This window comes from Magallana gigas, chromosome 2, assembly GCF_963853765.1.
Source record: "Magallana gigas chromosome 2, xbMagGiga1.1, whole genome shotgun sequence".
NCBI classification, from domain to species: domain Eukaryota; kingdom Metazoa; phylum Mollusca; class Bivalvia; order Ostreida; family Ostreidae; genus Magallana; species Magallana gigas.
Genome location: NC_088854.1, coordinates 11,884,847 through 12,029,025, shown reverse-complemented (window position 1 = coordinate 12,029,025; position 144,179 = coordinate 11,884,847). Strand labels below are relative to the sequence as shown.

General features: G+C 34.2%; 4 protein-coding genes and 1 long non-coding RNA gene across 12 annotated transcripts; 2 read left to right on the top strand and 3 right to left on the bottom strand.

Annotated features, from left to right (window-relative positions):
* The first annotated feature begins 4,888 nt into the window (after positions 1–4,888).
* Positions 4,889–24,116, top strand: LOC105321816 (metabotropic glycine receptor). The gene is made up of 10 exons (XM_011420268.4): positions 4,889–6,589; positions 11,055–11,163; positions 11,334–11,672; positions 13,372–13,440; positions 16,395–16,504; positions 16,807–17,042; positions 17,619–17,757; positions 20,674–20,779; positions 21,669–21,848; positions 22,407–24,116. Exons 1-10 carry the CDS (start codon positions 5,781–5,783, stop codon positions 22,722–22,724), a joined length of 2,415 nt encoding a protein of 804 aa, XP_011418570.3. The 5' UTR covers positions 4,889–5,780; the 3' UTR covers positions 22,725–24,116.
* Positions 24,117–28,949: 4,833 nt separating this feature from the next.
* Positions 28,950–39,432, bottom strand: LOC105321817 (U6 snRNA-associated Sm-like protein LSm5). The gene is made up of 5 exons (XM_011420269.4): positions 39,284–39,432; positions 37,750–37,845; positions 37,254–37,281; positions 36,996–37,068; positions 28,950–29,114 (listed from the first exon to the last, which is right to left on the bottom strand). Exons 1-5 carry the CDS (start codon positions 39,324–39,326, stop codon positions 29,082–29,084), a joined length of 273 nt encoding a protein of 90 aa, XP_011418571.1. The 5' UTR covers positions 39,327–39,432; the 3' UTR covers positions 28,950–29,081.
* Positions 39,433–39,437: 5 nt separating this feature from the next.
* On the top strand, positions 39,438–117,125 carry LOC105321818 (triple functional domain protein). 5 transcript variants are annotated; one of them, XM_066075052.1, is made up of 65 exons: positions 39,438–39,623; positions 40,638–40,712; positions 41,059–41,173; positions 41,426–41,516; positions 41,682–41,783; positions 42,151–42,264; positions 43,217–43,442; positions 45,020–45,195; positions 50,253–50,375; positions 51,108–51,299; positions 54,116–54,247; positions 55,082–55,210; positions 55,393–55,494; positions 55,660–55,782; positions 55,873–56,064; positions 56,753–56,922; positions 62,002–62,060; positions 64,855–64,970; positions 65,736–65,897; positions 66,573–66,755; positions 67,842–67,961; positions 68,638–68,829; positions 69,225–69,371; positions 69,591–69,708; positions 69,860–69,975; positions 70,198–70,320; positions 70,556–70,744; positions 70,911–71,020; positions 71,196–71,262; positions 71,390–71,499; positions 71,755–71,824; positions 71,966–72,055; positions 72,444–72,578; positions 73,068–73,133; positions 74,059–74,319; positions 74,928–75,202; positions 75,704–75,830; positions 85,082–85,322; positions 86,556–86,613; positions 86,984–87,092; positions 97,610–97,789; positions 98,403–98,480; positions 100,961–101,079; positions 102,340–102,406; positions 102,878–102,981; positions 103,507–103,576; positions 103,755–103,844; positions 104,088–104,180; positions 104,511–104,639; positions 105,001–105,198; positions 105,380–105,557; positions 105,693–105,729; positions 105,840–106,224; positions 110,267–110,478; positions 110,734–110,863; positions 110,986–111,201; positions 111,480–111,576; positions 111,958–112,260; positions 113,085–113,169; positions 113,261–113,461; positions 114,942–115,080; positions 115,753–115,928; positions 116,273–116,452; positions 116,634–116,769; positions 116,962–117,125. In XM_066075052.1, exons 1-65 carry the CDS (start codon positions 39,557–39,559, stop codon positions 116,992–116,994), a joined length of 9,009 nt encoding a protein of 3,002 aa, XP_065931124.1. In that variant the 5' UTR covers positions 39,438–39,556; the 3' UTR covers positions 116,995–117,125. The 5 variants fall into 5 exon arrangements, with proteins under 5 accessions (XP_065931124.1, XP_065931125.1, XP_065931128.1 ...); XM_066075053.1 differs by lacking the exon at positions 73,068–73,133 and having other exon boundaries at positions 39,439–39,623; XM_066075054.1 differs by lacking the exons at positions 39,438–39,623; positions 40,638–40,712; positions 41,059–41,173; ... (2 more) ...; positions 42,151–42,264; positions 43,217–43,442 and adding an exon at positions 44,035–44,051.
* Positions 117,126–124,012: 6,887 nt separating this feature from the next.
* Positions 124,013–126,161, bottom strand: LOC105321820 (uncharacterized). The gene has a single exon (XM_020064680.3). It carries the CDS (start codon positions 126,067–126,069, stop codon positions 124,195–124,197), a length of 1,875 nt encoding a protein of 624 aa, XP_019920239.3. The 5' UTR covers positions 126,070–126,161; the 3' UTR covers positions 124,013–124,194.
* Positions 126,162–138,327: 12,166 nt separating this feature from the next.
* On the bottom strand, positions 138,328–143,502 carry LOC136272724 (uncharacterized). Of its 4 annotated transcripts, none has more exons than XR_010710760.1 (4): positions 143,121–143,502; positions 142,621–142,759; positions 142,333–142,450; positions 138,328–141,555 (listed from the first exon to the last, which is right to left on the bottom strand). It is a non-coding gene; the product is annotated as an uncharacterized lncRNA (long non-coding RNA). The 4 variants fall into 4 exon arrangements; XR_010710758.1 differs by having other exon boundaries at positions 142,643–142,759; XR_010710759.1 differs by lacking the exon at positions 143,121–143,502 and having other exon boundaries at positions 142,621–143,112.
* Between the last annotated feature and the right edge of the window lie 677 nt (positions 143,503–144,179).

The following is a 144,179-nucleotide window of genomic DNA, read 5'->3' as shown; positions in this document are numbered from 1 at the left end:
CATACAAGATAAATCTAACTTTAAATTTGAATGCTCGACCTAAAAAAATATTAAAGATGTTGTGCTTCAATGAATTTTAAGTGTTTTCCTGTCAAAACTGGAAGTGCCGGAAACGGAAGTTCAAAACCTTCCATAAGCATGTCATTTAAGAATGCTATAAGTCTATTGCATGGTTGTTTCAATATGTCTTTCCATTTTCAAAAAATCGCTGACGAAACTTTATCGAGACTTATTATAACAAGTTACTTATATCATGAGTAGTGCAATGTCAAAAGAAAGATAACTCCAGAACTTTACAAGAAGCTACACTTCTAATTTCCAGAAGAATATTTTCGAAAAAGCATATTGAAGTAAGTATTAATTCCTCGGACACAAAAGTTAGTACGCCTAGAGTATTTATGCTCTACATTCTTAGCGCAAAGCGAGATAACTCTTACTAAATAAAATTTTGAAATTTAAACAATTTGTGATCTTTAGGCCTTCCAAACCCCTATAAGGAGTCAAAAAGTGGCCCCTCGGACCATAATTTTAAGATTGTACTCTTTATTTCTAACAATAAACTGAAAAGATTTTCAAAATCGGAAGAGAAATAAAAAAGTTACAGCTAAAGGGCTGTTTTGCACGTTAGCCCCTGCAGATCCCTAATTTTCTCGAATTGTCTATCCAAAAACTTTTCCGGTCTGCGCATTATGTGTATCATTATACATCTAAAATATTGTAATGTTAACTTGAAAACTTTTTGAGAAAACGAATGACGCATGATTTTAGTTTAACACTGAAAATCCCATAGACAATTTTTCATAGACTCATAAAACCGGAAGTACTCAATATTTTTAATTCAAAATTTAAATATATGTTATATAGTTCTACTTGAACAATATCTAGGCGTCTTATAAAATATCTAAGGGTTTGTTAAAAAAAATTCTTTTTCATCCCCCCTTTTTTCAAGTTTGAGCCCTAATATCTCAAAAACGGTAAGAGATAGAGAAATGCCCACGCTTATGATTTTGTACATCAAGACAAGATGCATCTAAATCTTAAACTTGAATGCTCTAACTCAAAAAATAAAAAAAAATATCGTCCTTTAATGAATTTTTAGTATTTTTCTTGTCAAAACCGGAAGTGCCGGAACCGGAAGTCCAAAACCTTACATACGCGTGTCATTTAAAAATGCTATAAGTCTATTGCATGGTTGTTTTAATATGTCTTTCCGTTTTCAAAAAATCGCTGACGAAACTTTGTCGAGAAGAATAATAATAATAAAACATCAGAATAACAATAGGTCTTTTCGACCGAAAGTCGAAAAGCCCTAATAAAAAAAGACAAAAACAATAGGTCTTTTCGACCGAAAGTCGAAAAGCCCTAATAATACAGAATGATATATTCTTAGCAATGGTCGAAATATGTTTCTTTTTAGCATAAGCAGTGATTTCTAAAATGAACTGATGATTATGCCAAAAAAACTGTAATAACTACAAAAAACTAGGACCTAGGTGTTCCTTAGCTTTCGAACCCCTTCTTTTGCGATAAAAAGTTATTCATTTTTTGGTTGATTTAAATTGACCCCAATCTCCCGCCCATCCATCCATAGTCTCATTGTTAGTCCCCTACCGGTTTCACCGGAGAGGACTTTAGCTTTCCTCTGCGTCCGTCAGTCCGTCTGTCCGTCCGTCCGTCTGTCTGTCTGTCTGTCCGTCCGTCCGTCTGTCTGTCCCACTTTAGTTTTCCACACTGTTTTTCTTAATGCGTTTGAGAAATAATATGAAATTTGCTGAACAGCTTCAAAATGTCAAACTTCAGATCAAGTTTACACTTTTGTAGCGTCTGGTTGACATATTTTCGAGAAAATTAATTTTTTATATACAAATTTTTAATGTTCGAGTTCGTTATCGGGCTCGGTGTTTATCAAATAAACGAGGAAAGTATGTAGTAAGTAATAATATCGTGCATTACTTGGACCATTCCTTTTATTGTTTCCAACAAACAAATAAGTTCTGTAAAATAGTGTCAAGCATTGTGTTTTAAATTTAATCGACGGGGTTTTTTTTGTATTATTACAATCGGGTTCGTTATCGGGTTGGTTTGTTGATTCGGGGTACAGAAGACGGTAAGAAATGATATTCTGCATAACAGTGCATTATTTTCATAAATTTCTACAAACCGGTAGGGGACGTGTAGTGCTTATGCAATACTCTAAGAATGCTTGTTGTTTCTAACAAACAAATAAGTTCTGTAAAATAGTGTCAAGCATTGTGTTGTAAATTTAATCGACTGGTGTTTATATTATATTCTGCAAAATGATATTCTGCATAACAGAGCATTGTTTTCACAAATTTCTACAAACGGGTAGGGGACGTGTATTGCTTATGCAATACTCTTGGAATGCTTGTTCACCGAGATTATATTGGCAATTTAACAACAAAATTTTGTTTTAAAAGTTGAATATATATAATGCATTCATCAAAAATATTATTTGTCAGGTTCAAACACAATTATAAGCACTACTTGAGTAGTGACTATTTAGAATAGAACACAGCCTGATAACTATGCCAGTGCCAAGGTGGCATTTTTGGACCCGTCTAAGCTGCATATATCGAAAAATTCAAATATGCCATATGATAGACCATTGCATAAAGAGTTAACAACCACCTTTGTTATCATTGTATCTCACCTGTCAGGTGAGATATTTACCTTTCAAAAATAAACTCCTATAGGAAAATAATTTTTCCGATAGAAAAAAACAACACTCTTATAGGTAATTTGAAATTTCCTACCGGAATACAAAAACTTCCTATTGGAATTTCAATTCCGATAGGATTTGATAAAATCCGATAGGAAAACTTAATATCCTATAGGAAAACTACATGTCTGATACATGTCAGGTAAATATCTCACCTGTCAGGTGAAACACACTAAAAACGGAAGTGGTTATATACTCTCTAGAAAATGATCCATCATTTTGTATATATCGATTTTTCCGAAGCGGGTGCAAAAATGCCACCTTGGCACTGGCATAATTATCCGGCACAGTATTAAAAACTTGTACCTATTTAATTTTTCTTCGTGATTTTAATTAAAGATATTGGAGACAAGGTAAATTAAGAAAGAATACTCTTAGTTAGTATCTTTCATACCAAGGCTTTTGAAATAATTCAGTATTTCTTTTAATTTTTCGATTTCATTCCATTTCCTTTCTTTATCTCATTAACCAACGAACATTTTTTACATTTCAGATTTTTATGAGATTTCGTCCAGCTGTTTGCCCTTTAAAGATAATTTTTTTTATTTTAGTTTCATATTTATGTGGATTCCAATGAAAATCATACAATTTTCATTCATAATTATTTTGTTTTTCATTTCGAAACACTATTACATTTCAGTTTCAATGTAAGTTTTTGGAAAATTGACAAATATGGATAATCTGGAACAATATTTTGAAGATTTTCTAGAAAAAAGCGCATTGTACTTTGAGGTCTAATATTGTTGAATACTGGGCCTAGTATTAAGAACAAATACATGCAACAAAAATTTACTACACTTGGTTGATGTCATAACCAATGCAATATACAACAATTTTAAATTATATTTACAGTTTTATGAAAATTGACTATCGTTACTGTCTCTTTTAAGGTAATAAATAATAATTTTACAAGACTTTATGGAGAGTTTCAAATTTATTCTGGCGGATTCTTTCAGGACAATCGGTGTTTATAAGTTGTCATGTTATATGTCAGTGGTTATTGCATAAAGCCGTAGGCGACATGGAAACTTCGGAGAAATCCCGGAAATGTACATATATCATATATACAAACATACCGCGTTATAATGTTTAACTCTACAAATGTTTATTTAAAAATGTTTTTTTAATGTTTTTAAATACGCATACCCTCGGTGTTATAAGTTCATTCCTTTAGTTTCCGTTGTTAGATACTCTAAAAACAAACAAGTCACGAGTCAATAAGATATTCTCTTTTGATTGGATATTATTTTAAAACTCAGCTCACTAATGATTGACAAAATATGAAAATTAAACGTTAGTTTCCAAGCGTGCTAAAATTATTCGTTCATTGAGTACCGGTATATTTTCAAATCGAAAAAAGCCAATCGATTTAACGGTGCAAGTTGAAATATTTTTTCATTCTCTGCTACGATTAGAATATGAAGGTCATACAAATCAGGCAAAGTATAAAAAGCGTAAAAATTGTATTCTCGAGTTATCCTTCATTTCATTACAGTACACTTTTGTACATGACAAGTTAAAATATATCAACCATTAGGATGTCCTTTTCTAATTTAATAAATTGTTGTAAAAGTATCCATAGTTAGAACGAGCCTGCACATACATGTACGTGTACTTGTAAGATTATTTCAAACGTTACCCGTCCACCTCCCTTTAATAAAGAATGATTTGCATTTATTATATTTTTTTGCGAAGAGTTGGATTTTTCTTTTATAAATGTTAGAAAACAGTTAAGACTTGCAGACAGAACGTGATTTTAAAAATAAATATATATACAGTTCATGTAGTTAAGATTTAAATATCATTTGATACTTGTATTATAGATGCATTTTCTTTAATGAATATGTATTATTTCCTCAGTCCGATCTTGGCTTATCACGTGATCTGCAATCAATATGTAGAGAGACATGACAGTTGCATGAGGCATACACAGCACGCGATGGTAGCGTATCGATCCACTTTCCAAGACAGAATTATCATAATGAAAATCTAGAAAGCGATTGAACAAATATTCTCCTAAGAAAAATAGAAAGAAAACAAGAAAATACTTTCCGTAATGACTCATTATATATCAAACAATATGAATATAAGATTTTTTTTATAATTTCCATATTATCGATCAGGACGGTCTGAAAACATCGATACATTTAGAGGAATGAAGCAGTTTACTTTTGAGAACACCCCATACTTGACTGTGAGCTCCGATTCCATTTGTATACTACTTTGATTCCGACATGCGATTATGCGTTCAAGCTGCTTATATCGGCTGTAGGCATAGGAATAAAATGACAATCAACTCATAGAAGAGACTCTAGTAATAAGCTCGAAGCAAAAGTGAATGTCGGAGACCAGTGTTGTGTATTATTATAATTTATTTCCCACTCTCTAGCGAAAGAGTTAACCCGTGGCGACCATCGGCGTTTTAGAGGTGAAGAAGAACCATCAGTTCTAAAAACAAAGATATGGAGGAAAACAACGGCAAACTGAATATGTAGAAAGTTTGATAAGGAGGTAGGGAGAGAGAATCAAAGGAAACATCTATTAAAATATACGGGTCGTGCTTATTGATCGAATGTTAACCGCAAGGAAGATGGCGAGAGAGGATGCAGCAAAATAAACAGACTTCAAGAGGAAAGTTTGTTGCTGTGAGAGAAAAAAATAACGCATTGTGAGACCAGGTGCGGAATGGAGTACCGAGAACAGCATTCAGGGAGGCATTTCTGCCCGGGTGACGGCCGGCGAGTATTATGAAATGTGTAATAATTGGAAATATTGATGTGTTGTGTCTGATGAAGAATGTACGAGGCTCAAATCGGAGAGAAGGAAGTGTGGTAGAAGCGCCGCTTTAACCCAGATCAATAACTCGGCATTTTCTGATTTTGATCGTCAATAAAGAGGGATATTTTGATGTGTGGTTATCTGGAACACGTTTCGACGTTCTGGACTGATACAAGATTTTTTTCTTCCGAGGCAGATTGTGGAGACGAATTAAACATATGAATTACACACGCCACTGGAAAAGTTGCTCATTTTCACCGCCATGGATTTGTGCGGGTTCGTCTGGAAGAATATATATTACGTTCCGCTTCTGGTGGAGCTAATGTTATTCAATGTCCTTCACCTCACTGGGGGAGAAACGATTCAGAGTAGGGACTCAAGGAAAAATACAGTTTATGTGCCATTTACAGGCAAGTCCAATTCATCGGAAGATGGGCAAGTGCCGTTTAGTCCAATTTCCATACAATCCTCTCTAGCTTTGCATTATATAGATTCTGTGATTAAAAATCCTAGTAAAAACTGTCTATATAACAGGTCGGCCGTAACGTTGGATTCATACAAGTTAAATATAGTGAACTCGTCTTTCTGCAAATTGTACAAGTCTCATGCAAAACAGGTTGTGTGGATAGCTAGAGCGTTGACTGGATTACTTAAAGACCACAACACAATAAAAGTAGCAAATCAGATCAACTTTCATAAAAAAATTTTGTATGAATTATTAAAATCAACTTTCTTTGACAATACTCAGATAGCAGGAAGCGGTATTGCTTTTGACAACGACACATTTCTCTACATGGCAAAGTCTGACTCTGATAATCCTACAGGGTTTCAGAACTTGTCTAACAAGTATAACTTTACAGACGCTGGATTCTACTCGATTCCTGCAAAAAGAAATTACACCGAGGTGTGGAACCAGAGAAACGAGAGCTTTGACAATATGAATATCCCTCCGCTAGATGTTCAGGATGGGTATTGGACCGATCCTTATTTTGATTGCATGAACCTAGAAAAATGGATTATCACGTATTCGGTGCCTTTCTTTCACCGACCAAGAGAAAAAGCAGTTTTCAGGTAATTCAGCGATGAGTGTATCTATTTAAGAGCCGTGTGTTGGTTTGGGATTTATATCAGGATCAGGCCTAAAGCACTTGGATATGTCAGTTGCAATTAAGGATCGTAAATGAAAGGTCTTGCATTGTCATACTTGTTGGTTCATCTATAATATTCGGTGACCATGTCACGGGAGCAACACCTTTTAATTTAACAAATTGCACTTTTAGATCATCTGGTAGCTTCTGATTGACTATGTCCACCCCAACTTCCTTCAAGTTTCTTCCTTTGCATTATTATGTTTTGGTCCTTGTTAAAGATGTTTTGCAAAGTAAAGTAGACTATGCTGACTCGACATTTTTGATAAGGAAAGGTTTATCCATATGACATACATATTCTCTCCATGACCACGTTACACGTTATTTTCACTATATGGAACTTGATCTAATTTTCAGTATGTAACATATGCCTAGCAAATGAAATTTCCGACGTTCCATCCTATGTTTACGAGAGACCTTTGTGAGATGCACACTGTTATATATATATACAACAGCTGTGTTTATCACTTTACACATCCTAACAAAAATCAATCTGCATACCACCGGTACAAGGACCAGCGTTGTTCGTTAATCCAATAAATTATATATCCATTTAATCAGTTCAACAAACATTTGATTTTGAATTTGATACATTCCGCGTATACTTGGTTTTTCTGATTCATCTCATGTTTACGATAGTTAAACATTTTCTTTATTTTTTTTTATTATTTCCAGAGGTATAAACGCTATTGAGCATTTTTACCTCGTTTAATGGGGTTTTCACTATGCTGAGCTATTGTGCGTTCGATCTGGATTGTTTGTTTTGATCTTTTCGGGTTGTTTTATGTTGTTGTTGTTGTTGTGCTTCAATGCTGTGATGTTTATTGGAAAATTGATTTTCTATTTTTGCCAAGTTGAGTTTATTCCATGCACACGAAAATTTCTTATTGTGGTTTTAAAAGTAAATCAAGTTCATTCTCGATTTAGTTTTGTTCGTCAAGAATAGATTATACAAAATGCAAGAAAAATCAACTTTCAGGAGTCACAAGTTTTTTTCTTCAAAATCTAATAAATAAATTAAGCCGTTGTTGATTTTAGGGGGGTATAAAAGGTCCATGTGTAAATAAATCACGGAATCTTAAGTATTAACCTATTTTAAAGACGGTATAAACCGTACGTCGGCTCTACTTCCTCTACTTTTGCATTACAGGTCTGCTTCCTTTGACCACGCTCTTTTTTTATATCGCCCTTATTAGGTATCGACTCGTGCTTCATAATTGTATGACGATTTTATACTTATCGAGTTGCAAACAAATGATATATGCGTCACACTGCATACTTCTACGTGCGAATCAATACTGTATATAGCCTCTATAGTGACGCGTGAACAGGGAGAGAAAAACGACACAGGGAAAATACGATAAAATCAAATAACTACATTTATAGGGAAAGAACCAGTTGCCGTTTCTTGCACCTCCCGCCACATACATTGAATAGAGCGGGGTGATGCTCAATATTTCTCTTTAGAACACACTCCACAGATAATAGCAGGTCGCCATTGCGTGATAGCCAGTAGATAGCGCAATGGTGACGTCGATGTAATGTACATTTTTTTTCGATATTCCGAAAAGCAATGATATGAAGAAAAATCTTAGTATATGATTTCAATATTTTAATTGAGTGATCTGTCTGTTTGCATGTTCCATCGCGCAGTATCGAATTTTATATGCTGTGAAAATTGTATTACACCACCGACTGGATTTAATATGGAGATAAAATGAAGGAGGCAATTGCTTACACCCTCACCCAAACCTAAAATACTAGGAGTCATTTTGCACCGAAGCAGTTGACTCGTTAAATTCATCCCCAGAGAAAGAAAAAAATCTTTGGCTTGGTCCCAACATGTGGAATTACCATTATTTTGGCAAGACTATTTCAGAAGGGGACAGGGGCAGTGCCAGTATTTGAGAAATTAAACTCTAGATACATGTATATGTTATTTACATTTGTGAAAATTAATGTTAACCATCATAATTAAATGCATTAAACCTAAAATAAATCGGATATACGTGACATTAAAACGAATTCAGCTGTGATTCATTTATCATTAGTACATGTACTAACTTTAAATAGACTTTCCGATACAGAATTGCGCGACATATCCTATGGGAATATATTTTCGCAGGTCGTGATATACTTAGGGCATACGTGTTAAGATAAGTGAGGAAAAAAGACAATGACCAACACCACTCCCGACATGTAAATTAAACAGAGAGAGAGAGAGAGAGAGAGAGAGAGAGAGAGAGAGAGAGAGAGAGAGAGAGTACAACACAGGGAGTTAGGAGAAGACCTCATCGATTTTTTCGACCGTGTTTCCGTCAGTTTAGGGGTCGAGTAATAAAATGAACGATTGGCGATATGGAGCCCCACAATGCCGACTGCTGTTTCTGATTAATATAACTTTGTACGTGCCAAGACTGTTGCTGACACGTCCGTGAACGACCGTGTTTTTACTCAGATCTGAAGAACTAACAATTTTCTGTTTTACCTCACGCTCTAAAATGAGGACTTTTTTTTCTTACCGTTTCTTATTCATCATGTTGATTTCTGTACGAGAATCGGCGATTCTGTGGGATTGATTGCTGAGACAATTTGTATATGCTCTAGCAAAACAAAACCAAGCCCTGCACCCACCAAGTCAAAATCACGTCATCTACAAGGATATGATGCTCTGTGATTGGTTACATTATGCCATCGGGGGGTCATCTGTTGTCAAAACAAAGCCCTACCCCACCCAGTCAAAATCCTGCTCCTGAACTCAGCGGCTATTATAAACGTGTTAGTATTTTTATATCATAAAATTTAAACCTTTGTATATCTACTGTAAAAGAATATTACATAAAACATGTTACTTGTAATTTGCCCCTCTCTTGCAACATTAAATATCGCATATTATGTTGATAATAGTATCTGGCATTTTAAAAGGAGATGACGTTTGGCGAACCTGTACGTTCTACATTGCCTTGGTTCCACTAATACTGACTGGCATGATATACATGTACAAGGATCAGATAATTTAGAAACGGATTTAGAGACATCCACTCGTCTTCATCTCTTAACGAATCTTACGAATGCCAAACATGTCCTCACATTATTTCATAAGGATTGGAAAATAGTTTTCATTGATAGAATAAATTTTGATACTTGGTAAAAACCTTTTGAATAAAAGGGGAAACTGCGTATTCAACTACACTGGTTTAGGACATATGTGAGTTTTACCTAGAATAGTTCTATGGTCTATTTATACATGTTCGTAGAAAGTTGGTGTTCAGTAATATTGATTGTGGGTTTCAAATGTGCATTCTGTCCTTTCTATTATAAAATAATTCTCGCGTACATGTTAGATATGACATAGAACCAGGTTTTTGACAATAGCAGTCATTAAGTAATGAGTTGCAGATTTTGTACAGTTTGTACTTCTTTCTGCAATAACTATTTGCGTGATGGGAGAGCCGTAGCAGTGTTTTTGCTCCAATATCTAAGCCAATAATGAAGCAAAGCCAGTGTACTGATGGCTTGATCCTCAAAGTCTTTGCCAGTGATTGTTTCTTCCTTCAGTGCTTTAATGTCACTGATAACATCAGAATATTTTAGATATATCAGACACATTTTTATTTTCCGCAACTGTTTCTTTTGCTCCTTGAACTTTTTGTTTTCTCTCTTTGGTTTGGTGATTTATTCTCTAAAACCATCAATATTCTTTGTAAACTGTTTAGTAAGTCCATCTGCCATCAGGTGTATAGTATCCACAACTTCAAGGCACAAGCTTCTCTTCGAGATATGTATTGTATTTATTCTCATACGTTTGGTTTCATAACTCACAATTCCACGCGCAATGATACAATGTACATATAGATCTAGTTGCTGCAGTTTTTCGCCAAGGGAGATAATAACGTTAATTCATTTTATCATATTTTAAATGTTGCACCTGTCTCTTTAGCTTATTTGCATTAATTTTTGTCTGTCAGACGAATAATCAAGCTATAGACATGTATGAAACGGTTATGGATTGTCTAGACGGCGATTTTCAAAAAGGGTCCCGCACTGTCAATGCTTTTATATGTTGCCATGTTTATGGCGCGTGTAATAGCTTCTGTCGCGAGTAATGATTTTCTGGTGTTTTCTTGTAACGAAATACTATAGCCTTACATTTAGAAGTAAAACAGCAATTGAAAGAGCGTATGTGTTAACAGCTGTTAGTTTAGTAGACGAACGAGCAGCAAAAACGGCAGAACAAGTTGCTTGTTTTCTTTTTAAATAAACTTCTTTGAAGTAAAATGGCCTTTTTCCAAAAGATTTCCGGAAATGCAAAAAAAAAAAATTTTATTGAGATGCAAATTGTGACATTTTTCATGTTTGACCCATATGTATAACTTTCTACTTTTTAGTGGAGTTATAATGATTGACATTGACATTAACCAATCTGATGTGAACCAATGTGCAAGTGACCAACAGCTTTTTTCTGAGTCAAACAAATGTTTGCCGGAAACGACACAAGTGAGTGATTGTATTGTGATACAAACATTTAAACGCCATCCACAAAAATATTTTTTTCTTAATTAAAACGCACAGTTCATCAATATCATGCTTATTTCATAATTTTCGATAACGATTACCCAAATGAAAAAAAAAATGATTATAATAATTGCTCTTTTTGTTGATTACAGTGTGTTCATATCCCTGGTGGGGGATTAAGAGCAGGGAGCTATAAATGCGTGTGTCAAAAGGGATTTTATTTTCCGGACAAAAATAGCACCACTAAGTCTTTTCCTGGATCCGAGTTAGAGCAAGCTTTCTTGAATATCTGGAACAACAAGACCAACTTTTCCAACGTTGAGTATCAGTGTCTTCCATGTCCACGAGGCTGTGAAAACTGTGTCGACGACACGCGATGCATGGCGGAATATAACGTGTTATTACGGGGAATACCGCTAGGGATTCAAAGTTTTTGTATAACAGTGACAATCGTGATTGGGATCGTTGTGTTACGACTCCGGAAATCAAAGGTAAATGCATCTTATATCAGTTATAAGATGTGGCTGTAACTATCTTTTAAAAATTTCACGAAGAATACTAGTATCCATTTTAATTTGTCGTCAAACTAGAGACTGGGGAGGGGGGGGGGGGGGGGTTTATTGACCAAATGGTCTTCATTTAGTTTAAAAATCTACATCAGCCTCAAGATATTGTCAAACATTATCAAAGCTGTAAAAACGATGCTCACATGAATACAGGCTGACCAGATAGCCAGACACCCAAAGTGCAACGGCGAGCTAGTTCTATAGCTTACTCTCTTAGTGTGTGTTCTCAGATCGCTGTTGTATTGGTTAGTATGGTTGGCCAACCATACCAAGGAATTCATACTTAATTTGACAAAAAACAATGCAGAGTGCTCTCTCAATCTCTATCTCCCTTTCTCTCTCTCATTTACAAACACTGTCCAGTTTTGCTCATATGGTCAATAAAGCTCTAATATTACTGCAGGTTCATAGTCATTTGAGGGAAATTTTAAGTTGTTTTATCAGTTCAGACAAATTTGAATTTATCAATAAAATAGCTTTTAATGAGTATTTTGCTCATTATGGATTTTAGATTTTACTCTTCTGATATTTCTAAGGTAAATTAGATCATTGTTCCAGAGTCTTTTGTATGAATTAGTGATACATGTATGATAATGTCACACACTCTTCCTATTTTCGAAGCAAGTTCTCTCCTTCAGTTTTCAAAAATGATAGAAATCGTTTACTTCAGAACCAAACAAACATATTCCTTTCCTCCTTTTCTTAAGTAGTACAAACCCTTAAATTATGCGTTTTGCTGGTAATCAAGCATAGGTCATTGCGTTCTACCTTTCGAAGAAAAAGAAAAATAAACTCAGGAGCCAAGAAAACTTGAAAGGTGCATTCGTGGAGTAATTTCAAAACATTTGTCCTGATGATGTCCTGATTTTCCCTATGAAATGTCTTGATAATTTAATTATGTTACTGAAGATGAAGTACATGATTTTAATAGGGTTCGATGGCCGGGTCCATTTTTAGGCTATTGATCTCATTTAGGAGATGAGCTCTTTATAAAGATATAGGAAAATACCCAAATTTGAAATGCAAAATTTATGGATTTTAACTTTATTAAATAATAGTTTATAGGTAAACAAATCATATCTGAAAGACTCTTGTAGATGTGGTGGTTAATTTGTATACAATCGAGCCTCCTTAACAAATCATATTGATGTGAATGAGTGAATACCAAGATCTTAATATCCTATTACTTGTAATGAATATCATTATAAAAATTTAAGTCATTCTGACATTCCACAAATTGAATATAATGTAATTAGTCTGTTCTGTGCTATAAGAGTGTGTATGTGTGAGTGCGTGGAGGTTGGTTGCTTTTGTCTAGTATAGCTTGTATTTTAAGCTTGTACTGTACTACGGTATAAAACTTACATGTACTGGTGTCTTCTTAGGAAATTTCGAAACTTTCATTTATCGTCCCCGGCTATACAATTTACAAATAGACCTCTATATGCTCTTTATCTTTTGGTGGAGCTTTATGCATTCGTATTGTATTTTAATCAGGGAGATGCGATACAATTCCACGTGTTCAATGCACTCACATTTACTCAAATTTGTTAAGAAATGCAAAATCTAAAAACCAAAATATGGAAACTATCCACTGACTGACAGCTCTACAAATTATTTGCAGGTGATGGTAGCAAGCATGTGGATCCTTCTGGAGATGGTGCTTATTGGCGCTGTCTTATTGTACGCTACGGTAAGCCGCTCACTGGCCAGGAGCGATCTCCGGGCCACTGTTTGTTTATACTGATTCCTTGTTTATAAAGGAAGATCTGTAACGTAAAACAATTACTTATGAAAGTGCGGGTATGCGTTAGAAAAGGAGGGACGGTAAATGAAGATGCAAGAGTTTTATTAATAACTAATATGATGTTATATTTTCTTAACAGAAAAATCAAGAGGGTTATACTAATTATTACGTAAATTATAAAGCAATTAATCGGGTTTTAGGCTATTATCTGATAAAGTTTACTTTAGTGCGCAATATGATCAAGGAAGAACGGTAACATGCTTTGTGCAAATGCATAGGAAGTCCCTAATGAAATTGAATCATGCCATAGCTTTTTTGAGATCCATCCAACCATCTGTCTAGTAAAACATCACTTCGTCAGGGCTCTATACACAAGAAGATTGAAGCTTTCTTTAATATTAACTCAAGTGTCCGTCATATAGCATGGGGAACCGTTTCTCAGTCTTGATCTGTTACAAAAACAATAAACAATAACAACAGCAACAGCAACAAACCCTACGTTTCTGGCAAGCCCTACTCCATCCCAAGCAAACATATTGAAATACATGTAAGTTAATTTTAATCATAATCGAATTTTTTCTATATCAAAACCATAAAAAAATATTAATTACCGTGCTTTAATATTGGAAATTGTAACTAATATGTGGGTTCTCTCACGCATTTTTTTATTCAATATTTTTTTACCGTATTTAATGTTATTTATAAACGAGGTCATGTAAAGCATTTTTAGTCACAATGAAGCAATTGATAGGGCATGATGCAATTTGATATCTCAATTTTTAAAACTGTTTTAAGTAGGTTAAATAACAAGTACCGATGTACTTATAGTGATTATCGATAGTCTAGACTAGTTGAAATCAAAGAACGACCGGTTTAGTATTTTAAAATTATCAGTTATCAGTTTAAATCTGAATAACACACTAAATCAGGGGATGAAGACAAATTTGTTTGAAATAAAAAAAATCAATTAGGAACAGGTCTAGATACTCTGCCCAACAACTGATGATATTGAAAGATGGCTAACATCTGAAAATTATATGGTTTTATATATTAAGTGTAGTTTTAGTAAATACGAGTCGTATTTGAGTCAAAATTAGGTTGTCGGAACGCATTGAATTTAGACAGATCTTTTCGTGTGCACTTTGGCTATACTTTTGACACATGCTTCAAACCTTTTTTTTTTTTATCAAATTATGCCCGAGAAACACAATCCACCCGAGACCTCTTCTTTATTTTTAGTAGGCTTTTTAAAAAGGTAAATCAGTAAATGAGGAGAATGTTTTAGCATTATACGGGTGGGCTGTGGATCTGATGCGAAAATTGAGTTAAACGTTTGATTATGTAAAGAGTAGGGGTTACTGTTCTATTTTTGTGAAAACGAAGGTATCCTTAATAGAAAAGCAATAAACTTGCATCGCGCATTATAATACTAGTATTCATGAAATATTGTTTGAAATGATTTTTTTGGTAGTTTGAAATTCCTCATATATGAAGGTTGTAGAACAAAAGTGGTACCAATGATTCTTGATAAGATATTGTAGAATTCTCGTGTATTGTAAAGGTAATATTATAGATAGAAGAATGTTGCCATCAGTATGATTTTCTAATAGTTGCACCTAACACCCAAGTATGTCCTGATGCTTATTTCTTTGGAAGAGGTTCACATTGTATCATTTTGTTCTGAATGATCTGAAATGTAGCATCTTATACGTATCAGGACTACAGATATCTTTTATTGAAACAAATGATCCAGTCAAGAACACTGCAAAGAAATAACTCTTAAGCACTTGAATTCTCATTCCCATCCGAACCTGGATGAGTCAGTATCACTCTCTAGAGATAAAGACATGATAGCAGGAAATGCCATTCAAACACTTTTAAAAGAATTCAAAGTAAACAGAGATTGTTCATTGTGATTCAGAGGTCAGTGGTGTTTGGTCGGTGGCCGCTGGTTCGAGTTTTCTTGTTTTTCGGGTAAATTACTGCGGTAGTTGTTTGAGAGATACATACAGACGGACAGACAGACAAACAAACAGTGTGGTAGCCTAGACACGGCTTATATTGCTTACGCCCTCGCTGAAGATCTGCGACATCATTTTGCCTCTGTATTATGAGGGTGTATGACTTTAACGATCGAGCTTTGACAATCCGTGTAAAGTGGTGGGAGCTATCGATCCTAACTCTTACAGATGGTCAGCAAACAAGTGCCGTTAATTACCCACGTTCCATACTTAATCTCTGTCAAATGCACAAACATCTCGTTATATTTTTATGCCTCCCCCACACAAAATTTAGCATCTCCCGTAAAAAGGATACATCCAAATTACTGTCATATGGATTATTCAACACCAACGCTTTTCCATAGTAAACCGATGCGGCACATACAAAAAAATCATAAATCATTTGACAAAACATTATGGTATATCTGCATTTAGTCTGGCATTCATTTAGTTGACTGGAAAAAATCGTGTTTTTTTTTTAATTTTGCTTATCGAAAATGCCGTCAATTGAAAAAAAAAATATCAAACTTATGTAAACATGGTAAAAGATATACTGGAGAAAACGTAACTTTCAAAATTTATTTTTTACTGAAGGATCTATCTCCATAAACAGATACGACAATATGACACATTAATATTACACATTAAAATTTTATAATTCAAAAGACTGTTATAACAATCTTAATGCTAGATTTGGGTAAAGTTCATTGTTTTGTGATCTGAAATTTTTTTTTAAATAATGAAGTTTGAAGTGTTTTTTTTTTTAAATATCTGATGTTGGTTTGGAGGGAATTCTGTTTCTGAGTTACGTGAATGAAATGCTGTAATCATATCAATATATGAGACTTGTTACACAAGATGTACATACCTAGTATTATGGTAGAACATTGGTTCTTTCAGATAATAATACAGTACTTTGAGCCTACGACGACCATCTGCATCATGATTCCGTGGTTCAGAGAGATGGGCTTCGCGGTGGTATACGGATCGCTCGTTCTCAAAGTATACAGGTCTGTTCCTGTCCAACATGCATGAATGCCACCTTTGATTGGAATTAATATTGAAGTCATGTTTTAAGCAAACACTCATTATATATGTATAATCGTTGTTAATAGTCGGGTCACACCGCACGCCTTGGACATGGTTTCCTTTAGAAAACTATTCAATCATAACAATTTACAATAATTGGTACAAGATATACATGTACATGTGTATTTCAGAATTCAGTATAATAAATTATCGATAGTTTTAGGGTCATCTATGATTGAAATGTTTGATTCACGTGTAATTGTTCTTTTCCTTTGCTTTGAAGGCTTTTATCAGAGTTCCAGTCAAGAAAAGCCCATCGTGTGCACGTTCGAGACAAAGACTTACTCAAATATCTGTGTTGTGTGATAATAGTTGTGTTAGGGTATATGTCCGCCTGGACAACAGTGACCTACGACCATATAGATAACGGAGAAGTTATATTAGAATACGGTTTTACCAAAGACAAATTAAAATATGTTGTGTGCAAATCTGGCTGGTGGGAGTATGTGGTAGAAATAGGTAAGTCATCAGTTCACTCGTAGTACACTTTGTAAACCCCCGTCTTTGTACTTCTTTGTTAAGGTACCTCATTACAACTAGACTAATACTTTTTTAAGACACCACGTCACAAGATGGCGATTGAAATGTTTTGTTAAATTCTTTGTATAAATCGATTGGGTTAAAGATTGTCATAGCTCAGTGGTTAAAGTATCGGGGGGCTTGTCAACCGCAGATCATGAGTTTGAACCCGCATGGAACTTCACATTTACTAAATTAAATTTAGAAATGTAATTTTTAAGCAAAATTGCACATTGTTTCGCCTATATGACTAATATACTTCTTATTCATCATGCTATCTATCATTATAAAGTAATTTAATGCTGATTTGAGAACATATTTTAAGTTGTAGTGAGCCACATTAAATCTTGTTTATAAACATACAAAAAATTGTCAAGAATTCAAATTCTTTTTTAAGAATTCAAACTGCGCAAACCATATTATTTAAACTAGATAAGATACGATGCAGTTACCTTATTTTTATATTTTTTTCTATTCTAAGCAGAGCATGTTATCTGTATGGTTTCTCTGTTGTAGCCGAGTTGCTGTTTTTACTGTTCGGCATCTATCTGTGTTACCGGGTGCGATCAGCGCCGTCAGACTTCGCAGAAGGTACCTACATCACAGCAGCTATCTGTTACGAAGCAGTCATCTCCATTGTCTTCTATGTTCTCAGGTTCGTTCGATGACTTGCTACATGATTAATCTTTGCCATTCAGTCAACTGGAGGTAAACTGAAACAACGCTTTGAGAGGTGACTGACTGACAAGAGTTATGCTACCTGTTTGTGGTCTTTCAGTCACCTTGTAGCTGACTGAATGAAACAGGCTCACCCTGTGAACGTCACCACCCGACTAGCTTTGTAATGTACTGAATCATTTGTGACCGTCTTGGGGTGCTGGAACTTTTAACCAAGTGGTTCCGGTTAAATCCGGTTAAATGAGAAGGTCTTTAGTAACTTAATCTGTAGTAAAGTATCATTTGAAATAAGATCAAAAGAGAACTACATGTATGTGATAAAGGGATTAAAAAAACGCTGTATCTACATATATTCCAAAGCAATTTGTGTGCTTAAACAGATTTCTCAATATAAAATATATATATTTATATATATATATATATATATATATATATATATATATATATATATATATATATATATATATATATATATATATATATATATATATATATATATATATATATATATAAAAGTTCTCAACATACTAATATATACAGTAATGTATATCGTAAATTTGTGTAAATTGACATTATAGAAATTAAGATCAATGAAAATTTAAAACAACTGCTATTTATTTAAAACATTTTTGCAGGGATGTAAACAACAATAATTGTGACAATTCTCTCGCCGCAAATATGCAGTACATAGATTTATGTTTTGATATCTTATTTCACGACGTTTTATTAGAAGTCAGTCGGTCGGAAGGAGAGCTGCCACTGGTTTTTGGGTTTCAGCTGCTGAAAGTCTGCAAAGCTACATCATTATAAATTGGTGGAGCATCCTCTGCTTAGACTTTAGTTTTGCAGCGTATACATAATTATCTTTTTTAAGTGCAAGAACAACCATATGTCAAATTATTATTTGCTAGTGAGTGCAACAGTTTACGACATTTTTTTAAAATCAAGTTGAATTGATGTCCATATTAACTAAATCTCTGTCAGAGGTTAAGTAATGCGGTAGGGTCTCGTGTGCGGTACGACAAGGGTACACGGGTTCGAGTTCAGTCTGCCATAAACCATTCAGTATATCGGGGAAAAAACGTTAATCGGTTTCGACGATGTCGCGTGATGGCTGTTCAATCGAGCTAGCCCGTACAACAGTTGTGTCAAAAGGATACAGCGGTTACCCAATAGTTTATTTTAAAATGAGGTTATGTTTCATGTCACTTATGAAATACATGTTGCTCAAATTTCTCATTGATTTCGTATTATTTGATAGTAGGTAACAACTTTCAAAGTATCATATTATGAATAATTAAAAGATTCTCCGTTCTGAATTTATGACGAGGGGCTGTTTCAAAAATTACAATTCACTGTCACATACATTGGTTAGAATGTTGTTCGGTACCAATAGTTTGACAAAATACATTATCATTGGTACAGAAACCCCTTTCTAATCATTCATTTTATTTTATATCTCAAACAGAAAGTATTTGTAAAACAATATTTGTGGGTAAGACCTGGGATTGGGATGGAATGATATTCTACTGGTAAAACCGTTTTGGGTAAAGTACCTTAGACTGTGGATATACCATACCTGTCCTTCAGGAAGGGAAAAGGTAACCTTTTCCTACCTGAAGGACAGGTATGGTATATCCACACCGAATTAAGACTAAGCAATTGGACAACGAAACAAAGACAGCCAATACAACACGTACCGTGGCAGGTTTTTTTTACTCATGCCAACATTCACTACGGTCCAAAGTCTTCATTGGTCATAAGCTTATCAAAACAAAGCATGATTTTACAAGCAGAGTACGTCAAACATGTAGGACGTTGACCTTTTAAAACGACCTTTGCGTTATATAAAAAACTTGTTAATTAATGATTTCTAAGACCTCTTGCACGTCTTATAACACAAACAAAACCATTTGACGTAAACTCTGGCTTGTTGTTGGGAACGCAGTGAATTTGGTCACGTGGATGCACGAAATTGGAAAATGGATTTAATACCCAAGACACTTACGTAATTTAAAAAAATTAATGTTTATTACAAGTATGAAAATATATTATTAAATATGATTTAGAAATTGTATCTTTTTTACATGTAAGTTAGATGGCTCTTTAATCAGAAATGTGATTTTGGAAGAATCGCAAGTATTTGGTCGCACGACTTCTTATACCTACTGGTATTGAAAGAAATCTAATTTGGAGCACGCATAGAATGTCGTACTCAACTAAACACAAAATACTATTGCAGTTCGGAAAACAAAAAAATTGACGTACGCATCAAGTAATGATCTCTACAGACTGATTAAGGGAGCTTGCCATATGACGGAACAATTTAAGATTTGGTGCTAGATTTTTTTGTCGTCAGCAGAGTTAGATACATAATCCAGTTAGCAACTATATTCTGTACTTTCAGTTGTATACTATATTTGAAGTTTAAAATTCCTGACCAATCTTTACGTGGCCTTTATTTTTGTTAATATGTAAATAAGTTACTTGATTAACGACTTGACTTTGATATTTGAATTTGTCTGCAGGGAATTGTGACTTTAAATCAAACATCTGGTGATGCCTTGATATTGGTATACTTGTGCATACATTTTGGTCAAGATTGTGAATTGGAACTTGTATCATATTTCTACTTCAACAGTATTTTGACATCGTTAAACATGACTTTTAAAAAAAGGAAGCTTTCACAATATGCTGCAATTTACCAATCAAACATTAATTTTGTCAATCTATAGCGAGATCTATCTTTTTGCATGATTGATATATTGATGTGAGGCATTTTATATTATCAGTCCTATCAAAAATTAATTGCCGATGATAACCCCCAAATGAGTTCTGCACGTGTTTCTGATTGCTGCTGGTTTCGTAACAGTCTTACTCTTTTATTTTGCAGACACGTGTACTGGACAGACCTGCATCCCGACTACCTTTTCCTTATGTCCTTTGTTCGGTGTCAGCTTACAGTGACGATCACGTTGTTGCTTGTATTTGGACCAAAGGCAAGTGAGGTTCAGCGAAGGGATTAAACTACTTCATCAAAAATCGTTGAAGAGCTTTTGATAGCTAATTGGACCAAATATGCTTTTTATTGAGACCAATGAACAGGCGAAGCACTATTTGATTGTGTGTCAATATTTCGACTTCTTTTTCATGCCCTAAGTCTCCTGCTGAGCACAAAAGCCAGAGGATGTACTTTTTCTTTATTTACGATTTTTTTATAATCAAAAGTGATTGTGTGCAATATTCTTAAGCAACTGCAGATTAATCACGTCATATAAATGCAAAGCTAGCTTCGCACTTAGTTAATGTTTCAGTAGCAAGGTTAAACTGCACAAAGTTGCTAGCATGAGCAGCGGAATGATATCATTGGGTGAGAATCGATTTCGCGGACTTTTGACTTGGCTTCATTTAATTTTTTTCTCATTATCATCTTTTTTGGTTTTCACTTTTTTTATTTGCTATTCACACATATCTCCGAAATGTTGCCATAAATATTGATATTTGATAGTAATTAATTGATCTTTATCTCCGGGTACAGTTTTAGTACATGAGAACTGTACTTGATAGATCTCCGGTTCATTGTGACCGGGTTATCAGTATCTTAACATTTTCCAATGGAATTGTTTTGGGGGGAAAAGCTTAGTGTAGAAAGTGGTAAATCATTTTATTGATAAAAGTGAGAATTTCGGACTACAAGAATGATTGTCGGCTTTCGCGGCTTTTACAATATACAATCTGTACTCTGCTTTTTTAATACAAAGTATTTGTCTTGTAAATTTTATCCAGTGCTGACTTGTACAGTCACAGAATGCTCTTGTTTCAGGAATGTAAGTGCACTTATTTACAGTGTGTTTAAATCTCACGGCGTTATGGTCTCTGATCTTACAGTTACTGTACGCTCATCGACCTCCCGATGACCACCACCCCAGGAACCGAGCTTACTCCTCCTCGGACGTACAGGAAAACATGTCCCCGGAGTCCATGAAGCTCAATGTGGGCATCAGCTCCAATGGCGACGTGGACGTGGCGGAAATCAGCCTGGCCGACATGGACCCTGAAGATATTCGAGTAAGCATGCGCATAGTAGAAGGTTTTCTTAGACACTTGATTTAACAAACATTTTGTTTTTAAATTTAGATCTATAGTACTTGGCATCTTTTTGTCAAAGAAGTAGTGAATATTGATTTTTAAGAATCAAAGTAAAAATGCTTCAAGGCAGTCTTCAAACAAAGTTATACTTAAAATATTAAAAAGTATTTTCTTTTGTAATACAGTGCATCGAATGATGTACTGATGACAACTTTATATAGCTTTGAAAAGACTCGTTTGTAAACTCAAGCGCGAATATTCTCGTTAATAACGTCAGATCCTGTATAGTAGTATATGTTTTCTTTAATTGGCGTTGCAAATAGCTAATGTTTAAAACTTAAAAGTTGTCATTCACTTAATCCGAGACTAATGTTAACAATTTAAATATTTATGATTTGGCAGTGTAGCTTACTTTTTTGTGGTTAGTGTGAATATTCGCGTTCTGTATATTCGGGTTTGTCCTTGATTATATATGTCATGGAATTTATGACACTCATCATCTACATACGTGTACAATCTCATTGATATCTTTGTCAGGCGGAGTTAAAACGGCTCTACACTCAGCTTCAGGTCTACAAAACCAGAATTATGAGGAAGGACAATCCCCATATTTCCAAACGCCGGGGCGGCAGGAAGCAAACTCACAGGAGGTTCTCCATACAACCGTTTCACCTTAAGAGTCGGCACGAGCGCAACTGTCCGGTCGAACACGAGCATGAGATCTCCAAGACACCGGAAGAGTCTACTAATAGCGCAGAAATGTCAATATTTGAACCTGGGATTAAAGAGGAAAATCTGGAGAAAGAAAAGGAAAATAAAAAGGAACACTGCACAGTGACATTTAAAATGAGATAATCAGACTAAACAAAATATTTATGATATTTCATTCTCTTACTAAGATTTTTGTCTAACTGAGGTTGGAATCAGGGTATTAGTTATTAGAGACAGATTGTATCCCAAAAAGGGTCGGCTATTACTGGGTGCTCTTGCCATCGCGTGGGTAGGTACCTGGAGACTTGGAGAAGGAGATCGCATGCGGCCAGTCATGGCTCTTATGTCTTTACTAGAATCATGATCGATGACGGGAAAAGTCAGGTCAGTTATATTATGACTATGAGTCTGTTCCCATCACGGTGTAAGGGGTTTGTTATTAACCTTTTCATATGTCATATGTTATTATTCTGATATTATAAACTGAAGTCTGCAGGTCGGGTCGATATTATAAATATGCCAAACTAGGTGCCATGTACTGCAGAGAAAGGGAAGTCAGAAAGTGCTCAGAAGAGAGTTCTATGTATATCTTAATGTACATTTCCCTTGATTCAGTATACTTAAATCTGATTTTCATTCTTGCACACATACAAAAAATATATATATATACCAAACCTCGTGTTGTTTTAAAACTCTTATCTTGTATTCAGTGTCTTGTTTTGTATATTTATTTATTTTTAGTTGGATTTAGTTTGTATATGATAGGACTTGCTCAAAATGTCTATCTAGTTCAGTCATGTGATCATCTGTAGATCAAAGTCATGAACAGGACAACAGCCCGTGCTTCGTTTATTTTCGTTTTGTGAAATCTGTCGCAAAAATACACTGTCTAGTTAGAACTTCCAGCAAATGTCACGGCAACGTTTTTTTCTGTAATATAATATTTTTCCATGCATTAATAAATTCTTAACATTCAAATGTCATTTCTATACTTTATAGATTCATAGCTTACAGATTTCTGTTATCATCATCAAGATCAAGAAACTTTTGCGTGACTTTGATTATTATTTTTCACAGAAATTTCTACAAATTAAAATACGACGTCATCAAGCCTATGGTTGCTCAATCTCTCACCAGAGGACGTATTACGCTTTGCTGTCGGTGAAGCTTGTGGAACGCGCCCTCTGGTGAGAGATTGATGGTTGTTGAGTAATTCAGATACTAGTGAAAGGGTGGATTGTACTTCGTTCATCTTGCTCACTTCTCTCCCATTACACTGCATATGTACACAATAATATAACATCCAAAATGTTTCCCAGTACACTCAAAACGGACATGTATACTATAAGTGAATTCAGTGTAAAGAGTTTTTTTTTTTCTGTCAAAAGAAATTGTAATAAAATTTAAAACTATATTTGCTGGTGTCTAGAAATGGCAGTGTTTTATTGACAAGCACACTAGATTACAATGTTGACAGATTTTGGCAAATCAATCTCTCTCTTTCTCTCTCTCTCTCTCTCTCTCTCTCTCTCTCTCTCTCTCTCTTAAAAAACAAAAAATTACACATTTCCTTTCTTTGATAATGGCATTGATCATTTTAACTTTTCGCTACTTCTGTGACGTATGAATGTGTAACCTTCATACACACATGTGGTTTATGGCTGTATAACTTTCATACACCCACGTGGTCTATGTTTCTGATTGTTGATGTGATACACTATATTACTTTCTAAATATATATTTTTCTGTTTATATATATTACTATTTATTGTCAATATAGTTTCATTTCCGTTGAATTGGGATTTTTTTTTAAGTAAAATAATATGATAAGCATTGTGGTTCTGTTCAACACATTGTGTAACCATTTGATTTGTTTTTTTTAATATCTAGTTATGTGTAGGATAAATAAATTATATATGATACAATCTTTTAAAAATGTGTTTGATTTTTTCCTCGAAAACATGAACACTCCAAAACAGGAGAGTTCATATTACTGATTTAAGTAACATGTGCAACTTCTATTGAAATGTCACTATAGTTTATTGGGCTGGGAAATACATGTAGATCTAAGGCGCTGGCAACAACGAGAAATAAAAATAAAGACTGAAGTATTCGCTACGTTGCACATCAAAATATTTAGATCAACGATTATGAATTTATTAAGGGGGTTGGATGATCGTGACATTATTAAACTAAAATAATTTCCTTGACAAGAAGCGCTCTGTTTAAAGACATGGACAAATATTCAGATCTTAAAGCAATTCTTCTTTATTTATTCAACGTTTAAGAATGCAACGAAACAATTACATCAATATTGCATTTATAATGAACGTTTACAAAAAAAAAATACATATTAAGCACATTTTTGAGAGAGAGAGAGAGAGGGGGGGGAGAGACATATGATTCAAATGATTAAAATATAAAATCTTAAAGTAGATTTGATGAATAGTTTGTTGACTATCAAGTCTCTTCATATAAGTTGAGTGGTTTTCAAGCTTTTATGGTGGCATCATTTTTCCTCTTATAGTAAAGTTGTTAGGTTTTTTTACATACATGAATTAAGTCAACGTGAAGCATTTCTAAGTCAACATGCAAAATGACATTGATATGCTAAAAAGCTGTTATCAGATAAAAGTTAATGAAATTCATTAACATTATCGACTATTGCTAATATGTGACATCCATCTTGCAATATGTTACTTTTCAGGTTAACATTCAACTTATTTACGTTGTCATGCAAATTATGTATATATAAATATAATTGATGTGCAACTTTAATTCGATATTCATAATGGCATGGAAATTATTTGTGTTATCATGCAGCTTGCGAGAAAATCTGATTTTTTTGTAAGAAAGAAGAATCTGGACTCGTATGCCTACATAAGAAAAACTACGTTACATGATAAAGATATATCTAAACACATAGAAATTATATTTAAACATAAGGATAGTGCATTTTTATATAAAGAAGATTCATGTACTAGTAACAAAAAAATGTCATGTAACGTAAAGACGTTGCTGTTGACGTCTGGTCGATATTCCTTATACAAGCAGAATGTAAGAATTCTTTCTTTATTCTTAAATGATCACATTTTTCCTGTATTGCAACATGTCGACATAATTTACTTGGATAATTATTCTCCGCCCTTTAAGCCTCATAGTACTAGTGTGTCAAAGTGTTCACATATAGTACAAGTGTGTCAAAGTGCTCATATAGTAATAGTGGTTCAAACTGTTCACAAATAGTACTAGTGTTTCAAAGTGTTCAAATAGTATTGGTGTGTCAAAGTGTTCACATACTACTTGTGTGTCAAAGTGTTCATACAGTTTAAGTGTGTCAAAATGTTCGCATAGTAATAGTTTGTCAAAGTGTACAAATAGTATTAGTGTGTCAAACTGTTCACATATAGTACTAGTGTGTCAAAGTGTTCACATAGTATTAGGGTGTCAAATTGTTAACACAGTACTAGTGTGTCAAAGTGTTCACGTAGTATCAGTGTGTCAAAGTGTTCACATAAATTTAGTGTGTCAAAGTGTTCACATAGTATTACAGTGTCAAAGTGTTCACATAGTACTAGTGTGTTAAAATATTCACAAAGTACTAGTGTGTCAAAGTGTTTACATAATACTAGTGTGTCAAAGTGTTCACATAGTATCAGTGTGTCAAAGTGTTCACATAGTACTAGTGTGTCAAAGTGTTCACATAAATTTAGTGTGTCAAAGTGTTCACATAAATTTAGTGTGTCAACGTGTTCACATAGAACAAGTGTTTGAAAGCGTTCACATAGTACTAGGATGTCAAAGTGTTCACATAGTACTAGTGTGTCAAAGTGTTCACAAAGTACTAGAGTGTCAAAGTGTCCACATAGTACTAGTGTGTTAAAGTGTTCAAAAGTACTAGTGTGTCAAAGTGTTCACATAATACGTGTGTCAAAATGTTCACATAATACTAATGTGTCAAAGTGTTCACATAGTACTAGTGTGTTAAAGTGTTCACATAATACTAGGATGTCAAAGTGTTCACATAGTACTAGTGTGTCAAAGTGTTCACATAGTACTCGTGTGTCAAAGTTTTCACATAGTATTAGTGTATCAAAGTGTTCACATGCCAGGTACTCTGTAATGCCCCCCCCCCCCAGCTTTCAATTACGGTGATTTTGTCAGATTCAGATTGAGAAAAAAATCTAGAAGCTAAATGAATCAGAAGATTGAGTTCATCATAAGAGATCGTAGGGCTCAGATCGAATCTCGCACAGTCTGGTCAGTCACTAGTTCTCACTCTGCGTCAATTGCACGTGATTACAAGAAACATGCACAAAATATGATACTGAAACCTTGCCTATATGGCCATGTGTTTGCATTGCTTAAACAAGATTTCGTATTCCTATTCATTATATTATCCGCCTTAGTCAGCAAGCAAAGGGTGAGCCTAAATCTCAGGAGTAGTCAAAAACACAGAGGGGGCAGCGGCAAACGGATGGCATCTACTGAGAAGAGAAAAGTGCTTTTTTATAAAATTGCAACAAAAGTCAATAAAAACATATTTTTAAGAAATGACTGACTAGGTGTTGTATCTAATAAATCCTTCAGATAACCTTCCCAGATACCACTGCAGTATTATTGCTACGAGATTTAAAGAATTGTTGCGACTGATATTTCTTTTTGGATAATTTTTTTTATCATTATTTCATCAAGTTAAAAAAAACATTACCCAATATCACATACACTTAATCCTTTGGCAGTAGAACGTACGTGCTTCTTTTTTTTATTATTATTTCATCAAGTTAAAAAAAACATTACCCAATATCACATACACTTAATCCTTTGGCAGTAAAACGTACGTGCTTCTTTTACTACATGTTTAATAAAGTAAAGCTAAGACTTTGCCAACAATAAACTAAAAGGACTAACTTAAAGCATCATTTTTGCATGGATAAATACTTATGGTTAACCCTATTTCATTCTTCTAACCACATTGAACTTGCACACGCAAAAAAATGTAATGATATGAAGTATTATTTGTAATTGCAAAAATAAGGCTAGATTTTAGAGATTACCTGTATTTTTTTCGAAGCTATTTTTTGTTTGCTTATTCTTTGTGAAATGTGTTCCTATTTCTAAAATATCAACCTTAATTATCAACAAACCCATATCCAATTAACACCCTCTCTGAGTAAAGTATGGTTTCACGGGTATCAAGAGTGCAAGAACACATGGTTTCTGATTTAATCTTTTTATTCTACATCAAATCAGTATAGTAGAAAGTGTAGAACTCTTTTGTTTTCTTCGTCGTAGTTTCTCCTATTCCAACATGAAATAATTCAGAAGAAAACATTTTATAGACCCGTACGGTCTTGAGTTCGTACATCTGAGAGGATTTTTCATATCTGCTCAAAATATAATTTTCCCAGGCACATAATTGTTTGAAGGTAAAGGAATTCTATGTATACCTCTTCTTGTTAAGATTTTTTGGGATGAGCCCCCCCCCCCCCCCCCCCCATACACTTTCTAAAACGATGCTACGTTCGGAAAAAGGTCAATGCAAAATTAAGGATCAGCCAACAGTAAGCAGACCCTACGGGCTGGTAAGATCAACACAGTAAATCAATCTTTATTTTCTCAGACCAATAAGGGCAGGAATATAATTTTTGTATATAACAAGATGAAAAGGGAAATAACTCAAATTTCATTAAACAGATGATCAACATTGTAGATGATCATACATGCATATAGGATAGAAATATATTTAGTTACATGTATTTCTCCTTTTAGTATGACAATTAAAAAATATCACTGGGACATCTGCTTAATGTGGAAGGACAGTGCCAAAAAAATAATTTTGGTTTTTGGACAAACATAAGATCATTTGATACCCCGATGTCCCCTGTGGTCATAACTAAAAAAATACACTACTTCTCATTTAAATCCATTCATTACTTTCCAAATGAAAGCTGAATACTATGATACTATAGTAAATAACAGCAGATTGTGTGGAATTAGCAACGACACGCTGCAGCTATGTAATATTTGGCATATTAAATGTACACATACATAATTATGGCATAAAGTTGGATCACATGATTTATTTTTTTTAATATAACAATTCTGAAAATTTAAACTTTCCGCTGTACGTGTCGTCCTAAACTGGTATTTAACACCTGAGCAATTCTGTATATAGCCTTGCTAATAAACCGGTTCTTAAGAACCAGGTGACACAAACAGGTATTCGAATGAAAACCTTATATTTCCGGATAAATAATTCATTATTATACCAAGTAGAAATTGATTTCTGTCTAATTCGTCCCTCAAACAAAAGAAATCATATATGTATTTTTTTTTCTAAATTAGCTGAATTAATAAAGTGAATAATTGAATTAAACAACATTTATTTCAATCTTGTATAACATGATGTTGACAAAAGTGAATTGGGTGTAAAAAAAAATGTTTAAATGTTCCATGAAAGATGGCGCTCCCCTGATAAAATGCTGAGATCTTTCTTTCCTAAGTTTCTGGACCCTCACCCCCAGGAACCAACTGCAAAAAATAGAAAAACTCACATGTAATCAGTTGATAGATTGAAAAATGCAAAATACTGTGCATGTACAATAAATAAATATTGTATAACATGAGGCCCAAGGGCCACATTGCTCACCTGAGCAACAATAGCCTTAACACTGTATACCAAGTATCAAAATCAAAATATCTTGACAACTACGTACACATAACTTGCTCAAAAAATTTAAAAATTCTGTCAATTTTTATCCACATATTTTATGGTAAATACCATGCCCCTTTTGTTGTTGTACCTGTAAGAAGATTTGTCTTTATTCCTATATACCCCTCCCCACTTTGTGGCCCCACTTTTCTCTAGAGAATCATGGTTTGATCAACATTAATCTGTACAACCAGAGCTTTCACAAAAGTTACTGCTTTTTGGACTGAAAACTTTCCCAGAAAATTTTGAAAGATTTTCTCTACATATTCCTATGTAAAAATTCACCCCCTCCCCCAATTGTGACCCCGTCCTACCCCTGGGGACCATGATTTAAATAAACTTGAATCTACACTATTAAAGAATGCCTCCACACAAGTTTGAGCTTTTCTGGCCAAATAGTTTTCAAGAAGAAGATTTTTAAAGATTTTCTCTGTATATTCCCAAGTAAAAATTCATCCCCCCATTGTGGCCACACCCTACCCCCGGGGACCATGATTTGAACACATTTAAATTTACACTACCTGAGGATGCCTCCACTAAAATGTGAGCTTTCCTGGCCTAATAGTTTTTAAGAAGAAGGTTTTTAAGATTTTCTCTATATATTCCTATGTAAAACTTGATCCCCCTATTTTGACCCCGCCCTACCCCCAGGGACCATGATTTGAACAAATTGGAATATACACTACCTGTGGATGCCTCCACACAAGTTTAAGCTTTTTTGGCCAAATAGTTTTTAAGAAGAAGATTTTCTCTATACATTCTTCTGTGAAAATTCATCCCCCCATTTTGACCCCATCCTACCCCAGGGAACCATGATTTGAACAAATTTGAATCTACACTACCTAAGAATGCTTACAAACAAGTTACAGCTTTTCTGGCCTAATAGTTTTTGAGAAGAAGATTTTAAAAAAATACCAACATATTTTCAATAATTCTAAATCATTTGCCCTTTAAAGAGGCCCTTTGTTTGAACAAATTTGAGTCCCATTCACCGGGTGACCCAGTGATACTTTGTGCTAAATTTGGTTGAAATCTGCCCAGTGGTTCTGGAGAAGATGAAAATGTGAAAAGTTTACAACAACGACAACGATGACAGACAGCTCAGGTGAGCTAAAAGGTAAACTGTGATTTCATTAATTTGCAAGGGTGTCAATTTTCCTAAGTTTAACAATTTTCTCAGATTTGAAGTAGCTAAATTTGTAGACATATTTTCAAACAATATATTTTATTATCAATTTTAATACATCAATAAATATTTAAATTTGTTGATCAACTAATAGGGATGTCACCAATCACTCGACTAGTGCTCGGTCACACCGATCATCAACTAAAACTTTCTTAGTCTTTTACTAGTTATAAAGAGAAAATTACACCCTGTTTCATATGTGTCCCTGGCGTATTTTTTTTTGAATGGTTATTAATTGGTCTCTTTTGATTTTGTATATCAAATTATTGTTTTGAATAGAAGTACTTAGGTATACCGGTACATACTTGATGATCGAAACGAACTATTTCTTCTAATTAGTTATCTGTTGGGTTAGATATTTGTGTAAACAACAATTTAATCATACCAATAATCATCTTAAGCATTTGTTTTGATATTCATTAATCCTTGTTGATTAGGTATGGGACAATGGCATCACATGGAATAGGTCACATTTGCCAAGGATGATAATATATAGAGTTCAAGTAATTGCAAGTCTCACATGAAAAACGCTAAGACATTTGCTAATGGACAATTAGATAAAATACTTTTTAATTTATTTCAAATCAAATACATTTAGTGCATATTTAATATCATATTAAGTTTTTAAATGTTTTTAGTTTAAGATGTATTTGACAGTAGCATTATTTGATTTGTACAAGACACACAGTTTCAAATAAATCAACAAGTACGGTACTTGACTATCGCTCAACTAAAGCACTCGATTAATCTACTAAGCTAACCGAGTAAAATTTAAATCCCATTATTCTTTTAACATCTTCTTACAAGCATATCTTTACCATTGAAACATTGCATCATACAATGACATTGTTCATACTTCTAAGATTTTGGGTGAATGTCGTTATACCTGATATTATTATAACAGAATGTCTTTCCATAGATTACTATCATGATTGGTATACTAGTGGCTAAACTTTGTCTAGGTTGATATTCAATTTGCAGAATTTAACAATTTGTACTTACTTACCAAGGGTAACAATATAAAACAATGGTTTCATTACATTATATGAGCATATACTTTTTTAGGTTTGTGTAAAATTCACATTTTTAAGAATATGTATATATGAAATGGGCCGAAAATGGCCCCCTAAAATGAACATCGTCGTTTTACTGTAATTCTTTGTTTTCTTTGTACAGATATATATGTGATGTTTTTACATAATGTTCATTTTGATTCAAGTGCCCACAATTTAGAAATATGACATCATAAAGACAACCTTTTCCCGCATTTTTGCATTTTTAGCACAAACAGCTTGTTTTCAAGCAGTTTTTCTTTCAGAAAACAGAGAGCATGCTTGAACAAACAAAATATTCTAATTAGGGATATATCTAGCCAAGACTATTAAGTGACAAATTTTTTTTTCCTTGTTCAAGCATGCACTCTATATTTCCCATTCGTAAAAAAAAAAAGAAAAATGTCAATTTTTGACTGATTTTGTTTGAATTATAGCGTCTCTTCTGACGTCATATACTGCGAGTGAGAACAAATAAATCAAATAAATAGGTGAAAAATATATTTTATATATCAGATCTTCTAAAAAATAACATAACATTTTATTGTACCCAAAATACTTTAAACTAGATGCTGTCATTAGACAGTAATACCCGCACCATGTGTTTGCCCCTAAATAACAGTTTTATACCAGTTTAATTAAAAATGAAGGCTACATGCAAACTCCGGTAATACATTTAAAAATTATAATTTTCATAACTGAAGGATGAGATCCCTGCCCATATGATAATACACATCGTGACATGAGCAGCACTTTATGTGCAATTTGGGGTAGAACTGTTTGCAGTGAATTTTCAGTTAATCAATAATCTTAACATTTTATGTCATAGGAAGTATAATGGTCTATATAATTATTACAAACAAAATTAAAAATTAAATTATGCCCCCTCCCCGTGGCGGTTGCCGGTTTTAGATTTGCTTCTGTGTGCCTACATGAACATCATCGTGTGCACAGATTTAGAGAAGGGGGTGGGAGTGAGGGGTCCAGACCCCCCCCCCCCCCCCCCTCCCCATGAAAATTCGTAAATTACCAAAAATACACCTTGGTCCCCAATGCTCTTACAGACATGTAAACGCTCTAACCCATTGCGCTTCAATGTTAGGTAACATTATTTGGGGGGGGGGGGGGGGGGGGGGGTAAATATTTAATCAATAGTCAACATACTTTATTGTTTATCTCAATAGGAAGTATACATGTACATCACAATATGCAGGTGTCCTGCACCACCTTAAAGCTGTTATTTACCTAATAAAATAGTGCAAGTGGATTTGAAGAATAGGTCATAAAAATACATGCATGTTACAAATGACTGATCTTTGTCTGAAGTTACGTACACAACACAGGTTTGCATGTCTCATTAGCGGGTACTAGTTTTACCCAGCTCTTCGATTAGATGGGTTCACGTGTATACATACATGGGTGTTGCTAAAACGCGGAACGGAAAACGGAACGGAAGGAAAACGGAAAATCTTATCTAATGCTATTTACCTCATAGATTTGTTAAGTATGCTAAAACGATATACTTTATGTACCTTTTTAATTTTTTTTGAAAGATTAGCAATATGAGATTATTTATTCAAGAATATTTATTTCCTCAAAATTATCAGTACATGCATTGACCACTATATTCTGTCCCAAAATATCCTCGATTCACTTTTTGCTGTATATTTATATATACCTCAGGGTTCAAGCGATTCTCTTTTAGAAGCATTAAACATTCTCATTATTCTTTCTTTAAAACGTCCTCTCTAGCTTATCAGCTGGTATAAATACACGGCTAAAAATAAAGAAGTCTACGGGGTTTTGCATTTTAACAGACCGGATGATGGTGTTGAAAAATTGTGCAAGGTCTTCTGAGTGACTTCTAAATGGAGAAAAGATGTCAACATTTTCCATTATAAATCGTCCAAATGTGCTGCATGAATATTTTGGGATCAACAGACTATAGTCCCAATATATAATCGGAAAATCAAACCAGGCAACGTCTAGAGCTCTCTATTCGGATCATATGTATATAGCTGCTGGAATAAACAACTGCATGCTTTGTAATGCAAACGTAAACAAAATTGCATTGCTAAAAATACTAGTTTCACAAATTACTAGTTTCACAAATTACCGGGTATTTTAATGTTTACTGTATTTTAATTTTTTAATGTCGTCAGTCCTACAGTTTTTTTCTTCCATCTCAATGATACTGTATCGTCTGTATGATAAAAGATCGTCTAGAACACCGAAAATTCAATTTTGATGTAAGTATATACATGCCCCCTTGGAGACACCCTGACATTTTAGAACTAGAAATAATAATGTATTTTATCTTATTCATATGTTAAGTAGTGTTTGATCCATGTGGGTAATTCCTAGCCTAATGATGTCACTGCTTTGTTTAGGAGACTTTACAATTGCCCCAAATAGGTGAATACACATGGCAGTGATGCATATAACATTTTGTTTATAAATCTTAAAAATTGAATTAAGCAATTTCCAAAATGTTAATGTGAATCACGAGAGAAAAAGCAATCAAGAAATGATTTAAAATTTGCTACTGTACACATGTAAGAATGTATTAAGAAGACTGAATCTTTATAAGCAGGTTAGATTGGGGGGGGGATGAATGTGGAGTATAAACATTTATAATTTGAATCATTTATTGTTATTAATTAATTTTAACTTGTCAATGAATACTACTTATTGATCCCAAGGTAGAAATATGACCTCTGATCGTATCTCAATAGATCATTTGTCAATTATGCAAGGTGTAATGTAATTTTTTTTAAGAATAACATTTTTTACCAGTTTATAAAAGTTTTTAGACACCCAAATTATATTTTGATTTTAATAGATTATTCGACAAGGAAGGGGGGGGGGGGGGAGAGAGAGAGAACAGTTTATATTTGAGTTTGTTTGGGAGTGGGGGTTCCAAGTCATATATTTGACAATTTTTTAATGTAATTTAAAATAAGACTAAGCCATACTACAGTCATGAACATGAATAGTATAGAACAAAACACAAACTAATACATGTACATGTATATATACATAGGAAGTATTACAAAACAGATGATTGATCTATATCTGGGTTCTTAAATTGAATCATATATCATGTACAAAATATATTATATTATTGTTTCTTTGTTCAAGGCATTTAAGATGGTATGTAGGTCATGATCCCAAGTGCTCTTCCTGAAATTATCAAATATCATAAAAACCATTGAGATCCCCACCTTAATCCAAAGATATTATTCCTCCTTAGGTCATGCAGGCGCATCAGATCATTATGGCATGTAAGTCATGACCCTAAGGGGTCATCCTGACCCCCTTCGAATCAGAAATTGTCAATTATCTTTAAATTATTGATGTTTGATGATCCTATCTCTATTTAATCTTTATTAATTATTAAGTCTCCTGAATGAAGTTTGGAGACTTATTGTTTTTGTACGGTTCTTAATACATGTATATATTCTTCATCTTCTTTTTCTTCTTTCCCGCTCTGAACTTGTTTCTCAGAGATGGCTGAACATAATTGTACAAAACTCTAGGATATGATAGGCCTGCAAATCTAGTTGTGCACCCTGGTTTGATTTTTCTCATTTTGGGTTAGACAACCACTTTTCGGGGGAGGGGGGGGGGTGTCAAAAGGGTGTGGGGTCTAACATTGAATCTTGTAGAAAGAATCATAGACTCTATTGTAAATGGTAACTTGAAAACGGACAAAGATAATAATATAGGGTTTTCATAATCATATATTGGCTGTTACTGGCAATATATAGGGTTTATTAGATCTGACCCCTGGGGTCATCCCCACCCCCCAGGAATTTGAAATTACCATATATCTCAGAAACTGTTATAATCATGACCCCTAAACCATATATATTCATGTTTCTGATGTCAAGGGGCATCAAATGTTATGTAGGTCATGGGCCCTGTGGGTGGTCCTGACGCCCTCAAACAGCAAGTCCCTTAATATCTTCAAAACAGTTGAGATCCCCACCCTTAAACCATATATATTCTTGTACCTTGTGTCAAGGGGCATCAAACGGTATGTAGGTCATGGGCCCCGGGGGTTGTCATGACCCCCCTTGAACAGGAAGTGCACGAATATCTCGAAAACGGTTGAGATCCCCACCCCTTAACCATATATATTCTTGATCCTTAAAGGGCATCAAAAGGTATGTACCGGTAGGTAATGGGCCTCAGGGTTAAATTTAATTTTTCAAAACCGTAATGCACATCTATGGAACAGTTCCTTTCATATCCCAAGATATGATGTGTCTATCCATTAAATCATAAAAGGAGTTCTAGCTAGCTAGGATCTATGTTTTTTTTTAAGTGATAAACGTCAATTTTCTGCTACATTTTGACTCCCTGGATGAAATTTAAATTTTGAAAACCTTACTGCACATCTATAGAACAGTCCCTATCATATCCCAAGATATGATTGTCTATCCATTAAATCATAAGAGGAGCTCTTGGATTAATGTTTGATTTTTTAGTGATAAACGTCAATTTTCTGCTACTATTTGACTCCCAGGATGAAATTTAAATTTTTAAAACCTTATTGCACATCTATAGGACAGCCCCAATTATATCCCAAGAGATGATGTAGCTACTCCAAAAGTTGTAAGAGGAGTTCTGGGAACCATATTTTTTTTGCCAAAAAACGTCATTTTTTGTTGCCCACTGATCCCCTTAATTAAAAAAAAAATTCTGGAACCTGATCATGCCTCAATATGACACCCCCAATCATATTCTAGAAGATCATTTGGCTACTGCTTAAAAAAAATGACGTTTTTTAAACCAGTTTTTTTGTAAAAAAAACGTCATTTTTTAGCCATTAAATGACCCCCAGGACAAAATTGAAAATTCCAAAACCTTATTGCGCATCTATAGGATACCCTAAAACATATTCCAAAAGATGATTTGTCTACTTTTGAAAATGTAGGAGGAGTTCGAGGAAGAAGGTTTTTTGTGTAAAAACGTCATTTTTTACCAATTATTTGACCCCCAGGACTAACAGAGAATTTTTGAAACTTTTTTACAAAACAACATGTTACCCCAAATCAAACTCCAAGAGTTCAGTTTGCTGGTTTATAAGATGTAAGAGCAGTTTGAGAAAGTAAAACGTGACAGACGGACGGACGGATGGACGGACAGACGGACGGACGGACGGACGGACGGACGGAACAGGGTAACAACAATATACCCGAACTTTCTTTAGAAAGTGCGGGTATAAAAATGGCGAATTATGGGGGCCAAATTTAACTCATATCATATATAGTTCTTTGTGGACAATGGTCCTATCATTAAAACTTTTCCATACATATTTGCATCAAAAATGTTGTGGATATCAACCATGTAATAAACTTTTTATTGTGCACTGCGATGGATTTTTGGGACATTTCCCCCCACTTTGAACACGTTCAAACTTATCATTTAGTTTGGGTAAAACAGTGAAGACTTACCATAGTGATATTGTTTCCATTCAACAAAATTTGATCCAGTTTTGTCACTCTTCTTCCTTCTGGTGTGCTTTCACTATCATTAATACAATGGATAAAACATTGCTATTAATATATAGCTACATAACAAAAGGTACGCAAATTAGCAATAAGGTAAATCATACAGAGCAAAATTTGGATAAAAATAAGCAACTGTTTAGATTTTAAGCAGTTGTGGTAAATGAAACTTTCAGTTTAGTAATACATGTAATGTTTACTTACAATTCTGTGACATCTTCCAACACCATATCTTGCAAAAAGTTAAAGGTCAAAAAATTCTTAGCATATATATATGTTTTAACTTCCTTTTTAAATGACTATACATGTTCTAGATTCTTTAATGAAAAGGAATTAATTGTACTTGTGTACAGCCAGGTTTATAATCATTCATGGACATTAATTTTTGAGGATTGAGAATTATTCAAAATTTGGGATATTTTATGGCCCAGGGCCAACCATCAGTCCCCTTTTCAATGAACATTAATATTGATACTATTAAAATATGGAGAAAAAAAATTGAAATCTCTGTGTTTTTATTGACAAATTGACCTGCACTAAAATCTAATCCATGTGTGTAACTGAAAAGCTTTTTATCAAAATTTAAAAGTTTGGTTTTGCTACCATTACTTGGTGTTCGAGTAGAGGATCCAAAACCTTGGATTTTAATTACATTTAACTGAAATTATGATTGTGAACTCAAACAAGTATGAAAGGATACTGACATAGTCATCAAAACCCAGCAACACTCCTACAATTTCTTTGTCATTTTTCATAATGATGTGAATGCGAGATCCAATACATTTATCCACCAACTCTGTAAAAAACAAAATTTACTCCATTACACAATTAAATGTGATATTTTTATGCTCTTAACTGATTTGGACACCCGAATTTATGTCTTTGTAAAGTGCTAAACAAAGCTGACAAGATTTAAATGAACTGTATGTCATTCACTTTCTTCCACCTTTAGTTGTAGCACCATAGGCAAGAGGGAAAGAGATTGAACAATCATTATATGATAAAGTATATTACAAGTATTTCAACCCTGCAGTTAATTTTTACTTATTTTAAGCAAAACATGAACACTTAATTTACACAAAAAGATGTGAATGAATGGTTTTACTACATAATGGTGCAACACATCCAAGTGCATATTCTTGTACATTAATTAGTATTAAGATTAAAGAGCAAATTAAGACAATAATTGTTTGACTTTCTGTGATGAATTAAATGTTCACCCAATACTATACTATGGGCTAAACTTTTATGAATGAAACAAGTGCCTGTGATAAAGGGTCATATGGGACACCTCTTTCATGTGATGCTCTTTTTTAAAAAATAAACATTAAAATTTTACTGTACATTAATACATTTTTTCTCCATTTTTAAAGTTTATTAACATCATGATCCAAAAAGTTAAGCATCAGCTATGGGGGCTTATACATTTTTATCTATGCATGAATTTTTAAAATGCATTTTATGGTCAAATACTGTACATTTTGATGATATTTTGAATAATTTGATTTGTAATAGAAGAGGAGGAATGACCACAACTAGGCTGGAACTCAGGATCCTTCAGTTTAAAAACCAACGCTCTACCGACTGAGCATAAGGGTTAACCCACTAGCTAGTGCTAGTAGGGGCGTGGCAGTACTGAGCCTTTATTATATAAATAATACACACTATCATACTCTTCTACCTTTTCTTTTGAGATTTCTATCCCTTAAAAATCTCACACGAGACTCTCTAAAAAACTTCACATTGGTTATTTTGTTGGGCGCCAATGTAATAGAAGAGGAGGAATTATCACAACTAGACTCGAACTCGGAACCCTTCAGTTTAAAAACCAACGCTCAATTGACTGAGATTAAGGGTTAACCCACTAGCTAGTGCAGTACTGAGATTTTATTATATACCTAATACACACTATTACAGATTTCTTAATTAAGTGTCACATATACCATGCATACAGTACCATCTTAATTTTAGCAATAAGCAATATGATGATAAATTAAAACCCAAAGTTAACTATGTATAGGCCTTAGTACATTTTATTGAGCTGTGGTATCTGGTAGGTATATTTAAAATATTGATATTTTCAGACTTATGATTGTCCATTACATAGTTGTATACATGCATCAATTTATTCACTCCAGTAAGTGAAAACACATAGCTCAGAAAAGTACATTGTAAACCACAGAAAAGCATATGACTTCCTTAATGTCTTGCAAGCAATAAAATGTCACACAAACCTAAAGGCAAGAGCTGGGATGGGTTTGAAAATGTTGTTGTCATATTTTGTCAATTTGTATTCACACGTGAGATTCAAATGATAAAGTATGAGGAGTTCCGAAAATAAAGTTCCGAATATATATTACTTCCGGTGACGACATTTCGCGAACAGTTCCGATATTGAACGAAGGTGTACGATGATTACGAATTCATGGCCGACAAAAGATGTCAGGAATAAACAATGATGCGAGGATCTACATCATGATTTCTCGTTCTTCTAAAGGAGTTAGGAGATGAATTCGAAGGAGCAGCAAAATGAGAGCTTAAATGACCGAGATGTTGAATTTTTTTATCGACCAGGTACCTCTCTGTTGGTCTTTGAGGCCATTTTTGTGGCATCGTGATGCTGAATTTGTATATTGGTGTATCAGCTCCAGCATCATTTTATGATGTCGGGTTTATCATTTCTTTGTGAGCCTAATCGTTTTTGTAGTTTGATTTTGATATGGTTTTATGAACATTCATTGAAAACAGTGGAATACTAGAATAGTGTTGTTGATCTTCCAACATCAAAACGTCAGTGGAAAATAGGTCTGCAACTTATCTCTTATGAATCATCCCCACTTCCTCCGTATTTCTTATCAGGGGGGATTTGCCAAAACTTCTATTTGTAGTTTTAATATCAGTGTTCATATTTGATTTTTTTTTTTTTAAAACAGGACAAGATCCTGCTTTATTTTGTTTCATGTTAGGAATTTTGATGCACACATTTTGATGCACAAATGATGTTGTAATTATGGCTATGCAGATGTTCAAGGTTTTATAGACTTTCTTAAGAGGCTGTGTTGATAACAAATTAGGTTGTTACATTAGCAAAAACCTCTTGGGATATTTCACAATGCTGATTATATGAATTTGCAGTTACAAATTTTACCCTTAAAGTGAAAATAGACACCAAATTTGCTATATATAGTTTAGAATATAATAAGATATGACTTCTTCATTAAGTATGTTCAGGAGTTGGTAGTGTTTTGACTTTTCTATTTCTATTTATACATTTTTACTCTGAAATTTTGTCAATGACATGCTTTCTTTTGTTGAGAGTAATGCAAACATGCATATCAATTTTAATTTAATGAAACTATGGGTTCATATACTAATCTGTACTTGACCATCTTTGATTAAAATAAAGACCCAATTTTCTTGTTTACAACTTCGTATTCACAAATGATCTCAAAATGTTTATTATATGTATGATAGATGATTAACTGCAGATGTTTTTGCAAATGCTTTGAAAAAACGTTTCAAGAGAGTGCCTGAGTGCAAACATAACTAAAGTGACACATAATGTTATGCAATTATTGTTTTGTACAGGCGGAAAAAGAACAGATGGGTTAAAGGCAGCAGACATCGTTCCTATTCTACGGGAACGGGTGGCTTATCTTTCAGGTATTAATATTCAAATTCTAAAGCTTTCACAGATTAGTTGCTTTGATTTTGAATTTCCTAATTCAAGATAAGCTTCTTGTTGTCTTGATCTATATTTTTCTAATGTTGATGTAACCTATGTGTATTAGATTCTATGTCTGTTTAAAATGACAGCCTTATTACGTATAGCCTGGATAGGCATGATTTTAAGACTCTCATTATAACTAAATACATAAGACCAGCATATATCTGTAAATTCTTTAGTTTGTAAAAAATCTTCAAGGGATCACATTCCTACAGAATAAAGGTCTTAGCATTATAGAATATTAAACCTCTATTAAATAATTTGTGTTATGAAATTTTCCAGGGGGGAGAGATAGGCGAGGAGGGGCTATTTTGACATTTCCCTCCCTCACCCACCCAGAAAAACTTGATGCAGATGATTTGAGACGCCTCATGACCTATTTGGCTAGTGTACCTAGGTAAAATACCTTAACATAGATCTTTGTATAAACTACAAAAACATTTTTCTCTCTTTTAAAACAAAACTGAGAAAAAATATGATTATATTTGATAAAAAATTTGAACAAAATTGTTGTATGTATTAAAATTCAATATAATGCATTTATTATATAGCATTCATCTGACAGTTAACTTATATTTCGAAAAAAAGTAATGATTGAATGACATATTACATATTCTGAGTTTGTGATTTTGATTTATTTTTTTTGTAGCAATGAGGTTCGAGAAAGGGGGTTTACCATGATCATTGACATGAGAGGATCAACATGGCAGATCGTCAAACCTATATTAAAAGTACTGCAGGTATCAGGACTCATTTTTTGACAGCTCATTTAAAACTCGATGAGAAAATATGAAAATTAAATGTTGCTTCACTATTTCCAGCAATGGTGAGAAACAAATGTCTTGTCACTTAATGAATTAAATGCCCTATATATAAAATTTGATTGTACGTTTGTTTCTCCACAGGACTGTTTTCCTGACAGTATAAACATTGCTTATATAATCAAACCAGAGAAGTTTTGGGAGAAGAAGAGAACTAGTCTTGGAAGTGCCAAATATAATTTTGAAGTGAGTTGTAGAATAAAGATAGAACAATTACATAATTCAAAGAAATTATTACAGCTTAAAAAAACCAAAAATGTACATAAAACAAAACTATGTATAAACTCACATTGTCCTGAAATTGAAGCTTTAGAGAATCTTGAATTGTTGATCGTTTATTTTACAGTTTTTACCAATTTATTTTCAAAACTTAATGATGTTCAGATACATATTAATTTTGACATGAAAAAATGGATCCAGCATTATGATGGGTCAAGTTTTGACATTACATGATGTGATGCATGATGTAGATATCAAAATGTAGATACATGTATTCTCAACAACAGATATGGAAATGTTTATTTACACTATAGATCAAATGATTTCTTTGTAGACATGTATGATCTCAGTTGATGGTTTATCAAAGTTCATCGACTGTTCACAACTGACTCGAGAGTTTGAAGGGAGCTTAGAGTACAACCATGAACAGTGGATACAGTTAAGATTGGTTAGTCTTTTAACCTGCATACTCAGAAATTGCTCATCGGTTTACAACACACACCATGTTTAATTTGTTGTAGTGAAAATGATTTCTGTAGTGTGTTGTTTATGAATGAAAATCTTACTAAATGTCTTTACTTGGTTGATAAATTATAACGTGAATAAGTGATTTTGTTTACAGTATCTCTCCTAAGATTTGAATTACAGGTATTTTAAACTAACATGAAGATAACATTACATATATGTGACATGTGCATTGACATGAGACTAATCTAAGTGGTCATGGGTGGAGAATTCTAACTGATGAATGATTTATTCTGATTATCAGTCCTGATCTATTTAAGTTTCAATGAACCATATCACATTCATGTAATCATCACCTTAATGGCTTATTAAAGGACAAAAGAGATCTTGAGCTTCAACTCCAGTGTATTTGAGAAAAACCTTCAATATTTATTTTATTTAGCCCCAGGTTAAGTTATTCAGTACAGTTACTCTTACCAACACCATCAGTACCCGAGGTATTGAAGTTTCATAGAATAGGAACAGTATATATAATAATTTCTGGTTTAAAGTTAGTGTATGTAACTTAATGATGCCTCATTTACTTACAATGGGTATTTATGCAGTTGTTTAATTTTCTGCTGTATTTTACCAAATTGATTTTTGTTATAGAAATATGCAACTGCAGAATTTGAAAATGCATGATATACCAAAATTGATGCCTTATAGGGTTTAAAAACACGAAGATTTTGAGCCACAACAATTCTGTTTAAGTAATATCGTTTCATGCAACATGTATGCTTTTTTTAAATCAATTTTGTTATAAGGGATGAATAGACATTTTAAACTATAATTATTACTAATTAAAAAATGAATTGATTTCCATGGGATAAGAGGAGAAGAGAGAAAGTATAGCGATCATCATGTTCTGAAGGTCCATATTTTTGCATATTTAGATGCTTGAAGAATTCATATGGAAGGCTCTAGACCTGCTAGACAAGTTGGATGACCTTGGTGAGATTCTGACCAATCCTGAGCTTCCTGAGGACCTGAGTGGTGCCCAGTACCGCCTGGAGGAACACAACCACCTGAAGAGGCGGGTCCAGATGGCCCCTGTGGAACAGCTGGCAATGGAGGGACACAGAATCTTACAGGAAATCACGGGGGAGGGACAGCAGCATGGTAGGTCATCATGGGGTGGATGGATACATAACGTCCTGCTTTGATATGCACGGAAAAAAGTGATTCTGTTCGAGTGTTTTACATTTGCACAAGAAATTCTGTAGGAAAATTTAGTTGCATTGAAAGACTTACTCTTCATCATCAAATCATCATCTCCCATGAGAAGATAAAACCATAGTAACATTAGTATCAACTTTTTTTAATACCAAAAGCACATTGCAGATCTCTAACACTACCGGGGTACATTTTAGTACATGTATTGGGACTTGGGCCAACAATGTGGAAAACTAATGAAGTTTTTTGGAATATAGGGAAGATCATTATGCATTAGAACTAATAGATTTCTGATGGATTTTTTAATGCACTATATTTCTGTTTTGCATTAGTTGAATTCAGAGGAACATAGCAACAGGTTTAGTTATACATTTATTTGTAGAAAAAGATACCATTTTTAAGTTGGGACATGTGCATTATAATGGACCATAAAGCCATGCAAGCAAAACAAACCTATAGTAATGAAAGTGATGTCTATATCTAAAGCATTCTTTGAACATTTTCAGCAATTGACATTGAAATTGTGTGAATTTTTTAGAGATGTAAGCTGCTATGGTATTTATTCATTTAATGAATTTATTCCTTGGTTCCCTGATACTTTACTTTGTTTCTTTATTTAAACATATATCCTATAGGTTATGCCTAAATGCTTCATCTTTTATAACCTTTCATTGGATGGTTAATATCAATTGGCATATTTCAGTCTTTGCAAGCCTGTTTAATAATGTACTATTGTATTTCCTGTCTTCTTCATCATAAACAAGGGTATGAGCTACTTTTCAAGAAATACTGGTACAACTTTTTTGAACCAAATAAAACTTTACTTATTATTTTAATCAAGATGCTTTATATGATGCTAGTGCTAAGTAACATCCATTCTATGGATAAAGCATGTTTGATATTGAGTATTTATTCCAAGCTTAGATAATGAAGAAGAATGACCAAATATTTATTCTCAAATAAAAATAATGTAAGCAATGAAGTACCACTTATATTTAACGTGATGTCTTAGATTCCTTGCCTCAGTACATGCCTGTTTTACAGTACATATTTATTTTGAAAGGAAAGAAATAATACTATAATGCTTTCCATGATACTTCGTAGAAAAGCAGTGCTAAATGCTTTATAGTCAATATTTTTCTGGCAGTCTCACAGAGATACATTGTCATCAAAATTGTACTTATTAGATGTAATTTATTACAATTCTTTCAAATTCTAAGTAATTTTACTTTGAATGTCTCTGATGTTTAATGAAAGTAAATATAATATCCATGAAGACTAGAGTGCTTATGTGTATTTTGAACATCTCTAACATGTTCAATGTTGGCCTGTAAACTGTGTATCATTCTATGACCCTCATTAAAGGTATCAGGTCTTTTAAACAGTGCACATACTGTATAACACAGTCATTATATTAAATAAATTTTTACCAATGATTTCATGTCAGTAATTCATTTCAATATCCACCCACCTGTATTAGGTATAAGTATCAGAAAACTAATAGGGTCCTGTGTCTGTTGAAGGTCGGAGGTTTGTGATCTCCGGAACAGCTGATTTCCAGAGCTCCGTGCCCCAGATCTCGCAGCTCCTGGACAGGATGCACGGCACCAAACAACACCTGAACCAGCTGTGGCAGGTCAAACGTCTACGCCTCGAGCAGTGCCTACAGCAGAGGATATTTGAGGAAGATGTAGAGAAGGTATTACCCGTAGCTTGTATTTGAAACATATTACATTTATAAAATATTGCTCCTGACTTTCTATGCATGTAAAATGTGTTTAATTGTATAATGCTACTACCAGAAATTTTTATGAGGTAAAATTTAACAAGCGGTCCAAGGGGCTGAAAGAAAGAATTTTCACAACATGGTTTATTTAATATTGTTTACACTGGGTACCAAGCTAACTATGACCCAAGAACTTTTACACACAGTATTATACTGATGACCAAAAATTCACCAAGTTTGAGTTTTTCATATTTGTTATTTCTGTAGAGTTACATCGCATTGACCTTGAAATTGCTTAAATTTTTTTGTTAAATTCTCTTTTCTTTGATATTATCTATTACATAAGAATCGAGACATATAGCAGTAAGCTGATTTTTGACAAATAATTCCTTGCCCAACTTGATTGCATTGCAGAGCTAAAATTTTGTCTTGTCGACATATTTGGTCATGTTTATTTCTATCCAATATTCTTGTCAAAATGCAAAGTAACAAATATAACAATCAGAATAATTTTCCTGTACATACATTTTTTACATGTACTTCGAAAAAAAATTAAAGAGTTTTATATCAACAGTGATCTTAAACAATATGAATAAGTCCTTAGCATGCCCATCCTTCACATGATATTACATATACATGTACAACAAATTGAATGCTAAACATCTGATAATTGAGCTAGTTGGCCTCAATGTTTTTCCTGGTTTAGATTTTCAAAACTGTATCTTGAAAACACATGCATAGTTCCTTTGTTGATTTGTTAAAAATAAGGATTTAAGTGCCATTTATTCCTGGTTTGTCTGCCAGATTATTTTCAGCCAATCAATGCAAGTTGTTTAAATAACGAGTAGGAAAAAAATGATGTATACTGCAATGTTGAAGACTTGAAAGTTTGGTTCTTTAAAAAGATTTTATAATTATATGCGGTATCTAGCTAAGATTTTTCAGTAGATGCCAGTACACATGTTTGGACACCATTTGTATGTGGTTTAAAAAGTGTTCTTGAATTGTTTATGCTTACGTACAATAGATTTGTTACTGACTGACTACAGAAATATTTAAACAATAAAATGCGTTAGCGGGTTATGTAATTTTTTTTCTGCAATGGTCGCTTCCTTCATTACCCTCATGAATCATTAAAGAAATCATTTTATTGTTTATATTTACATTCTGCTTTTAACAAATTGATAAATTCATTATAAGAAGTAAGTCAAATTCGCTAAATTATTGTTAATGTATGTTAGTACGTTAGCTAAAAGAAATAACCAAATCGTCTTCTATGGGAATTTGAGTCTGATATCATCATGATCATTACGTGCTTTTTCTTAGGTCGATGTAAGTTTCGACCAATCGATTACACCCTTGTTTACTTACAGTGTATTGTTGTTATTCAATTTTCAACGTTTTCTTTCTTTCCTCGATCTGCAAAAGTTTGAGCAAATCTCAATGCTGCCATTTTATTCTGCTCCATATGCACCAATGTGACATCAATTCAAAGGGCAACTACTCTTATTTAAAAGTTACTTTAAAGGGCAACTACTCCAAATGTTTTTTTTTAGCTCACCGAGACGAAGTCAAGGAGAGCTTATGCTATACCCTCGGCGTCGGCGGTGGCGTCGGCGTCGGCGTCGGCGTCGCGTCCGGACCTGGTTAAAGTTTTTGTTGCAGGTCCTGTATCTAAGCTATTACTTGTCCTATCTTCACCAAACTTGCATGGATGATGCATCTGGACCTACTTATGGACTTGAAAGACTTGGATGCTGAATCTGGGTCCTAAATTTCAGATGCTGGAGGAGGTTAAGGTTGTTGGACCAGGTTAAAGTTTTTGTTGCAGGTGCCCTTTGATAGCAGTATCTTAGTTACTGCTGGTCTGTACTTCACCAAACTTGCATGGATGGTGTGCCTTATGATACTGATGCACCAGACAGGCTTGAGTGCTGAATCTGAGCTATAGGTTTCGGATGCTGGAGGAGGTTAAGGTTTTTGGAGCAGGTTAAAGTTTTTGTTGCGGGTGCCCATTGATAGCAATATCTAAGTTACTACTGGTCCTAACTTCACCAAACTTGTATGGATGATGCGTGTTATGATACTGATGCACCTGACAAGCTTGAATGCTGAATCTGAGCAATAGGTTTCGGATGCTGGAAGAGGTTAAGGTTTTTAGAGCTGGTTAAAGTTTTTGTTGCAGGTGCCCTCTGATGATTAATCTTAGTTACTACTGGTCCTAACTTCACCAAACTTGTATGGATGGTGCGTCTTATGATACTGATGCACCTGACAAGCTTGAATGCTGAATCTGAGCAATAGGTTTCGGATGCTGGAAGAGGTTAAGGTTTTTAGAGCTGGTTAAGTTTTTGTTGCAGGTGCCCTCTGATGATTATATCTTAGTTACTACTGGTCCTAACTTCACCAAACTTGTATGGATGGTGCGTCTTATGATACTGATGCACCTGACAAGCTTGAATGCTGAATCTGAGCAATAGGTTTCGGATGCTGGAGGAGGTTAAGGTTTTAAGAGCTGGTTAGATAAAGTTTTTGAAACAGGTGCCCTCTGATGATGATATCTTAGTTATTTCTTGTCCTTACTTCACCAGACTTCCATGGATGGTGTGTCTTATGATACTGATGCACCTGACAGGCTTGAATGCATAGTCTGGTTTCGGATGCTGGATAAAGTTAAGTTTTTAGGAACAGGTCACATGTTTAATAGATGATAGTACTATTTCAAACTTGCATAGTTGATTTAACTGTAATATGAATGAATCGCAGAGGTAGCTTCAGATGCAGAGCTTGATCTCCATTATCAAGGATGCTAAAAAATAAATCTTAGTTATTACTGGTCCTAACTTCACCAAACTTGAATGGATGGTGTGTCTTATGATACAGATGCACCTGACAGGCATGGATGCTGAATCTGAGCCATAGGTTGCGGATGCTGGAGGAAGTTAAGGTTTTAATTGCTAGTGCCCTCTGATGATGATATCTTAGTTATTTCTGGTCCAAACTTCACCAAAATTGCATGGATGATGCGTCTTATGATACAAATGCACCTGACAGGCTTGAATGCTGAATCTGAGCCATAGTTTTCGGATGCTGGATGAGGTTTAGTTTTTTGGATCAGGTCACATGTTTTATAGATGATAGCTTGCATAGTTGATTTAACTTTATTATAAATTAAATGCAGAGGTTGCTTCAGAAGCAGAGCTTGATCTCCATTATCAAGGATGCTAAAGAAATCTCCTACCTCACTCAAACCAGCTCAATAGATAGATGTGTTTGTTGATAAATGATATAACATGATTCCTATGATAAAGTATTGTATGATTTGAAACAATATTGTTTGATATGATACAATATGATATCATATGTTATATTATAAAAAGTTATACAATACGATATGATATTGTATCAATTTTTTTGATATTTTATGATATGATTATGTATCATGATATTGTTATGTATAGTATTGTATATTATGATACAATATTGTATAATATTATATTGTATTTTTAATTTATTATTTTATCACATGATACAATTACATAAGATATTGCAAAATATTATATTGTATCCTATGATACACTATTGTATATTCTATAATATTGTATCATACAATATTGTATAATATGATATTGGTTTCAGTAATATAGAATTATATCACATGAAATTGTATTATATGATATTGTTATATTATATAATATTGTATCATATGATAATGTATGATATGATATTGGTTTATATGATATATTATATAAATGAAATTGTATTATATGATATAATTGTAATATATTTTATTGTGTCATATGATGCAATATGTATAATATAATAATGTATTTTATTATATTTTACCATATCACATAATATTGTATCATTTGATAAGATACAATGTTGGAATCAAATTATATTGTATTATATGATATAATATCATATAATGTATCAAATATGTTTCAGTGTCATTCAATACAATATCATTCTATATTATACAATATAATATCATGTTTCAGTGTTATGATGTATTATGTAATATGATATTGTAATATGATACTATATTGTATTATATTTTATGATATTGTATTATGTGATCAAATACAATAAGGTATAACACAATACAATGTCATATCATACGTTACAATATCAAATCTCATTATTGTTTATTACGGTATTTTATTTATTATATGATATATATTATATTAGAAATATGACATGATGCAATATTTAATTTTATATCATTGTATTGATTAACATATTAACATATGATTATCATAAAAAAAATTATCAGATGATATACGATATTTTGTCAAAACAGAATCCATGAATATCCAAGATCATAAAGTATGATTTTCATATAAAATGATAAAGGTGGTCTTATGAAGGTGATGTCTCATAAGAGTGATGCTCCGTCTCGGTGAGCTTAGTAATCTATGATTACCTATGTTTAAAAACTCACAGAACTCGTTTTCTGTATTAAATATTATCCAAATGTCGTGATGACTAGGTGAAGCACCAGCCATATTGCTGAATACCGATTCTCACTTAACAGACAGAGATATATCTGGCAGTCACATGTCATGTTTAAACCGATGGAACTGTGACATTTCAGTCCAAAGGAAAACAAATATTTATACACTACATTGAAAGAAGTAATATCACTCTGATTAAGCAGTAAACCATTCACTGAAATCTTTATATTCCTTTGAGTGGTTATTAAGTTATACATGTATAACATTAGTTTAAACATGTAGTTACGGTAACTTTTTATTAACCTCAAAATATTGACGGTTTCAACACAGTGTATGAAAATAAAATAAAATAAATTTTTTGAATTTTTTTCAACCCAAAAGTTGTACAATATTGATACAAAATATTAAGTTGTATGAAAATTTAATATAATGCCAGATATATTAAGCAGATATACTTTAATACTTTTAATACACTTTTGATGCAAATCCTATGGTGATGACAGTTTTAAAACCAATTAAATGGTGTGTTTCAAAAAGAATTCAGTAACTTCATTTGAATTTTAACTTCTGTAGATGTTTGACTGGATTGCCAACAACAGAGATTTATTCTTGGTCAATTACACTGAGATTGGAAACTCCCACCAGATGGCCGTAGAACTGAACAGTGAACACACCCAGTTTGCCAATAGTGCTGTGGTATGTATTTGTTACCCACCATGACATCACAAAATGGTGTGTTACAGATGTACTATGTAGCTAGGTATTTGACATTCCAATTGGGATGGAGGTAGAATTATTTGTTACCTATGACTTACTGATACTCATTTATTATTTTATTAATTTCATTAATTATTATCAAAGTCCTATTGATGAAAAAATCAGTTCTTTTCTAAAAGATCCCAATCAGCTATATTGAATTCAATAGAAATAAAACGCGTAGAATGTTTGGAAAGATGTCTTGTGTTTTACCTGTCTCTCTCTGTTGATCGAGGATATGGGATTTTGGGTTAAAATAGGTCACAGACACATTTTGTGAAACTGTGATCTTTTTTTAACTTGCATGTTGTTTAAATGGTGGATGTTTAGCATAAATTTATGAATGTCATTTATTAATATGATTTGACAATAAGGAAGTAAATTGAAAGAGTAAAAAATATCCTCAATTTAATGAGAATACTTGAAGCTCTTCAGTTTGTTTTCCTAGAAAAACAAGGAAGAACTAAACCATTGATGTCTTTAAGATTTCCATTCACTAAATGAAGAGGAGTATTTTTCGAACGTAATTGAAGTTGCAGGCTGAGAAATTAAATGACCCTATTTCTAAATTAACACTTAAAACATTCGTGTGCAGATTCTAAAACTGCTCCATGAATGAGGAAATGATGAACAATAGTTTGGATATTGAAACTTCCGGTACATATATTTCAGAATGTTTATGTAAACATCAAGAGAATCCTGGGAATGGCCCAGCGCTTGTGTGATGCCGGACATTATGCATCAAACACAATCCGCATGCAGGCGGGTCAGTTAGAGAGGGAGTGGAAAAGCTTAGCAGCAGCGGTGGAGGATCGTAGTGTGGTGTTGAACATGTCAGTAAACTTCTACAAAAAAGCCGAACAGGTGAGGTCCTTCTTCATCATACAAAATAGCTTCAAAGTACTAGTAGCCTATAAAACTTTAAGAGACATAGGATCAAAAGTTATCAAAAATTACTAAGAATTTGTTTCCAGCTTACATGTATTAGTGCAGAGAATCAAATGAAATAAAATGTCCATTACAATGGTAATGATTTTGGCTGAGTGGTAAACGAACATGGAACATCTGATTAAATCTTTATGGTAAAGGTGTTGAATTCAAACCTCCTACCGGTACCTCTCCATACATCTTTTTTGTAATTATATACAAATGAACACTTATTAAGTGAAAGTCTTTTGCTACACCATCAAAAAATGATTTTGATAAAATTTCACACAATTTCTTCAAGGTTTTCCTCATATTTTAACATGAATAACAATTAAGGAGTACCAAAAACTTATTGTTTTCCATGAATCTCTAGCTAAATTTATCTTACAAGAAATGAAGAAATCAAAATCAGGTTTATACGAAATACTTAATCCTAACTTTGAAAAGAAAAAAAAATTATACCATACATGCAATTTATTTAAATAGAAAATTTTGGGGCATTTCTACATTATATTCCTAGTACATGTAGTTCTTTTACCCAAAGCTCCACTTTTCCAATATTTTTCATAACTAAGACTGAGTTTGGCAAAAAAGCAATAAATAGTTTAAAATAAACACCCTAGTAATATTTCTTTTGGTTGTAATTATTATTTTATTGGAAAAGCCTGAAAAACAAACACCATCTTTAAGATATCAGTAATAACAACACTTTAATATTAATTTGGCTGGAGAAAGGATAACCTTAGTGTCAAATCTTTCAATAAATAAAAAAAAACAAAGGATTACTGCACTAAATGCCGCATTTTGGGTCCTTTTTTGGTCACTATTGTTATGTTTATTTCTTGCTCAATTTTACTTCAAGTCATATGTTTAATGAATTTGGACCATTTCCAATAGAAATTTATTGTTAGATAATGGTTTTAAACTGTGTTGCAATAAAATAATTCATTGTTTTCTTATCCTTCCTGCTCTGCAAATATCTTGAATTTAGATTTGTCTGCCCTTGATTGAAGATAAGAATCATAAATATGCATTGAGAGTTGATCTAATATTGTAATGAGTTGTCTAAAATGAAAATATTGGTACTATAATCTCTCTCTCTCTCTCTCTCTCTCTCTCTCTCTCTCTCTCTCTCTCTCTCTCTTTCAAAAAATAATATATAACATATAATATTGGTCAGTACAAGAAGCAATTGATGATCATAAACCAGTAGCTGATGTTATTAAAATCTTACGTATTCGAAAAGAACTATCAAGTAAATTGATCAGTAATGCACAGAACTAATAATCTCTTAAAGATACATGTATCTCAGAGAAATGAAGAAACCATCACTCGATTGGAATGAATTGAAATAGGTATTGACAAATAATACTGTCTAGCAGACAAATAATACTGCCTAGCAGAATGCGTGCTACCTTACACAACACCTGACAGGACTCTTGAATTCACCAAGTTACCTGGGCTTAGAAATCACATGGTGAATTATAATATTCAACAGGTCAAAGTATACTGTTTACAACAGAGAAAGCGACATCATTATAAAACACTTTTTTGTCTGTTTTTATGTAACCATGTGGGCATGTTTGTCTATAATCTCCTTTTGACATAAGCTTATATATATATAAATATACAACTACCATTAAAAGGAGAGCAATAGACAAACATGCACTGACTATGTACCGGTATTAAGTCTTTTAAAAAAGTGGGCATCCTCATCCTAAGGGGATTTAAGAAAATGTAATGACCCCTACCTATGAAAAACGACTTCATTCTTTGTAAATGTAATTACATAAAGTTGTAAATAAGACATTGGCAATTCCTACAATTAAAAAAAATATGTCCATTTTTAACATCTATTTTGTCACAGTTTGTAAATGTCCTTAAGTGATTCATCCTTTTTGTTGTTTCAAAGTTGGTCATTGAAATTAGTTTATAGACCTTTACATGGTGCTGCCCAGACACCCCCCCCCTCCAAAAAAATAAATAGAAAAGCACACAAAAATGCAGTCTGTATTACGCTATTACTCTAAACAGTATTACACATACATGCTGGATATCTCATTCAGTAAAATAAAAAAAAAAATTCAAAATAAGCTAAATGTGATGTCTGATAATTGATTTGGCTATACAATCCATATAAGACAAGTGCATACTTGGGAAAATTCTTTCAGGAGGTAATTGTTGACCGCAAAGTGCAGAGTACGTTTACTTTTGAAACTCACTCTGAAGTGTTTCAATTCCCCAAAAAGCTTATGTTACGCAAAATGTAAATACAAGTATGAAAAAATTTATAAACGGCAGTATTCAGGAAATCACCAAGTGGTTAATACCACATAGTGTAAGGTACTGAAGCAACTTGTATCAAGCTAGGAACAAAATTCAAACAAACGTCCTTACGTAACCTTTCAGAAGTGAATGTGTAAATCGTGCTATCCATTGATCCATTGAAAGGCTAGACTGATTTCTAGGAAAGGTTTGATTTTAGTATAGACACCCACTCATTCGCACTGACAAATGTAATATGTAGTAAACTTTTTCATTCTTAGAAAAGAAAAGTGTAGTAATTGTTTCCTCTAATTTTGGATTTTCATGATCTTGTAATAAATGAAAACCGATTTAGGCAATTCACTTTTTTCCATGTATAGTAAATTTTTTATGAGGTTTGAACCTGAAGTATGTACCTCAGGTAGTTGTTTTGTTCATACAATATTCAACCTTTGAACTTGCTTCTAATCAAGTAGTTTTACTTACAGTACCTTGCCCAGGTGGCTGGCTGGAGACAAGCCTGTGAAGATGACCACATCCCTGTGGAGATAGAGGACCTGGAGATGGCTCTACAGCAGCACCAGAACCTGACTGAAGTCATCTCACAGTGCTACACCGATGTGAGTGTCCCTTACCTCTACACACCCTATCTCATAGCTCTCTGTCAACTCTATCTCATCTAGCTCTCAACTCTATCTCATATAGCTCTCTGTCAACTCTACCTCATCTAGCTCTCAACTCTGTCTCATATAGCTCTCTGTCAACTCTATCTCATCTAGCACAGTCAACTCTATCTCTCATATAGCTCTCTGTTAACTCTATCTCATCTAGCTCTCAACTCTGTCTCATATAGCTCTCTGATAACTCTATCTCATTTAGCACTCTGTCAACTTATTTCGTCTAGCTCTCTGTAAACTCTATTTCATCTAGCACAGTCAACTCTATCTCACCTAGCATTGTCAAATTATCTCATTTAATAGCACTCTTTCATCTCTATCTCTTCTTCTGTCAACTCTGTCTCATCAAGCTCTTTGTTAACTCTGTTTTATCATCTGTCAACTATATCTCAAATAGCACTCATTTAACTTATCTCATCTTGCTCTCTTTGACCTCTATCTCATCTAACACTCTATCACTCTATCAACTATATCTCATCCAACACTTTGTCAACTCTATTTCATCTTTTCTTCTGTCAACTTTACTTGTTAGTCAAGCTCTTAAATGATTTAGCATGAGATTGTAGTTAAAAGTATAACTTGGGCTTGTTAATATCAAGTGCAGGACAATGTATATAGGTTTCAATTTATTTATTTATGATTGATTTGTGTAGGTCAAGTATGGATCAGGTCATATGTGATTGGTAATTAAAAATATTTCCTTCACATGATAAAATGCATGTACAAGTATTTTCATGTTGAAATTTTCCTCATTTTTGACTTTGGATCTATTTTAAGGTTTGTCGAGATGGAAAGCAGCTGTTGGAGACATTGCAGACACCAGTGACCTCTAGCAGCATCAACAGTATCACCGCCAAGGCAGACTACTCTGAAGCATCAGGACATGTGCTGGATGTCATCCATGATGTAAGTTATTCGTAATTGCTTAGCATTTCATTAAATGTAGAAAATTTCAAGATACAGGATCTAAGTTGGGTTTTTTTAATACTCAAGTGTTTTATTATGCAACGTATTGTTGAAAATCAATAGTTATTAATGTAATTGGTTTTGTGGAAGATATATACAATATTTGCACACCACATTTATAGGTGTTAGCACACCAGAGACACTTGGAACAGATGTGGCATTCAAAGAGAGTGAAACTTCACCAGAGACTTGGACTGAGGCTGTTCCAGCAGGACGTGAAACAGGTAACTGCTGGAATCAATCTTGTGTGAGCTCTATCTTAGGGTGAAAATCATTCCAAGAGAGAAATGTTCACAGTAAATATGCAACAGTTTATTCGGCTTCTGATATGTAGAATTTTTCAAATGATTTATTGATGTAATGAAGTGGAATTGTGTGTTTGAATATAGGTTATAGATTGGTTAGAAAACCATGGAGATGTCTTTCTTAAGAAAAATACCTCAATTGGTCGAAGTCTTCAAAGAAGTAAAGCCCTGCAGAAGAGTCACCAACATTTTGAAACCGTCGCTAAAGTAAGTTTTAGAAAAGCTTTTAGATGTTATAACTTTTTTTGTCCAATTTCATTTTCTTCATATCATACAATATGTTATCCTTCTTTTTAGAATACCATCACCAATGCTGACAAGCTTTTATCAGCTGCTGATGAGCTTGCCCACACAGGAGAGTGTGACCCCAAGGAGATTTACCGCGAGGCCCAGGATTTACAGCAGAGAATGGGCAACTTTCTGACCGCCCTGGAGCGGCGTAAGGCCACCATTCAAATGGCCGTTGATTTCTACACACACGTTCATGAGGTAGGGTCTGATAAAATATGTGATTAAATTGGTGCTTATTTGACAAAGAGGAAATAACCTTGATCCTTTTTGACAGGAAATTCATAATTTTGTCAATCAATATCAGATGAATGGATTTGATTTCTATTTTTATTATTTACCAGTACATGTAAACAGAAATCTCGTCAGTTTATGAAATTAGTTTATTTTTATGAATAGAAATAAACTTAACTTGATCAAGTGAAGAAAAATGTAACTCTTTTGTAGTCTACTTAAAGTAATATGTTCTTATTTTCTTTTAATAGAATAGGAAATTTTCAGAATTTTAGTTTTAAAAGTTTCCCTATGGGAACCCCCCTCTGATTTTTATTCCCATTGGGGAAGAGGTTCAAAATATGATGGCCTCAAAATGAAAATATTGAAACCAACCCAATGTAAATTGGTGGGAAATGCTCCTTGCCAATTATAAAATTTCACTTTTATTTTTATTAATTGTTATTGACGGTATGTGATATCACAACAAATGTTGGGCACTTGAGATTTTCAATCCTCGTGATTTGATACAAATCAATCAAATCATGGAATTAAGTACTTTGCATAAATCATAAGAAATCTGCAGTATTAGAAAAAAATTGGAAGAACATAATTGGTACAACTATGGAAATATACAGAACATAACAATACAAAGAGATGTGTGCCTATCTTCCAGTTGACATCCTGGCTGGAGGACCTACAGCAGGAGTTACAGAGCTCAGAGATAGCTGACACAGTGGAAGGGGCAGAACAGCTGCTGGACCAGTTCAATCAGCAAAGGGAGATCACCATAGAGTCCGCCATCAACACTGTCAGTGAGGGGGAAAACCTGTTGGAAGAAATAAGGTAAAAATACTGTTAATTTCTGTTACCAATTTTCTTTCATTCTTACAAATTTGGATTCTTTTTCATTTAAGTTAAGGGGGTGGGGGATTTATTAATGATTTCATAATTGATACATTCAATTTCATAATGTTTTATAGATTTTAAAAAATCTTTGATGTGATGTAAGCTTAATTTGATTCAAGCACAATTTGATTCAAGCACAATTTGATTTAAGCACAATTTGATTGCCAATTTTACTACCCAATCATTGGACTAGTCACTATTGGGATTATAATGAATAATTGTTTGACCTTTTGAACTCTTGACATTTTTTCTATTACTTATTTTGATTGGTAAACAATTATATATTGAAATTTGTTTTGAATAGCCCCGATATGAAATTGATTTGATGATATATTGGTACAATGAATTTGTAATTAACCACAATTGAATGAAGAAGAAACAGAACTAGTGTTAAGGTGGCTCTATACACCCACAGTTTATTCCTATTTTCAATAGAAGACCACAAAACATATACTTATCAAATATTAAAATGATGATAGGGATACTATAGGTATTTTTAAAGAATTTTTTAATGTTTTTTCGTGTTTTTGTAAAATAATTTTTAAAAAGTTAACTATTAACAAATTGAGAAAAAATTTTTGTCATATGATGGATATATCCTTCAGACACCTAAAAAAGATATAACACTTCTTAGCATTCAAAAATGTTATTATTGCAACTTTTTTTAGTATTTCCCCAAAACATAATTTTTCATATTTTCTTACTCTGTTGACAAATCATCTGAAAAAGCTGCTTGATGTTATAAGAAAATGTATTTTAATAAATGTGACATAAAAAATTTAATGAAAATCATTGCAAATAAACACAAAAAATATTTTAAATTTTATTTGGTATGAAAGTTCCTCAGGTAAGAGTTATCGTTCCTAAGTCCCAAGGTCCAAACACCTTGGGGACTTTTCATTTCTGAGATGAAGCAAATTTCCTACAACCAAAAAATACGTTTCAGAAAATTTTGGAAAGTTAAACATTTTATTGTCCTCAACGGGATTCGAACTCATGACCTACAGGTTTGTAGTAAGCCCACTAACCCACTGCGCCACGATGTAAGATGTCGATGATGGGAAAGAAAGTATTCAAAAAATTTTACTTGATTTTATTGTTTATTTCGATAAATAATACGACACAACGTGAAGGTGTAACATTCGACATTACTTGTAAGTAATGAATTTTCCAGTTATCAAATTAAATCTATTCATAATAATAAATTTTTCAAAAGAGCGGTCCCAACACAATTCGCCTCAGTTTAAATCAGCCAGTACCAGAATTGCATGCTTACAGATTTACTTTTTTGCATACTTCGTCATCAAAAAGTGGTGTATAGAGCCACCTTAAGTTAAAACTATGTGTGAGTTATCTCTCTTTGAATAATAAGTAATTCTCTTTTGGCCTAATTAAAAATGTACCACTGACTAAATGCACTAGATTGCAGGTTATTACTTTGTTAAACCTTTGAAGAAGCTGTTAATTAGGCTTATGTCTGCATTTTCGTGTGTTGAGAAGCCAACAGTTGGCTGTAATTGAAATGAGTAGGAATAATGGAGTTGCTTTGGATTTTACAGCAGTGAACACAGAGGAGACATTTATATCATTAGTGTTTTGTACTTGATACGTTTCAAGACCTGCATTCCATCCTCCCAAGATTTTCATCTGCACAAAAATTCCTTGCGATAATAATTTTTATGTGCATTGTTTTCTTTTATGCACTTTAGAATGCATTGTAAAAATGTCAGCGTATTGCAGAAACAGATGATGTTGCACCAAATTAGTTCTACAAAAGTGTGCACATAAAAAATAAGAGACAACAAAGTGGTTTTTAAATTAAGGAAAAAAGTTTTAGTAAAAGGAAGTAAAATGATTATTATTATAGCTCGAACGATATCTTTGAAGTGAGCTTTCAGAATTGAAGATCTATGCCCCGCTAAAGATGATAATCCAATTAGTTGGCCAAGTTCATCATAATTCACAACATTTCCCCCTTTTAATTGGCAGAAATGCAATCCCTCAGTCATCACAAAGAACTGATTGTAGTAAATTTGCTTACTCTGTCGAAGCTATTCAGTGCAAATGGTAGCTTGGAAATATTTCAAGTAAAAAGTATGGTTTGATTCTGGATGCTGTTCAAGATTTCCCGCTGTGTGAGTGAACTTCAGTTATCAGACTGTGAGGGGACCTCACTATGTGTTACATGCATGGCTGTTGTGTATATATACAGGGGCATGTGTTAGCAAGATTAGTCAAAAGCTGACATGGGTAATAAATATACTATAACTTGGACTGGCCGTTTCAGCCAGGATCTACCGCCTTTTGATGCACACTTGAAAGTATGCCGTCATGGTGTGTACAAGAGGATATTGCTTTCTTATGAGTCCTTGATCAGGTCTTGCTGAAGGGTAATAATTAGAGATATAAAGAGCCAAAACATGTCTGTCTGGGGGAGTTTTATTTACTACAAGTGTTTATTGGTCATGATTATATATGTGAGGAGAAGTTACATTGAGGTGGAAGATAAATAAACACCATCATGTTGTGTGGATTGAACTCGATGATGAACTTTTTCAGTAGTGTACACGTGATATTGAAATAGAAAAAAGTTTTTATTAGCAACCATGAAATGATAATTATTGAATCGGAGTTCTTTTATTACAATCTCTTTATACAAACACTCTTGAAACTCCTTGAAATTAAATTAAAAAAGCAGTATAAACATTAAATTCCTTGATGTCAGAATTATGTCATTGCTGACCAAACTATACCCTAGTATTATAATTGAATGATTATTAATAAACATTAGCTAAGTTATTGAACTGTATATATGTTAATTATCACAGATTTACTGAGAGCTCAACACTAGGTCGGAAGTACATCTTTCTGATTATGAGGGATCATCTTCATTTCATGCTTGACTGATTTCTGTTTTTCTGCCTGACATATTTGCGGGAAGGGGGATACAGCGTATTGTTATGTATCTATCAGCTGACATCCCCTGACGCCTGACTACCAGGTGCTTCCATCGGAGGATGCTTTCTCTACTACACAGTTGTGCAATGAGAGGGCTTGGGATGTTAGAAAAGATAAGATTATCTTCTCGGAAAATGAGGTGGAGTCCTGATAAACCACTGCTTTAAGTCTGAGTTCAGCATGTGACAGAATTGTACATGCCTAAAGATACCATCAAATTGTGAATTATTTCAAAACTTAAATTTTCGTCACTCCTTTCTTTCCAGTTTTTAAAATATAATCACCTTGTGCCCTGTTGCATTACTCAGGAAAATATCTCAGGTGTGGGCGCAGAAAAGAAAAATTTGTTTACGCATTCTTTTTTCTCAAGTTACAGAAGAAAGGGGAAAAATTGACACAGATATTTTCTTAATTTATTGAGCAAATGGCCAAATTTTTAACTGTAGAGAAATATATTCTAAAAAAATCTGTTTAGTTATCTGGTAATTGTACATTTAAATGGGGCTGATGAGAAAATATGTGGTGGATTAGAATTAACCAAGAATTAATCAAAGACATTAAGCTAGAAGGAATGCAAATAATTAAAGTTAATCAGCTTAATACATGCAGTAAAATTAAAGGCACAATGAAGTTCTTCCAGGGGAACTGCTAGTAGGAATCTGTTATACGTGGGATTTAAGGAGTTTATTTTTCTCAGGTGCACTGCATCTAAATCATAGGAAACAAGCGTAACATTCAGCTGCTGAAGAGGGAGACTATCCCTGTCACAGACTTCATGTCATGATCGACCCGGCCCGAATATACAGTGTTATATTTCACTCCATTGGAAAAATGACTCATTACATGTACTACATGGAAAAAAGGACGATTGAAACTGATCTGTAATAATTTGATGATTATAAACAGGGCTGTTACACCATTTGGTGATTAATCGCATTCCTTGGGAGGTTGTTTTTGGAGGAGAGTTTTCCCCCTGTAGACAGCTGAGTGTTTGTATTGATTTCTGAGGAGAGAGTATCTCAGACATGTGCTCTTTTAGTTTCTGTGTCTGCAGGACTTAGTGGGAACTATTGGAAATTACATCCATGTTTGAATTGTTTACAAATGACACATGGTTCGTTGATGTGTTGTGAGGAAAGTCCAACGTTCCATTAATTGTTATAAAGGATATGGATAAAATTGGTGGGATTATCAGGTGTTTGTCTGATGGAAATCGCTGTGAAAGTATTTAAGAAATAAGGAGATGTCGTTACGCCTGGCCATTCATCGGGGTTAACTGTCCCTGGTGCCTATTGTGTACATGTTATGAGATGATAGAGACCCCGGGATGTGTATTTCTCCTGCCTCACTGGTTGTGAGATGGTGTTTGAGTGAAAGCATGTGGTAATCACAAAGGGGAAATCACATAGTTTTTGTCAAGTGGGGAAAACATGTAAGGAAATTAGTCATAGTGCAGCTCAATATTCTGTGTCCGATGGTGTATGAAGGAACAAGTACATTCATCTGTGCAGACTTGTGTAATAAGTTGGGGAGAATTTTATATTTTAGAAAATCACTTATGATGTTGACCAGCTTATTGTCATGATGTTACTGCAACTCAAATCAATTCAGAATGTCAACCGATAAAGAAATGTTGAAATTCTTGAACATTTTGTCAAGAATTTAAAAAATACTATGGAATTAGAGTGAAATACTTTTCCTGAAATTTCAAAATAAACATTCCATCATGCCATCTAACATTCCTATCCCGAGAAGGCGCTCGGGGTCCGATTCCGAGAGTGTACCAGTAAGACAGCGTCGCTCTTGGAGGGAATCATGGCGACATTCCTGGACCCCAGGACCTTCTCAAAGAAGGGTCAATTTCACCCAGTGGCGAAGCAAACTCTTTGATAAAATGCCAGACCAAAATTTTAACATCATTGTGATGCAGATTATGAGCTTTGTATTAATGATGTTAATCATTGTGTCAAAAATTCTACGATTTGTGGCAGTGGTGTGTCTTTTCCTATGGATAAGACTGATGAAACTGTGGGAACTTATTGTTTACGTTTTTCGTAGGGTGTTCAGTGCTGAGCCAGACAAGATAAACCAGAATGCAGATTATACACATATTGAAGGTAAGTTAAATGTCATATCATATTGTTCTATGATAGTTTTATAATGTTTTGTGCTAAATTTTTAGTATAACGTGTGATTTTGATTCACTGCTGTAGAATTAAGTTATATAGTTGCTTTATTTCCTTGTATGTACCCTACCCACTCTCCCCCCCCCCCTTCCACACACACAATCGTTAAGTACACATCAATGTAAACAACCACTCCTCCCCATCATTCCCCCTCCCTCACCCCAACCCCCATAACTTCTTCAGATGTTTATGAACTTTTAGTCTTAAAACTTCGGTATGTTTTCAAGTTGAACACAGTTGTTTTTGTCAATCTATAAAATAGCATCATGTCAGATAAACATTAAAGAGAGTAGGGTGTCTCTTTTATATGACAAGTTAATGGATGTCATTATAAAATCCAATTACATGGTGACCAGCCCATTTGGTCACTGATGATAGTGTTACCTATAGACAGGAGATTCAGTGTAGATGTTATTGTACCTGTCTATGGTCTGTGCCCCAAAACACAGTATGTGGGACAAAACCAGGAAATAAATAGTGATGTCTGGAAGAGATAGTGCATGTATCACTCTCAAGTGTTAGTACATGTGTGGTTGCATGCTCCTCACTGACAGTGTTTCACTTTTATTGTGTCTACTGTATGTAAATTGTAAATAAGCTGAGAGGGAAATTCTTTTGCAGACTGTCAAGGTCATATCTCTTCTCAGGTACTGTGGAATCATTAGATTTCGTGGTGGCTCAATTTTTTTGTGGAATTCATGGGTATCTCTCATCCATGAATTTACATCCTCCAAATTAATAATTTAGGGCTATAAAGTCTTTTTCCTTTTGTAGGTATAATATAGTAGACAAAATTACATCCCCACAAACTTGTAAATTTTAAGGAATCCACGAAAATTGGCCCCTGAGAATTTTAATGATTCCAAGGTATACAGAAATTCTAGTGCAAAAGATTTAAGGTCATGTACAGAAATTCTAGTGCCAAAGGTTAAGGTCATATCACTATTCATGTATAAAGAAATTCAAAAGTAACAGAAGGTCAAGGACACACCCAATTTATTTTAGGTTTCTTGTTCACGTACTTGTGGCTCAGTTTGATCCCTTGTGGTTTTAATTTTCAAAATTTGCTGTTTTATTGAGTCTGGGGTGTAATTACTTTCAGATGCACTTATCATTCTCTTGCAAGGAAAACTCCTCTTTTCTTACACATCGTTTCTCTGTGAAAGCATTTGTTGTTTACAATGTTCTTTGGATGCTGAGCTCAAATGAAGTTTTCTAGAACTGTGTTATTGTTTTCTTGGTAATGTTTCTTTCAAGATTGCATCAGAAACATCCATTACCAAATTTCTTTTCATTGAATAATTATATAAATGTAGCAGAAAGTTAATAAATAATACATGTATTGATGTACATATCACTTCTTTTTCTCAAACGGACAGGATTGGTATTTTTCTTGGTTGTGTTTTAAATTGCCCTTTTCCAAAATAAACTTGAATATTACATCACCAATTATTGGTAACCTAGTATCTGATTCAATATAGATTGGCTTCAGATGTCCCTTGAACCAATAAGAGATATCAGTGGTGATCTCTCCCATAGTATCTAGAGTATTCTGGGCATAGGAAGTCCCCGTCTGGGTTATCTTTATGGTCAAAGCACTGATAATCAATGCCCATGCAAGTCCATTCTGCTAGAAAATGGTATTGTGTTTCTATTTGATTTAGAGAGGCCAACCCAAGGGTAGATAATCAATAATTGAGAACCATATATAAACAAAGGTGATAGTCATTTATCTATAATTCAAAGTAGGCCTTGTCCTTTTTGAGTCATACTTATCTATAAATGTTCTGAGATTTCTGAGATTTCAAACTGCATGTATTATTAATGAGTACAATTGAGAAGTGAAAAAAATTATTAATAGTGTATTCATGAGAGAAAGAGGGGGGGGGGGGGGGGGGAGAGAGTTTGTTTTTTGAAAACATAATTATTTCATGCATGCCAATCTTGTTTCAACAATTTCCCACTGGCATTATCTTTCTGTATTATGTAACCTTCTTTGGCAGACAGCCTTTGTTATTAAGACCTGCCTTAATGAATTTAATGCTCTCTTTTGTGATAAGGAAGTGCTTCTGTGGCTGTGAGATAAATAGATGAGTGACAAATTAATGGAATTCTGTAGGTGCATGGAGTCAATCAGAACTACTATATTCCAGAATCTGTCTTTATCTGCATATCTTCATTTCAAGCTAGAGATATTTGTAAACAAATTCATAAATTTCAGTGTATCTGTCTGTCTGTCTCAGAGTACACATTTAATACATAGTTTCATAACTCCCGTTTTCAATAAACATTCATATCATTTTTCAAAGATATGTTTTCATACCTACTAATGATCTGTAGTGATTTCTGCATTGTTGAGTTAGCTATCATACCTTTTGCGTTTTATCATAGTAGCATCAAACAAGCTGTCAGTGTAAACATTTTTCTTGTGTTCCTTGATTTGTTTAATAAACAGTCTCCAACATGCTTTGATTCATTTTTGCTACAAAAGTGCAACATGTGATGTGTTGTTTCAATGTTATAACTTTGTAAAACAAAAACAAATTTGAATTCAAAACATTAAAAATACTTTGGAGGAGTGGGGTTGGAGATGAAATGTATTACCTGGTGATCAGATTTTGTAGACCATCAATTAGTATTTTAACACCTAAAGGTACACTTGAGTTACAACACCTGAGTTTTAAAAATACTGTTATTGAAAATTGATGTATAATAAAATCTGTAGGTGTCCTGAGGCAATTGAATGACAGTAGAACCCAGCTAGAAGAACTGTGGGCCAACAGGAAGATGAAGCTGGACCTGTGTCTACAGCTCAGACTGTTTGAGAGAGATGCTTTGGAGGTATTTAGCTAAGTTTACAGTAAAACATGGTTATACAGAACATAAATAAAACAAATTCACACTTACAGCAATGTCGGTTTCATTCTCTCAAATCTTTTAAAGATGTATTGTAAATTTTATGGATTTAATAAATTACTTTTTTCCACCAATCAAATATGGTCATCCCAGGCTGACACTTCACTATAACTATGTCTAACTGTACTGTCACTATTGTGTTGATGGGACATCTGACATAAAGCACTAGGCCAAAAAGAATATTATTTAAATATTGTTACCTGACTGAACCCAATTTAAGTGAAAACCTCACCTTCAAAGCTTAAAAGAGTAAAAAATTATATATTTAAATCCATTCTGTTGGTGCTAGATGGAACTTAAACTGTTTTATAACCTGTCATAGTTTTTGGTTGTGTATAGAAAATAAGGTATACTGCCAGATTTCTATTTGAGAGAAAAAAAGGTAATTAATCCCTTCCTACAAATTATTTTCTTTTTGTGTGTAACAGTTGGCATTCTGTGTAATTCAGATTTATTTCGGGATTGTCCTCTTATTATAGTCATATGTAACAGCTATTGAAGACTTTAGTTAACTTTGAGGAACAAAAAGAATTATTTATAAACTTGATAATATTTGAATATTGATTTGAAAGGGCAGAAACCAAAAACTTTAAACACTGATTATAAACAAAACAAATACATTTTGAAAATGTACATTTGAGATATCTTTGAGATAAGTTTGGTGACATTTTTTGGTTTGTCCTATGACAGGTATCTGCTCAGCTGGAGCTATGGGCGGAGGAGCTTCAACATCAAGACTTGATGTCCGACGGAGCTAAGTCAGAACAACAACTCCAGCTCCATAATGACAGTGTGCTACACATGCAGAACTGTACATTTGACGTCCTCCAGAGGGGACAAGATATCATACAGGTAAGATTTGAGTAAAACCAGGGGAATAAAATTGAGGGAGGGGTCTTTGGGTCTGTATAGCCAAGAGACTATAAAAATGATTCGCTACCAATGTAAATGTTCAAATTTATGTACATTTATTTAGCTCATGATCATGACCAAAGGATATTTCATTTATTCTGATCAGAGATCATTTGATCAAGGTTCAGGTCATATTATCATTACCATGACATTTATCAAAAAAGAGGCCTCGCACTGGTTTTGAAATTCTATTTAAAAGTTTAACAACTTTGTGTTTTTATTATTATTTGAAATATGAATGTTGTAAACTGCCAGTACTTTAGGCTTTAATTCAAGTAGGATTTTTGTTTACACTTCCACTTACTTAGTGCATTACATTGTAATGGTACTGTATGGAAGTGCCATGCATTTGGGTCCCCACCCATCTATGATATCACTCAAGATATCTACTAAATATACAAAGTTTTTTAGTCGTACAGTTGTTTGTCAAAGAGATGGATGTGAAGATTTCCATTTAATGCATAGTGAATAATATGGTAGAGACTGAGAGAATTTGTAAGCTAAAAGAATATTTTTCCATATTGTATGATAATCTGTAAAACAGGATTATACAATAGTAGAGGATTTTATTGTGTTCAAGACCAAATTCAGGTTGAGCTTTTCTTTTCTGTGTAGATATTTGAAACAAGTGGGATTCAGTTGATGGCTGACCCTCAGTACGACGCTCAGTCCAGAATCCAGGCGCTCATGGAGTACCTCAGAGAGCGAGAGCTGGATCTGGAGACCATTGCCGAGTCCAAGAGGCTGAGGCTGGAGCAGGGGGTGCAGCTACAGAACTTTGAGGTGGAGGCCAGACAGGTAAGCTAAGGGACAATCAACTGTAACATACACTGAAATATAGATCCCAAATCAGTTTGTAGTACATTTGTATCAATTCATGGGGTTCATATCCAAAGAACAGGATATCACCTATCACACATCACACTGAAAATTTTTTCTGAATAATGGGATGCTTAGTTATTGCTGTCAATTCTTGGAATTCATATACCGGTACATGTATATCCAAATGACAGAGGATCTGTTTAGTTATGGAGTTTATGAGTATTTTAGCATTTATATTTTGGAGGGAAATTTCAGTCTCACAGTCTGTCTGATATAACATCTCAGAAAATTGCAATTTTTGCTATCTTTAATGGTGAATACACTGTATATAAGTGAACTACAGAATACACAGTGAGTTTTATTGCATCTGTTTGTTTTGCAATTCAGCCAGGAAACATTTATGTACAAATGAACAATCAAAAACACATTGCAAGGATCTGAGCGCCAAAATGATTTGTTCTCTGTAAATGACAAAGACTATAGAAATGACATATGGTCTTTGATGATAGCAAGAAAGCGAAGCGGATTGGTTATTATGATAGTGAATATTCATTAGTTAGCTTTTGGCGGGCAAACTAAACTGAAATCCTCACATGTTGCAGTTGGTGGACAGTCGTAATTGTAAACAGAATGCATGTTAATGATGTAATGAATGTTGACATCTCTCTTCTGATAAGATTAACTATAACTCTGAATATCATTGGCTGAGAACCATGAATATAAAATTGGCGGGTAAACTAAACATAATAAGTTTGATTTTGGCGGTCGTCGGAATTGTTTTTGAGAATAATATACTTGGGAGATTGAACATTGAGCAGTAAGATACAATGTGCTTGCACTGAGCTTGTTAAACCTAATGTAGAGAAAGTTGTTTTACAAGAAATCTAGATTGATTTCAGTGATTGGTTTGAATTTTAGGTGATCTATTGGATAGAAAACGGAAAATCTATGTTGGTCAGCAGCTTTATCTGTCCGAACTCCTTGATGGAGGCAGATCAGAATGTAGAGAAAGTTGTTTTACAAGAAATCTAGATTGATTTCAGTGATTGGTTTGAATTTTAGGTGATCTATTGGATAGAAAACGGAAAATCTATGTTGGTCAGCAGCTTTATCTGTCCGAACTCCTTGATGGAGGCAGATCAGTTGAGGAAGGAACACGAACAGTTTATGCTGGCTATTGAGGTGAGTCGTTAGTCCTAGAAAACTTGTGTGAACGTCACGTAATTTCGATATGTTGAAAACTTTAGAAATTCATTCAAAATTTTAAGTATATTTACAATGTACATTATAAGAATGATAAATGGCCTGTTAAAGGAACATTTTAATTTCAGTTAACATTTTACATGTAGGATTACTTTGCACAGATATCTTGTGGATTGTTTTCCCTATTTGATCCAAATGCTCACAGCTCAGAAATATGGCATAAAGTTTTGCTTTCCCACCATTTGAATATTTTTTCATAGCAGTGCTTTTTTCCAAGCAGTTTTTCCTTAAATCTTGAACCAACATTATATTCTATTGTCATCGAGTGCAAACAAATGACACAATGGGATAAAAAATATATCTATTGTCAACTGAAAAAAACCTCAATGTAAGATGAATGAAATATTGTTGATGTATGGGGCCAAAATTGACTCTTATCATATGTCTTCCTGGAATGTTAGAAATCAGTAAAATGAATAGATTGATCATAGATTTTTGTTAATTGTCTTTTGTCAATAATTAGATTATCCTGTTACCAATAAATAAACATGTATTTTGAAATTGGATGTGAAGATTTCACTTCATCTCCATTCATAAGCTTATTAAAGGTAATTATTAACTCCATATAAAATGATGATTTTTATGTATTTTATAGAAAACCAACATAAGTATGGCTCAAGTGACAAACCGGGCGGAGAATATGATTCAGAACAACCACTACAACTCGGACCTGGTGCGAGCCATTGCGGAGAACGTGACAGTAGCGTGGCAGCAGCTCATGTACCACACAGAGGAGAGGCACAAGTTAGTGATGGCCTCCATGAACTGGTACAAAACTGCTGAACAGGTAAGGGCAAGTCTCTAAGAAATAAGCAATTTTAAATGTGGTTTTCTATAAAATCAACATTTTCCCTCTTTTTGTAAGGGAATGAATTTTGCTTTTATGAAAATGTTGAATTTTTAAATTGAAAAAAAAAAATGTTGACAACGTTGAAATTCTACCACTAGTCTGCGATAGATGTATAATTTACAATAATGCATAACATACATGACTTTTGATATAACAAGTATATTATTGTTATATTCAGTAGTATTTACACTATATAACTCTATATAGATGAATAGTGAATAATTGAAATATTAGCTTTGCGTCGGGCAATATTTCATCCCCCGGGGGCTAATATAATCAATGATGATTTCAATCCCACTCAATATTTGTATGATGTTGCCCTGTGTCTGTAGGTGTGGTCAGTGCTGGAGAGTCTTGAGAGGGACTACAGAAGGGACGAGGACTGGTGTTCTAACGAGCGAGTGGCCGCTGGAGAAAAGTCTGCTTTCCTCCTACAGCTGATCAACAAACACAATGAGCAGAAGGAGGCCTTCCTCAAGGTATGGTCAATGTCATAAAAGTAGTGTTTGAAGGTGTATAGTGTGATTGAGATTGAAGTATTTCATTAAATTAAGCATTTCACAAGATAATGAAGTTTTTGATAGTAAACCAAGTAAGCAATTTACTGAAACTGTAAATGAAATTGAAATGTCTTTTAATGGTACCTTATACAAGGTGCTTTTGTGTTTTAATCAGAATGGACTAAATTGTTTTTGTAGGCATGTACCCTGGCCAGAAGAACTGCTGAAGCTTTCCTGAAGTATGTCAACAGGAACTTGTACACATTTGGAGCTCAGATCAAATACAGGACACCAGATCCAGGAAAACATGTCAAAGGTATGGCTGGTTATCATCAGCTCACAAGTATGGTGAGGAGGAAACTGGGAATTGTTAGCCTGTTTTTGCCTCGTTGAAAAAAAGCATTTCATATTTAGTCTAGTTAAGTACTTTTAATGATTTTTTAATGATTTATCACTGTTTAATGTAGCTTGCCTGGAGCAGTTACTTCATCAAGAGGACTACGTGCTGGAGAACTGGACAGAGAAGAAGAAGAAACTGGAACAGTGTCACCAGTACATCCTGTTTGAGCAGAGTGCTAGACAGGTCAGGTTATGGAAATGCAAAATAAGCACGGAAATTTTAACTGAAACATTGTTAAATAGAGAAAATTTTGGCAGTGGTAGCTGAGAGAGATATTTTCTCAATGGGATGACATGCTTTGAACATATCTGTGCTGTCATGATTTTATTTTTCCTTCAAATGATAGTTCAAATCTCAATTTCAAATGAGTGTGTGATCTCTAAGATACTGTTTTACTGTGTACAGGCCATAGACTGGATCTGTGACTATGGGGAGGCTTACCTGGACAGTCACAAGACTGTGGGCTCCAATCAGCAGGAGACAGAGACCTTACTGAAGGAGCACTACGAGTTCAGAACCAGGGCAAAGGTACTCTAGTTTCCATACTATCATATTGTCTACCTCCACAGTACTGTAACTTGTCGTATAGTGTTTATTAAAGTATTTGTATTATTTATTTTGTAAAGATGTTGAAGGAAAAATGACTCTAATCACATGAAAGATTTCTATAACCCTTAAAATATATTTAAAAAGTAAGACAAAGTGTAGGAAATGTTTATCTCACAACAAATGAACAACAAGGTATCATTTCTCATGATTTCAGGATACAAAAGAAAGTGTTAATTTACTCTTACAACTCGCTGATGGATTTGTGGCCAAGGGAAACCTCCATGCAGCAAGCATCAGACAATGGTGTACAGCTGTGGACAAGCGGTACAAAGACTTCTCCTCTCGCATGGACAGATATAGACACAAGTTGGAGTCCAAGCTGGGAGTCAAGGAACAGGTGCCTGTATGTATACAGACAACAATTGTCCCTCCTATCTCGATACATTTATGTAACAATAAATTTCATTGCAAAATTCATTAGAAAGTTGATTGCCCATTGTCCAATAAAGAGTATTTTTATGAAAGCATTTATTAATCTGATTTCTGAAATTTGTTGACATTCCTTGCAGGAACCAAAAGAAGAACAGAGACATAGTGATTCTTCACTGGAAGACAAAGTTCTGAATCAGGCTCCCAAAGAACTGACAGAGGAAAAACGCAGATCAGCCAGGAAGAGAGAGTAAGACACAGTTCATTCAAAACTGAGGTCCCAGCAAGTCAACATATCAATCTTTGCCCCCTTGAGATTCAGACATACAGATTCATGACTAACATGTTTTTGACATGCAAAGATTTTTTTATGAATGAAATGTTGGCACTTAGATTTTAACTAATTATGATTATTTTTTTCAAAGATTTGTGATGGCAGAACTTTTACAGACAGAAAGAACATATGTCAAAGATTTAGAAGTTTGCGTCAAGGTAGGAGAGAAGTAACATGTAGCCTTAGTTGTTGCTTTAAAATCTTGTTTTTTGAAAGAAATAAAAAAGTAACAGATGCTATGAAAGTAAATGACTGTTGTCAGTAAAATGATGTATTTTCCCCCAGACTTATTTGAATGAAGCCATGGAACCAGACAACAATGTCCCTGCAGGCATAATGGGAAAACATAAAATCATCTTCTGTAACCTAGAAGAAATTTATGACTTCCACAAAAAGTGAGTTTTTCTTTTTCATAGATTGTCAATTTTGTACAGATATTCATAAGCAACAGTTTTTGTAACTACATAATATGTGAACAAACAACAGGAAAATAAAAGAGAATTTTAAGCCAAACAAGTTGTGAAACAGATTGTTTTAATTGTATCATTAGCAAACATGAGGATTTATTTTGGTTATCAAAATAATCTTTGTTTCACCTCACCAAAACTCCATAAGAGTTCCCTCACATTGTGTTAAATTCTTTATTTTAGTATCTTTTTAAAAGAGTTGGAGAAATATGAAACAATTCCTGAAGATGTTGGCCATTGTTTTGTTACCTGGGTATGTTTTTATGCTCCGTATGCTCTAGTGATATCAAGTAGAAGCTTTCTTTCTAATTGATAAAAATTGTGCTTGAATTGATAACATGCAATCGCTCATGAGAATAACCAATCAGTGAATGCCTTTGATTTTTGTTTACAGGCTGAGAAGTTCTCCATATACGTAACCTACTGTAGAAACAAACCGGACTCCAATCAGCTGCTGGTCGAAAATGCGGGCTCATTTTTTGAGGTAACAAAAATGTTCAAGATGTTGGGAAATTCTAATGCAGGGTTTTGTATTGATAAATACAAGCAGTTTAAATGATTATGCTGGATTAGGGCTTCTTATTCTGAGAAGAAAGATGCATAGAAAGTGTCAACAGAAACCAGATTTAGAGCCTATTTATAATGTGACCTTACCATTTCATTTTTTTTCTCTTCACATCACAAACAGCCAGATGCACGTGTACCAGATTTTTTTTTAGGTGTACTACAGGGGCCAAGCCGGTTTTAACATTTATTTCAATGTAACCATAAATAAAAATTCTTTATTTATGGTTACATTGAAATAAATGTTAAAACGGGCTTGGCACCTGTGAGGTGAACATTAGAAAAATGGACTGTGATTTCTGTTTCAGGAAGTCCAAGGCAAACACAAGCTGAATGAGCCGCTCGCTTCATACCTGATTAAACCTGTTCAAAGAATCACCAAGTATCAACTGCTGCTCAAAGATCTACTGTCATGCTGCGAGGGTCATAACGGGGAAATCAAGGTTTGGGGCTCTTGAGGGGTGCAACAGCTGGATTTATTATTGCATGGCTTGACTTTTTCTTTACTATTTGTTTACGTTTGTTTTATTTTTTTTCCCACTGAAATCTTTTGAAGCCAATAGCTTTTCTTCCTTTATTTATTGATTTATGCAAGTTGTGTCTATGTAATGCATTTCTTATAGAATTTTCAATTTTGTTATTTTTTTTTTTCCAATTTCATCATGCAAGACTATTTTACGTATACATGTATTTCTATTCCTTATTTTGACATATACACACACAAAATTCTACCCTTCCATCCCTGGCTTTACCCTGAGGAACTTACCGGTACATGTACATAACAGTAGATACATGTACATTGACTGAGACAAGATTACCGAGATGAACAACTAGAAATCAAATCAATAAGAAATAAAGAGTCCTGCATGATGGAACATTTATATGTTCTGTTGACTTAATCCGTTTTATGCCTGTACTAATATGAATTGTAGAATTCGTACAATAGTTTAAGGAAAGCCCTGCAGACAAAGGACTCACTGAGGTACTATGAGATCCTGGTAAGCAGTGCCCTCCCATGTCGGTTTGTTGAATTTGGTGACATGAAAAATCTTGTGAACCTGTCAAATCTTATATTTCTTTGAAAAAAAGTCTATTTTGGGTGGGAATAATCAATTTTTAATATATGAAGAGTGATTTTTGTTTTTAAATTAAGTAGCGTAAATGTGTAAGCTGTACCTTGGTTGTGAAGATTTTTCAGGTCTGGAATAATAAATGAAAAATTATATTTGATCAAGGACAAGAGTAATTTCAAAGATAAAAATCATAATTCATAAAATCTTTGAAGATTGAAGATTATCAAAACCAGTGTCACATCTACATACAGGTCTTGTTCAAAAGTGTTGCATACTGTGGTACACAATACCACTCATAACAGAAAGCATGCATCTCTCTGTTCATTACTAACATGTATTCATTTGCCATGTTAATCTTCATCTTGCATGAAGTTTATTTAGAGTTATCTTTGTTAGGTTGCTATTTCTTTTTCTACCGTTATTTCTATTTTTAGTTAGTTTTAAGCTGTTGATGTTGCATTTTTCATGATTTATATATATATTTTTTTTTTAATAACTGATGAACAAAAGTATTTACACTAGAAATTTATGCAAATATCAAAAGCTGACTAATTTCATTCTTAAAAAATCATAAATCTAAGAATTTCATTCATTTATACATGTTAATTTCAAATTCTGCAGTCTTTATCATGGATCATTGTTTCATACTCATGTTATTTTCATCTGGATGGTGGTCATTTTAACTAAACTAGCCATAAAGTTAACTTCATTCATTAAAACAGAAAATTTCTTTTAAAAAAAAAACCTTCATAGCCAAACCCAATAATTTTACAGTTAAACAAGTACACTGACATCACTGTGATTGATATTCCTGTGTTATGATTAACAGTATTAGTGGTTGTCTCCCTAGGATGGACTTGAGGTGATGATGAACGTCCCGAAGAGGGCCAATGATGCGATGCACCTGAGCCTGTTGGAGGGTCTGGAGGAGAAGCCGGAGGCCCTGGGGGATGTCTTCCTCCAGGACCAGTTCACCGTGTGGGACCCCAAACAGCTGATCAAGAAGGGCAGGGAGCGACACCTGTTCCTGTTTGACATGTGTGTCATCTTCTCGAAAGAGATGAAGGACAGCAATGGGAAGGCCAAATATCAGTACAAGTTCAGGCTCATGGTGAGTAGTGCAGTCTTGTAGCAGTTACTCCTCTTTACTGGAAACAAGTACCGGTAATACAGTCACTGAATATAAAGGTGGTATGGGACACTTCCATGTAGTGATGTATTATTTTAGAAGTAAACAGTAAGATTAAGTATAATTTTATTGTTTCTTTCCCAATGTTGTCTTCTAACAGAGAAGCGCAGTGGGTTAGAGGGTTCACAATGGATCTGTTAGTCATGAGTTCGAATCCTGCCAGGGGTTTTTAAATTTTAGCATTTCCAAAAAATTTTTAAGCGTATTTTTTGGTTAAATATTTTAAAATTCTAAACTGGTGAAAGTTTTTAATTATAATGTACTTTAATCCACATTACTGTAATATTGACAGATGTCCCATAACACCTTAACTGTAGGAATATTTTTTTAAGTGAAAATTAATAAGTGAATATTAAGAATATAATGTGGAATCTTAATCTTGTGAAACAACCAGCCTAAGAAACCAAACTTAATGATCCAAATGTCAATGATTATAGCTTGTTAGGATTGTGACTTATGGAACTCATGCAGATATCTTTACCTATATTGATCAAATTAAGACAAATATGGTTTGTTAATTTATTTTACAGATATCTGATATAAACATCACAGAACACATTGAGGGTGATGAGACCAAGTTCGCACTTTGGACTGGCAGAGTACCCATGTCAGATTACAGAATCATCCTCAAGGCCAAGGACCTAGACACCAAGCAAAACTGGGTCAAGAAGCTCCGTGAGTTTATGACGGAGAGAATGCAGTTCATACCGAAGGCCCTAAAGGACAAGCCTGCCATGCTGTTCAAACCTTCCAATATTAAACCCCTGCAGGCCTCAAAGGCACATCTACTGGCCTTCCCGAATAGGTGTGTAAAGTACAATGTACTAATAATGGTCCATGTGATGTAATCAAGTGAGAACTGTAAAGGATCTGGTCAATGATATATTTTTATTTTGGAAACTAGCAGTGTTTAGTGTACACAAGGTGATAATTATATGAAGTACGTGTTTGATATTTTAAAGTTAATATAGAGGCACTATTGTCATGAAACATTAGAAAATGATTTGCAATAGTAATAAATGTTATATTTTTTGTAATGCAAATACATGTACATGCATTACAAAACACATTAAATCATATTGAAGATATTAATGCCTGTTTTTGTTTCCAAATCTGATTATTTTTGGTGAATTAAGAAGTGTTGATCATGATTGTCTTCCTGAAGCATGTTCTTCTTTACATATTAAGAAAAATTATATGTACATGATTACACATAATACATGCATGTTGTACATTTATGTAATGCAATCTTGAAAAATCTTTTTAAAAATCTTGAATGATCACCATAGCTGTGGTTGCTTTGTAGGGACATTGGAGATGTGTCCTTTGATGACTCCCTGCCCATTGAGAGGAGAGGGTCTCTGACCTCCATGATCTCCATGACAACCACCATGACAACAGACAGCAGCAGTAGTGGAGGAGAAACCAACAGGGTAAGTCAAGGGACACAACTCTCAAAATTCACACTAATAATTGACTCTGACTCTTTAATTACTTAAAGTCCCATCTATACAGGGTGTTCAAATGTATGTCACATAAAGGAGTCACCATGGAAAAGGAAGATGGTGCCAGGGTTGTTCAACCAGATTTGATTTCAAATGCATTTTTCCTTGCATATTCATAAATTTGTATAATTCTTATGTTCATCAACTCAATGACAGTGTTGTTTTATTGATTGATAACCTTTTCATCCCTGAATCTCTTGCAGAGATAAAAGTCATCAAACTCATTTCAATATTTAGGATATAAACAATTATAACTAAATTATTTCCTGCAAGTTTATACTTATACATTGCAATATATTCATGAAGGTAAGTGCAACTTTAAATCTTTGATGAGTAAACATTATCTAATTGATTCCTTTTTGTGAGACGGAGAAAAATTGTTTGAAAATGTACATGAGTATCACTAGTTTATAGAAAACACAGCCCAAAAGTTGGTTGAAAAAATCTTTAAAAAGGAAAAAATGTTTTTCAGAGTAATGCACACAAAATAGTTACACAAATCTACTCGACATTTTTTAAACATGAATCTACATGTTTTGATAATTAATTCAGGGGCCTATATGTGGATCTCATCTGAAGATCCCACAAGATGATAAAAAGTTAATGTCTTAACCGATAGTTATCCCACCCTGTTTATCATTATATACATCTATCAAAGCTTTTGTGGAATATCAGCTGACCATTACAAAAAAAGATAAATAATTCTCTTTCAGGTTCTAATTTGATTGCTAATTAATTCAGGGGCCTATATGTGGATCTAATTTGATTGCTAAAATTGCATTGATATTATACAGTACTTCTCTTTAAGTTAACATTCTGATGGCCTATGATCCTTCATTTCATTAACCCAGAAACAGTAAAGTGGATTCATAATTTAATTGCATTATGTAAGAAAATATGATTATGTGAAGTAGGCATAACTGCATTTGAACCGCCCTTGATCTTGATAATTCCTGGCAATAAAAGATGGCAGGTATCCTCATCTTGTGGAGTCTTATCAGTCAGAGAGGCTCAGGTTCTGATGTTACTGGTATCTTATAAAAATTAAGTGTGTGATGTAAACTAGGCCTGATAGCACAAGTGTCAAGTCTGTATCTCATTATATTAGCATACCCTTCAATCTCTGATCTAATGTGTAATTATATACATGTCCGCTATTTTTAAGTAATCCAAGTATCTCATGGACTGTTTTAATTTTTGGATACATATTTTGTGTACACATTTATAATTAAGTAAATTATATTCAAATGGAAACTGAGAGTACCAGTTATTAGGAATATAACACTCTTGCACTGAGAATTAATTTCAAATTCAAATGTTTTTAAATTTAATTTTTAAATGAATAATTTCTCTTTGTATAGGATAATTATTGGTGAAATATCATGGTTGTTGATTAGTTTGAATTTTCAGCTAAGTGCATTGTGTCATTTAAATATGAGACCACAAAATTTGTACTGAATGAAAAACAAGATTAAGAAATTCTCAATTACCTGAGCTATGATGCAGGAATCATTTTCATAGAATCAGACATGGATGAGTTCAGTTTGATGTTAGTAGCCAGAAGCGACCAGTTAACAAGCTTGTGAAAGGATCTACCGAAGCTATTTTGAAATGGACTTTATCATCAGTCTTCAAAATAAAGTGGTCATTATAAAATTCGTTAAAAGATTAAGAGTTTATGAAACCCTGACCCCACACACAAAATATGCATCGTGCATTTACAAAGTGAGGGTATACAACTTTTTTGTCAATGCAAAATTTTGGGATAATTAATTACAACAAGCTATTAACAAAATATTTTCGGACACCTATTGCATAATTGATTGGAATGTTTTATATTGGAGGAATGCAATTTATTTGGTATTTTTTCATTACACCATCTCCCCCTAATGTTGGTGTGTTTCCAAACAAACTGTGCCTGTGAGGGGGGAGAAGGAGGGCCTGATGCCAGCACTGAATTAAAACCCCTCCACTCTCAGGAAGTCTGTGAATTCAAAGGGATCCTTCAGAATACAAGATGCTTGCTACTCTATCTGATAGCCTCATAATTTCCTGAGAGGAAAAGTAATGATTTGAAAGAAAGCTTAATGCTGGTCAAAATACAAATAGGACCTTGAGAATGGTAGCTGATGTCCAGAATCTGAAGCTATTGAAGCGAGGGGTGGGGGGTGCTGAGTGCTATCAGTGATTGATGTAATGATAGTCCTGCCAGAAACCAAATGAGAAGATCAAAATCTTGTCTCCATTATGAGTTGAGTTGTTTAGTTAATTTGGCAGGGAATGTATTGGAGAGTTGACAAGTAGAAAGGAGAAGAGTTCTGTTTGCCTTCTGCACTGAAAAGAATGCTTACATTATATCTTTGGTGGATTGTTTGTAATTCCAATTACCCATCTTGTAGAGGTGTTAAGTACTTTGCATTAATAAATTCTTCCACTACAACATTCTTTCCTCCTCATTGTTAGGAGTACAGATTCTTTTAAATAACAATTGCCGAATGATACAAATTATTTGGGTTCAAAGGAAAAACATACTTGGAACTCATATGCCAGAAACACATGGAGACATTAATATTTTCATTACTTTGCTGTTTCATTTGGAGGGTATGAAGTTCAGTTGTTTGTGGTCAGGGTTTATGCCTTTGCTTGACTGAAGCTTTCCCATTCCTGTCAAAAGCTGACTTTTGTAACATTCAGCAGTGAAAGACCAAGAGTTTGAATAAGATGAGCCAGGGTCAGTAATCTACCAACTTCCCAAAACGAAGTACATTTGATCCATATCATCCCCATAAAGTATTATGATCCCAAGAGTTTTCTGGGGGCATGGAAAAGGGAATAGACATTTGCTAAAGGCTAGATAAGACTTAATATTATAGACTGCAACTGAAATGTTTTCAACAAGAAATATTTTTTCATAAATTTGGCACTCTTAAACTACAGATTTCCAAAATTCATAAATCACCATTAGAAATATGCATCTAAATTCTGAAAATTCTTGCTGTATATTTCCTGTACAGTTTATCATTGGATTGATATTTTAATGTACCCAGTACAATACGCATTACAATATTGGTTTTCCTTACACGGTAAGTGCTGGACAATACATGTGATAGCTGATATATGTACACAAATAGATATCAAAATGTAGAGAGGTATGTACATGTATGTTTATATGTGGCTGTTTGGGTCACAGATCATAGGAGAGGTCATCCCTGTGCCTTCCATGTCTGGACCAGATTGTGTTGGTGATAAACGGGACCCAAGCATGTCTGTCGGTTATATGCCACCATTCTTTGGCAGCAATACAGGCTATCTACAGGCACTTTCTACATTCAAGTGGTTGCTTTCTTGACTTGGACAGAAGTGTGCATAGTAACAAGGCAAAATTGTGTTGTCTTCTGTGATGTTCAGTCGAGTTACGATATCAGCCAGTCACATCTGTTGTGTTCTCCTACACAAAGCTCATGTAGATATATTTAACAGACCAATGTAGTGCCCAGAATAAATAGTCCAGGAGTAGATGTTTCGGATTGCTTGTTTAGAGGTTACCTGAAATATACTTATTCAGGGTATTATCTTAATTGAATTCTTACCAGAAAAAGGTTTGTGATATTCTCACACAGGTTTTGTTATTAATTGACAGTTTTACCAACCTTTATTGGTTTTCTATGAACGGAGTGCTGATAAAAATATTCCATCTCAAATTAGCATGAAATAGATCTGATGTTAGAAGTTCAAACATTTTTATATAAAAGGAGTATTGATAATGCACTCGATACAAACCCATGGTCTGCATTGAATGCTGATTTGAGGGGGGAGGGGTTGGAAACAGCTGATTGAAAAGTGTGTCCCTGATATCATTTCCTTGTGTAAGTTTTCTGATGCAAGACTGACATCTAATTACATAAGTGTGTGGTTAAGATGATTTTGAGGGGAACTAACACGTTTTTCAGATTTGCTAGTCCAACTGTGAGGCGCCAGTCACCCAATAAATCAAGCTGAACATTGCAGTCATCATCCTTTCTCCTCCTACAATCACAGACTCAAAAAACACACACATCATCAAGTGTACCCTTCCCCAGTGCTTGTTTTAGAATGAGGGAGTTGAAGTGCACATCTTGATGAATAGTATGACATCAATCATTATAGTTTCAATCTCTCTCCCAATTCATTGCCAATCACAGTCCTTTACTGTGCTTTGTGCTAGTCAAAGATCAGCATATGCAGCAAAATAGGTGTGATCTGGGCACATTCTTTGGTGACCCCAGTTTATCGAACTATTTTGTTTAAAGTCTTTTTTTAATAAATTGGGAAGGAAAACACTTCAGAAAGAACCATTTTGCTCATCCTGCTATTGAAATCCTAAATGTAAGATGCTATTTATAATATTTATTTTATGGCCTTCTTCCTCTTTAATTCTTCGGGTTTAAATTCTTGGAAAAGCAACTGTATGCATGAAAACCTGTTTACAATGAGCAGAGTTTAGCCGTTCTTCATTTTAATATTGGACTACAATGAAGAATTTGATACAGTACATAATGTATTCCTTTATTGATTTCAGCTATATTGCACTAATCAGTTGTCCTCAAGAGAAAAGTGATATTTCACATTCAATTTGGGATCATTTGCACAAATTCAATATTTGACTTGGTTCAGATTTATTTTTTCTCCTGTCATGTAGGGGACATAGAGCTATTCTTACCTGAAGATTTGTCAGTTTTGTTTGTGTAGAGAAAATGTGAGAGGGCAAAAATGAAGGCATATAGGAAATTTTGACGTCAAGCATGTAGCATCTGACGTTATTATTTGTCAATACTGTTAAACTCGACAGTGCAGAAGCCGATTCACAATAGTCCATCATATGATGAAATCAATGTGTATTCTAGCCGAGACCTCCAGCTATATGTTTCATATTGAGAACCTTGACACAGCATATTTTATGTATACCTGTGCTTATTAGCAAAACCCTTGGGAGAGACAGAATTATTCCATTCTATACAGATTTTGTCTTTCACATAAGTACCAGGAGAGGAGGAGAAGTTAAATAAGAAGGGGATAGATACAGAAGAAAAACAAACGTGAAGTACGTTATGAAGATCTCCTCAGCAAGCATGTGATACCTCTAGAAGTTTATGACTTATGATCATCAGTCAATGTGTTGAAGTCATCAGTCAGTTTGTTGATGTTTTTTCTTCATCGAAAAGAGGTTACTTGAGTCAATGCTTGAGGAATTTTTTCCGCGTTATTATGTTATAAAAGGATACAGATTGTAGGCATACATATTGACTGATTACACGCTGTTTCTTCCAGGCCTTTTGTCAGTATTGGAAATAGTTTTTTTTTTTAACAGGACTTGTGTAATATCTTGATAAAGAACATGACACAGCTCTTTGGTAGCAGAGGGGAGTATGTTAGCCAGTAAAAAGGATCACATTGTCTATTTGTCTAATTCATTAAGAGCTTCTTGATGGGGATTATTTGGTGTGGCACAGGCAGATTGTCAAGGATTAACAGCAGTTCCAGCCTGCCGACAATTTCCACAGCAAAATATATCTCTAAAAATTGGAGGAGTGTCTGCTGACCATTTGCTGCTCAGTCTCAGTGTCTGCTCTTGGCTTCACTGATCCACTGCTCAGGGACCTCAGTGGACAAACCATACTACACCGACCGCAATTACTCGCATGGAATAAAGAATCCATCAAAGTATCCTTCGTACATCTGAACTGATCCCACAAAGTGTGAAGATATATTCTTGCCTCCTGGATATTGAAGAATTTATGCTACAAACATGTTCTGTCATTTATTTTGCAAAGGAATGTGGTGTTAAGTTGGGTGATTTTAAGAATAAACTCATATCTTGGATAATGCTGTGAATTCATGTGAGCCCGATTCTACCCTTTGCGAAAAAAAAAAATCGTTTTAATAACTCGGGGGAAATTCTCTGCTATTAGAGAGTAATATGGCTTTTCAGTACATAGGAATGATGATTGTTCGAATTGCTCACTGGAAACACTCCAAGATGAAAAAGGTCAGTTTATTACATGAGGGAGTCAACGGAAGAATATAAAAAGGTTTTCTTCTGTTTTAAAGATTTTAAGAGGTTTTGAAATAATAAGATTTCAAAGGATGTTGTGTTTGTCATCAAAGAAGCAATCACATCTGTGCAATTTATATTTGCTTACCATACATAAACATTCAAAACTATGATTTAATGAAAAGAAATTCCAATATTTTAACTTAAAATTTTGAATGAATTGGATATCTTAATATATTTTCCAATTTTCTTTTTTTGTAATCTAGATCTAGAAAAATGACAATAAAATCCATTTAAATTTTTAGTATTTATATGTTTAAATTTATTGATGTGGATAGAGATAGACTTACTTAATATTATTTGAGCCTTTGTCAAAAATTGAAATTTTCATTAATGTAACAGTTTAGTTAAGTTTATGAAAGTTTTTTCATTTACCATAACTTTTTAAGACAATTTACTGCATCTAATAAATAAATGCACAGATTTTATAAAATTTAAATACAGTGGAGCCTCACTTATCCGGACACTTTTGTCCCCAGGCCAAATCGTCCGGATAGGTGAAGCGTCCGGATATCTGAATTGTGATATTTTCCTTTAATATTTATGAAAACATAATTCATAAATTGATTATACATTTAAATATTTTATTTTGATAGCCATAAGCACAACAAAAAAAGTTTAGATTTTTTTTAAATTAACAAAACAAAATATTGTTAAAAACATTATTTAAGGTATGTTTTTTCCACAGGAAACCAAGCACTACATTCTTCAAGGCAACACATGTACATGAACATAACAATCACTGTATTAAACCGATAATTTAATTACATTCGCATAACAAAGAAAGTCGGTGTTCCACTTTACGCTGACAAATCGTTTTCTTCAAGGTAGCGGTGATCGCAACTCTCGCTCTCTTGGCCGGTGGTGTTGACATGTTTGAAGCTGCTCAACATTTGATGATTGAAAATGGGTGAAAATCTGTATATATTCCCTTATTGATAATTATCCAAGCTATTTTTTCATTGACAGAACTTACCCAAGCTAATTTTACGTATCCATCTTTCTATAGAGTTAATTGCACCCAAGCGATATTTACAAGTAGCGTAAACACTCATCCACGCCATGTTTGGCATAAATTATTATTACACTGTTAATTGAACACACGCTATAAAATTAATGTCGATACCCTGAACATCCCAAGCGGTCTTAATAACTATCGTAAACAGAACTCAAATTATCAAATATTTCATTTCAATTACGTTTTAAAATGAATAGGCGTACGAACGATCTAATCACACTACGATTAACAGAATTTTAATTCAATCAATAGATGACTTTTTTAAACACAAATTAAACAATTTTCATGACATTTTAATCAAACAATAACAGTTCATAAGTTAAATGGCGACAAATAAACATGTCGCATCCATGGTTATCGTAATATCCTCGGGCGAGTACATAGCGTGACACAGGTGACCCCGATTACCGGACGAAGGCATTGTTTAAAACCAACAACCAGTGTCAGTTGTTTTTACACCAATTTGCACTTGCGCATGAAAAACTTCTGTGCCCCCGAACACTTAAATGTGACCGTCCGGTTAAATGAGGTAAAATTTAAAGGAAAACTGTAATATGTGGTAAAATTTGACCGTCCGGATCCGGAACGCGGAATTCCGGATAAACGAGACAAATTATTGTGTAAAAATTCCGTTCCCAATAAAAATCGACCGGAAAGTGAAGCGTCCGGATATCTGGCGTCCGGATATCTGAGGCTCCACTGTAATACATTTTTAATTGGAAATGTTAACTAGATGTATTTGATTTTTTTCACATAAAATAAAACTTTCAACTGATACTATTAATGTAACAAAAACTCTAATCTAAGCACATGTGTTAAGAAATTAAGGCTATGTAAAATCCACTTCAGCAGTGAAAGCTACCAATGTAATTGCAGATTTTGTAATATCAACTTCTCTTGTAAAAAGCGAGTGATCTAATTGCAGAATTGTTGAGTAATGCTGTAGAAAGACGTTTGGAGTGTCTATTTTTAAGAGTATTGAGTAAGAGAAAAGATTGTGTTGGTTCATTGTATCACTTCAGATGATGGTGAATACATGGGAGTTCAGTGTGAGATCAATCATCTAGCAGATTGATTGCGATTGATTGTATGAGGTTGTTATGAGTGTGTTCACAACGAAGGCTCGTGATCCATTAATGTGAGATTATTATTGAACAACTGACTTGTTCTTGCACATAGAACACTTCAATGCCAATATAAATAACCAATAGAATTAGATAGTATATAACTTACGTAAATATTTTTCGGCTAATCTTTTTTCAATTAGATACCTGAATGTATTATATGCATTTAGATTTTAGATAAATTTCATGCCTAGGAATAGATTATAATTTTGGTTACTTGAAACATAGAGTCTTTGTTATTGCTAATTACAGTGACCAAAAATAGATAACTGCCAGATGTCTGTAAGATTTAAAGTAGAAGTGGGCTCACAGAAGCACACACATTTCAGAGAGAGCTGGCAGATTGTGTGAACAGTTACATAATCACTTCTCTAGAGAAACTTTTCAACCATATGAATTATTTCTGTAAAATATATGACTGTCTTATTTCAATGAATTTTTGATTAACAGAGTATGTTAGTCTCAGTGACAATTTTTTGGTCCATATTTCATCATTCATTTAGCACTGATAAAGGGGAAATGTGGAATGGGAACCATTTATTTTTTATGATATTCAAAACTTCACAATTTTTTTTTAAGGCAAAAAATAAAAAATATAAAAATGTGTGTGTATTTCGAGGATGCATTAGATTTTGCTGATATATTTTCTTTTCTAAGTTGCCATAAAGAATTTACTCTTGACCCTGAAATGGCAACATTTCTGTATGAATGATAGCTTTTATGTAGAACAATATATTATAAACCAAAACTCTTCAATAAGCCAACAAAAATTTAATGTAAATTGATGAAGTAGTTACAAACTTGCAGAGTTCAGATATACATTTAAACTTTTAAAGTTTAATGAAACTGATTAACAATTGCATTTCTTGTAAAGAACCAAAATTTTTAAAAGAATGATCAGAATTCTTCAACATTTATGACTGATTGAATGTGTGCTCTTTTCCAGGGTGATATCACTATAGTGCTTGAAGACTACTCCGCTGGCAACAACTCAGAGGTCACTGTATCTAAAGGTCAGCATGTGGAAATCCTGGACCCGGCACCAAAAGGAGAACCCAACTGGTGCCTTGTTCGAGTGCTCAATATGGAAGATGGAGAACCAGCAGAGGGACTGGTCCCCATTTCATCCCTCAAACCGATTCCTGCATTGAAACAACATGGAAACCGAGACAGTATGGGAGATGAAGGTATATTAAGAGAATCTTCCATATTAATGGACATTATGAATGTGTAGAACTTTTCCATTGTAAACCAAAACAATGCATACTGTAGAATCCTAATTAAAAAATAGGAATTAATACCTGTGTAGAATCGTGAGATGCACATCTCGCGAATTTTAAATCTCACTTTTGTTTTTTGGAAAGATGCAAACTAAATGAAACCATGATAAAAATTTGATGTTCTCAATTTTATATTCTTGCGATTTGATGCAAAATGGTTGAATCGAGGAAATAAGTATTTGTGTAAAATAAGAAACAGTAATCGCCAGTTTTATGATTTGAAATAAATATGCTCTTATGGTAAAAGGAAATGTCTTTTGGTTGCATGCATGTATAGGAAATTATCTGTAAGACCCTATTGATATTGTAGTCCAATAACCAATGTCAGTAAGCTGATTAATTAAACAGTTGTTTATCTTGTAAGAATACAATGTAAACTAGGGATATTGTGATTAATATAGGAAGCTTATTGACACCGAGTTAGCTTTATATATACCTAGTTTTTATGAGCAGGTTATCTTGTCTACAAATTAAGGTCACACTATTTGTAAATTGCAAAACCATTTATCAATTTAGAAAGCTAAGATTTGTTTTAAATTATTTTGTACAGATATATACTTAGGTGAAATAGATGTGCTTGGTGATTGAATTGATAAGTCTAGAGATATATGTCAGGAAATGACTGTGTTTTAATCCCAGGCACATTGTTTGATATGTCTTCCAGTTTTTCAAATAAAGTTGGAAACAAGTTTTGAAAATAGAAATTTTTGTTAAAGTCTATCCTTTTCAAAACTGTTGTTGATGATGAATTACTGATATTAATCTCCTTTAAAACAAATTATGATTTACTTCATTCGTTGGGTATATTCACATTTTTTTAACATAACTACAACCTCATTTTGCTTTAAACCTCATGTGAAAGATAACTGACTTTATATTGATTTACTTCATATTGATTTGCATTCATAACTGTCATTCACACATTCTTTGCTGTATTGAATAAGAAAAAATGTGTAAGGAACCACAGATGTTAAGAACTGAAGACTTTGTTGTTTATTAAGTTATTAATGTAGGGATTTGTGTCATGTTGCGTAAGGTATGAGTTTTATTTCCGTCTTCTGATAAACTACAGTGCATGATTGCATATTAAGTATGGCTGCTGTTTTTAATGGGCCATATGAAATTCCTGTTGTATTACAGATACTGAAGGATCCACCAGCGCCTCCCCTGTTCCAAAGAGAAGAGCAGCCAGCTTTAAGTGAGTCCTTGGATATTGATTGGCTGTAATAAATAGTGTGTTCATGTATCTGGTCATTTTTCTTCAGATAAACATCTGTAAAAGGCTTAGGAAGCATTGAACATGTTTGTCTGTCTAATCAGATTTTAGTTATCCAGAAGAAGTATGTGTTAAATAAATCTCAGCCTAAAATCTGTTCATACTGTCTAGATCCTTTCTCATTGCACTCAGAAATATCTATTTACTGAAATCATTTATTTTTAGAATTTGTAGAGTTATTTTTGGAACCTGCAGTGTCATTAAATTAAAAATAAATTATACATTGTGTCAGAAAATAACTTATTATGAGATTTTCTTTATCTGATTTTGACTGTTTATACTTTGTTGATAGAAAATGGTTGACAGCTCCTAAACGAGTGAGTCAGAGCAAGCTACCAGGCCCACTCCTGTCAGAAAACAAACCAAGGCTACCAATAAAACCAGTGCTGCATAGGAGACTGGTAAGTCATCATTATTTCTGTTGTCATTGGCCGCAAGGAGAGGGTAACTCCTACACTGCAAAACAATTGTTAGTGCAAAGGGAGATAAGCGTGTTGTGTCTGAGAGAATTCATTGAGATGCTAATGTTAGAATCTTGAGGTGGGAGGTTGCCAATTTTCTCTCCTGTGTCTTTCCCCTCAACAAGGAGTGATTATTGTGCAGGCATTGTTCCTGTCAGTAGTATACCGCACAAATTGGCATCATGGCAGATATAGCCAAAATAGTCATGCTGAAAATTTATTTTCTTGAAGTTCAAAAACACCCAGCACAAGAAGAGTTTGGCTGTGTGTTTGATGTCTGAGTAATGACAGGCCATTTGTTAGGTTGTTGTTCCTTTCACCCCACAGAGGTACTTACTCCTCCAGAGGTGCTGTTTCATCCTCATTGTCAATCCTAGTTAGAAAAAAAAATAATCCATATAAAACAAAGACTTGTGAGAGGCCATGTATTGCATAAGAAAGTCATGTTTCTGACCAAAAAATTTCAAGAAGCAACACATGTTTTCATACAAGCAGGAGTTAATTATAGGATGAAGCAATAGTGTAATTGGTTCCCAACAAAGATGGAAAAATAAAACTTACACATCTCTTAATAGAAATATAGATGCATTGTAATACAACAGCACGATGAATAAATGCCATATGTATGTGTACTTGATATAACTCAGGTAATAAAAATATTTCCTTCTACAGTTGTACATGTATTGGTAAACTGAAGATCTAGTAACTTATGATGTAATTAATCCTTATCCAATGTCTAATGATGATTATTTCATACACAACAATCTTAAAATGTAGCTATATGATTCACAAAAATGCAAAGAGTATGATGGTCTGCAAAAACCTGTTGGTAATTATAGGTTGACATCTCAAAGCAATCATTATCTTTATGCTGTAGAATTATCTCTGGTGGATGCCTTATCAATTAGCATCTAAAGCAAATTTTATTTCTACTGAATTCATAAGTACATGTACAATGTATGTTTATTTTGAGGGGCACAGGAAATGGACTCTAGCAATAAAATACAACATTGAGTACTTACTAATATATACTTATATAATTTCTTTCCCATACAAGTGGACGGTTAATTAGCAAGCAGGGTTTGATGCCCAGTAATGTCTAGGGTCCAATGACATGACAAAGACATGTCTGGGTTAACAACCCTTAATCTCCCCCTCAATCTTATCATATGGGATATCATTCTATTTGAATGACCTTTCATTGGATCGAGGACAATGTAATAATGAGAGGACATCATCGTAGCAACCTCTTAGAGAGGTGACATGGGCAGGTACTTTTGGAGGAGGATGAGCCGATACCTTGTCACTAATAGGGAGTCTTGCCTAGCAATGTTCAAGTTGTTGGTCACCCCTGTATATCAGCTGTAAGGACCAGTTTTTCTGGGTTGTGTACTGGCTTAAACACACACATGCAACAGCTGTTAGATGCACAGGGATGAGAACCTCTCTGACATCAGATTAACTATCATTCAAGTCCTTAAATCCCGACCATGTGTGGCAGACTGATATTACCAGTGGTCAGTGATTTTAATTGGTGCCAGTCTCAGCAGGATTTGAGATATTTCTGATGGCATATACCTAAATGATGACCCTCTATTGCCTTATCGTGCTGTAATCTTCAGCAAAAACAAACTTTGGAGGGGAAGTTTAACAACATGTGAGCTTTGATGTACTGAAACGGCTGCATATTGAACCTTGTAAAGCTTTAAAACAAAATAGTGAGATTTTTTTACTCCCATATCTAATCAGATTAGTGACTTTCTGAGTGGTTGACCTGTATCAGTCATTACTTGATACTGTTTGATCGAGTCGATCAAGCGTGGAAAATGGTGCATTCATCTGCTGTCTACATTTGTAATAAAAGGGCACACAAGTGAATTGGACAATCACATGTGTTTATGTAAGTCTTGATCTGGTTTAATTGGATTAATACATGATCTTTAAAGATTGGGAACACTTAGTGGTCGTTACTGCATGGATGTGTACAAAATGTGAGTACTCGCTCAGTTTTGTTGTCCTTTTGTGGCCAGTACAATGAGTTTTGTAATAACTTCCTTTGAGGGATGAACGTGCTTTGTGGTATAATATATGTTAACATTGCTGTGAGAACAAAATGCTGAAAACTGACACTAAGTCTCAGAAACAGTACACCAGCAGAGAAAAAACCCAACATTTTGGAGAAGGAAGTCCTTGTTAAATATAATTACTGAAGTAAGTACTTCAAACTTCTGGGACTGCAGACAGGCCTAGGAAGCAGACTTATATCAGTGTTTCATCTACTGAAACAGTGTTGTCTTTGAAACTCAAAGAAAAATCAGCGCCAATGGATGTAGGGAAGCATCAAAAAGTTAAGAAGAAGATCTCGGTCTTTCGCATGTGCACTTGTATAGTGAAAGAAGATGATTACAGATATGACAGTAAACCTTACACCAAAGTTGTGAGTAGCAAATTTAAAAATTAAGATAACGTCAGTGAGATTTTGACTGGTTAACATCACTCATTTCATTCACAGCATTTCCTGGACCTGTGTTATTTATCTCTATCAAAATATGATTAGGGGAAATGTCACGGGTCATTAAGTCAATCAGGCCCAGCATATATATCTGGGACTTCTGCCTGCATAAAATATCACTGGTTATCAGCAAACTACCAATAGCTACTCATCTGATAGCATTTAGATTAATTTTTAATTTAAACTAGAAAATAGGACCCTCCATTGAATGCAAAAAATAATGTAATACAAGGATATATGACTTGCATTTACATTTATGTAGTATATTGCCCAACAATACCTAGATGATTTCGAGATTGTGTTAAAATGTACCAGTACATACAGAATTAGTCTATTTTAATACCTAGATTATCACATTTTTTGAAAATCAATATTATAGAGCTGAATGTATGCTGGTTTGACATGCACATATTTTAACCTGTGAACTAATTATGATGGAGAGACCTGTAAATATTGTTCTGCCTGAAGAAGACCATGATATTTGCCTGTAATTATTACAGTCATGAGATCGTGCTCTCAGGAGGTTTTGTGACAGCTATCAATATAAGCTACGGCCAGATGTTTCTGACTTCCATTTATATACTGAATTGATAACTTTATAAAATGTCTGACATGATGTGATACTGATGTAGCGGCTGTGTGTTTATCCTTCCATTTCATAAATTGATTTTTTTTTTACCTATATATATCTCTAATAATTTGAGGTGAATTTGAAAACAGAATTTCTGAAGATGAAGATGCTAACCAACAAGCATTAATCACTTTAATGATAAAGTCAATGTTTTTGTACCTGTACTGTGTTTTTTGTTGTCGGCGTGGTAGAGAGGCGTGGAATTGTACTGTTAAAGTTTGAGGGAATCCAGGCCTTCTTCATCAAGCTCCTCAGCTGCATCATCTTATCTACCTCCCTTGTCATTACAACTGTTTTATATCTTCCTGCGTCGTTCCTCTCACGGTATTAATTGCCAATTTTTTCCTCTTCTTCTTCCCCTATTTTTCATCTCTAAATTTTCTTTGAAGAATGAACAAAAGTTGGTAGGTCAAGATGTTTTTATTTTTGCTCAGATATCATTCTCACATGGTTAAAACCCTTGTGATAAGCAGTTTTGTAAGAAATGACAGATTTTCTTCAGAGTAACGAAAAATGGCAAGGAGGTAGGTGGTAGACATAGTACAAAGCCATTGGAAGTATTAAAGGATGAAAACCTCAGCTCTGGTGCATTCTACTTTTTTCTCTTGACATTACTCATTCTCCGGATCTTTGTATGTACAAAGGAATTGTGACAGGTTGAAGAAAAATGTCTCAATTCTGATAAAACGTGCACTTCTGAATTGACTCTTTCAATGGGTCTTTCATGATGTGGTTATGCTGGGATTTTTTTAAAAATTCATTGGATGAAATCCATCTGACTTTTAGATTCAGAGTACCAGTATAAAACAATATTACCAGGACCTTGAAATAAATTTTGATGTTTACATTTTCCCCAGAGGAAACTGGTGCTTACTTTTTTTTGCTCCCAAGTGATTGCTTTATCTGGAATTGATAATCTGCATACTCAAGGTTGGAGGAGATGAAATATTAAGAGATGTGTATGTGCTGCAAATGTAAACAAATAAAAGCAGCAGAGCTGTGAGTTGAAAGTGAATAAATTAGGAGTGTGTACATTATGACAAGTACTAATTATTTTGGCAAGCTTAGTATTATCTGCTCTGCCTGGTGTTATATCTTGAGCTAATCACTAAGTAGTTGCATTGAAGTAATCCCCTTGAATCGCTGCTTGATTCTGCTGCTGCTATTGCTGCTGCTGAAGTGCTACGTTATAATGCTGTGATCTGTATTGTGGGAGACAGAGAGAAGCAGACTATACAAGTCCTGGGATAAGACAATCAATACAGAAACAGACCTTAGTGAATGTGAGCTTCACTCTGACAGTTACATGTAGCAAGCTTCTTGGGATATCTATCTATACCATTTGAATGGGCAGCCTTGTGGTGGCCACAGATTAGTTTTGTGAGACTCTTGTTTTCTCTCTCTCTCGTGAGATGGGCCAGGACGTTTCCTCTCAAAGCCCATCCCGGAGGGGTTCCCTAACAGAGGAAGGACTGCCCACCTCCATGTTCTATAGTGAAGAGGTGAGTGATTTTTGAAAAGTTTCCTAGGACAGAAAATATTGGGATGTTTATTACCCTTCACCCTCAACCAAAAATTAAAATCAATGCTTATCCTTAGGAATAGCACTCATTAGAATAGAACATAAACTTAAAAAACACACTCAGAAATCAATATGTTTCCATCTCTTGAATAGGGACAATCAGTGTCAAAAGGAAAACGCCAGATCAATAGATGTAGAGACACCAGAGCTGATTTATCTGGTCAAGCCTTCATGTGTGTCCTTGTATATACAATGTACAGGCATGTTATTAATGGAAGCGACTCGGAGAGGCTGACGGCATTAAGAAAGAGGCCTCTCCATCTCCTCTCTCCATTTCTCTCTTTCCCTCTTGTGTAAAATCTATAAAGTTTGAAGTCATTAGGGACCACTGGTACTGCTCTGTTGATCTGACATTGAACCAGAAGAAACCTGATGGATAATTCATATCTTGTCTATCATCGCATATGATCAAAGACTAATGAATTTTTGCCTCTGTGACAAATGGGGCAATTTTAGAATTTCCCATCTCATTACACAGTTTGGTCAAATTTTGTTTTTTGTTTTAAAAATTGATACTTTGTTGTTTTCCTTTTTTTGGCATCTTGGAAGTTTTTACGTTATTTACAAAAGAATATTGGTAGAGATAAGAGACCTAAGATAAATATATTGCAGTTGTTTACTTATTGGAAAACTGTCAGATCATGAGGAGAGCAAAATAAATCGGCAGACATTAGAAATAAACCATCCCTACTTAAAACAAAGATCTCTTAGCACATGCAGGTTGTTTCGCATTCCTGGAGCAAGAAATTTTTTCGCTCTGAAAAATTGTCAAAAACTGGTTGAGGCAAAAGAAGAAAAAACTTCTTTCGAGTAGGTTAAGAAATTACCTTGTGTTGAAGTGAATTAGTAATGTTTGGTATGCTTCAAATTTGCCAAAATGTAAGAATAAACAAATTAATGCAAGGAATTTTCTCTATTAAAAACTGTAATGTTTCTGTCAATTTTTGGTTTTAATTTTTCAATGCCCCAGAGAATTATGCAGTCTGTACTTTTAAATGAATTCAAGGGTATGACCAGGACAACATAATAACCTTTGTTTTGTATTGTTGTGTTTGTGCCAGAGTCAGACATCATGAAACGTAGAGCTTCACTGGAAAGAGAGAAAGTCATAGCAGGTGTACACAGAAATCTATGCCAACCTGCCAAAGTGGATTTCATCTTGTAGTAACATGAGCTATGTTCCTGCTGTTAAAATGAGTATGGTCTAGGAAATGGAGGGTTTTCTCTGAAGAATCAAAGTTTGATTAATCTTTTTTCTTTCTCCTTGCTTGATCCAGCGTTAAGTGATATATTAAAAGATTTCTTACATTTTGGGGGGATTTTTACAAGTGGGGGATGTGAGTGCGCAATAGCCATAACATATGATTTTTTTTTATATAAGATAAGATCAGTACACAACTGTAGCATGTATGGTTTTTTCAGTTATTGTTACAAGTTATTGTTACAGTAGGTACAGTACACAGGAGATACAAACTCCCCACCATTTCCGTAGTGTCTTCCTCAGATGTCGTTAAAAATTAGTAACCTTAATGGACTTCGTACTTTAACAGACCTTTTTTTTTAGAGGATACCATTAGTAGATAGTGATGGTTTTTTTCTTTGCCAGGGAATTCTTAACATGTGAATCAAAGCCTAACTGAGTGCACACGAGTTTGGAATTTTAAGTATCAAAATTGTGTTAACCTCATTGTTGTGTGAGGTTGGTCATATAGAGAAGAAGATTATTTTTTTTTTCTTATGTGGCCCTCAGCATGAAATGGAGGGTGATAGCAATTAGTTAATAAGAGACACTACCTTGTTTATCTGTTTTTAAATTGAAAAGGTTGTGGCATAATTATTTTGTGAGCACTTGAAAGTCTGAGTAAGCGCTTAGGTTCAAGACCTGGTATCAACAATATTACAGAAGTGTTTTTGATGTCAAAACATTCCACAGACATTGCCCAAAAAGCAAAAGGTGGAAAGATAATTTGCAAGAATTATGTAGGAAAGATTTAATTGCACATCATTTAGTACCATAAGGTTAACAGACCGACTGATCTCAGATTAGCTGAAGCAGATAAATTATGCATATGTTAGAAATAAGTTTGGAAAGTGCATGTATATCAGTGATGTTTACATTTCTCACCATTCACACACAACCACCCCAATGTAAAGAGAGACGATAGGAGTACTGTCTGAAAATTATGCAAGTTGTGTGGCACACAAGCATCACATGATGAGGTTTATTGATCACCTTAACCAGATAATGCGGAAATTTTTGAAACATTATACACAGTATATGGCAATATTACCATCATTGTGGATGCTGCAGAATCAGAGAAATTTTATTAGATATCCATCCTAGTGCCTTCTTGCATATATCTGGTGGCGTATTGTAAAACCAATCTGACATAAATTGGTCAGAGCTAGAGGTAAATAATATCATTACTTATGTAAGTTGTTATGGTCGCAATTATATCAGGATCATTTCGGCTGTGAACTCTGAAGACATTGTCTGCAATACTGGCACAGCATAGGTGCAGTTTGACCTTTGGAAGTGAATGTTAAATGACTTCTGTGTATCACCAAAGCTGGCTCTAAGAGAGAAAAAAATGCTAAACGTACACTCGCACAGGAACATAAACATCCTCTTTAGCACAGTGTAGTCCCGAAAAAAACCTCAAGCCATCCTTGAAAGAAAAGATAATCTTCTATTAGAGCCCGTGAATCATTATTTTTACTCAATGCTTGGGAGAAAAAATATTTTTTAACAGCAGAAAGCAGAAATATATACTACCCTGAAGTAGTTATTGGCTTGAAAAAAAAATTTGAAGGAAGTAGGATTCTTTTATGAGTAGTATTTGTTCTGTCTTAAAAGGCTCTAAGAAGTCCACTTCAAAAGAAACAGACTTGTTTTAACATAGAAACCCTGAAGCAACATCAATAGTACTTTATATATATTCAACCTGTGTCAGATCCACTAAGGAAGACAGGCGTTAAACATGTCTTTATGAAGGATGCAAAGTTTTGTGGGTTTTTTTTGCATATTCAAAAGGGGGTTGTTTTGTAGAAAAAATTATACTTGTGAAAGTTACACAGAAACCTTACACCCATACAATTGAAACCCTTTTGTGAATGATATGAAAACCAAATTTATTGAAGAGAATATTTGTGCTTACATATTCAATTTATATTTCATTTAAAGTCATACATGAAATTGGTCTGTTTAAATGCCACACTAAGAAAATATCAAGATATAGATCTATTTGGTATGAAAAACAGTGTTTTCAGATTAACTTATCACCAGCTTGCTGAGTCTGATATTGTGTAATATATTGTAGAGTTTTTTTGTATGGTAGTCTATATATCTACCTGGGTTGGAATCAAACAGGTTTGTCACAGTTCTTTTAGACAGTGAATTGTATGAAAACAGCTAAACTAATCAATAGAGGCCAGTGAGAAACTACAGACAGCTCAACGTATCAAATACCTGCGAGGTTACAGTGATGTCAGATCACACAAAACAATGCTCTGTAACGTACCACCCAAACTTGTGATTTTCTAACCCCCAGAAAAAACGAAGTATTTTGAAATCTCAGAATTCTGGAAGAAAGATTTTAATGGAGTGTGTGATGTGTATTGGAAAAATTTAATGGACCTCAGCAACCCGTTTGGGTCAGGTATATTTAGAGACATTGTAATGCTGTAAACCGGGTACTGTTAAATTATCTCCGTCGGATGGTGAAGGCCAGTCTAAATATGGAATTCCTGCCATTAACCTATTTAAAAGCTTGGCTAGATCATGATTTTATCTATTGTCGTTGTCACAAGGACATGGCTAATTAAACAATGACGGGTGATGGACTAATGAATCTCACAGTGCAAAGTCAAGTTTCTGGGATAATATCGTTAAGACAATGATTTGCATATTATGCACTCTGACACCAGTGTTAGTACACGTGTATGTGATGTTTTTTATTTAACTAGTGTTGTTTAAACTCTGTGGTTCACTTCTTTAGTGTACCCCCCTTAAGTCACTAAGAAGGAAGTGGGAACCTCTTGTGTAATACACTCAACCCATTTTGCATGTCAGATTCAAGTAGAGCTGGACTGCACTGTAAATGTTTAATGGTGACAAAGTATATCTGGTCTAATAAAGGGAATAGATGGCAGTTTGTCATGGAGACAAGCATTCAGGAATAAAGTATTGATATTCAGGAGAAAAGGTGTTGCATTTCACTATAGGGTGGTGTGATTATCTGTATGGTTGAGGTTACTGGAGAGCCATAATGGAGAACAACACTGTGCTTGTTCAGATTCTTCATCTACTGTGCCCGTGCCAGCGAAAACCAAACACCAAGTACCAGATTAATTTTGTACCAAATGTAGGTATTTTTACAGTTTCTCATTTTGGAAATTGAAGCTTGATTTATGTAACAGTAATCTGTTTTGATATAAATTGTCATGACTTGATATGCAAGAAGTAAAGAGTTCTTTGACAGGTATTATTTACAGTTGATGATTATTTAATTTGCTCTTTGGGGATGACACTCTCAAAGCTAGCAAAAATCGTGAGAATTTTGAAATGTTTGCCCCATTCAATGTACTGATAAAGATGTTCATGTCTTGGTAGTTCAAACAGTTGTGTGGGATATGATAACCAACTGGACTGAAATTTTGACCTTTAGATAGTTTTTGCACTTTGCTGTCTCAAAGTGCTATGGCTACATAGGCTTTCTTGCCATCTTGGCACTTGAGCTCTAATTTGTTTGTTGACAACTTCATCATAAGATCATCTTAGACCTCAAATATGATTTTGTTCTTTGTGTAGTGTATACTACATGCACCCTACCAGGAGGTTTGTGCTCCAAGATCTGATATATATGATCACATTAATGTCTTGTTTGCATTTTCTGCCATTGATGATATACTTTCAAAATAAAATTCTAGGTCCTACTTAAATAAGTTGATATTCGTTGCTTAGATAAGCAATAATTATTGATTGTTGCCTGATATTAGTCAATAAATAAACGTAAAACCAGCACAAAACAGCACTCTGGAGTTGGTTGTCAAAGATTATAAAAAACATTTCAAAACTATAAAGTAGAAGCTTGCTCCCAAGTGTGACATGTGCAAGTAATTGAGTCATTAATTATTTGGTGTAAATACTATGTGATAAATGGATTTAATTCATCAAAGCAGACACAGAACCTGGTTGTAAGAACACATTAACTCTAGGTTAATCTGTTTATGTATAGCTTCACAGCTCAATAACCAGTGTTGTGTAATCTTTTGGAATTTGTTTAACATATATCAGGCTTCGGGGCCATATAACAGAGTTTAGCTAACTTTTGATTTTAGCCTGACTTTGACAATAGGACTGAACTCATTTTATGGCCCCCAAAGCCCAGCAGAATGTGTTTAAACTATGAAGTGTTCCTGATGCTATGGCCAAAGACCCAATTTTCATTGAATCTTTCATTGTGTTTTTATCTCATGTTATTTAAACATTGATTTGGAACAATGCTTATGATTAAGCATGTCTCTCTTATCTAGTCTTGATCAAAATATATTATTCATTGTGCTAAAGATAAAACAATCAATGAACTGAAACGTAAAAATTAAATCACAAATTGATAACAAATGTATATATTTTGTTCTTAGTCCTTAGAAAATGTAAAGAATTAGTTTTTAGTTCTTCTATGATTAGGTATTTTGTGAGGAAAAAAAATAAGAAAGTTTATTATTTTTAGGAACAAGGAGAACAGGAAGTGATAACGGCTACTAATGCAGTCCCTACCCAGGCTCCAAAACCATTACCTTTCAAGGCCAGTGTAATGTCAGAGTCCCCCTTGGAAGCAGAAGGGGATAGGTCTCCAGATGAGACTGAGGAGATTGCCATGCCTCCACCTATGCAGCCATTTGATTCCCTTGTGAGTGAAATTTATTATCATTAATTGCTAATTCAAGTTATTGTTACGTGTGTATTTGTTTCCTTTTTTTTTTTTGTTAGTGTTGAACTTCAACATCTGTTGCTGCATTTTATTGCAAGTCAAAAAAATGACTATGATAACAATATTGAACAATGTTTTTGTTATATTAGTACCGGTATGTCGCAGAATCTGTATTGATTTTGTGATCCATTTGATCATGTCTGAAACAGCCATGCACTTCAAATATTTGATATATTTGTTGGTAGTGATATTTTGACATATAAATTTAATGATTTTTAAAATGAATTTTAGTTCACAAAAATTGAGGTACCTCAGTCATATTAGAGTTTTCTTTCTTCATAGGCAGTGTAAAAAAGATTCTGTAAAATATATGTCTTAAATAAAAAATATTTTTTATTTGTTTATTAAGCTGTAAGTAGTAGAGTACACATACTATAATTATTGTACTGAATCATTAACAGGCAATAATCTTGCATGTGACAGTTGTGTGACATATTTGTCACTATTTTCTTTCCTTAGGTTTAATGGTCATATAAAGTAATTTATAATGCAACCAAAGTCAGTCATACAGTCAATATATTTATTTTTTCAGCCCCTAATTTCTGAGGGAAACTCAGCTTCCATTGGACCAGCATCGTCTGCCACCATGGAGAAAATGTTCAAGGACATGGTAAGGTTTCTTACAATTCTGGTTCTGGTTTGCCATTCTCCGAAGAACAGTCCTGTCTTTGGGGATACTCCAGCAGAAATCTGCTGTGATTGGTAGTTTTATGCTATTGAACACCTTAAAGTAGAATTTTACATATTAGTAAACGATTTAGCATTGTGTGCCATTGTAATCTTTGAAATGAAATGAAGAGTGCAAATTCAAAGCATCCTATTCACTGAAAAGGAATATCATTTCTATGCCCTTTGCCTAATAGAATTTAAATGTTCTTTTTTGATAAACAAAAGATAGGTTTGAACAAAAGAAAAAATGATGGAACTCTTACATCTTACATATTACATATATCATTGTTTCACCACAAGAAAATGATATTGAAGAATTTATTAACCTATTTAACAATTCAGAGAAGAAAAAAAGAATAGGAATTGTGTTTATATATATATGCATACAATCATCAACATTCTTGAAATAAATCAAAAGAAAAAAAACTTTACTGAAAGAAATCCACCTTATATCATGAATAGAATTTATGGTATTTTTTATTAGACTGGCGTTGTCATGAACACAAATTTCATTTAACCTTTATGCTATGTTTATTATGTGTAAATGCAACTATTACTTTGATAGCATCATATTTGGAATAGATAGCCTAGATTTCTATTTTTTTTATGTATTTTTTTTGGTGTTGCAAAATGATTTCAACAAAAGTGGGGATTAGGGGAAAAAATTGTAATTGTCTGAGTGACCTTTATTTGACATTCAAGTGACTTTAGATCATATTACATATGACACACTTTCTGTATTTACTCACAAGAGAGAATTCTTCACAATGGTTTCAAAACATTGTTTTGAAGCTGCCAATGTTTGTTTTTGAGATAGCAGACATCCATGTGTCTGATAGAATTTTTGGAAAAACAGCAGTGAAAATATTTTGCCCTATTGATCAATTGCTCAGTCACCCTCTGCAGACCTTCTACAGACTTCTAACAGAACAATAGCGACATGCCTTTATTCTCTCCCCAGCTTGCTAAAAGGGAGATTTATTAATCACCCCTCTATTATGTCTAATGGAATTTGAGGTAATTTGCTCCTGAAAAAAAGACGGTATTTCTGGCAACTGTACATTGTTGACATTCATTCCTGGCCATGTATTTGCGTACATGTGCTTTTGAACAATATAAGTGCCTGATGCTGTTCAATGCTGGCATGATGTGGAGAGAGAGAGATGAATGTAGGGTGGGATCAAATTGGGGGGATGTATGGCATTTACCACTTCATTTTCTTGCATGCTTTTCTACACGATACTGCAATCCATGCTGTATCTAATACATTAGAAAGACCAACTTTTGTCAAAAGGTCAGACATGTAATTTTTCTTTAACTAGAAAAGAGAGAAAATAATTCAAAGTTGAAAAAAAATTCTGTAACTAAACAGACATATGACTATCAATATAGCCATCAAAACTTCGTTATTACTTTTGAAACAAAGGGTTAATGGTATGAGTAGGATGTTTGTATGACACTTTGTTGATAGCTGTCTTAAGCCATCATTGGCAACTATTTTGTCAACAGCCTGGCCAACAATAGATACGTGTCAATCATAATAATGCTGGTCTTCATCTTGACTTTATCTATACCTCTATTAACAGTGACCATGAGTATGATGTATTAATGACTCTTCGGGAAACACTTACCTCTAATTTGTCTATAAGAACAAACCCTGTGGTTATTAGGCAAAATACAGGCATTGGCGATGGTATTCTTCATTTATTTTCTGCCTTTTTTTACCCAGTACTGGCATAAATTGCTAAAGCCAAGCATAAGATGTTTTTAATTATAAAGGCAAAAAAACCTACTTAAATTACCAGAATCTTCATTTTTTAGATGCAAATTTAGTTTTTCTCAATCTTTTTAATGTCTGTGAGTAATAGACGTATTCTGACACACAATTTTTTTACTCAAGTTTTTTCAGTCCCTGTTTTGTGCATGCATGAGTATAAAGAAAAAAACTTATGATACATTTCTATGTAAAAGTTCAATGTTCAAAGGATCAATGTATAGTTGATGAGACTTGAGTTTGTTATATGATTACTTTTTCCAGATCATCAGCATCCTTAACCTGTTTTAATGAATATATGTATTGAACTCAGTACCAGTTATTAAACAATTTTCAGAAATAAAAAACAATACAATCTGTTAGCTGTAGAGTAATTATAAACTCTGTGGAAAGTGACATGGTGCAGCTACATTGTTAAAAATCATTTTTTTTTGGGGGGGGGGGGGGAGGGGGGGTGTTAGAAATAATGGTTTCTAAAATGACAGACACAATTGGAAAAAAAGTAACATGTGAAACGGTGTGCTCCTCAGAACCAATCAAACCATATGGAAATTTATTTGTTTAGTTTACACCTCCTTTTGCAATAATCTAACATGTCTAATTGCTATTGAACAAGTCCAGATGTACCTATATACACTGTATTACAGGACATTAATAATGGCGACAAGGAGGACACCGCAGGTCAGGGTGCCTCAGAACTGGGAGGGGAAGTGGAGAGTGAGACCAATCAGGAGGCAGAGAGGGAAAAGAATGTGACCAAGCGGAGGTAAGAGAGGAGAGTCCATCAGATTCCATTAATCCATGGGGAATAAAATACAATATACAAATGATACACAAAACAAGACTATATCCATAGGAAATGTTCATTATAGTCACAGCGCCACATTTGAATTTTTTTTTTTTTATGAAATTGAAGGATACCTTTACTTTTTACATTTTCATTGAATGCTCTATACAGGGTTTTTTTTAAACTGTATGTTTTCTGTCAAGAAATCAAAACAGACTCAGCAGACATTGGGCAGATAAGACGCAATAAAAAATACCCCCAATCTCATCCTCAAGGTTTTTTTTATGGTTGATGTTTATCATTTTAGTAGGTTTTTATATATACATATAATGTTGTTTTCTACAAGTGCTTCCAATGCTGGATTGATATACTGTCTGACATGGGGGTTAGCATTTATCGCTTCTCATGCTTATTTCATTTTGAGATTGAAATGAGCCTTTGCATCTTCGCCTCCACAAAATGGAGGTATCATGTGAAATAAATGATGCAGAATATTTCTGACAGTTTATATGCCCAAAAAACAAGGTTGTTGAGATATGCTCCCTTTTCTGGTTTAACCACAATTTCATAATTGGGAAAAAGTTTAACAGATCAATTGATTGATAAATTCATCCTTTGTTCATCTTGATTGAATGCATTTGGAGCATGTTAGATAGATTAAGTAAGTGATGTTGAACAGTATGATCTTGCAGTTGAAGTGCCAATAATACTTAACTTTGAAAAATTTTAATTGCCACATTAAAAGAAGGAAATAGCAGTTAAATGATGTGATTGAGTTTTCTATGTAATTTCATCACTGAAACATAGAAGATAAACCACACAGCTGTGAACTCACTATTGGGGATTTAGAACTGTTACATAACAAAAAGGAAGAGTGGAAACACCCCCGTACTTGAATGTTAATGAATCTTCTATCTCTGTCTGCATTTGTTGATGCCTGTTAATTGAGATTTACTTCAGTTATTTTCTTTCAATTTAAAAATGGAAATTGAATTTTAACTGTTATCCAACACCCAAGCATTTTGTGAATTCTGAACAACATAGTTAGATGTAAATAATTATCTGAAATTTTTCATTTATGTTTTATAAACCTTTCAAAAACTTAATTTATTTTTTTTTGGGGGGGGGGGCATCTGTCTAATAAGAAGTTCCAATATTATGAATGAAAAGACACTTAACTAAAGTAACAGATCAATTAAACAGCAGTTTTAATCATGCAGAGTTTAATTTCTTACACAGGTTTGTGATGCAGGAACTGTTGGAAACAGAAAATGATTATGTTAAGGATCTGGGACTGGTTGTTGATGTAAGTAGATATACCAATAGACATTTCACTGAACTGCTTTCTCTATTCTTCTGTAGGGAAAACCATGTGCTGGAAATACATGCAAGTGATATACTTTTAAAGTAATTAAACTACAGATTGTATCTATTTATATACATATACATTAACTAATTTTTAGGACTTTTGAGAAAAAGAATTGCAGTTACCATGATTTTGCTTTGTTTAATAAGGGTATATTGATATATTGTTTGGCAACATTTTATGCAACAACAACAAAAATTATATTTTCATATAGGGTCAAATACAAATGCTTTGACAGTTAACTCTATTAAAAAGAAGTTTGTGAAATTCAGATCATAGAAAACAAATTCATATTTTCATAATAAATTTTGAAGCCCCAAATTATTTAACATTGTAAGGACTGTTATGAAATGTAATCATTTTCATTGTATGAGGGCTGGTTGTTTACGTAATTAATTGCATATATTTCAGGGTTACATGGAATACATGAAAGAAAACCCTATTCCACCAGATATGGAAGGAAAGGACAAAATAGTGTTTGGAAATATTCACCAGATTTACGAGTGGCACAAAGAGTAAGGCGTTATTAAATTTGACATGACGCAACACATGATACCAATATTTACTGAGTTTTTGTGCCCAATGTTTACCCAGAACTTTAAATTTCAAACCCCAGTCTGATTACGACATCATTTATTACACACTTTATTGCATTTGGAAGGGAGAATCATAAGTCATTTCACTCCATAAGTCGGTATATTTTCATATCATGGTTATAAAAAATCAGAATTGCCCTCATTAATCATTCTCATATACTGAGGAACCCAAATCAATCGATTCATTTAGCTACTTAATATTAAACGATGAAACAGAGAGACTGCCAAAATTGTTTGATACATTTATTGGCAGGATCACTTGATTGATGTAAAATGAAAATTCTCAGATCATAATTATAAAGTTAAAACAACATTGAAAACTACTCTGCTCATTAAGTTGCCTTGTAGTGAATTATTGTATTCCTGTCAGAGCGATAAATAGAAGATAGCAAAAACAGACTCTCTTGGGTCCCAATTCATCAGCAGCTTTTTGTTTGTTTTCAGAACATTTTGTAAGGAGGTGGAGAAATGTGTTGATGATGCACAGAAATTAGGCTCACTCTTCACAAGATATGTAAGTATGAAAATAATGGATGAGATGTCATCTACTGGAGATAATTAAAAGCACTGTTGGAAGTTTTAAAAAGATTTGGCCTCATTAGCTAGTTTTCAACATTCACTCTTTGTATTGATAAATATCTTGGCAGGATGAAGTCTAAGTTTGTTTTGAAGTTTCATTTTTTCTATTTCAGGAGAGGCGACTTCATATGTATGTCAAGTATTGTGAAAACAAACCCAAATCAGAGTTCATAGTGGCAGAATATAGCGACACGTACTTTGAGGTATGTTATATAATAAATAAATTTACAGTATTTTCAATATGTTTATGAGCAAACTAGCTGTTGATCATTTGAATTTAATGTTCTTAAAAATCAAAATCTTGAGCCTGTTTATTGTATACCATAAAACCTGTACAGAACCCTGGGCCAGAAAACTTACGATGAGCTAAAATGTTACCTCAGTCTCATTTGAACAAGTATTTTTTTTACTTATGTTACGGACTGATGAATGTTTTTCGATTTCAGGAAATTCGACAGAAGTTGAAGCACCGCCTGCAGCTGTCTGACCTCCTGATCAAACCAGTCCAAAGAATCATGAAGTACCAACTGTTGCTCAGGGTAGGTTGACTTGTTCTGATTTGTTTAATTTTGATTTGCTTGAACCTGTTGAAAAGGAAAACGAAAGATTTAATGCCCATTGTAAAAATCTATATACCCCAGTACACAGAAGTGCTTGCCTAGATTAATTTGACATTGCTCTCACAATGGGTTATGACCAAACTCAGATGAAATTTACAATGGTGAAGACATTTTGTATAAAATCATTCAAATATCTTAACTGTCTACATTCTTTTGTATCTTACAATGACATTATATTCACTGCGTTGGTAAACTTCTTCGAGTTGAAATAAGACCAAGTATTAATGACTGCCTACTTGTCTTTACCAGGACATACTTAAGTATACAGAACGTGCAGGGGAATCCACGGACAGCCTAAAAAAAGCTCTCCATGTCATGTGCGTGGTTCCTAAAGCGGCCAATGACATGATGCAAGTAGGGAGGCTGCAGGGATTTGATGTAAGTATTCACGTACCATTGACGGATGTATTTCCTTACGACTCATTTCCTGTTCTTGTACTTCTTAATGTACTTTCTTATGCTTTGTAAATGAGCTTAAACATGTAGCATTATAAAAATACTTAATCTATCCAGTCAAAATTTTCCCAATGGTTAACCAAAAGATACTTTTTAAAGTTTATAATTTAAAAAAAAGGGAAATTATTAGTATTTTACATATATGCAAATAAAAACCAACATTTTATTAATAAAAATTACAAAATGACAATAATGAAAGTTATACATGCATATGCATGAATTGAATTACCAGTACAAGTAGATATTTTGAAAACATGATTTCATTCTTTTCTTCTGTGTACAGGGAAGGATCACAGCACAAGGGAAGTTACTCCTACAAGACACACTGCAGGTGGCCGAGGTGGAGAAGAATAAAACAGACTACAAGTTCAAGGAACGCCATGTGTTTCAGTTTGATCAAATCACAATTTTTAGTGAAAAGATAGAAAGGAAGAAGGGGAATTTCTCAAATGCCAACTATATTTACAAAAACAGTTTAAAGGTAAAAAATAAGTTGGAAATTTCACACAAATTGCAATTTGGGTTTTTCTTGATGAATTAAATCATATTAGCGGTAAATAAATAAAATATACCAGTATCTCTGAAATTTGGGAGGTTTTTTTTAATAGAAATTAAATCCGTGACTTTCTAGTTATTTTCTTAATTTCATTTATAAATTTCAGACCAATCAGATGGTAATGGAGCCTAACATACCAGACGAACCACTGCGGTTTATGCTGACAGACAAGTCTCCTGGCTCTGATGCTAAATACCTCATACAGTGTCCCAATGAAGAAGTCAAAAACAACTGGGTCTCTAGTCTCAAATCTATATTAGATATGCAGGGCTTCTTCACCATAGGTAAACGCTTCATTTAAGTGACATGCAATTCAAGTTCATGCTTCAAATGTGATCATAGTAAGGATAGTATTTCATGTTTATTCAGAAATTGCAGTTGTGTTTTGATATTTAACATCAATTTAATTATTTTTTTAGCCATTACCAATCCTACAAAAATGCGATCAACAGATTTGTAAGTATAACATTTTTGTGATGAATATTAAATTAATAGAACCTTTTCTTGCAAAGGATTTTTTCAAAAATTTCTTTCTTTACCTGTACATGTGTTTGTTTTATTTTAAGGTCATCACCTGACATCTCAACAAACCCTTCCAAAGATTATTCCTTGCACAAATCTATGTCTCAACCTTCCCCCAAGACAAGTAAAACCAACGGGACGACGTCAGGGTCCCCCAACAGCACACTAAGATCTCAGTCTATTCCAACACAGTCGTCAAAACCAGACCTCGAAGACTACTCTAGCGACGCAGTCCAAAAATCTCCTGTCAAATCAGACAGGGAGGACTCAACCCCCAAACCAAAGAAATCTGAAGGACACAAGTACAAAAAATCAAACAGTGACTCTGTGTTTTCAGGAGACCTTGAGAACAATGACCTTGGTGGGTCAAGGACTTCTGAAGGTTCAAGTAACCATGTCAACAACACAGATGATCAACAACAGCCTGTGGTAAGTGAGCAGCATATGAAGGCATCGTGATTCACTGATAGGCTTCTAGACAGTGTTCCTAATCTTTGTGATGACAAACTCACACGTGATGTGGATTCTCTGTGATTAGATCTAATGATAGATTTGTAGATATATACACCAAAAATATGCATTTTGTGTGAAGTTCAAAATTGATGCATCAGATCTGCCTGCAATCACTCTGACTTGTTAAAGCGTTATATAATCTGGAGGGGAGAATTAATTTTTGCACAGAGCTATGAACTGCTATATCTCAGGGTCTTGATTCACAGATCTGGTGAAATTAAAAGGACTGTGCACTTTTTTATCAATGCACACTGTGTTGCTCAGGCATGTGTATGTTTCTGATAAGACGACTCCAGTCAAGCGCAGTTACCTCCCCCTAATCATTTGATCTTGTTCTTTGTAACAATGTTCATTCCCATTTACTAACAAAAGAAGAAATCCATAAGTCTTGTGTTCACCATTTACTAGTTTGAACAGAAAAATGCAAATGTGCATTTTTGAACAGTTTTACATTTAAACCATTAATTGATATTTAAATGATTTATAGTAATCGATCTTAGTCATTGTGTGAATAATCTTTCATTATGATATGAGAGCGTGGGAGAAAAAACAAATCAGAACTCTCCATATTTTATGATATTTATAAAGGCATTATAACAGAAATGGTGTACCAGTGTTGTATGTTATTTCATTTGAATAGTTTAATTGATAGCAGAACTTAAAGTTAAGAAGCAGGCAATCAAAGAAAAACACATCCAAGGTGTTGAAGTGAAAGTCTAGAAGTGAAAGTAGATGTATATGTGTACAGATATCTGCTGTGATATTGTATGTCCATTTATTTATTATCATGATGTAATTTATCTGACTTCTGTACCGTCTGGGTGTATAGTATGTATGGTCACTATGTATTTTGCTTTTTACTTTGTTGATTTTTTTTTTTGATTTTTTTTTTTTGCTCAACAGATATGCTACTGAATCATGTTCTGTAAAATGATGAACATGTGATCCCCTTGTGGTTTTATATAGTCACCTTAAAGAGTGTTAATCGGACAGTATTCAAGGGAACAGTCCCAAAACTAATCATTGTATTGTATGGGAAATGTTATCTCTGACATCTATTCTATTAGATTAAGTTATGATAATGTGAAGGTCATCTTAGAATAGATTGCTCACAATATGATCTATGTGTTATTTTCTTATCGTTAGCAGTGTAGAAACATTCATGTCATTGAAAATTATCAGAAGGACTGTAATTTCTTATATGTAGAATGGTGATCAATTAATTGTTGGAGAGTGATCTATGTGCAATATTACATTTTAAGGTTATTTTAAAGTGCTAGCTAAGAAATCAGATTTTTGATCTACTAGTCAGAGTACATGTCAGTTCAGATGTACCTAGAATCTTCAGTATTCCCTTAATGTGGTCAACATATATGTACCGGGTAACTGCATAGTCTCAGTTTGTTCTAGCCTCATCTATCATGATAGTTTTAATTTTCAATCTTTTATCTTTTATATCTTTATAATTATAGCACTGCTAAAGGTTGTATTATACAAAGCAGCTGAAATTGTCTTAATGTGTAGTTTTCCATGAATACTTTCGTTACTTGCTGTATGTATTTTTTTTTATGGCTGAGTAATTGTACTCTCAACTAAATGAATACCCAGAACTGTAATTCGCATACTTCATTTCAGCAGCATGTTTCTGATAACATTCCCATTTTCTTGTATTCTGTGTGAAACTTTTCTCTTTAACTTGTTAAAGCCTAAGGTTCAGCTTTGGATTTAAGAATATGTCCAGGAAAAGCAGAGATATTTCATTGGACTCTGCTTTTTGAATGCTTTGGGTTATCAATATTGATTTAGATGTAATCTTTTTCAGGAAAATTTATGTAACTCTTCAAGGATTTTAATTGAATAGAAATAAACATTTCTATGGTTAAAACTACGATGTACCTTACTGAATAATTTATTACATCATATATATTATATATATATATTATATATCTGATAGTGCTGAGTGTGCATTTTTTTTATGAGAAGGATTAGATATTTGAATTCACCTTGCATGTAGAATATGCACAAAGACTAAGCTTAATTTTAAAGTTGTGCCCTTAAAATTGATAAACCGAACAATTTTATCCAATTCTGTTGGTGATATTTCCACGAAGATTTGAAAATGACTATTTGAGCGATAATGACATGACAATGGAAACATTTTTCTCCTGTTAGATCTGTACTTACTGATCTGATTGCATATTCTACATGTGTAGGTGCTGAAATTGCGTGGGTGGTTACGTATATGTGATAAACAATGGTAGATTATATGGCTACAAGATGCTTTGTTGTTATCAGAATTCTATTCTGCATTGGCTGACAATAAAGTATTGTTCTCATACGAATCGAACGTGAGTTTTTTTTTCTGTTCTACAATCAGTGAAGGGACAGTATACTAGGGGAAGCAGCAGAAAGATGTAGAAATTGAGTTGGATTGAATCAAGGACACCAACAAAGGATTTTTTTGCATTATATATTTAAACCCACACTGCTTAACATGCATGTCAAGAGTTAGATCTAAATGCATGATATTTGAGAAGCTGCATGGAAATGAAATATAACTGGTTTTGCAAAAATAATTAACATTTTAATGTTCTAGAATGTTTTTGCTGAACCAGAAATTGGGATATGTATAGAAACTGTTTAGTTGGTCCACTTGTCTCCACTAGAAATTATTTGATGAACTGATGCCTATAAAAAAAACTAGCCGCGACATATTACGTGAAATAGAATTGAGGGTTGGGCTGAAGGCCAGTTTAGATGTACCGGAAGAAGATGGTAAACAGGAATGAGACACTGGGAGATATTGATACGGATGCAAGTACATTTGATATACTAGTATTTAAAATGTGGTCACTGTCTATAAAGTATATTAAAAACTCCAAATACATTTATCTCGGCACAAAGATAAAATTGTTACAACTCAAATTGGTCTTGAGCTCATGATTTACAAATCACTAGAAGACCCTTTGGTCAATAGATTCGTTTGACATCACGATTAAGGAAGGTAAAAACTATCAGGTTTTGGTATATATAATTAATTTCGAAATAATGTATGTCACGAAATAGAGCTAGATGTCGCATTTCTCCTGTAATCAAGAATCTCGCACAAACCACGATTCTCCCCTAAAACATAACATACAGAGAGAAACGTACATGTAGATAAACGACTTCTTTTTGTAACTGTATATAGGTTATCACAAAAAATCATCACTTTATGAAATAATATATTCCCCTGTAAATTTCGCAGCATCAAATTGACTGACAGAACGTGTAGAAGATTGATAATATTTCAGACATAACTGTCATTAACCCTGATAGAATGAAAGATGTGCATGTAGACATTAGGGAACTAGGGCTAGTGGTGCATCTTGCTCTTTAACGCATGGTATGTGAAGAAACATGCTGGAGGTGAGTAGCTTTAAATCTTTAGAGAGGAACAAGTCACACTATATAGACGTTTCGTTCAGTTTAATATGCTTTTTTAAGGGAAAAACCGACGAAACTGTTCATAATAGGTTTAATTTTTTGCATACTTTAAGCTAAATGTACTTCACAACTACAAATGTTCTTTGTTTATAGTCTAGGCCAGAATTGAAAAATTAAAGATAAGAGGGCCTTTTCAGCATAAAATTATCTTGTTCAAATTCAGTTTTACTTGGCCATGATTTTACATTTCAAAGGGGATACTGTGAACCAATTTTTCACAGCTACTTGTACTTTATTTCACGATATACAAGCGAGTTAACAGTTAAGTGGCAACTAAAACGAATACAATGTACACCAAATGCATGTGAATATGGAGGCAACTTACAACCTCGCGGTGTTCCCTTGCAGGTGAATAAAAATTGGTTTAGTTTTCCTCTATTCGGTATGCCTATACAGTAAGTCTGTAACGTAAAAAGATACTTTTGAAATCACTTCATTACTGAGAAGATAATACAAAGAATTGTTGAAACAGGGAAACCTCGTACACATTGGCAAAGTGATGTACGATTACCTAGCCGTGAAGGAGGATGAAATCTCGGTGTCCCGGGGAGAGATCGTACAGGTGGTCTGCTCCAACCAACAGAACATGTTCCTGGTGTACCGTCCCGCCAACGCCCACTCCCCGGCGGCCGAGGGATGGATACCCATGCAGGCAATAGGACCCAAAGATGAAAGTAGTCTAAGGTAAAGAGTGTAAAATATATCTGCAGACATAAATGTACATGCCTAAACTTTACGAAGGATTAATATTTAAATTATTTTCGTGGTAATTTTGCGCAATGTCATTGAAAACGTACGAATTCTATATTCTTTTTTTAGTTCTGTATCTAATATCATCCAATCAAAATGCGCAAGCGGCAGTTCTGGCCAAAGTTACTTTGAAAACAGTTTTCAGACAGACTAATGTGTATAATTCTTACTTTGTAAATTTTATTTTAGGAAAAGTTCTTGGCAACTCTTCAAAATGAAAATGCAAGGACTGAGACCGGAGAGAAAAGTGATGGAAGCCGAGAGGACACCCGAGAGGAAGTGCAAGACCCTGCCCAGAGCCAATGAACGAGATAGGAAGGTGAGCATACACATATAACGCGATCACGCCTATTCTATTGCTTCTATACGCGCTGTTTTGGTGTTTTTCTTTAATGTTTTGTATGATTTGAATTCAGCCTTTTTTTTGGTTATGTATGACAGGTGTGGTCCCATGACCTGCTGTATGAGATGGTACCGTCAGTTCTCCAGCCGCTGACCCCCATCACTGTCCAGGCCGGAGATACCGCGGTCCTCACGTGTAGGATTTGTGGCAGACCCCGTCCAGATATCAAATGGACGTTCCAAAATACCACCTCCCTTGAGCCTGGACAGCGCTTCCAAATAACCAGCAGCGAGGATGGATTTGTCTCCCTTGCGGTAGCTATAACTACATGTGCAGTTCTAGAAACAACCGTCAATAAACTTCGATCCTCATCAATGATCGATAACTCTAGATTATATTCATCAAGGCCAAAATTGCACTAACTTCGTAAAACACATTGATACATCAACAACTTCCTTTTTATTCTATTTCATTTATAAACTTTGAAGGATAAATAACATTTTTATGATGAAAAAAAATATTTTGAAGCTGAGGATCGGAGAACTTTAAAATATGAAGATTGGGAAAACATTTTTTTCTTTTATGCTTTCAGGTTAGCAGTATTTCCCTTGCAGAGAGCGGCGAATATTCCTGCACAGCGTACAGTGAACTAGGGTCCATAACAACAAGCACCCACGTGACGGTTCTTTGTAAGTTTGTCAAGACCTAAACAATATTTAATAATGTTGGAAGCTTAGCTATAAAATGAGTAAAACATTAGAACCATTTTAACAAGGCCTTGGACTTTCAGTAGAACGTAGCTATCTATTTCTTGCGTCAAAACAAGTTTAAAATGACGCTGGTTTCAAGCGAAATATACACCGATTGCGTAGTCTTAGCTCAAAAGCCAGACAAATCTTGTTGATTTCAAAGAGTCAAGGCTGTGTGGCTAGCAATGAAATAGACACGCCTACGTCACATTGCTGTTTGACATAACAACCCAAAGTCCAAGCTCTTGTTAAAATGGTTCTAACATATATAAAAAAGAGAACCCGTAAACATTCGGTAAATGTTATATTTTGTAAATGCAGATCGGCCTGAACCGCCTGGAAAGCCACTAATCCGTAACCAAGTCGGTACTTCCGTTCACCTGGAGTGGGCCCCGCCCCCTACCCCATTGTCCGGTGGTCAGATTCAGGGATATACAATCGAATTACGAGAGAGAGAAATGGCAATGTGGCAAGCTGCCATTCCGTATGTGCCAAATACGTCACAGGTCATAGGTGACCTCGTGACAGGCTGTGCTTACCAGTTCCGGGTCAGCTCCAACAACAGCGTGGGCATGAGTGAGCCTAGCGTAGAGTCCGACTTTGTCATCATTCCGCAAGAAAATGGTAGATTACTTGAATAAAATTTCTAAAAAGCTTGGTCATTAAAATTATAAGACGTTTGTTTAACAATTTTATTATATATTGTATATCTAGATAAAAAATACATTACAAATGTGAAGATAAGGATACTGTTACCGGATTTAATGTCCTGCAAAGAGCTTTTTATTATGGTGATCTATCGGAATCGCTGTCTGCTGAAAGCAATCTAAATACATGTACATTTAATAGCCATTTAATCTGCGTAACACTTACAATGGAGCACTTTGGTTGTTTTCAAACCGTTAAATGTTCATTTTTATGCGTCACGTGATAGCTTTTGCTGTCAGAAAATTAAAGTATTTCGAGATGAAATGATGGTTTTAGTCAGGAATTGAGAAAAAATGCGAGAAAATTCATAAGCAAAATCAAATCAGTGAGCAAAAGAGTTTTTCGGCAGGTCCTTGTTCATACACTTCAACAGTTCTCTTGTATGTCCACGAAGCTATAGAGAACCCACTCTACATGTATTTTTGCTTGGTATAGTCTCACTCTGACAATGATTCTGGGTTGTTGTTTTTTTTTTGTCAGTTTAAATCGGCTTAAATCCTTTTGACAGTTACTGGTACATGTCAATACATCGATGGTCTTTAAGATCCTCTAAATTTACTGGAATCCAAATACACATGTACTTATACATGTGATTTACACCATAAAGAAAATTATTGCATGCCATATTTTGTAAAAAAAAAAAAAAAAAACAACCAAAAAACACACACACACATACACAAAACCATCAAGCATACCATCATATGTAATACATTTAGTTCCACTATTCATGATATTTTCAGAAATGCCCGAGAAGGACGAGGGAACCCAGGCAATATGGAAGTCAACGTTTGATAACGATTACAAGGAACTGGAAGAAATCGGCAGGTTGGTGCCCAAAAGTGTAAACAGATGCTATGTTAATTACAGGGTTTTTTTCGTATAAGAAATGATATTCAATTTGACTTTTGATGTATAGGGGAAGATTTGCAGTTGTGAAGAAATGTCTACAGAAGTGTTCCAACCAGTATGTGAGCGTCAAGTACCTGAACAGACGACAGACACGGAAGGAGGAAGTAGAGATGGAATTCAACATCCTCCATCTTCTGCAGCACGAGAATCTCGTGCAGTTGTATGACCTCTACGAGACAGCTAGCAACCTACTTATTGTCATGGAATTGTGAGTGAATACGTTTCAGTGTAAAAAAATATTTCAAGTTAAAAATAAATGATGTATATTTATTTAAAAAACCCTAAGATTCTTTGAGATTCTAAATTTATGAGTTGGTGTTTCTATAGAATTTTGAATATTTCGTATTCTTATCTATCATGCGAATTTGAAATATTTAAATGACATTACCTGGTTTAAAATAAGTTATGAATATCATTTTCTGTTATATTACACCAGCGCACCGGTTCCTTTGCCAAGCGTTTAGCGCTGGTCGTATGTAAAACCTTAAATACCCTTATCGATGAAATTGATGACAAATGAAGATCCCCTACACAGACTAGAAAGTCTTTCATTTAGACAAAAGAGCACAATTAGTAACAATGTACTAGTTTTCATTGTGGTCCGGTATATAGTTTGAATTTCTAGGTTCTAGGTTCGATGATTTGTACAGAGGTATGCCCCTTGAACTTAGAAAAAAAATATGCGCACATTATGGCATTTCAAATTTTGGCTGCCTGCGAGGCATTTATCTCCTCTGGAACCACTTGGTCATTTCAACTAAACTTGATAAAAATTTTCCCTAGACAAAGGCTTTCAACTTTATTAGAATAAAGGACAGTACTTTTTTAGGAAATTAAAGGATGTAATAAAAATGCATGTAGGGCTTATCAAGAACTTTTCCAAGTTTACAGATTAATAATAATGAGAGAGAGAGAGAGAGATGCAAATATATACACCCATCCATCCTTTTTTAATGAAAATTTTCATTAAGATTCACCCTTTTTTATTGTAATTTGTCGGCGTATGAACAATAGACCAAACCACTATCTGGCAAAATAGAACCATTTTAACAAGACCTCGGACTTTCAGTAGGTTGTAACGATCTATTTCTTGCGTCAAAACAAGTTAAAGTGACGCATTTGTCAAGCGAAATATACACCGATTGCGTAGACTTCGCTTAAAAGCCAGACAAATCCTGTTGATTTCAAAGAGCTTTGGCTGAGTTTTCTACAATGAAATAGACAGACCTACGTCACATATCCGTTTAGCTCAACAGCCCAAAGTCCAAACTCCTGTTAAAATGGTTCTAAAGCCTCGCCAATGAGTCCTTCGTTGAATCTGTTCTAAAAATGATTTTCTTGTTTCTTGTCTATTGTTCCTTTTAATTAAAATGAAAATGGGAAATAGTGTTGATATTGTTAAATTATGTCTCATTAAAAATGAATTATTCTTATCGATCGATATAGCTCCTCTAGTGTGGAAATTATGGATCATATATTAATTCTACTTGTAAATTCATATTTTACAATACCAAATCAACTATATCTTAAAGACTTGATCGCAGGATCCAACGTCCTTAATTCATTTTTATACGTAGTTTATTTCGAATTTTAAAAAGTAAGTTTATCAGATGAATGTTATTTCCTACATCAAAAAATATGTTTGTCTTTTTAAAAAAAAGTTTGGAAATGCTATCTATCTCTTATAGTTTGGAGGTTGGTAGACTATTCGAGTTCATCTGCCAGCGGCAAATATTTGACGAAATCGAGGCGGCGGACTATATCCGTCAACTTTTGACTGCCCTCCAATACCTGCACAACTGTAGGATAGTTCATCTCGACGTCAAGGTATTATAAATAACCAATATCTGCACAACTGTAGGATAGTTCATCTCGACGTCAAGGTATTATATATAACCAATATCTGCACAACTGTAGGATAGTTCATCTCGACGTCAAGGTATTATAAATAACCAATACCTGCACAACTGTAGGATAGTTCATCTCGACGTCAAGGTATTATATATAACCAATACCTGCACAACTGTAGGATAGTTCATCTCGACGTCAAGGTATTATATATAACCAATATCTGCACAGCTGTAGGATAGTTCATCTCGACGTCAAGGTATTATATATAACCAATACCTGCACAGCTGTAGGATAGTTCATCTCGACGTCAAGGTATTATAAAGAAGCGGCGTGAATTACTAAGCTTTATATAAAAATATTGTTTTCTTGAGATCAAAAAACGTTGCGATATAGTTAGTATTCACAAGTCATAAATTGTATACATTGAATATTTTACAGTAATATTTATTATAAAGTATCTACTCTTATGGTATCTAATTAGTTTACAAACCAAACAAACAAGATCTATTTAAGGTTATTTATGTCCCTTTATCTTATATACATGTATACTGATTCATATATTCATTTTGAACTTGAATGTTTTAGAATTGGTATTGTATACTCTAGATAATGTGATTTTTACTTTACCCTACTTTTCCATCTTTGAAGCCGGAGAATCTGATGGTACAGAACGTGATGGGGTCCGCCTGTCTAAAGCTGATTGATTTTGGAGATGCCCGGATTGTGTACAACGATAATTACATACATGAGTACGCGGGGAGCGCGGAATTCAGGGCCCCGGAAGTCATCCGTGGACAGGCCGTCTCTACCCTCACCGACATCTGGTACACACACGTCGTCTGTTCATTCATTTGTTTCTTTATTATGCGAAAAAATAACTTCACATTGATATATATCAATTATTTCATATCTATTGTAATAATTGCGCTGAATAATCCTGTGAAAAGAGTACTAAATCTTTCTAGATACTGCGTTAAAAAATCACACTTTGAAGTTCTATATATAATATCAGCCATCGTATTCCATTGACTCCAATTTTCCACCTAACTATTTTTTCTATCTTTTCTTTAAAAATTTGACCTATTTTTTATATTTCATAGAATGTTTTTTAATTCTATATCTCAATTTGGTACGAAGTTTTAGACGCCCGATGTTTGACTATTCACAGGAGTGTTGGCGTCATCCTGTATGTTCTGCTGAGTGGCGTGTCGCCATTCCTTGATGAAAGCCAAGAAGAAACCTGCGCAAACATTGTCAAAAACGACTTCTGTTTTCCGGAAGAATATTTCTCAGAAATTTCCAACGAAGCCATAGATCTTATCAAAGTTATGTTGGTTGACCATATTCAGTAAGTTGAAAGAAATACAGTACAGTTTGCGCAGACATTTTGACCTTTTAGCTGATGTGACAGGTGTGCAAATAAGACTATCATGTTTTGTTGATTTGGTTTTTTACTCACAGTATGCAAAGTCATTGATGATCAAAATCATAAATTGATAGCTTAACAATATGGATAATTTCTACGATAGATCAAGACCGTCTGCTCAAGTTTGTTTAGAAAGCCTCTGGATCCATCGTGCATCAATACCCCGGTCGTCTGCGTCTCGACCAAAACCCATAGCAACGAACCGACTTGTGGATTTCATTGAAAGGAAGAAACTGCAGGTATATATGTACTCTATAAAATGTTGATATTCTCGTGTTTAGTGTATTTATATTGCTGATGGAAGAATTTTTGACTAGCTTTTGCAATCAAGGTTAATTGGTTAAAAAGTTTATATCCAGTGTTTCCGCGTCCTTTCGTATATATGCAAGGTGACGAAATTTTTGTTTACAGTAAGTTGTTTTCTTTTGCAGGGCGAAGCTTGCCTACTATCTTCCATCAACTGATCGACAGAGAGAAGGAGTAATAAAGTTCTACATACGTTACATAATATTAACTAATGTGATTTGTTTGAAGATGCATATATTTATTACCTCAAATAAAATGGAATTGTAAATAAATTATCATGTTAAAAACACTTGTGTTGTCTTATTGAATATCCTGGATGGGTAAGGTATATCAATGCGCATGAGAAGCGCCACAATATATGCCTTCTAAAATATATTTACTCCATTCTCTTACTCTTTTGATTCAAAAGACAAAAAATTGTATTATTTGTTGTATCATAATTAAAATGAACTTTTATCGTTTATGCTGCTTTGTTAGATAACAACGCAACTCTCTGAAGGAGTTTTATCGATAATGTATTCCTTTAGGTCTCTATAAAGCTTCAAGATTTGAAGTAATCTTACTTACTGGTACAAAGTTATGTAAATTATGTTTGAGTAATGGAATTATAAAGGAGTTCCAATATATTATCCACATATTATTATTATTCTACATATCTGTCTATACTACTTGTTAATAACCAAATGTAGCATCACTGACAAGCATTCAATGTAGACTTTTTATTTCCAAAACCTCAAGTTGTTGATTTAGAAATAAATCCCTTCGTCGTTTTATGTTCAAATAAGGATAAGATGTTCTGGAATGATAGAAGATGAACATTCATGTTTAAACTCTCGTTAAACAGAAACTTCATAGAATCCACTTGGTGAATTCTCTCTCTCTCTCTCTCTCTCTCTCTCTCTCTCTCTCTCTCTCTCTCTCTCTCTCTCTCTTTGCAGCTGTTTGCGTGCAATTTTCCTGTCAATTTTTAGGGTTTTGTTATATTCTCGGTATGTTACACTAAAACATAAATGACGTCGGCCATCTTTATGTATTACTTATTCAGGGAGAAAATCAAATCTGAAACTTAAGCAAACTTTTGTGCACATTCTTTTGTATTGAAGAAATTCGATTTGCTTTGGCATTCGCCTTTGTTCATTGATATAATCTATTGTCAGTTTCACGAAGTAATTGTTTGAGTTATGCGATACGTTGAAAACAAACCAGTCTAGCATTCTATATATATGTTCACGTCTGATCCTGATGACTGTTCCATACAGAAACCGACGAAGGCCAGTTGAAAGAAAAAAATGATTTTCTAATTGAACAAAATGTATGACGTCTTTGAATGAGTTTAATTAAACATTTTTCCTTAATTGAAAGGGGCGTTATCGGAATATAGATTGCATGCTTTTACAATGCTTTTTATACATAGTAGTTTAAATGATCAATCAGATTCATTTATTTCATTCTCTCCATGTATGTTGTTGATCTCAATCCTCCAGCTTGCCCCTTCACAATTGTTTTTAATTATTTTTATTACCATTATAAGTTCATATTATTTTCAGAAGTTATGTTGGTAGACCACATTCAGTTAGTTTTGAAATTCTGGTTTGTTTGAATAATATATCGCTTGTTAATACCTTCTTTATTTGTAACAGAAATAAAAAATTTTTATTGTAGTACATGCCACAGTTTTAAGATTTGATGGTATAACACAAATCTATATTGTCATTGAAGTTTGCTAACAAAACAAGAGGCCCAATGGGCCACATCGCTCACCTGAGCAACACTGGCTTTATATGGGCGTTCAAAGGATATTGTGCCATGTGGCCCCTCAGTAGATTAACCAAAAATGAATATCCGAATTTTCACTTATTTTTGCATATACTTAATCTTTGACATATTTAGGATGGAATACCATTTTTACCGAAAATAAGATCATATACAATATAAATAACTAAAATTTCAGTTGGTGTTCACGGTTAACTTCCAGTTCCCTTTATTTTAGCCCCCCCCCCTCCCCCCCATCACTTTATAAAACGATTAAAATACATGAGAGCATAAAGGTACATTTTTTCCCTCCACTTCTTGCTACTAATTGCATTTAAGTGTACCTCAATACACCAGAATGAATGCGCTCAACTCCTCAAATTTAAAACATTGAAAAAGTTAATTGGCCTTCTCCATTATAGACGATTGTCATTTACCAGGCATGAATTCATTTCGTATGACCTTTCATATTCTTGATTGAAGAAAATAAACTTAACTGAAAATGTTGTCACATATGTTAAAGAGCTATAATTCAAATTAATGTATTGGCAGGCATGTCGCTCTATTGTACCAAGGCCCATCCATTGTTTTCATCTTTATTAAAAAACAACAAATGTGTACAAACAAAGATGATTTTCCATTGCAATAACACCGATAATGCTTTTATCCTCAGAATAATAATGTGTCAGGCCTATGGAAACTGTTTAGAAGGCATTGTTTTCATTTACTTGTGTTCGAAAAACTATCAAAAATTTGTGTAGATTTTATGCAATTCATCGTTGAAGAAGGGGCACCAGAAAGTAATTACAGCATATCATCCTTTTAGCAAGTCATGTCTATTGATCAAACAAAATTTCAGTGTCAGTCGTTGAATCATAAGCAAGATACATAGCTTGGTTTGAGTCATGTTTTTGTTCACATGAGTTTATTACATTCAACTTAAGAATTTTAAACTTGGTATTTCCTATTCAGCAAAGCTGCATTTAAAATATAAACAAACTAAAGGATGACCTCAGCTTTGTGTACAAACATATAGTAGCATTGTGCGCAAAGCTCTGTATCTTGCTTATAACTCGAAGCTTGACTCTAAGGTTAGTAAAATTATAGGAATTTGTAAACAATTAAAACAAGAGAAAACTGCACTAAAACAAAGAGAAAACTCAATTTATTTTTCATCATATATATACTTTAGTTATATATTTCTAGCAGCGAGAATAATCTCCGTTTAGATTGAAATTGCTGAACATCTTAATAGAACATGTTGCATTAATCAACTATTACGTAGAGATAATACCGAATTACACGCACCACCATAATTTGACCCCCCATGGTGGCCCCACCATATCCCCTGAAATCATGGTTTGAAAGAACTAGAATGAATCAACACTACCTGACGATGCTTCAACACAAGTTACAGCTTTTCTGGCCAATTGGTTTTTGAGAAGAATTTTTTTTATAGATTTTTCGCTATGTATTCCTATGTAAAATTCGACACACCCATTGTGGTCGCACCCTACCCCCGGGATCATGGTTTGAACAAATTTGAATCTAAACTACCTGAGGATGCTTCCAAAGAAGTTACAGCTTTTCTGGACTACTGGTTTTTGTTGAGAAGATTTTTCTCTATGTATTCCTATGTAAAAGTTTCGACCCCCCCCCCCCATTGTGGCCCTACCTTACCCCCGGGGATCGTGATTTGAAAAAAAATTGAATCTACACTACCTAAAGATGCTTTCACAGTTCCAGCTTTTCTGGCTAACTGGTTTTTGAAAAAGAAGATTTTAATGATTTTTCTCTATACAATTGTATCTAAAAATTTGATCCCCCATTGGGGCCCCACCATACCCCCGGGGATCATGGTTTGGATAAGCTTGAATCTACACTACTTGAGGATGCTTCCACACAAGTAACAGCTTTTTGGCCGATTGAGTTTTGAGAAGAATATTTTTAAAGATATTTCTCTGTATATTTCACCTCAGGTGAGCTAACAATTATTTATGTCTCTGCTAAATGTACACGCACTTAGTATTTCCATCAGCAAAATTAATCTCCGTTTAGACTTAATAAACGAGAAAATACTTACAGCCTAAAACACAGTGCAGTAATCAACTATTACGCAATAACCATACCGTATTACCATTAGAATTTGTATTTTAGTTGTTAAAGTACCGTACCTGTTAATGTATCTTATTTTCCGCAAGTAACAGTCAGCTGTCTTACTTTCCGATGTCTATATTTGATTGGTACGTAAAAATTACAAAATACAGGCGATAGTTCCCCTAAGTTACAAACCGTAATTCATGAAAACGAAACGAAAATCAAAACAAGCTAAAACCACCGTCAAAGGTGAAAATGTCAACGCATTGGAATATTTAATCTCAATTTACTGCACAAAATCGGCATTAATGTATCTTGCACGTTTCAAATATTCTTTTCGCACGCAAACTGTTCCACAACAACCAAATTCATCTTTGTCAGATTGACCATTTCTTATACGTTCAAAATGGCCGCTTCTTATTTTCAAAGAGGGTTTTAAGATATGAAATACCGAACCCGAAGTTAAACTCATTGACCCTCATCTCTCTGTCTTATTATCATTTCCGTAAATTACTCAAATTTGAAACAGAATTAGACCTTAATTTTTCCAAGTTATATTTTCCTTCCCATAAGGATAATTTATGCTAAACTACGTTGAATTTGACTCAGTAGTTCTTGAGAAGAAGATTTTTAAAAATGCACCCCCCTTTTTCTACAGTTTCAAGGTTTTCTCCGCTTTGAATACAGATCGGTCTTTTATTTCTGCAATTTATATTCGCCATCTCATAAGGATGCTTAGTGCCAAATTTGGTTGAAATTAGAAAAGCGGTTTTAGAGAAGAAGTTCAAAATGTAAAAAGTTTACAGACGGACAGACGGACGGACAGACGGACGGACAGACGGACGACGGACAAAATGTGATCAGAATAGCTCACTTGAGCTTTCAGCTCAGGTGAGCTAAAAAAAAAAACAACAACAAAAAACAAAAACAAAGCAAAACAAAACCATACAAAAAACCTCTTTTGTATCAGCAGTAGACTGAGGATAACGATTTTTATCTGATAACTCGCCGGTGTATCAAATTAACAGATAGTAAATGTTTTGTTCTTTTGTTTTCTTCCCTCAGTATATGCAAATTATGTATCATCTGATCATTGATACTTTACACAAAAGGTGTATTATACTATATAGATCTAGTAGAATCTGCCCAAGTTTGTTTCAAAAGCATGTTGTTCGCGTTTTGATAAAAATCCATTGCAAAACGGGGGGGGGGGGGGGGGTATCTTTGAAAGGAAGAAACTGCAGATCGTATCTATAAGATATGATATTCTTGTCGATTAAGATTAAAGAATTATGACGAGATCCGTGTAACCAATCTCTTATAAACAAAGTCCAACACACATAACAGCTAAAAAGGTATTGAATTTTATCTTAACAATGTTACAATTTGTGAAATTACCTATACTTAGCAAGCTTTCTGATTTAATAAAAAGTATTTGAAACCGTGTTCTAGAATTAATAATGCATTCCGAAGTGGGTGTAAATTCAAAAATGAAAGTGGGGAGAAACTTTTTAAAATCCTCTTTTCAGTATGCTAGTATGGAGGACTTCAAATATGAGTTTAAGCCTTCGTCACAACTGGTCGTAAGTGCTTAGAACTATGAACGGTCTAAACAAAGGACAGTACCGGTAGATATTTAGACTGGAAGAAGAAGGAACTGAATAGTAAATATTAGAAGTAGCAGAAGTCAAAAAAAGCATAAGATTTCCCAATTGCTTAAACCTGCACGCGTGCTAAGATAAAATCAAAGACATTTTCGGAGTAAGGAAAGGAAAAATCTTTACGCGCAGAACCATATTTTGAACTAATTAAAAACCAACTACACAAAAAAACTCCAACACATTCTACTGGAGGAAGTTTTTGGTTGCGATCTGATTATAATCAGATCTTTGATCCGCTCCGACGATTTGATGTCGCTACACAAAGATCACGTTGCGAGTGGCAACCCGTTTTTAGAAAAATTGTACGTAACACCTACGACTGGCACGTCGAATGTCCGTTAGTCTTACGTTGCATTCTCAATCATTTCAATGCGATTTTCACGGTATGGCCAGCCACGGGAGCCACGACTGGCAAAACACATAATACACGCACGATTACCAAACACGCACGGCCAGTTGAAACTGAAGCTTTACCTTTCAAGCATCTTGATATAATGTCAAAAATTGTTTGCAAAATTTTTGACCCCTAAGCAAATACATAGGCACTTAGAAGGAGTGCAAAATTTTTATGTACGTACAGATATTCCTTTAAAAATGCATGTATATATTGTTTGCGGTGTTACTTTTCCAGCACCCTGATTGAAATGTAAAGTGCATATTCGTTTTGTTTAAAATTGTTCAATTCCACCCCCTGGATACAGGTTTTACGTTATATATAGGGGAAATACGACTTACAAAAATTCACCAAAGAAATGTTACTCAGGCGAAAGATGTTGCCCCGGGGACTCGTGATTTTAAACATTATTGATCAAGCCCATATGCATAGTTTCGTTTGCTGGTTTGTCATCCTGTAGTTTTACTTAGATTGATTGTGATTCAATAAAACGTTTAACTACCATTGTGTAAAAATCTAGTTGAGATGCGAGCAATTATTGATGGCCCATAAGTAGATCCTATTAGAATATAAGATCAACAGAGGGATCTCTGGGCTTCTTCGCAATATAGAAATGTCAATGTAATCATCACTACTGAAAATGATGGCATCTATGGGTTTTATAACTTTACTGAATTTTATCTTTATTTTAAACCGATTTCTCTTATACTATGAACACACAATTAGGGGGTTATAGAGTGACCGACCGATTGATTGCCTGATTGACTGATTACCAATCAAAAATCTGAACATTAAGAACAATAAGAACAGATCTAATTAATATTGATTACAAAAATGAAACACTGTACAAATTTGCCCAGGTCGTTACTTGGTTCATTTCAAGTAGCGTAAATGTGTTACATCAGTCTCTGTATAGAGACTGGTCTCATTCGAAAGACTTGCAAACAGCTAACATCGATTGCCACCGCGTCTAGAGCTTGTCGCGGCTAAAACCCTACATGGGACAAATTAAAAAAAGTTTTACAGAGAACACCAAACGCTAAAATAATACACTTCTTTGCGATGTCAACAATATATTTTTCCTTCAAAATCATTTCTAAAAAAGAATGTGTTTTTTATATTGTTTGTTGGTGATTTTTGTGTGTGTGTGGGTTAAATCACTTTGTAGTTTCAATTCTTGTACATTTGCACAATAGACTCCCGTTTTTCATCTATTTCGGACGTTTCAAATCGATAAAATTTTCAAAATAAATCAACAACATACATGTAAAACAAAATTATATGCTTATTTAGAATTTCTATTATGCATTACATGTTAAGCAAATAAATAAATAAGCTATCACATAGCGAATTTCCATAGGCGAGGCAGTATAAACTTGAATTTTTCCCGCGATTCTATGAATAAAGAATGTTTATCGTAAATACTGCCTTAAAACTGCACGAAAACAATTATTTCATTGTTTTTTACAGAAACAATAATTCCTAAGTATGTAATTTTTAACACATTTAGATTGGTCACCATATTTGTTGATTCGCAAAATTTGTCCTACTTGGTATTTCTTTCTGGAAGAGTCATAGAAAACAGGTGCTTCGAACAGTGCCTTCCCGGGTGTAGTCTGAATTCTTATCCTATACGAATGTAACTTGATGGTAGAATTGGCACTATAAACAGAAACCGTCTTATATAGTGACAGGGTTTCACATAATGTCATATGACCTTTTAAAAGTTTGTTTATTTTATTAACGATGGTCAGAGATAAGTTGTGTTTGGAGACAATGGGTGAGAAGTTAACAACCTTTCGATACATGCTACATGTGCACATGGAATCAGGCACACCAACATCTGAACAATTTCTTGTATTGGACACGTCAGAAAACAAACTCTCTCCTCTCTCCGGAGAACTATATTCTATTACATGACCACTGAAATTCAATATATTGCGTAGAGTTTCGTGGACATCATACACGGTTGTCAATTTTCGCGTATTACTTTTTAAGTTTTTCATTATAGTCGGGTACTTTTCTGAAAACCATTTGGGAAAGGCTATGAACATCACTGGAGATTGTACTTCATATGATCCAATGTCTGAGGAACGTATTGCACCATAGCGGAGGCCATGATCGCTGAAGAAAAACACAATGGTGTTGTTGAACGCGTTCGAATTGTACGCATCATGAAAAAATTTGTAGACTACTTCGTCTAATTCAGCAGCTAACTCCAGATTGTCATGAGTTAGTGACGTCAGGAAGGTGAACGCGAAATAAGGTTTCGATTTATATTCATCAACAAACTTGGTCAGGTATTCCATAATGGCGTGTGGTTCACTTCTGCCATTCATGCACCTCTGATTAGCTGCCCCCCAAGCCACCGACCATGGACGATTAAAGAAGTGAGTCGGAAACGTTTTGAATCCGGGCTTGAAGTAATCAAACAATGCTATCCACGCGGCGTCCTCGGCATATAAGGTTCGGTAACCGTTTTTCTCGAAATCTTTCCAAATAAAATCAAAACCATCCATTGGCGTTTTCGCAAAATCGCCATCTTTTTTCAGTTCAAATATACTTTTTCCGACTAGCATTGGAACCATATTGGTGAACGTATCCATGCCTACAATATTGTGTCCCTTAAATTCGATAGCTTTCAAGTTCTGAATCAATGCTTGCCTTGACTTTATTAAAAAACGCTGCGAGTTTAGTCTAGAAGTCGAGTCGACGCCAAGAAGCAACACGCTGAGAGTTTCTGTGATGTTTGGATTGTTCTTCCTGTTTTTCAAGCGTTCCTCACTCTGCGACTCTATCTTTTCGTTCCTTTGGTATATCCATAGAAAATCTGCATATATAGTGGCATTTTTTTTGTCCAAACACTGAATGCGAACCATTTCACTCGTAAGACATAACGGTTTCTTCGTCAGAATGGTTTCGTTTATATATTTGAAATAGCCGTGTGGTGTTCCTGACCGTGGCCTGAAAATGGTATGGACCCGACAGTGCGAAAACGAGTCCTTGTATTGAGAGATGTTTACTTTTCCCCAATCTACTTCTAGACACGTTCTTTTCAGTTTCACAAACGATAAGTTATTATCACAGGTTTCGAACTGACCAGGTCTAATTTTCTTCCGTATTGAAAGATCAAAAGCATCGTAATTAGGAATTTTACATCCAGGTGTATCAACAATATACAGTGCATCATGGGCCCACGTTGAAGGGCTTTTCTGGTACTCAAAAGTGGTTGATATTTCTCTGTATAACTTACTAAAACCATCTTCATAGAAAAATGTGACAATTACGAAAAAAATTAAACATACTGTTATGTTTAAGAATTTTTCCATATCTATCAATTTCACCGAGGGCTTCGTTAATTATAACTGTGAGCGTGTGTAGTACAACAGTATTAATACGCAACAGATGCGTCTGGTACACATTATCTATTGACGGGAAGCATTTCAAAGCAAATTGAATTGAAGCATTGTTGTCAAGACTTTGCACGACAACGTAATGAAAGGAGATTATGAAAAGAAAATTTCACCATATAAATCAACATTCTTTTAAGGAGGACAGATCATCAACTGATTAACCATCAGATTTAGCTGATTTTTTTAGAACTGGATTTTTAAGCTGTATACTTTTATTAAATAAAGAAAATTTTCATATATTTTAGCTTTAAAATTTGATATTATCATATACTAGTATTTTTAAATACAGGTGGTAAAATGGGCAAAATGTATTTGACAATTATTCATCCGAAATCTTAGAATGATACGAATAATTACTATTTAACATTGTGTATGCACAACATGTAACAATGGTTATTAATGCCATTATTGCAAAAACGTAAATTTATGGTCTAATGTTTTTACAAACAACATTTACCGATCGAGTACGCAATGCAACCATTTGCTCACGTGACACAGTAGTGAAAGCAAACTGTCAATTCCGGTTTAACTTTATCATGCAGTTGAATTTTGCACAGCGTACATTTTTATAAAAAGTTTTCATATTCCGTTTGTAATGCTGAGTTTAGGAGTTTGAAACAATCAAGAACTGGCCACAACCTAGCAAATCTGCGTCGAAGTAGTCAGTAAATACTAGTACAAGTCATAGACGTCGGAACCGGGGGGTGGGGGTGGGGGGGGGGGGTGGGGTGGGGGGTAGAGCCCCCCCCCCCCCACTTTTTTTGCTAAGTTAGATCTAACCATTAGACACATAGCAGAATAGAGGGTTCAGCCCCCCCCCCCACTTTTTGTCGCAGGAAACATAATTGTTTCGTGATGTACGTTTGAAAGATTGAGAAGTTGGAGTCAAAGGCATACTAGCCCCCCCCCCCCCCCCCCCCCCCCCCCCCCCCCACGGAATAGGATTTTCATGTTTTTTGGAATTAGGTTTTTCCCTCTCAATAGCCCCCCCCCCCCAACTTTAAATTTGCTTCCGATGCCAGTGCAAGTAGATATAATTTGTAAATAGCCAGGTACACTCTATAAATAAATGGAAGTGTCGTTTAACCTTTTCTGACGATAAAAGAAATGAGAAGCAACGCAAAGAGAGCAATGAGGTCTCCTGGATACAGATAAATATCTTACCTTTTTATCTGACGGTGACATGTCGGAGACACTTCCGTCCTTGGTGAAACTTGATGAGCAATCCCTTGCGAATCACGTGTACCTAACTTTTGGGCCTGGATTGAATAAAAACGTATGAGTTTTACTCGTCAAAGTATAAGGTTCCAGTGATTCATATCAATCAAGATTTCTAAAGATTCTATCTGTATATATAGCCAATTTCAAGTAAATATGCCGGGTAAAACTTGCAATAAAGCAGAAAAAATTCTGCATATTGGCGAGAGTTTTGCTGTCAGGTACTAGTGTTAGCTTTTCCTCTATATACAGTTTCGCTTTCAGCCGGTAAAGTTAGACTTGAATGCCAGCAAGCATAATAAACAAGAGGCCAATTGGCCTTAACGGTCACCTGAGTAGCATATATCCCATACACAAACTTGTCATGGAGTCTCATTTATGCATAATTAGGTTTCATAGTGGAGTAGAAAAATTATAAATTTGTAATGACCACGTTTCAAAAAGAACTGTGAAACCTATTATTTTGGTGAAAAACTAAAAGACCTGGTCTACAAAATCATGAATTCAGTTTTCCTTTCAGGTGTGTGGGAGTAAAGAAAATAATTTTTTAACATTATATACATTAACATCTATACATCCATTTTGGCCCTGCCCTAGAGTCAAAACCCATCCTTGAGGGGACATGAAAATTAAAATTTCAGTAGAGGACTTCCTGGTAAACATAATTATTAGTCAGTTTTTTTATACAGATGTGTGAGAATAGAGAAGAAAATGTTTAAACATGATATGCATTAACACTATATTGCCATATTGCGCCCCCCCCCCCCCTTCATGTTTTGAACCCCTGACTCAGGGGCCATGAATTTCACAATTTAGGTCAAGGAGATTGTGGATATCATAACCATGTATTCAGTTTTTTGCCCACATGTGTGGGAGTAGAGAAGATTTTTTAAGATTTAAAACATTTTTACTATATGGCCATATTGGCCCAACCCTAGAGCCTGAACACCTAACAAAGGAGTCATGAATTTCACAATTTTAGTAGAGGCCCCACCCTAGAGCCTGAACCCCTGACCCAGGGGTCATGAATTTCACAGTTTTGGTAGAGGGCCTCATGGACATCATAACAATGCATTTAATTTTTAACAAATATATATGGGAGTAGAGAAGAACATTTTCTAAGATTTAATACATTTTTACTATTTGGCCATATTGGCCTCATCCTAGAGCCTGAACCCCTGACCCAGGGGTCATGAATTTCACAATTTTGGTAGAGGGCTTCATGGACATCATAATCATGCATTTAGTTGTTAACAAATATATATGGGGGTAGAGAAGAAGATTTTCTAAGATTTAATACATTTTTACTATTTGGCCATATTGGCCCAACCCTAGAGCCTGAACCCCTGACCAAGGGGTCATGAACTTCACAATTTAGGTTGAGGGCTTCATGGACATCATTATCATGCATTTAGTTGTTGACAAATATATATGATAATCACAGGTGCTTGGGGACAGGATCGACCCCCCCCCCCCCTCTCTCCCCTTCCACCCCCCCCCCACTATATAGACCACTGGACTTTAATTTTATTTTCATTTTTAAATTAAATTATCCTTTTATGACATAATTCTAATCTAATTATATAATTGTATAATATGTACAGGGGGGTCTGATTTTTAAAATGTTTGTTTTATGTAATTTTGGGCAATGGATGAATAAATAATATTTGAAATATGTCATTAAAGGATAATTTATTGAAAAAAGAAAATGAAAGTCCTGGGGGTCTATATACTGGGGGGGGGGGGGGGGGGGGGTGTCGATCCTGTCCTCAAGCACCTGTGTTGATAATAATAAAAATGAAAGGTTTTTTTATTGAGACGTAGTACTTCTAATGGCAACAGACTTAGCAAAATCAAGCCCCCCCCCCCAAAAAAAAAGATAAATAGAAATAAAAACGACACAAATTCGCCATCTTCAACATCCTAATGTGTGTGTGTCGGGGGGGGGGGGGGGGAGGAGGGTGAAGTACTTAAATCGTCTTTAAATGTAAATTTGTTAATAACACTAAATTTTTTTATATGTCCCAAAAATAAAACGGGGAACAATTCCTTCAAAAAATCATTTGTTAAATAGAAAAAGGATGTGCTTGGAGGGGGGTGGGGGGCTTCCTGATGCTACATGCCTGGGTCGAACATTCCTAGTGGGTTCAAACAAATCAATGAGCAACAGATTTCAGTTTAGCTTTGATACCCGTTATTAATTAACGGAACTGTCACTGAACAACAACTGATAACGAGTGAAATGTCAAGATAGAAGGAAATATCTAATCGTTGCGATGGTTACGTGCTGAGGACAATGAACTATATCATTTGTACTAGGAGATTGGTATAGACATAATACATTTTTAAAAATGTTTCCCTCCTCTGCCAACGGTTTGAGCTTCTGTACTCGCATCAACAAACCAGGGCCCAGGTTTGCTTTTTAAAATACGATGACTGTATACATGTGCAAACCGATAGCATGCTTTTTCAAGTCCGAGTCTGTGATAGGTGATAAGTTGATGATGAATTCCAGTCAATCAGATTGCATCTACGATACACTCACATTATTCTCTTGTGAGAAGTGGACAGGCACAACTTGTGGATGTAGGCTCAAAAGAGAATACACTCACATGTCTATATCTATACATGCATTATTTTTTAGTAAACACCTTTATGACTAACCAAGACTGTTTCTTCAAACACATCGTCAAAATACTGCCCTCTATCTATGAAAAGGACTACAGGTGTTACTACATAAGAATTAACTAAAGCAAGGGTGCTCGAAAAAAAGGTGTTAAGAAGGATAACTCTAAAATACCATGCGTTTATTTTTGAATTTTTAAAAGAGTTATTCAGCTTTAAACAATATCAGTGGCTTTTCGCTAATTACTTAGAAGTCTTAAAGATTTTTTTTTAATATATAGAAAATGTAATATTAATCATTAGTGTATGGTGAAAAATGATTCATTGATTTAAACAAAAATTTATTTCAAATTTGACCATAAAGATATGCAAAACCTAATTATATGTATGTAAAAATACTAGTAGTTGGCATAGAAGGGATTCAATAATGCACATTATTTAGATTTTTCTAGCTATCTTCTCTCAACGACTATGCATTTCCTCAATTTAAACATGCAAGGTTATTGAAGTTTAATTTTTACAAATTATTGATTGATTCATTTAAATCCAGGGCCATATAGCACCATCTAAATAGACCCTCCCGCGTTTGTTAATAACAAAGAAAGAATCTCATTCAAGGATAAAAACCCATTTGGCAGCCTTACATCACATCTTTGCTCGTGTGACTGAAAGAAAAGAGTGATTCATCGGTTTGTATTTGTGAAATGTAGAAAATGCCACTCTTCCCTCATTCACTGCAAGTTACTTCTAATCTAAGAATGTATCCTGCATCCGTTTCCAAGAAACAATGCAAAACACACGTAATAAACTTCCATATTGTTTCGCATCAAATCCCATCAGCCTACATTCTCGCCTTCATTTAAGGTGACAGCGGGTCACATCGAATTATGTATTTATTTAGGTCAAGGAGGGGGTGCATTTTATTATCTTACAATTTCATTCAGCTTTTGTAGTAAACAAGACCTGGTCCTCCCTTTGAACTCGCCAAAATGGAAAAGCCCTACTCATGTGTTAGTACAGGGTTTCTACTCGATCAATCATTTCAAGATGTGTAAAACCATGTTGTCCAGCTCTCTTGCTATCTAGGTCAACAATTTTATGTGCCCAAAGTATGTCAACAAAAGATCGTTTGTTTGATAATTGTTCCCTCTCTTTTCTAAAAGAGAGAGAGAGAGAGAGAGAGAGAGAGAGAGAGAGAGAGAGAGAGAGATATTAATCTAATTATGCATCCAAACTTTCCTCCTGAGAGTGAACTTAATTCGTTTTGTTGCTGAAGATCCATTTCTCTGTACCGGATGCTGGCAGTAAATTGTTGACAGAACATTCTGAATGAAAATGATAATTAATAATGGCTAGTGAAAATCAATGGGAATTTGCACGGCCTGCTCAATATAAGAATTTTGCAAACGTCGACATACGGTCACTTTATTTTTTTAGCAGACGACAAGATACGCAGTCATGGCACCTGACTCGATCGAGGACACGTTAACAGGAAATTGTCAGCGACCTTTAACCCTTCCACCAATTCAATCTCAAATGCAGTTTTCATGTTCAAATTAATCCTTGATAAAAAGAATTTTCATCCAGGTGGGGTGATTGATAATGGCGAGGAGATAATGTGTGAAAGGAAAAGGTGCAAGCTAGGGATAATAAAACAGATGACCAAAGAGTTCTCCGGAGTTAATTGAACTTCCGAGAAACACACCCTGTTATTAAATCGAACACGTGCACTTGACCCTGGGATCACAGGTGCACGCATCAGATTAATTTTTTAACTAACGTGAATTTAAAGCAAAGCAAAATTTTGCAATATGATTTTTACAATTGTTCTTCTTTTTTAAATTCTTTTCAAAAACATTCTAATCGCTTAAAAAACGAAAACAAGTTAATCATGATAAATATTTGCTGCTTGGTTGTTGTTGTTTTTTAAACTTCATAAGAAATACAGGACAGATTCGATATAGATTTCATATTTGTGATTCTTCACCGTACGTTTCGATGACAAAAGCTTCTTTTCCCGAATTCATATAAATAAAAAAACATTTTAGGATAAAAAAAAAAAAAAAACATTATTTAATATATGTCTACCTTCATAACAAAACAATAATATTAGAAAACTAACCATAACAATTTTAAGACACCTTTAACTCTCTGAATGAAAAGAAGATTGTATAGGTAAGGTTGTCGACTGCTAGTCCGTGTCGAGAGCTATGAAATGCTGTGCATAATCACTAGAGTTTTTACAAGAATTATGAATGAAAGTGACACATGTTACCTAATGCTTTTCAATTTATGTTCATTCTCTGACCACTCGGGGTAATGCACGTGCACATCTTAATGTTTTTACACGGGCGGATATTTGCAATGCAAATCCTATCGTGTACAACTCCTTCTCAATAGAAAATATTTTTGAATGCTTAAAAAAAAAATAATAATACATAAAATATGAAATAAGAAAAACTTTAATAAAAGTAAATCAGCCTGACGGTTTGCATTGCCGTTTCTAAATATACTTTCGTTTACCAGTGAAAATAGCCCTAACAATAGGGATTGTCCGGCTAAATTAAATTCTGAAGTGGCACTTGTCCACTCGAAGGATAATTTGTTGGGTCAACAGTGATCGGGGGAATAGAGCAGTTTCTGACATGTTGACACACTTTGAGTTTATTAACCCTCCTTATCCCCCTAAGCCTGCATTCTCCCTTTACAATTAGCCCCTCCCTGGCTCGTCCCATTCTAAAAATAAAAAAGAACAATCCTGAATTTGAGAAGGTAAAAATTCTGTCGCACAGGAAGTGCCATTTATGAATAGTTATGAATATTGTTTTCATTTTTTTTTTGACAAATTAAAATTTACATTTCTATTCACAGTTTTGAGTCCAAGTTTGATGGTGTTGCATATTGGCTTTACTTATAACAGAAACACAAAAAGTCTTTATTATAAACATAATACAGAAAGAAAAAAAAACATCAAACTGTACCATCTTAAGACATTCGCTCTAAATATTAATGGGAGTTTTCAGCAACACTGTATAATTGATTAACAACGCCCCGGAGTAAGGGTATGCACGCATTCAAACAAATTGTACAACCCTGTGTAGTTCCCAATATTCACTGAAAGTCTCCAAACTGTTTACCAAGTAAAATACATGTACATAAAACAATTTAATGAATGTTTTGGCTGTACAAAGTCTGTCCTGTTCCCCCTAAATGTGCCTGCTCCACCCTTGTCAATGGCAGAATTTCGTGAATACAATCACGTTCAGCTTCTTAAGATTACGCCATTTATTCATTGGGAAATGGGCTTTTCCCGCCTATAGCCAATACAATATGGAAGGGAAGGAGACTCTTCAATGTTTCAGGTCTTTGTGGTTCTCCACCCAAAACCACCTGCATATACTGCGGTGACCTGTTATGTATCACACACTTACCGATATACATGTACTTCACTGGAATATTTCTCTTTTGACAAACTCATATCCTGACTACATTTCTTCAACGTGTTGTTGCTGCATGTACATGAACGTTAAACGTATAAAATTTGGTTGATCAATTGTGTTTTAAATTTGATTTCAGCACATTAAATATTGAATTATGTAACATTTCTGCAAATAAAAATTCATAAAATATATGCTAACATTTCAAATCAAAAGATATGACAAAACATCTATTATATGTATTTTTTCCAGAGCAGTAGAAAGGACTAAGGGACTATTAGTAAACCAAACTATCCAATATTAAGAAGATCTAGATGGCACTGCAACCATTATTAGAGAAGAATGCAGATTTCTTGGTTCCTCACTGTATCTACAATACACTGCTACAAGAACATCCAACGAATATCTTCCCTTTTTCTAAAACAGGAAGTTGATTAGATGGATGTCATGTTTAAATCATCATTTATACAAGAGAAGACTTGAAGACTTTGGGATTTCAGAACTTGTCTGGTCCATTACAGCCAACAGTTGTTATTTTTGAAAAGAGAAGTATAAATATTTTTTCCTTCTTGCCCGATCCTTCTGTGATTCAGAAATGAGGTTGAATGAGATTTGTTGAAGAGTGAATCATACACTCAAGCTTGTCTTTTGCTTGGAAACCGACAGCTTCGGAAAACCCTTTTATCAATATCTTACAAGTGGAAAATGCACAGATAGTTCAACAATCTTGACACGGCCATTGTTCAGAATACCCTTTATGTTCAATAACAATCTACCAAAAATAAACTCCAAGTGTTATCATTCATGGCTTTGCCTATACAACAAATTGGCAGGTAAAGAGGAATAATGGCAATGCAATGACCTGCATTTGAATGGTGAATAAATCTTCTCAACTCACATCAACATCTTAACACTATGTCTGTGATATCATAATGCTTATATCTGTCTATTCAAATTTCTCAGGAAAAAAAGTGTAAATGCATCGACTAACATATTACAACAATGAGACAGCAAAATTTTAAACAACATAAAAACAGCTTTAAAAAACTTGTACATTTTCTGTACTCAAAACATATTCTCCCTTGCATTTACCAAAATCCGATATTTGAAGAAATGAAGGTCATTACTCATCAAATATCTGACAGAAAACTCCCCACAGAAGACATTGACAAACACCAAATTAATATGGATAAGGCACATCAGATTTTTCACATCAACAAATGGATTAACAAACCCACCGAGTCTAAGCCACTTGCATATGTAAACCAGCATGTGCACCAAAGCCAACATCCATCATTTTTATGAAAATGCAGTATCTATGACCCATTATCCTTGAAAATAAATTGTAAGTGACATATAAATAGTCTAAAAGACCTCAGTATGTACCTTCCTTTTGGCAAAACCAATCCATCATAGACAGAATTCAATATAGCACTGAAAAATGTGAATTCAGTTATGTTGACCCTTAGCATGTTTCAATAAAATGGTCATTTCATCAAATTAATTTGCCATAACACTTAGTTTGGGGAGCAATTCCCATTTGATGCCACTGTGAGCATTAACTAAAATCATAAATCACACAAAAATTCCGCAGATAAAAATGAAACAAACACACCATAACTAAAGCTTTAACTTTGTTGCAGTGGAGGCGAGATCAAAAGTTCTTTCTTGCTGCAAGACCTGAGAGAATGGGGGAAAAAAATAAATTATGTAAATAGTATTATACACATCAAAGATCAGTATGCACTCAAAATAGATTAGTATATATTTTCTGCATTCAGGAAGTGACTTGTTATAAGCAAGAAGTCTTTTTTTTATTGAAAGTGATGCAATGGCACCAATACGTATACACTGCACAAACAATCGACTCCTTTCTCTTATTAACTTTAAAATAGCACCAACTTGACTGAAACTCTATGCCCCACTGCTCAATTTTCTCAAAATATTCATGACAGCAGCAGAAGCCTCGAATTTCAAATCATCACAATTAGTTCCTAACTTGCAGGAAATGACTCTTGTGTGTATCAATTATGGACAATCACAATAAGAATTGTGAGAAAGTTTCCCAGACATTTGCCAGAGACCCTGTGCTTCTGAACTCTTGCTATTATAATGCAGGATGCAGACTTCATGGCAAAATGTTAACTAGCAAGGAGGAAAAAATATTGTTTTGTTGGGTTTTTCCTCCCGTCTCTTGGTGAAACGAAGTTTTGCTTGGTCCCTGGTGCATGCTCCTCTCAGTTTGATTAAGAAATCATGAAAAATCAATTTTATGCCTTAATTTATATTTGAATTCAACCTGAACTGTTTTAATTTCAATTATCATCCAAGTTTTAATTACATGTTATTGAGATATGTATAGAATTATGCAATTCTAGTAATCATTTTGTTATGTTATGTAATCTAGCTTTCTAAAGCAATTTATTTCAAGGAAAAACCCAATTCATAAGATATGTGTTATTTAATAATTGATCTAAATTTAACTTGCTTCTATTCAATTTTGCTTCATAAGATGAAGTCTCATTGTGTCGGATGTAATAAGGGGATGGGATAAGTCAAAGAGGAAACCGAGAGGAAATCCACATGTCAAAATGAGTGACCACAAATTCTACTAAATTAAAAAAGTTCTCATACTATAATAAGAAAGAGGACACAAAGAGAATAAAAAATGTAGTAAAGTTTAATCAAATAAAAAACAACAGTCTTTGGATCCCTTTTCTCTCTTTTAATAAAATATATATGAAAAAGAAATTTTGAAAGGAAGAAAATGAACTTCCAGAAATGAAGGATAGTGAATTAGAAGTCTTATTATGCAATAATTAACTTCAAAGCAATCCTCAGATTTTAAAAATAAATTCTCATTGTGTTACTACAATAAGGGATAATTTGTTGATGGGGGCATTCTCCTTCAATCAGAAGGCAGACAAGTACGTGCTAAACTTGCATTGGTTTTTGTTGGCAAAGGAGAAGGTGTAAGCCCTTAGCATTATACATCTGATGTACAGTGCATCTTACCCCCACCTTCAAGCAGGCTCTACGCCACTCACTATGAGGGCTGGAATTATTCGAAATAAAAAAAAAAGTTTGCAATTAGCAGATGAACACCATCAAAAGCATTAGCTAACATATGGCTCTAATCTTGTTATTTAGGCTTTAAGGTTGATGTTGAACGTCTGAACTCCCATGTCACATATTTACTACAAAGCCACTATTATGTGGCAGAAATATACCATGAAACACCTGCTATTGCTTTTAAGAGAGTTTTGGGACCAGGCAGTGTCTGTGTTCACAAGTGTTTTTTTATGGAAACCATGCTTCCACATTGTTCCACTATCACCACCATCTCCAAAGCATCCTACAGATTCTCACATGATGGATCTTCATTTTTTGTTACCCGGGTATTAGAATTTTTTTAACTTTAAAAATGGAAGTTTAAAAACTATTTAGTGCAACTATTCCTACTCCAACAAAATCAATCCCCCCCCCCCCCCACACACACACACTTCCCAAAAATGACCACCCCAACCTTCAGGGTTTTACCCAAGAATCATGCATGATGGCCCATCCTGCTACATTTCAAACATTCTGATGCCAAGTGATTTAGATCTCTTTCCTTGTGTTTCAAGTAGAGAGCTAGACACAATGAAATGAAGTGAACCTCAGTCGCCTGAAGACCCACTTGACATATCAGGAGTATAGTAGTAGTGTCTGCCTGCTAAACACAGGGACCACTTACATCCTTGACAAAAACTTTCCAAATTCACTCATTACAGGAACTAAAAAGAGGGATGATTCATATCAGCAAGTATTTTAATTACCCTCCCGATCATGAACGATTACCACCATATAACCAGGATAGCAGATTAAATGCATTTCATAAATTTTACCAGAATGTAATTATTCTTCTACCTTTTAAGTGTTTTAAAGAATTTATTTGAAAGAACAATTTGTAAAAAAAAAAAAAGAAAATCAGCAGAATTTGAATTTTTATATTTAGACATAGCTATAGTGTCTCCTAATTTGGTGACATCTACAAAAATAAATGATAAATGGAAATTCACACAGGGATAGCTTCTCATAACACAAGAAGTTGACATCACAATTAATAAAACACTTAAATTATATAGGCCAAACTAAATATGGCACAGAATTGTGTCTTACCACATTCAACATATTCCAGTATATCATAAAATAAGTACAGGTTGCAAATTACATAACAGTGATTCAGATTTACTAGGTGAAATTATGGTCCTGCAAAAAATCTTTTATTTAAAGTTATTTTTTCTGTCAACGAACCAGTGAAGACGAATCCAAAAATTCAATTTCTAGTTCTTTGAACTAAAAATCAGTAACCTCTAGCTGTAATGTGACAGAGATGTTGAAAATGTCAACTTGAAATACCCTTTTTACACTAGCTAGTTCAGTCTATTTGACCCAATTGTACTGACATAATGTATACATCAGATGCTGATAATACATTAATTATCATATGGAAGCACTTATTACCTTTATCGTGCAAACTAGCGCAAGTACTGATACTTATACATGGACAAAAATGTGCCCAAGCAATAAAATATGTCCCATTTATCAAAAGTATATAATTATCATGAAACAATGTGCGCCATCAGTTCGTGGATTATCATGGATTAGTGTGATTAGTTTGTAACCGATAACCTGTTCATATAGATGGGAAAAATTTAAATAAAGCATCATGTTACTGAGAAGTATGAACTTTAAGTTGTGAAAATTGATCTCTCTCTCTCTCTCTCTCTCTCTCTCTCTCTAGGACATCAGGTCAGATGTCCTGTTTTTTCTGTCTTGAAATTTATTTTAGTGCAATAGAATAAGATTTATAGCTATAAGAAAATACTTTATTTCCTTTTTTAGAAAAAATTATTTACCATCTTTTTATCAGGACAAGTCAATTAAATAGGAAGTAATTAATGGAAACGCTTCAGATATCAGATCATTAGCAAGAAATAAACAGTGAAATTAAGATTTCAATTTAGCTATCAATACTGACAACTGACTTATGGTGTGAAATTTATGTGGGGAAGGTCTTTAGTTCAGATAGCCCATTTTGTGCATCTTTTCAAAGATAATCTAATTTATGAGACAACTAAAGTGACTCAGTGTGTTAATTTTGCAGATAAAATTCAAAGACCACTTCATATTTCATTAATATCTTGCCATGTCTTACAATATTTTACCCCCTTCAACTGGTTTTACACACTTGGGGGAACGATTCCCGCCTGAATGAAAAGTCATTATCAGTTGAGTGCTTGAATGTATTCCATTTTGAATATGTACATAGTGGATGCGAGACATTTACAAAGGATTAACGTACATCCATTTCAGATTTTGGGAAGGAGACAAGAAACTTTTGATTATTTCCGCACCGAAATAAATGGTGGAGGAATAGTGTCTTACGAGTGTTTGCTTTACATGGGTATATGTTGTTTTTGGGAGAGCAAGAAAATCCTTCGACAAATCTCTTGGTCCTAAAATTTTTCTGTGATACAGATGTTGGGCAATGCAGGGGATATTTCTATTTACAAATCTAATCCCCCCAATCCCCGGCAGCCCTCCATTCATCAATGGCCTGTCATGAGGTCAAAATCGTACCTGTTTCTTGTGACATTTATTAATGGTCTTTCTCAGACTGCCATTTTTATCACGCTTTTTGTTTTAACAGTACCTGACAAAATCAACACTTCAGTTTCCATGGACTTTCTGACTTGATAACACTATTTCTATCCCAGCATTGCAATTGGTTTCCACTAGACCTTCCTGTTGGAGCATTGAGTGTTATAACCAGATCTTGAGAAATATAATAAGACAAAAACATAATGATCCTAGGGATGAGGCTGGAATTAGTTCATACACTTTGTACTCAATACCTCTTCCACTGGGAACTCAAAATGAAAAAAAAAACCCACTTACACATGCAGTTTAAATATTAAGGACAGTTACAAATCCATTCCAAGCACACAGGAATATAAGTCCACTAGCATGACTCAACCACACCCAGCAAGATGACACTTATATTGTGTTTACACTAATTAAATCTATCATTTACTATAGCAGCATTTTCTTCTATTCCATGCAAAGTTTTTAGTTTTTTGGGGTTTTTTTTTTTGAAAAATGCATATTCTGGCACAGAATTATGGTAATCTAGATGACAAATCTAGTTAAAATTCCAGCAAACTCTTCCACATCAAGTCACTGGTATGAATGAAACCTGCTTCAGAATTAATGAGAGACTACTAACGACCATCATACATAGTAATACACACTTTCTTAGTGCTCAAAGGTGGTATCTAGTGGTACCATTGAAAATCTTGATATGCTTACATATAAAAATTAAATCATTGCTCTCAAAACTAATGATAAAATTATATCACTATCTGGGTCAAAAAAATAATCAAAATCAGACAGGGGGAACTAATGATTACTGGTATAAAAGGTAAATAAAATCTGGCCTGTTCCCTCTGAAACTCATTATATGAACACATCTTTGTAGTATAAAGCACATCAAGTGCAAAATTCACATTTGGAAATCATTCAAAGTTAGTGCAGAGAGAGAGAGAGAGAGAGAGAGAGAGAGAGAGTTTGTTTTCATCCTTGAACTTTGACCTCTACTGTTCAGAATTTAAAGGATGTGTTTTACAACACTGAGAACAATGAATGCCCAGATTCAAGAAACAGGTGTCACTGAAGAAGAGAGAATGAATTTACAGTAGATATCAGTGGGGTTTTTATTATATCTTTAACCTTCAGCAGGATATAGGGAATCGCATAAAATGCATAAAGAAAAGATACGCCCAAGCAGGATTAGTCCTGGATTAGATAACAAAGTTGGCAAGGGTTAATCTTTTAATCTTGTTAAGACCATGAATTGTCAAATATATTCTCAAGAATTTAGTTTTTTCTAAGTAAGCTTAGAAGATTTTGACATCTTCAAAACAATCATTTACCGGTAAGAAATTAGTTGTTGTATTTATTTAAATTGTTGTAGTACATTTATTTCTAAATCTTCAGTTCCAGCTCTCTTTTGAATCCAAGGTCCCATCTAAACATTTAATTTTATAACTAGATGTAATGAATTCCTCCATAAACAATTCAACAAACACGATTACCGGTACATACATAACCTTTTTTCTTGGCGGTAATATATGAATGCCCCTGAAATGAATATTATAATTTTCTGTAACGGATATAACTGCCATATAGTTACACCTGCAGAGCCACGTCTGTTTTATCAAACGAACAATAAGGACCTTCACAGGTGTTAGCCCCATCTTCAAATAAAACAGATGTCCTTCCCATTACTAAGGTGAAAACCTGACAATGCTTAAAACATCAAGATAATACAGAACCTTTCTTTTCCTTCATTCCTAATTTTCACAAGGTTTACCATACCTTAATTTTTTTTCTCAAGAGAAATTTATTGCTGGAGTTAAAGTCAGGTGCACTGTCTAAGGTATCCTAGCTATCCTCTCAGTAACTTGATATAAGATCATGTCAACTTGTAGAAATGCTCTCTTTTGCAGCATCAGCAATCTAAAGTTCTTGGGTAGCTGAAAATATGTCAGTTACCGGTATTAAGTTTATAGATATTCTAATTTGTTTACCTTTTCAGATAAAAAAAAAACACCCTAAAATAGAACATTATAAATAGTTAGGTTTTCTTAACATTTAAAAAAATCATTAAAATTACCCAAATGCATGTCATTATCTTTGATCACAAAAAATGGAAAAAATGAACAGAAAATATGTGCTGGGTCAAAATGAATGCTTTCAAATTGACACATGTAAAAATCCTTGCTGCATTTCTTTTTATCAACAACAGCCTCTTTCAACAATTCTGGAGTTAGACTCTGGCAAAAGTGATAATTTTGATGAGCTGACAGAGCACCCTCCCTCTCTATTTTTCTCCTCCTGCATGTAGATATCAGGGTGGTCAGTTTATCTTTTCTATGGCTCCACACTATCTTCCTGGGATAGGAGAAATTGGCAGGCCCTCACTAAAGAACAAGTGGCATTCTTAATTGTAGTTGATAATCACTAGAATGAGGAAGATACATGTTGGGGCTGATTCCATTCTACATCACCATTTCTCCTGAAAAAAGATATAGAACTTTGTTTCATAAATATATAATAAGAGTCAGAGTGTCCGGCAATTTATTTTTTCCTCAGACATTTAAAACGTAGAAATGAAAGTGCTTACATTTTATGGTTAGTGTTGTTATTTTTATTTTTATTTTAATTCATAAACACATACATGTATATATACTGGTGAATTGGTGGTCTCAATATCGTGGGTCAATTGGATGAACAATTTATAAGACCACTCCATTTAAAGAACAATTTAACATCAAATATGGTTCTTCCAACAGAAATTGTTTGTTTGAAAGGTGCAAGTACAAAGAAATAGATAACTCCAAATCCTCCGGTTCTGATTGGGTGGTTTATAGTCTAGTTACTGGACTACTTTGCATACAACTACATGTACAAAACTGTAGTACCTCAGCATGCATTAACTGACAATAAGCTATATATGAAAACTTTGTTATCTATGGGTTTTTTTCTTTTTAACTTGATTGCTTTTAAAAAAATCAAATTCTCAGAAGGCAAAATTTGGTAAGAAATGTTTTTGGCACAGTACTCTACCATGCACCCATTAACATATCCAAATAAGAATAATGAAATTGAAAAAAGTCTTACATATCCAAATAAGAATAATGAAATTGAAAAAAGTCTTAATTTTTTGCATATGCTCCAAATGTTAATTTCCCATTTATAAAAAAAATGTCTACAGGTGTTGTATACTTGAAACTGAAGTTAAAGACTGATAATTATTTCACCTACAGCCAATTTGCTAGAACTGATTGCATACCACATTGGAAGTTCAGTAATTATCAAATCTACTGAACGTTCTCACAACTGAATGCTGTTCTTCTGTAACACCCTTCTTGTATATATCACTGATATCTCCCACAAGTCTCCAGCAATATCTAAGGAATGCAAAAAAAAATATTATTTGAACATCTTAAAATATCATAGATGTGAAGAATTTGTATAAAACAGTTCGTGAAAAACAACATGTTTATCGAACTCAGCAACAGCATTCTGAAGATAACCATTTCAAACAAAACGAAACAAGTTTTGATTTTTAATGGCTTACAAACAAGTTACACAACGTAAACCTTTGTACAGTGTCCAACAGTCATCATGGCTTTTATTGCAATGTATCTTTTGGTGATGGCTCCCAAAGCACATTTATACACATATCACATCATTTACTTGTAACCAATCGGTCTGCACTGAAAAGATTAAACGTATATTATCTTACAGCATATTGTATTAAAAAGAAAGGACGCACAAGCAGGCTAAGGGAAAGGCATCTTTCATAAATGTAGAACAATTGAGTGTAGAAAGGATCCCAAATCTTTTGTATTACAGACAAAAACCTAGAATAATTGCCTCCAAAAATAGGGTTTTTTCCATTTAGACCTACCTCTTAAATCAATTATTGTAAAAATCATGTAATAGACTACAAGTATGATACTGCATCAAAGTATGACTTGAGTGCAAAAAATTTAATTAGTTCTGCAAAATCACTTTCAAAATGTATAAAAGCTGTAAAGGTGGTTTATGGATGGAATAACTGTATCTTATAGCTACCAGTGTGCTGTGTTGATTTACTCCAGTCTAGCTGCCCTCATTTACACAGGAAATTAAGCAGATAAGGGCATGTTTGAATCTTTGAGTCACTGATAATAATTTTAAAATCTGTCACATTTATTGAAGGTTAACAAAGGGCAGGCTGTAGGAAAGGGTCAACTTGGGACAGCTCAAGAAAAATGTGCAAGCATTAAACAGGTGTAGCCAATGGCTAACTACAGGGATGAGGCAAATCCATTTACACTGAAAGCTGATGGTCTTTTAATTAATGACCTTGCAAATTAATTTGATAAAATTGACCAAAGATAACTGCAAAATTTAAAGTCCAGCTATTTTAATTAAATTGAAATGAATTTAATAATTTTGCAAAATATGAAATTCACTGTCAATTATAAAATGTATGGTTCTCATATTAGCCAATCAGAATGAGAGGACGACCAGTGCTCGAAATAGTTTTTTCCCCTGACTTCGATTCACAACTTTTCTCCGGATTTTATTAGAATTTCTTTTACCTTGTGTACACAAAGGAATGGGTAAAGATCACCAATTTAAACACCCCATGTAGCAATTTTCTTCGGATTAAGGCCTTCATTCAGCACTCTATAATTATCATTCAATAATTGAAAGTGAGATAAACAGTCAAGCAAATATTGAATTTCATGGGCATTTTGTGCCTATGTACACACCAAAATCATGGGGAACAAACGACGGCCATTTGTAAGCTTTGGGTGCTCTGACCGATTGAATCAGTCATATTCTGCTGAGGTAGACTCCTTTTTTTTTTCTTTCTCCTCCCTCCCCTACATTGTTAGGAGAGGTCACTGACACCTAGTTGACAGGAAATCTGACCCTAAACACAATGCCGTTAACATGGCTGTCCCACTTTCCCCGTCTTCTTCAAATCCAGAAACTATGAATGACCATTCAATTACTAATTGATAAACTCCAAAAAGTTGACAGCAAAGACCTTATGTATATATAGAAACTGCAATGCATGCAATTCCAAGTTCTTTAATTTTTATGTAATGTTTTAAAAAATTTATATACCAGTGCATCTTT

Coding starts and splice junctions, on each gene's coding strand:
- LOC105321816 (XM_011420268.4), top strand. CDS start 5,781: ATGGATTTGTGCGGGTTCGTCTGGAAGAATATATATTACGTTCCGCTT. Junction 16,505..16,806: donor CTCGTTCTCAAAGTATACAG/GTCTGTTCCTGT, acceptor TTTGCTTTGAAG/GCTTTTATCAGAGTTCCAGT. Junction 17,043..17,618: donor GGAGTATGTGGTAGAAATAG/GTAAGTCATCAG, acceptor TCTCTGTTGTAG/CCGAGTTGCTGTTTTTACTG.
- LOC105321820 (XM_020064680.3), bottom strand. CDS start 126,069: ATGGAAAAATTCTTAAACATAACAGTATGTTTAATTTTTTTCGTAATT.
- LOC105321818 (XM_066075052.1), top strand. CDS start 39,557: ATGAATTCGAAGGAGCAGCAAAATGAGAGCTTAAATGACCGAGATGTT. Junction 39,624..40,637: donor TGAATTTTTTTATCGACCAG/GTACCTCTCTGT, acceptor TGTTTTGTACAG/GCGGAAAAAGAACAGATGGG. Junction 72,056..72,443: donor ATGCGGGCTCATTTTTTGAG/GTAACAAAAATG, acceptor TTTCTGTTTCAG/GAAGTCCAAGGCAAACACAA.
- LOC105321817 (XM_011420269.4), bottom strand. CDS start 39,326: ATGACAACAACATTTTCAAACCCATCCCAGCTCTTGCCTTTAG. Junction 37,846..39,283: donor ATCCCAGCTCTTGCCTTTAG/GTTTGTGTGACA, acceptor TGTTTTTTACAG/AGTTGGTGGATAAATGTATT. Junction 37,282..37,749: donor GGGTTTTGATGACTATGTCA/GTATCCTTTCAT, acceptor ACTTTTTGCAAG/ATATGGTGTTGGAAGATGTC.